Here is a 144,179-nt window from a genome sequence, read left to right as displayed (position 1 = left end):
CAAAAACAAATTTTTAAAGCAATAAAAAATTGATCAGCCTAATTTATCATCTAAAAAAATGAGATTATTCGTTGCTCTGAATTAACATTCGGTGAGAAAACTTGGAGCTTAATCGCGCGCATTCCCTTGGTTTTCTGTTCTCTGCCTTATCTCGTTGATCTTTTTCAAACGGTACTTTTCACCAAAAACTTCTTGAAGTGGATGCTGCAATGTTCTGCATTTTTAAATACAGTTTTAGTAACTTTGTGAGCTCAGTGAGATTAGGTAAAGTGAAAAGAATATGTCAGCCAAAAATATTAGAAAATGGGCAAAAAATCAAGCCAAACAATTATTAAGCAAAGACATTGTGTATTCTGCATTAAAAAAAGGAACACATGGCAGATGACACAAATGAAGAACTTGTCGAAAAAAATAACAATGAAAAAAATCAAGCGCCTCAAGTGAAAAATGTTCTTCTATGAGTGATTGCCATAGGGAGCGTGAAAATGAAAGTGAAAGTGAAAACGAAAACGAAAAAATCAGTTTGTGCAAAGAAATTTTAAAATGGGCTACCCAATTTGGAGGTACCTTTGCTGCACTTAATGCATTGCTCTTAATATTACGAAAGTGAAATTTAACAGTGCCAAAAGGCGCTAGAACCATTTTGAAGACTCCTGGCTCTGTTACTCAGAGAACAGTTGGAGAAGGAACTTACATACACTAAAAATGCGGACCAACGGACTTTTTAACTGTACAAGATTGTAAGTTACCGAACTTGGTTTTGGACTTCGGTATTAACGGCCTTCCCTTGTTCAAAAGCAGCTCGAAACAAGTATGGCCAATATTGGACAGCGTTGTAGACACAATCTACGTTTTTCTTGTTGGCGTGTATGAAGGAACTTCTAAGCCAAGTTGCGCGATGGATTATTGTTGTGCAAGAGGGTTTTTTGTTTTCTAATAAAACAAAAATTTGTTCGCTTTTTCGTAATGGTTGCACCGGCAAAGTCTTATATTTTATGAATTAAGGGACTAGTGGATACTGTTCATGTGGCAGGTGTACTCTAAAAGGACAAATGGTTAATCATATCTTATTTTTCAACCAGAAACCAACGATTCATCTAAAACGAATTATTCCCTCAGAAATAGAACTCAGCCAGAACATCCCTTAAAGCAATCTCCATTAGAAATGTTAAATATTGATATTATATCACAATGTTCTTTAGATTACATTTACATTATATGTTTAGGGGTGATGCGGATATTGTTGAATTCATGGGTAAAAAAAACGGTGCAGTCTTTTCTTTAAAATCGTGGAAAATCGAATCTGTTTCAAAGGAGTTGCATTTTAATAGAAGTAACATGAAAAGGGTAGTTAAAAGAAAATCTCGAAGCTTAAAAGAACTAGACAGATGGAAGGCAACAGAGCTTAGACAATTTGTACTTTACCCTGGACCTTTTATATTAGACATCTGAGTAACAGGCGGATTTTCTGGAATTTTTTTGGCCAAATGAAAAAGCCAATCAAAAATTTGAAAATGAGCTTTTATTATAATATACCTTCTGTCAAAAAAGTACCGGGACTGGATTAATTAAAACGCCTGTGCTAAACGGATTTCGAATTTTTTTTGTTATGTTTGTAACATTTTTTTGCATTACTAAGTAAAATTTGTGCGCGATCTGTGAAGTAGTTTGTTTACAGTCGCTGGTTACGTCAGTCTATGTTCTGATTGCTTGCCGAATTTCATAGTGAACAACTATATTGAACAAAGAATTTATTTTAAATTTTGTGTTGCGAAGGCTTATGGTGATGCAGTTTTATCGAGAACACATGCTTTTGAGTGGTACAAGATATGTCGAGTTATGTTTCCGGTCGTTTAAAAAAAAACAACTCATGTGCTGAAAATCTTTTAAAATCTTTTGTGTTTTATACACCAAGGCTTTATGAGTTGTCCTTGAGTATGAGTATTGCATATTCATTAAGATGCCAAGCTTTATAGATCTCTAGAAGGTATAAGCGCATTTAAATTTGAGAAGCATTTAAATAAAATTAAACGAAAGGTTAGGAAAAAAGATAGTGTAGCAGTACAAATTTATAAAAGACATGTAGAAAGTAGCTATAATTTAAAGAAGGAAGTAGAATATGAATTATACCGCTAGTTTTGGAAAAACTAAAAAGGGAAATATGTTAAATGTAAATGTGAAAGGTGTTATTTTTTCAGTCCGAGAAACCGATAATTTTTATTAGGTAGGAAATAAAATTCTTAAGATTATTGAAATAAAGAACTGATATAATATGCCAGTTTTTTTGGAATGGCAGTTAATAACTTGACGCAATCTTTTGTTCAACTAATTGAGTCGAATAATTTTCAAATGTATTGTGCGACTGATATAACATTTGATCACAAAATTGAGTTTTCAGTAAACGATATTCTTAAAAAATTATATGTTTACGTAATTTACGCGACCGTAGTTTCTTTTTTAGAACTAGAACTACTATTCATCAGAAAATGTTCAATGTACAAAATTTAACAATTCAACATCATGTAAAATGAACATAATTAAATGCAATATCTTTTAAAAACGATATTATTTTTAGTGAAAAATGATGCCCGATTTGACAAAATTACTGATATTTACATAAAAAAAAATACAAAAAGAAACCCGAATGTTAAAGGCGGAAGTTGTGGACCTAAAGCTTTCTATTACCAAATTAGCAGACGAAGTGATTACCGTCAAATTGGAAAATAGAAAACTTCACAGCACCAGAGGACATGGATGATTTGACAGATTTCAGAAGCCTTCCTCTAACCGATATAAATGAAATTATCAACTTTGATAACGACGTACCGCAGAATAATGAGAAATTACAACAATTTGTATGTATTTTATATATGAATCAATTTTAATTTGTTATAAATAAACAAATTTTGAGAAAAATAATTAAAAGTACGAAAATATTTCTATTACTGGTGAAAAAAATTAATATTTTTCTCCTACTAGATATTTGCCACCTAAAAGACAATTGCTCAGAACATGAACATGGTTTTTCAAAAATATTTCGTACACGCCAAAGACCGTGTTTATAAAAGAAAGCGCGTGAATTAGTTAAGTTTTTATTTATATTATTTGTTATACCCTTGCAAAGGGTATTATAATTTTTTCCAAAAGTGTGCAACGCAGTAAAGGAGACGTCTCCGACCTTATAAAGTATATATACTCTTGATCAGGATTACCTCCTGCGTTGATATGAGCATGTCCGTCTGTCTGTCTGTCTGTTTCTACGCGAACTAGTCTCTCAGTTTTAAAGCTATCAACTTGAAACTTTGCACACACACTTCTTTCCTTTGCACGCAATATATATGTAAGTCGGAACGACCGGGCCGACTATATCCTATAGCTTCCATATAACTGATTGATCAGAAATGGTATAGCTTCGAAGTTTTTAGAGCTAGAGAGTTCAAATTTTTAAAATTTTTTGGCAAAATAATACGACATGCGACAATTTCATAATGGTCGGCGGACTATATCCTATAACTCCCATATAACTGAACGATCGGAAATGACCAAACTTTCGTGTTTTTGAAGATAGAAGTACTAGATAGAAGAAGATAGATAGAAACTTAGTAGAGATTCTATTTTGGGTCAGATAATCCGACCTACCAAATTTTATAACGGTCGGCAGACTATATCTTATAGCTGCCATATAACTGAACGATCGGAAATGGTTTTTTTGGTATTTTTGAAGATAGAAGCTTGGGACTTTTTTTACCTTTTATACATATTATAATAAATTAAGTTATATTATCATAAGGATCGGCCAACTATATCCGATGTTTGCGATTATATCCGGTTTTAACTGCAAGGGTATATCAACTTCGGCTCCGCCCGAAGTTAGCTTTCCTTTCTTGTTAAATTTGAATTATTGTTACTACTTCATTCTATCTTCAATATATATAATAAAAAAATAAATAAAAAAATACAAGAACAAAATATTATTGAATATTTCACGTATTTTTGATTATTATAAGACTAAAATGATTCGTTTATTGCTCGAAGTATCTAGAGAGTATCTTTTTCGATCATAAAACAAACTTATTTTAATCTTCTAGGAGTGTCGAAATTGACTCAAATTAAATCAGAAATTTCATAAAATGTTGGCTGGAACTGATTCTTGTATGGATGTGTACATGTACGATATGAGTACTTACATACCTCGCGAGAACATCATTAAATATTTTTTTGGTGTCGTCGGAATTAGTTTGACAATTTAATTTTATTTCAGAACCTTGTGGCCCCTAAATATACCTTATATTCTCAGGCTTGGAAAAAACGCAAGCTTTACCTGCACTTAAATAAACCCGTGCCATACAATCTTTTACACCGCACACATATACGATGGAATTAGATTTTTATTGTTTATTTTTTTTCAATACATTTGTTTGTCAGTTGGAGTATATAACACTTGAGAGCAGCCTGCACGGCTTCCTTCCTTAAACTCATATTTAATTCTACACACACACCAATTCCGTTATTTCTGTTACACTGACAAAATTCCTATAACACTAACTAATATCTAAGTAATACTATAATATATGTATATCTACACATTCTCTTATTGTATTAGAGATCTTACTTATCTTACTTATTTCTTTTAATTAAGAAAATAATACAGTCCGAATAATTATATATATACAATTAAATATCTACTTCAAAATAGTTTGCAAAATATATTTCTATTTGAGTACCGGTTTTAATACAGTGTGATTCTTTAAAACTGCTTAGAATGTTGGAATTTCAGAACTGACTTATCTTTGGGGCTCTAAGTCCTTTTAATAGCTACCCTTGCTGAAGCTTTTTGCAGATCAAAGCTCGAAAGAAGCTTTTCTCTCTGAGAGGCTTTGTTTTCTGAAGAGAATAGATTGAGTCAGAACCTTTTACTTGAGGTGTCAGTTGACATGGAAGGCTTTGGGTCTCAATTAATTGAGGTGACAAGAAAATGTGAAATTTCCTGTGAAGTGGTTCCCATTTAAGAATGGTTTGAGCTGTTTAGTTTTAATTCACTTAAAAGGAGTGAGAAAGATTTGAGTCGGGATTTCTGTTTACCCAAATATTGTACCCAAAATACAATCTGAAGTGACTCTTAGAAATTGTAAATATGAAATGAGGCTGTTTTCAGCCGAATTGGAATAATTAAATGTTTATGTTTTTACAAAAATTGAAATGAGGCTATTTGCAGCTGGGTTACGAATTTCAATACAAAAGGCTTCAGCTTCGGTTTACAAAATTTACTGATATACACTTAAAGAAATTTTGTTGATATGTTACTGTATATATATGTCATATATGTTATATGTATATGTATATATAAAAAATATATAATTTTTAAAAGCGTTTCCACTTACAAGCAGTGCTGCCAGAATCTCTGGAGAAAAAAATGCTAGAATTTCAAAAAGAAGTTTCCAAAAATGGCTAAAAAAGAACTTAAAAATTGCCAATAAAATGCTATATTATCAAAATTTTAATTTTTTTATGTAATTGGGAAAATCAAGCAAAATATGGCTTTTAAAAACATAAAATATATTTCTATATGAAAGGAAAGGAACATTTCAATTAACATAAACTTACTTAAATACTATATTATATTAACATTTAAAAATACTTAAAATGCTATCAAGGCCATCAGCTTCATCGGTTTCTAAATACTTTTCATTCAAATCTATATATATAAAAGAAAGTCGTGTTATATGTTACAACACTTATAAATCAAGAACGGAAGAACAGATTTGAGTGAAAATTGGTAGGGAGGTAGCTTAGAGCCAGGAGAAGGACATAGGATACTTTTTGTCCCGTTCGACAGCGCGAATTATACTCCACCGAACTATACTCCACTTATAGTAATAAATAAAAGTAAGTAGGCTGTGAGCGTAACGTATCATATTTTTATGTACGATATTATGTATTTATACATATATAGATATCTATCTATATATATAAAAGAAAGTCGTGTTATATGTTACACCACTTATAAATCAAGAACGGAAGAACAGATTTGAGTGAAAATTGGTAGGGAGGTAGCTTAGAGCCAGGAGAAGGACATAGGATACTTTTTGTCCCGTTCGACAGCGCGAATTATACTCCACCGAACTATACTTCTAACTGACATTTTGACATTTTCATTTGACATTTTCTTCTTATCTGTCTGCCTAAATAAAAAAGTATGGGCCAGGGAGGAACGCTGTCGAACGGGACAAAAAGCATCCTATGTCCTTCTCCTGGCTCTAAGCTACCTCCCTACCAATTTTCACTCAAACCTGTTCTTCCGTTCTTGATTTATAAGTGGTGTAACATAAAACACGACTTTCTTTTATATATATAGAAGATTGCTATATACAGTATACATACCATATACAGTATTCTTTTATATATATAGATTTAATAGAAATAGTTTTAAAATTGATTTCTTACAAATATCAGTAGAGAGTGCAGAGGCTCTGGTGGTGCTTCAAGTTGAGGCAATTTCACTTTCCCGGAAGCGCAACACAATCCTTTTGGTTCGTTGTTGAATTTGAGAGCCTGACTTTGAATTTGACTTCGTTTCTGACATTTTGACATTTGACATTTTCATTTGACATTTTCTTCTTAGCTGTCTGCCTAAATAAAAAAGTATGGGCCAGGGAGGAACGCTGTCGAACGGGACAAAAAGTATCCTATGTCCTTCTCCTGGCTCTAAGCTACCTCCCTACCAATTTTCACTCAAATCTGTTCTTCCGTTCTTGATTTATAAGTGGTGTAACATAAAACACGACTTTCTTTTATATATATAGATAGATTACTGGATGTACTTGAAATACTGAAAAACATTTATTAACCAAAATAAATGAAGAAAAAACAGCTAGCCCTTATAGAAAACAAAAAAGGGCAAAACAACGTTTGACGGGGTCGCTAGTAATTTTATAATCAAGTATTTTTTAAGAATCTCTTCTAAGAAGAGTGTAATCACGACAGCATTTTTCGTGTCTGCGTAGTCCGTACCTGTTAAAAATAATGCAGTTTATTTTGTGCAATTCGCATTTCTATTAAATTGATTTTATATAAAACTAACTTTATATAAAAAATTGCGTTTAATGTTTGTGACAATAGCACCCACCATTGTGTGTCCTCAACTCGATAACCTCTCATTTACCAAGAAGCAATGTCAACGTGGACACTTGTCAGCATCTTCAGGGATTACAATTGGCCGATCCCACCTATACCAGGCCAGGCCACATCGACGTGCTATTTGGAGTAGATCTAATACAATATTTGTTGCTGCCAGATTTACGGAATGGATCTTCAAATCAACCTATTTTTCAACTCACTCAATTAGGTTGGATTGTGTTTGGCCTTAGCAAATACGTTCGGCCTTAGAGAGGACGCTAACAGCAGAAGCACAATGGTGTGAAGATCGTTTCCAGCAAACCTGCACCCGATAACCCAATGGAAAATACTTGGGTTATCAGTATTTCTTATTCATGTACAGTATTTCTCATCATGTACTCTCCCACACCACGCCGTGTTAAAGGAGGACAACACAACACAGAAGGACAGAAAATTCCTTAACGACATATTGTGCATCGGCCCAGCACTACAAAATGATTTAGGAGGAGTCATCATGAAGTGAAGGCTACATCGTTACGTGTTTGCAGCAGATGTTCAATCAATGCACATGCATTGATGAATCGACATGCACCAGGATGATGCTCAATTTCAACGCATCTTATGGAGGAATGATCAAAATGAAATTGCCGAGTACTGCCTAAATACTGTCGCTTTTGGTACTCCATCAGCACCATATACAGCCATACGCGTGCTCCGTCAACTCGCTCACGACGAACAACATCGCTACCCATTAGCAACTTCAGTCTTATTAAATGAAGTATATGTCGACGACGATATGTCCAAACTTGTTTGGACTTGTTTTGGGAAAAGCGTTATAATTTCAACAATTTTCATAATTTCTTAATGAAATTGGTATTTATGCAGAAAACCGAGACAATATTGATATGTGTCAAAAATGATACCATTTCTTGGAAGTTGTACTGAAAAAATGGCGCCAAAGTCCGAAAAACATACCAAAAAATTCAAAAATGCCAGTTTCTTGCGTAAAAATGTAATCCTTTTTGTTGAAATGATTAAAGATCTATTTTTTTCAAAAGCTACAACATTTAACTGTTAAAAAACGCCAAAAATTTTAAAATCTGTTTAAACCGCAATCGGATGCAAAATGGCGAATATTTGTTCATATTTTTAGTTGTCAATATCGTCGCCATTCTGTATCCGATTGCGGAACGGAATACCATATTGGGATCAGGGGCTTCATAAAAATAAAATTTTTCGAAAAAAATATTTAAAAAAAATGTAATGATAATGAAACATAAACAAAAATTTTTATTCTGAAATAAATTTATTGTTTTTAAATTTGAAAAAGTTTTCAAACTTTTATTTTTTTCACAGAATGGGTCATACGAGTACTGTGGGATTAAATGTCAAAAATCTAACAAATGGCTCTGCTAAGTATCCGATAATTATTTTTATTAATAAATAGGGAATCAACTTAAGAAAATGTTTTCGGCACGCATACTGATGATCTAAAAATGCTTTATTTAAAAAAAAAAATTACATTATCACCACTCATTTGATATTAAAAAAAAAGGTCGATGTTTTTCGAAAAAAAAAGTGATTCACATGATGATACCTATTAAAACAAGAAAGGAAAGCTAACTTCGGGCGGAGACGAAGTTTATATACCCTTGCAGCTACAGAAAGATAAACAGAAAAGAAAGATAGAAACTGAATGGAAGATTATTCTTGTCAGTCTTATTTTTATTGATTTCATAGCTTTTATCAATGTTTAAAAATGCTAAAAATGAAAAAATAAAAGCTATGAAATCAATAAAAATAAGACTGACAAGAATAATCTTCCATTCAGTTTCTATCTTTCTGTTAACTTACATACTGTTACGGTGCGCTCGAATTTGAATTGACTTGTTTTGGGAAAAGCGTAATAACTTCAACAATTTTCATAATTTCGTAATGAAATTGGTCTTGTTTTATTCAGGATTAATGAGACAATATTAATATGTGTTAAGAATGATACCATTTCTTGGAAGTTGTACCGAAAAAATGGCGTCAAAGTTTGAAAAACGTGACAAAAATTCAAAAAAGTCAGTTTCTTTTGTAAAATTTGTATCCTTTCTGTTTAAATAAATTGAAGATGTATTTTTTTTCAAAAGCTACAATATTTAACTATTGAAAAACATAAAAAAATTGAAAATCGGCCTAAAATTGCGCGTTCAGGAATTTTTAAGAGCAAAACACTTTCGAAAAACCGTTTTTTCGAAATAAATCAAGATTTGAGGGTGTAGGAAAAATTTCAAACATGGTTTTATACTATACTCGACCTAATGAACAATTCCTACTAGGTCTCTTCAAAAGTTCCTCCATTTTTTCTTTTTTTGTCGCACTGTGTAATCCAATAACAGAGAATGAAGTAGAAAACATTCTTGAGTCGCCCTGTCAAATGAGCTTGCCGATTAAAAGCATTAAGTATGAAGAAGTTGTGACAGAAATCAAATGGTTGAACAACAAAAAAGCATCAGGCCCTAACAAAATAGACCCTCAAAACTTTATCACCAAAATTCATTCGATTTCTCACTCTCATATTTAACGCAATTCTCACACTAGAACACTTCCCAAATAAATGGAAATGCGCAGAGAAAAAATACTATTGAAGAGAATGTTGTCAATTCTGGACGAACTTTCTATCATTCCCGAATATCAATTTGGATTCTGGAGAGGTCACGGGACACAAGAGCCATGTGACAGGGTCATTAATGAAATAGTATCCGCATTGGAAAACAAAAAATACTGCACTACTGAATTTCTTGATGTACAACAAGCGTTCGATCGAGTCTGGCACAATGGTTTATTAAAAACGCCTCATCAGCACTAAATCGCGTTAACGCAGGCGTTCCACAAGGAAGCGTACTGGGGCCAATTCTGTACACCCTATACACGGCTGACATGCCAGGTACAAACACATGCACAATTGCAACATATGCTGATGATACAGCCATTTTGGACACAAGCATATCCAAAAATGAAGCATCCGAACTCCTGCAGCGTGAGCTAAGCCTAATTGAAGACTGGTTTCTTCGATGGAAAATAAGAATCAACTCCCTAAAATTAGTCCAAAACACTTTTTCATTAAGACCAGGCATCTGCCCAAATGTTGCACTTAGCGGACAAAAATTCAGTTGATGTCTCTCTTCAGTCTCGACTGTCGCGACATTATACCGCACATGTCACGGAAACCACCATATTTCCAAAACTCAACCCAAAAACAAGAAAGGTAAGCTAACTTCGGGCGGAACCGAAGATGATATACCCTTGCAGTTAAAACCGGATATAAATCGCAAACATCGGATATAGTTGCCGATCCTTATGAAAATATCATATTAAAACTAATTAATTACAACAAAATATCTTAAAAACAAGTCCCAAGCTTCTATTTTCAAAAATACCAACGTTGGTATTTCTACGATTTAAATTGGAACTAAACTGGAATATTCCTACTCAGCCCCCTCACTACGACAAGGTCTCAATCCACGAGAGGGAAATGAATGAATGAATTAATGAACAAATTTTAACAGCTATATTTAAGGAAAATTCCATCATGATGACTATACGTATGTAAGAGTTATATATGAACTATATGTTCATCGTTTTGTATGTAAGAGCATTCCTTAGCTCAGGTTCACAAAATATCCAATCACTTTGCGTTAAATATTTTTTAGTTTCACTATTATTGATCGAAATAAGATTACCTTAATTTAAAGCTTCTTCAAGTCGATCATCTACCATAACTTCATTTCGAACTTCAGGGTTCCCATGGACAACAATGGATGTATATTATGTGAAAAAAATTGATTTGTATGTAGTTCTTGAGCTTAAAGACTTATTTGTCTCATAATTTCGTTTTTGCCAAAACAATTCAATTGATTGCTATCAATTCTTCTTATTATGTCGAAACCTTGTGAAGAAAAGTGTTCGCTGGGAAGAGTCCAAGTTTCGACAAAACAAAGAAAATTTGCGCATCCAATAATATGGTCGTTAAAAATCTTCGCCATGGCTTCGAAGAAACAGGGAGATTTCTACGTTTCTGTTAACCACAAACTCATACTGCGTAGTCAAAAACTTTTCCTCCCTTAACTTTTGAACTTCGTTTTGGAAATTTGGAGCTCCAAGTCTTGTTGGAGCAATAAAGTCGCAAAGAAGAAAGTCCTGATGCACTAGTGACCCTGATGCATCCAAAATATAGCGAAGCTCACTTGATGCCTCTTTTAAGATGCACGGTGACTTTGCTATATATTGCTCCATGGCTTTTGTGGAAGCTAATAACCTCAGCAGGAACAATGGGGAATTGTTTTCGGTCAACAGAAGCATGTTCGGATCTTCAACATTGAAAAACTCGAGAGGCTTTTAATATTGGAGTCCATTCGGGATCGGGACTGTTCCGAACTTTTCTTCTGGATGTAGCGCCAACCGTGGCTTCAAAAATGTATTCCAAAGTTGTGTCACAAAATTTGACCCATTCACTAAGCAATGGTCAATTTTCATTAGCTGACCAGTTGCTCCATTTACATGTTCGTCACTTGTGACTATATTGAGGGTTACCATATATTAAGAAAATGTGGCAAACCCTGTGTTTCAGAGGTTTTCATATTTTAAGCATATCTTAACGTGTTTTTTCTGTTTCGTCGAGATATTTTCGCAGTTTTCACTGTATCAACAGCAGTGGATTCCAACTCTTCCGTCCCAATTTGCGCTAGTTTTATGGAATTGTAATTTTTAACTTCTTCGTTAGAAGAAAATAAATGAATGGCATCATCAGGAACTTTGCTATGTGAAACAACTCTTTGTTTAAAGAGCTATATATCTGCAATTGTCCTCAATGCCTCCGATATATGAATCAGGGCTTGAGCAAATGCATTATTTCTGTAATCTCTAAATACTTAAAGTTGCTCCATAGGTTACGTCCTGCAAAAACGCTATAAAGATAAATTGCTTTTTGGAGATCTAAAAAAAAATTGTTTTACATCTTTAAAAACTAAAATTGATTTTCCACCAAAACGTTAATCAGAAAACAACTTATTTGTCGTTGAAAAGAAGTTCAGCTTCTTCATTTTAATGTTAAAGCGGACCTTTAGCTTTGCTCAGCAACTTCATCTTTGTTATCTACCTCCCCATCATTTTCATCATCAAAGTCTTTCATTGCGATACGACTCTCTTTGATTTTTTATTGAAGGTAGTAATATAAATACAATAGGCTTAAGCGTCTAGGATAAATTGAATATCCATATTAGCTCTGTGTAAGCCTAGAATATCTCTATTATAAGCATTGAGCAGTCGGTCGGGGAATTGTCTGCGAAGAAAAATTTGTGGCTTTTTCAAGCTGGAACGAAAGGCTAATTTGTAGGATTCAAAATTAGTTTCAAGGTGGGATAGAAAATAATTAAAATTATTATATAAAGATGCGTCTTCATTTTTATGTACTTCAACTATTACTACTTTTTCATCCATTGGATCCAAAAAAAGCGTTTTGGACATAGGAGGATACGGCAAATCGTCCGAAATCCTGTCCGCGTATTGTAGCTCAGTATCGTATCAATAAACCTCGAGCTTAGGACCACCAGCAAGCCAGTACATGCCATGAAATTGCGGATATTTTCTGCGCTGGAATTTGGTTCTCCAATAAAAATGGGAAACATTCAATTCCCCAAAAATATCGCTTTTGAACAATTTCATTATTTGCAGCAATCTTTAATAAAAGTACCGGGAGCACGTCACTGGATCGGATCGAATTAACCGAGAATTTCCGGAGCTGGAATGAGCTGGCGCTTCTTTCTCGTTTATAGCCCTATTGTCCGATAGAAGGGAAACGATAACTAAAAGTTCATTCCACTTAGTTTCAGCAAAGATTATAAAGTACATAGATGGGGCATCTCATACAATGAAAAATTTTCTATGGCGGGTTCCAGCAGTGGAACCCGCTGGAACGAGCGGGTTCGATTTCATTTCATTAGCGGGGGGTTGTTTCCAATTTGATAAAGTTTTAGTTTTATGAATATTTTTATATTTACTTTTATTTTTTTATTAATTTTTTTTTTTTACTTTTTTTTTTTACATTAATATTATTTTTAGTGAAAAAATAAATGACGGACGTGTCGGATGAAAAAATGCGGGAAGGACTCCCTTGAAATTTTATTAGCTTTTTATTAGCGGGACATAATGAAGAATAAAACAATTTTAAAATTAAAGAAAAATATTAAAATTAAAGAAAATTAAAAAAAAAATAATTATAAAAGAAAGAAAAAGTTCAAAGGATTCAGAATAATTCAGAATAATTATACATAGAGTAACTATGCACTCACTCTATGCATTACGCTACCACCCTGTCTCGATCTGCAGCGATTTAAAATACTATTTGTTCTACTAACTACCTCATCGCCGCATTGAAAACAGAAACGAGAAATTGAAATTGAAATTTGGAAGCCAAAACATTTTTACTCCGCGTGGGAGCAGTCACACATACATACATAGGTTCACATTTTTGTTGACGGATACATGTAAAGAGTTCTAAAAATAGAATCGTATGCATGTGCGTTCCCCCCTCACCAACAAGCTCGACGCAAAAAGTTGACCGTTTTGGGCCCTGATGTCCCATCTGTTCAAGCATTGAACACTATTTTGTATAGAAATTCTTAAGTTAGAGTTTCAAGGGATCGGACCCATGAAATATGAGTCAAACACATGGTTCAAAGCCGATCCCCTGCAGCCTAACACAAACACATACATAAGTGGTGCGCTTATCGCACTTGAGAAAGGGTCGCATAGCAGGTCAATGTGCAGTGCATTGACAATTAGTTTTACATAGTTTTAAGATTTTCATGTATGGTACTTATAAGAGAATTTTGACGAATAAAATCAGTTTCCATAAGGAGCTCATTGGAGTAAGACCTATTTATTTTGGGGCTCCTTTTAACATTTGGTCCTTCGGGGCACCCTGACGTTTTCCCCCCTGTGGTAAGAGACTCAGGGTTAAAAAACTGGCACCTATAAGGGGCTGAAGAAAAATAAAAATTCTCAGCCCATGGTAGCTAAAAAATAAGGCTGCGATCTGGGTAAAAAAGAGCCCAGTTTAAAAACCGTAGTACTCTGTTGTTTCCCCCCAAGAGGTAAGGGACACAGAGAATAAAATTATATAAATGCCAATGAGCATAAAATAAAAAAAAAATATAATAAAAGTGAGTCAACAAAAAAAAAAAGGCTCAAGGAGTATTCTCAACCCTATTTTGGGGCTCCTATTGAAATTGGCACCTAAATAGTGACTAGATGTGCATTGACACAGTCAGTCAAAGGTAGCTAAGATGGCTGCGAACTGGGCATAAAAGAGCTCAGTGTAAAATCTTAGTCCTCTGTCGTTTCCCCCCAAGTGGTAAGGGACACAGAGATTGAGAATTGCCATCGAGCAACAAGTGCGTTTTTTGTTTAGCGCAGGGCTATCCGAGGCCTGAGTCGGAATATTTATTGAAAATCTTTGGGCTGGAATTCAGCCATCGGATCTCCAATGCGATACGGCGCAAGGAGTAAAAACAAAACTTGTGTAAAAAAAAAAAAAAAAAAGAAGTATGTTTTTCCGTAACAACACCGGAAATTCATAAATATTGAAAATAATATACGGCGTGTTCGAGGCCAAATATCGAGCAAAAATAAAAAGTCGGGTTCCTGGGAACAACGACAGCCAAAGTCTTTGGCATTTTATTCGGCGGGTCCAACGTCTGCGGCAGGACCACCGGCGAGTAGAAGAACAACATCAGCGGCAGAAAAAACAACGAGCTACACCATCAGCAGCATCAAGGGCGGATCCTTTTACATCATCTGCAGGAGGAACACACATCAAAAAAGAAAATTTAACAACAGTATGGTATGGTAAAACTTAAAAAAAAAATATTTACAATTTAAAAAATAATGATTTAAAAAAATCGGTAAAAAAGATATAAATTATCAATTAAATTTCAAAAAAAAAATTTTTTAAATTACAAAAAAAAAACATTAGCCCTCAGTTAAACAAAAATTTTAAAATTACAGTCCACTAAAAAATCGAACAAAAAATACATTTTTCTGAGTAAATCTAAAATGAAAAAAATATATATACTAAGGCACTTTTGTGGCCCCTTGCAGGATGTTCAAACATTAGGTTGAACATAACATATAAAAGCTTAAATAATTTTAAAATATTTATAATTCAAATTAAATAATTCTTGCACCAATTATTAAAAGAAAAAAATGTATTAACAAAATACAAATACGAAAACAAACATTTATACAGTCCACTAAAAATTATAATCGAAGAAAAGTTTAAAGTAACATCAAATTTATCCAAAAAATATTAATCCAAAACACATGAAATTTACGCCTCTTTTTGTGGCCCTTTCCAGAATGTTCAAGCATTGAACACTATTTTGTATAGAAATTCTTAAGTTAGAGTTTCAAGGGATCGGACCCATGAAATATGAGTCAAACACACGTGGTTCAAAACCGATCCCCTGCAGCCTAACACAAACACATACATAAGTGGTGCGCTTATCGCACTTGAGAAAGGGTCGCATAGCAGGTCAATGTGCAGTGCATTGACAATTAGTTTTACATAGTCTTAAGATTTTCATGTATCGTACTTATAAGAGAATTTTGACGAATAAAATCAGTTTCCATAAGGAGCTCATTGGAGTAAGACCTATTTATTTTGGGGCTCCTTTTAACATTTGGTCCTTCGGGGCACCCTGACGTTTTCCCCCCTGTGGTAAGAGACTCAGGGTTAAAAAACTGGCACCTATAAGGGGCTGAAGAAAAATAAAAATTCTCAGCCCATGGTAGCTAAAAAATAAGGCTGCGATCTGGGTAAAAAAGAGCCCAGTTTAAAAACCGTAGTACTCTGTTGTTTCCCCCCAAGAGGTAAGGGACACAGAGAATAAAATTATATAAATGCCAATGAGCATAAAATAAAAAAAAAATATAATAAAAGTGAGTCAACAAAAAAAAAAAGGCTCAAGGAGTATTCTCAACCGTATTTTGGGGCTCCTATTGAAATTGGCACCTAAATAGTGACTAGATGTGCATTGACACGGTCAGTCAAAGGTAGCTAAGATAGCTGCGAACTGGGCATAAAAGAGCTCAGTGTAAAATCGTAGTCCTCTGTCGTTTCCCCCCAAGTGGTAAGGGACACAGAGATTGAGAATTGCCATCGAGCAATAAGTGCGTTTTTTGTTTAGCGCAGGACTGTCCGAGGCCTTATATCGGAATATTTGTGAAAAATCTTTGGGCTGGAATTCAGCCATCGGATCTCCAAAGCGATACGGCGCAAGGAGTTAAAATCACAACTTGTGTAAAAAAATATATATGTTTTTCCGGAACAACACCGGAAATTCATAAATATTGAAAATAATATACGGCGTGTTCGAGGCCAAATATCGAGCAAAAATAAAAAGTCGGGTTCCTGGGAACAACGACAGCCAAAGTCTTTGGCATTTTATTCGGCGGGTCCAACGTCTGCGGCAGGACCACCGGCGAGTAGAAGAACAACATCAGCGGCAGAAAAAACAACGAGCTACACCATCAGCAGCATCAAGGGCGGATCCTTTTACATCATCTGCAGGAGGAACACGCATCAAAAAAGAAAATTTAACAACAGTATGGTATGGTAAAACTTAAAAAAAAAATTATTTACAATTTAAAAAATAATGATAAAAAAAAATCGGTAGAAAAGATATAAATTATCAATTAAATTTCAAAAAAAAAATTTTTTTAATTACAAAAAAAAAACATTAGCCCTCAGTTAAACAAAAATTTTAAAATTACAGTCCACTAAAAAATCGAACAAAAAATACATTTTTCTGAGTAAATCTAAAATGAAAAAAGTATATATACTAAGGCACTTTTGTGGCCCCTTGCAGGATGTTCAAACATTAGGTTGAACATAACATATAAAAGCTTAAATAATTTTAAAATATTTATAATTCAAATTAAATAATTCTTGCACCAATTATTAAAAGAAAAAAATGTATTAACAAAATACAAATACGAAAAAAAACATTTATACAGTCCACTAAAAATTATAATCGAAGAAAAGTTTAAAGTAACATCAAATTTATCCAAAAAATATTAATCCAAAACACATGAAATTTACGCCTCTTTTTGTGGCCCTTTCCAGAATGTCCAAGCATTGAACACTATTTTGTATAGATATTCTTAAGTTAGAGTTTCAAGGGATCGGACCCATGAAATATGAGTCAAACACATGGTTCAAAACCGATCCCCTGCAGCCTAACACAAACACATACATAAGTGGTGCGCTTATCGCACTTGAGAAAGGGTCGCATAGCAGGTCAACGTGCAGTGCATTGTCAAGTAGTTTTACATAGTTTTAAGATTTTCATGTATCGTACTTATAAGAGAATTTTGACGAATAAAATCAGTTTCCATAAGGAGCTCATTGGAGTAAGACCTATTTATTTAGGGCTCCTCTTAACACCATCTATGTACTTTATAATCTTTGGTTTCAGCAACGGAAAGAGTCATGAAAAATGTTGACAGCCCAAATTATCGAATCATAGCAAAAACTTTTTTTTTCAGCCTCCCAATGAGCTGGTGCAGACCGTAACCCTTTAAGGATGTGGTAGCCATCATTATGTTGCACAAGTCTGTCGACAAATGACTCATCCCGCAGATTACCAGAGGTAGCTGCTCCTGTTTTTTTGCGTAAAACAATTGAAATCGAATTTTGTATACGCTGCATTTCGAAAATGAATACATGTATAAAACTTTAGGAACTAAAGCGCAACGACGGTCGTAAAATCGGATTTGGGTCTGGCTTTTTTCGCATAGGCGGTATTTCCTTTTAATATTTCTCCGCCAGAAATAGTTGGCAAGGAATGTTCCTCTGCATTTTCTTCAAGCGCTAAGCTTGTTGGCTGACTGCCTTCACCCGGTGCTAATGCATTGCGCTGAATTGCAGTATAATTTTTTTTCAATAATGTTTCATGGCATCCGGGATTTATATTTGCTTCGAGCTCCGCATCATTTTGGGATAGGTGTTGCTGCTGAGGAAGTTGTTGCTGAAGAAAAGCTGCGGATCCTTTCAACATCCGCCATAATTTCATTTCGAAATTGTGTTATAGGAATAGTAGGGTTCCTAAAAACAATAATAAAGGATGTATCGAGATATTTGACGGCAATTGAATAGTTTGTAGCTCTTGAGCTTAAAGACTAATTTGTCTCAAACAATAAAACTTAATTTTCGGCAATACTTTGCTTGGCATAAATTATAATTCCATTTTTGCCAATACCATTCAATCAGTTGCTATCAATTTATTTGCTCCTTGGCTTTTGCGGATGCTAATACCCTCAGCAGGAATAATTGGGAATTGTTTTCGGTCAACAGAAGCATGTTCGGATCTTCTACATTGAAAAACTCGAGAGGCCTGTTCCGAACCGGGACTGTTCCGAACTTTAGATCTGGCGATAGCGCCAACCGTGGGTTCAAAATAAATCTAAAGTCGCGTTACTAAATTTGACCCATTCACTAAGCAATGGTCAATCAGCTGACCAGTTGCTCCATTGCTGACCAGTATCTATATTGACGGTTACCATATATTTAGCAGTTGTTTTGAGATGAAGAACATATGGCAAACCCTATGTTTCAGAGGTTTTCATATTTCGAGCACATCTTAAAGTGTTTTCTCTGTTTCGTCCAGATATGTTCGCAGTTTTCACTGTATCAACAGCAGTGGATTCCAACTCTTCCGTCCCAATTTGCGCTAGTTTTATGGAATTGTAATTTTTAACTTCTTCGTTAGAAGAAAATAAATAAATAGCATCATCAGGAACTTTGCTATGTGAAACAACTCTTTGTTTAAAGAGCTCTATATCTGCAATTGTCCTCAAAGCCTCGGATAAATGATTTAGGGCTTGAGAAAATGCATGGTCGCCTATTTGGCGCATTATTTCTGTGAGCTCAAAATAATTAAAGTTGCTTTATAAGCCATAAGCACATAATAAAACCTTTGCCGAATCCGTAGCACCAGGAAGCTTGCTCCGAAGCTATTTGCTCGCCAAGTCACAAGTCTGCTTTTTCCTACACCGAATAATTCAGAATAATTATACATTGAGTAACTATGCACTCACTCTATGCATTACGCTACCACCCTGTCTCGATCTGCAGCGATTTAAAATACTATTTGTTCTACTAACTACCTCATCGCCGCATTGAAAACAGAAACGAGAAATTGAAATTGAAATTTGGAAGCCAAAACATTTTTACTCCGCGTGGGAGCAGTCACACATACATACATAGGTTCACATTTTTGTTGACGGATACATGTAAAGAGTTCTAAAAATAGAATCGTATGCATGTGCGTTCCCCCCTCACCAACAAGCTCGACGCAAAAAGTTGACCGTTTTGGGCCCTGATGTCCCATCTACGTTCTTTATAATCTTTGGTTTCAGCAACGGAAAGAGTCATGAAAAATGTTGACAGCCCAAATTATCGAATCATAGCAAAAACTTTTTTTTTCAGCCTCCCAATGAGCTGGTGCAGACCGTAACCCTTTAAGGATGTGGTAGCCATCATTACGTTGCACAAGTCTGAACAACACCGGAAATTCATAAATATTGAAAATAATATACGGCGTGTTCGAGGCCAAATATCGAGCAAAAATAAAAAGTCGGGTTCCTGGGAACAACGACAGCCAAAGTCTTTGGCATTTTATTCGGCGGGTCCAACGTCTGCGGCAGGACCACCGGCGAGTAGAAGAACAACATCAGCGGCAGAAAAAACAACGAGCTACACCATCAGCAGCATCAAGGGCGGATCCTTTTACATCATCTGCAGGAGGAACACGCATCAAAAAAGAAAATTTAACAACAGTATGGTATGGTAAAACTTAAAAAAAAAATTATTTACAATTTAAAAAATAATGATAAAAAAAATCGGTAGAAAAGATATAAATTATCAATTAAATTTCAAAAAAAAAATTTTTTTAATTACAAAAAAAAAACATTAGCCCTCAGTTAAACAAAAATTTTAAAATTACAGTCCACTAAAAAATCGAACAAAAAATACATTTTTCTGAGTAAATCTAAAATGAAAAAAGTATATATACTAAGGCACTTTTGTGGCCCCTTGCAGGATGTTCAAACATTAGGTTGAACATAACATATAAAAGCTTAAATAATTTTAAAATATTTATAATTCAAATTAAATAATTCTTGCACCAATTATTAAAAGAAAAAAATGTATTAACAAAATACAAATACGAAAAAAAACATTTATACAGTCCACTAAAAATTATAATCGAAGAAAAGTTTAAAGTAACATCAAATTTATCCAAAAAATATTAATCCAAAACACATGAAATTTACGCCTCTTTTTGTGGCCCTTTCCAGAATGTCCAAGCATTGAACACTATTTTGTATAGATATTCTTAAGTTAGAGTTTCAAGGGATCGGACCCATGAAATATGAGTCAAACACATGGTTCAAAACCGATCCCCTGCAGCCTAACACAAACACATACATAAGTGGTGCGCTTATCGCACTTGAGAAAGGGTCGCATAGCAGGTCAACGTGCAGTGCATTGACAAGTAGTTTTACATAGTTTTAAGATTTTCATGTATCGTACTTATAAGAGAATTTTGACGAATAAAATCAGTTTCCATAAGGAGCTCATTGGAGTAAGACCTATTTATTTAGGGCTCCTCTTAACACCATCTATGTACTTTATAATCTTTGGTTTCAGCAACGGAAAGAGTCATGAAAAATGTTGACAGCCCAAATTATCGAATCATAGCAAAAACTTTTTTTTTCAGCCTCCCAATGAGCTGGTGCAGACCGTAACCCTTTAAGGATGTGGTAGCCATCATTATGTTGCACAAGTCTGTCGACAAATGACTCATCCCGCAGATTACCAGAGGTAGCTGCTCCTGTTTTTTTGCGTAAAACAATTGAAATCGAATTTTGTATACGCTGCATTTCGAAAATGAATACATGTATAAAACTTTAGGAACTAAAGCGCAACGACGGTCGTAAAATCGGATTTGGGTCTGGCTTTTTTCGCATAGGCGGTATTTCCTTTTAATATTTCTCCGCAAGAAATAGTTGGCAAGGAATGTTCCTCTGCATTTTCTTCAAGCGCTAAGCTTGTTGGCTGACGGCCTTCACCCGGTGCTAATGCATTGCGCTGAATTGCAGTATAATTTTTTTTCAATAATGTTTCATGGCATCCGGGATTTATATTTGCTTCGAGCTCCGCATCATTTTGGGATAGGTGTTGCTGCTGAGGAAGTTGTTGCTGAAGAAAAGCTGCGGATCCTTTCAACATCCGCCATAATTTCATTTCGAAATTGTGTTATAGGAATAGTAGGGTTCCTAAAAACAATAATAAAGGATGTATCGAGATATTTGACGGCAATTGATTAGTTTGTAGCTCTTGAGCTTAAAGACTAATTTGTCTCAAACAATAAAACTTAATTTTCGGCAATACTTTGCTTGGCATAAATTATAATTCCATTTTTGCCAATACCATTCAATCTGTTGCTATCAATTTATTTGCTCCTTGGCTTTTGCGGATGCTAATACCCTCAGCAGGAATAATTGGGAATTGTTTTCGGTCAACAGAAGCATGTTCGGATCTTCTACATTAAAAAACTCGAGAGGCCTGTTCCGAACCGGGACTGTTCCGAACTTTAGATCTGGCGATAGCGCCAACCGTGGGTTCAAAATAAATCTAAAGTCGCGTTACTAAATTTGACCCATTCACTAAGCAATGGTCAATTAGCTGACCAGTTGCTCCATTGCTGACCAGTATCTATATTGACGGTTACCATATATTTAGCAGTTGTTTTGAGATGAAGAACATATGGCAAACCCTATGTTTCAGAGGTTTTCATATTTCGAGCACATCTTAAAGTGTTTTTTCTGTTTCGTCCAGATATGTTCGCAGTTTTCACTGTATCAACAGCAGTGGATTCCAACTCTTCCGTCCCAATTTGCGCTAGTTTTATGGAATTGTAATTTTTAACTTCTTCGTTAGAAGAAAATAAATAAATAGCATCATCAGGAACTTTGCTATGTGAAACAACTCTTTGTTTAAAGAGCTCTATATCTGCAATTGTCCTCAAAGCCTCGGATAAATGATTTAGGGCTTGAGAAAATGCATGGTCGCCTATTTGGCGCATTATTTCTGTGAGCTCAAAATAATTAAAGTTGCTTTATAAGCCATAAGCACATAATAAAACCTTTGCCGAATCCGTAGCACCAGGAAGCTTGCTCCGAAGCTATTTGCTCGCCAAGTCACAAGTCTGCTTTTTCCTACACCGAATAATTCAGAATAATTATACATTGAGTAACTATGCACTCACTCTATGCATTACGCTACCACCCTGTCTCGATCTGCAGCGATTTAAAATACTATTTGTTCTACTAACTACCTCATCGCCGCATTGAAAACAGAAACGAGAAATTGAAATTGAAATTTGGAAGCCAAAACATTTTTACTCCGCGTGGGAGCAGTCACACATACATACATAGGTTCACATTTTTGTTGACGGATACATGTAAAGAGTTCTAAAAATAGAATCGTATGCATGTGCGTTCCTCCCTCACCAACAAGCTCGACGCAAAAAGTTGACCGTTTTGGGCCCTGATGTCCCATCTACGTTCTTTATAATCTTTGGTTTCAGCAACGGAAAGAGTCATGAAAAATGTTGACAGCCCAAATTATCGAATCATAGCAAAAACTTTTTTTTTCAGCCTCCCAATGAGCTGGTGCAGACCTTAACCCTTTAAGGATGTGGTAGCCATCATTACGTTGCACAAGTCTGTCGACAAATGATTCATCCCGCAGATTACCAGAGGTAGCTGCTCCTGTTTTTTTGCGTAAAACAATTGAAATCGAATTTTGTTTACGCTGCATTTCGAAAATGAATACATGTATAAAACTTTAGGAACTAAAGCGCAACGACGGTCGTAAAATCGGATTTGGGTCTGGCTTTTTTCGCATAGGCGGTATTTCCTTTTAATATTTCTCCGCAAGAAATAGTTGGCAAGGAATGTTCCTCTGCATTTTCTTCAAGCGCTAAGCTTGTTGGCTGTCGGCCTTCACCCGGTGCTAATGCATTGCGCTGAATTGCAGTATAATTTTTTTTCAATAATGTTTCATGGCATCCGGGATTTATATTTGCTTCGAGCTCCGCATCATTTTGGGATAGGTGTTGCTGCTGAGGAAGTTGTTGCTGAAGAAAAGCTGCGGATCCTTTCAACATCCGCCATAATTTCATTTCGAAATTGTGTTATAGGAATAGTAGGGTTCCTAAAAACAATAATAAAGGATGTATCGAGATATTTGACGGCAATTGATTAGTTTGTAGCTCTTGAGCTTAAAGACTAATTTGTCTCAAACAATAAAACTTAATTTTCGGCAATACTTTGCTTGGCATAAATTATAATTCCATTTTTGCCAATACCATTCAATCTGTTGCTATCAATTTATTTGCTCCTTGGCTTTTGCGGATGCTAATACCCTCAACAGGAATAATTGAGAATTGTTTTCGGTCAACAGAAGCATGTTCGGATCTTCTACATTAAAAAACTCGAGAGGCCTGTTCCGAACCGGGACTGTTCCGAACTTTAGATCTGGCGATAGCGCCAACCGTGGGTTCAAAATAAATCTAAAGTCGCGTCACTAAATTTGACCCATTCACTAAGCAATGGTCAATTAGCTGACCAGTTGCTCCATTGCTGACCAGTATCTATATTGACGGTTACCATATATTTAGCAGTTGTTTTGAGATGAAGAACATATGGCAAACCCTGTGTTTCAGAGGTTTTCATATTTCGAGCATATCTTAACGTGTTTTCTCTGTTTCGTCCAGATATGTTCGCAGTTTTCACTGTATCAACAGCAGTGGATTCCAACTCTTCCGTTTTAACTTCTATTTTTAACTTTTTTAACTTCTTCGTTAGAAAAAAATAAATAAATAGCATCATCAGGAACTTTGCTATGTGAAACAACTCTTTGTTTAAAGAGCTCTATATCTGCAATTGTCCTCAAAGCCTCGGATAAATGATTTAGGGCTTGAGAAAATGCATGGTCGCCTATTTGGCGCATTATTTCTGTGAGCTCAAAATAATTAAAGTTGCTTTATAAGTCATAAGCACATAATAAAACCTTTGCCGAATCCGTAGCACCAGGAAGCTTGCTCCGAAGCTATTTGTTCGCCAAGTCACAAGTCTGCTTTTTCCTACACCGGCCCCTTCAACAACATTTTCGTAAAAAATATTTTTACAAACAACATTCCGTTGCTCACGTCATTAGCTTCGTTGGTCCCAGCATAGGCAAAGGGCAATTACAATAACAATTTTTCGTGTTTTCCCTATTTAACTCAATCGTGCTAATCCGAAAGCAGTTTTTTGTTGGAGTGCCGAAAACTTTTCACTGCAAGATATTCCTTTTTTTTGGTTTTTTTGGTGGTTTTTTTTCTGCCAAAATACCCGACCTGAAGCGATGAATTTGTTCTTAGCAGAAAATTTTTTTTTAAGTAAGAAGCTCTGCTTTATTTATCACAGTATAATAATAAATTTTTGTATAATATGTAGTGCCTATTTAAAATTGCTGTAATAAAATGTATTTTTTATTATATTGATATTTTTAAACCCCTTCTGAATGTTACTTTAATTTTATTTTTAGTCCACCCACATGGATGGGGAAAAATCTCGCACCAATTTATTGATGATTTTTTGCATTGGTATGGGAACTTGCTCTCCAGTATGCAGAGCTTGGGCACCACTGCTCTAAACTCTTCGTCTGAAAATTGGGAGGTAGGTTCTTCCGCAACAGGAGCATTATCCCCCCTATCCTCTTGCAAATCTTCCAGAACTCTTTCTAACTCCATATCATCAAACACATCATAGTTCTTTTTTGGTCTTAATGGCTTCATTATTTGCTCGGAATGTGTTTTCGTGTCGTTGGAAAGAAGTTCAGCTTCTTCATTTCGCCAAGGGTAGAAGAGCATTAAAAGCTCTCGAAAATAATAGAAATCAGGGGATGCCTACGTTTCTTAACACAACCAGACCCATCCATCAGTGGATAGCTTTGCTCAGCAAGTTAATCTTCGTTATCTACCTCCACATCATTTGTTTCATCATAGTTTTCCCTATGATTAGCGGCAGATTGTGCACTTTGGTTGACACATCTGTACCAAGCCGCAAAATCTGCTAAACAACTACCTTCCAACTGCGCATGCCTTTGCTCACATCGGTCAAGAATATAAATTATTATATAAGGCTGCGTCTTCATTTTTATGTTCTTCAACAATTACTTCTTTTTCATCTATTGGATGCAAAATAAGCGTTTTGGGCATAGGAGGATACGGCAATTCGGCAGGAATCCTGTCCGCGTATTAGGCAGGAAGCACTATGCTTGTGGCGTTAACTTATTGTAGCTCAGTATCGTCTCAATTTGTAGTAATAAATCTCTCGATAAAGTTTATTACTTGCTCGGTATTTTCGGCGTATTCGAGCTTAGGACCACCAGCAAGCCAGTACATGCCATGAAAGTGCGGAGATTTACTGCGCTGGAATTTGATTCTCCAATAAAAATGGGAAACATTCAATTCCCCAAAAATATCGCGTTCGAACAATTTCATTATTTGCAGCAATCTATAATAAAAGTACCGGGAGCACGTCACAGGATCGGATCGGATTAACCGAGAATTTTCGGAGCTGGAAAGAGCTGGCACTTCTTTCTCGCTTATAACCCTATCGTCCAATAGAAGGGAAACGATAACTAAAAGTTTATTCCACTTAGTTTTAGCAACGGAAAGAGTATTGAAAAACGTTGGCAACCCAAATTGTCGAATCACAGCAATAACTTTGTTTTTTTTCAGCCTCCCAATGAGCTGGTGCATACGGTAACTCTTTAGGTATGTGGTAGCCATCACTTGTTGCACAAGTCTGTCAACAAATGAGTCACCCCGAAGATTACCAGCGGTTACCCCACCTGACTTTTTAGGTAAAGCAATTGAAATCGAATTTTGTATTTCGTAAAATTAATACATGTATACAAGTTTAGGAACTACGGCGCAACGACGGTCGTAAAATCGGATTTGAGATCTGGTTTTTTTTCGCATAAGTGGTATTTCATTTAAATATTTCTCCGCAAGAAAAAGTTTGAAAGGAAAGTTCCTCTGCGTCTTCGTCAAGCGCTAAGCTTGTTGGCCGACGGCCCAAGCCCGGTGCCAATGCAATGCGCTGAATTGCAGTAGCATTATTTTCCAATAATGTTTCATGGCCTCCGGGATTTAAGTTTTTTTCGAGCTCTGCTCCATTTTGGGACAGATATTGCTGCTGAAGAAGTTGCTCTGCTGCTTTGCGATCAGATTAATCCGCATTAATTCATTGTGTGAGCGTACTCTAGTCTCCTTTTTAAATAGACTTAGATGACATGGGTAAAGTGGAAAGAGCGCGGAAGCGCAGTTACAATGCACCATTTTGGGACAGATATTGCTGCTGAAGACGTTGCTCTACTGCTTCGCGATCAGATTAATCCGCATTAATTCATTGTGAGAGCGTACTCTTTCGGATCCAGCCTCACTCCCGCCTTTTCCGGATTAAAGTCGGGCCGGATCTCCCTTGCCCACTTAATGATCTCGGCCTGGTCCGGGTTGGCTTCGGCCGATGGCTCCGCCCTCATCAAAATGAAGGCTGCTCTTCTCCTGTCTTTGTAAGAGCCTTAACGCTGCGTCGAGTGAGACGCTCCCGGACCAGGCTTAGCCTTAGGGGCCCCGCCGGTTGGTTTAGAGGTTGACCCCGGGGTCTTCCTCTCCACGCCGTTCGGTGGTCCCATAGTGGTCCCCGCCTTGAAAGAGGAAGCCTTGGCAACCTCCTCCGCACCGGCGCGTCCCGCCTCCAGATGTTGCCCTTCTGTGGGGGGCTTCTCCATCTCAGCAACTCCTTGGCTTTTGAGGGCCTTGGAGTTTGACGGGTCATTGACCCCAGTTCCGGACTTTTTTAGGGAGTTCCGTTCTCCACTTAGGTTTTTTGTTTGATCGGTAGAATTCATATTTTGGTCCCACGGGTAGGCGGGAAGGGGTTCGTCCATCATGATATAGCCCGCTTGTCACAATAAGCCTGGTTAAAACTGGGAGGTCGGCCGGTCCCCCAAAGTTCGCATATTAGCGTCCGAGCCCCCCCTCGGACACGCATCCTTCGACATATGCTGTTCCACCTTGGATTGGGGTGATTTAAGGAAGGGAGTGTTCTTCTCCCCGCCCGACTACCATTAGCCAGCATCCTCGGCAGAAACATGACCTTACCGGGACCTGTTACCAGCCGCCCTCGCGTGGAGAGTATAGTCGCACTACCAGCGGTGTACACAGTTACGGCACGCAATTGCTTGCGCGTAGGTCCCCCTGTTGTACCCGTTGGCTGACGGACTGAGTCCATTTAAGTCCTTAGGAATTTCTGGGAAGTCTAACTCATTAGAAAAGCAGAGTGATGGGAGTTTGCCAAGAGAGATGGCACGACGACAAGTGTGGCAAAAGTTATAGCCACAGGACGGACTAGGAAATTTCCTTGACAAAAAAAAGGTGTTGCCAACGTTTAGGAGAGAAAATTTGGATGTATAATCCATTACCTGCGAATGGGACCATGATCATCCACAGCAAATACGAATTTCGCTTGTAGTCGCTGATGCTTGAATCCTATTTTACAGGTGTTCTCGTTCATGATCCAGTTTGTCGTCCGAAAGTTGAGCTTTTGCGTCCATATTGCGTTACAACTGCCTTTGGGAAGCATCCAGAGCCATTTGTCGAATTTGTTCTTCCCGCATCTTCCCCTGTTGTCGTGTATTAGTATTGTCGTAGTATTTCGTCAGTATTTCTCTTCAGAGAACTGAAGAGCATCGAAAGCGACGAAGGGATTCTGGGGAAAGCAAGATTACTATCTCTCTATAGTACCATAATGTTGGGACTCTTCGAAGCCATCGCGAAGATATTTTCAATGACCCTATTATTTGTTCAGCAAATTTTGTTTGTTTTGTCGAAACTTGGACTCTTCCCAGCGAAGATTTTTCTTTTCAAGGTTTCGACATTATAAGAAGAATTGATAGCAATCGATTGAATGGTATTGGCAAAAATGGAATTATAATTTATGCCAAGCAAAATATTGCCGAAAATGTAGTTTTCTTGTTTGAGACAAATAAGTCTTTAAGTTCAAGAGCTACAAACCAATCAGTTGCCGTCAAATATCTCTATACATTCTTTATTATTGTTTTTAGGAACCCTGCTTTTCCTATAACTAAATTTCGAAATGAAATTATGGCGGATGTTGAAAGGATACGCAGCTTCTTCTTCAGCAGCAACACCTATCCCAAAATGATGCGGAGCTCGAAGAAAATTTAAATCCCGGATGCCGTGAAACATTATTGGAAAATAATTATACTGCAATTCAGCGCATTGCATTGGCACCGGGTTTAGGCCATTGGACAACAAGCTTAACGCTTGAAAAAGACGCAGGGGAACGTTCCTTTCCAATTAATTCTTGCGGAAAAATATTTAAAGGAAATACCACTTATGCGAAAAAAGCCAGATCTCATATCCGATTTTACGACCGTCGTTGCGCCGTAGTTCCTAAAGTTTTATACATCATAATAATTTTATACGTCATATTTATATACGTCATAATTTTATTACATTAATTAATTAATTTTATTAATTTATGCATGTATTAATTTTACGAAATGCAGCATATACAAAATTCGATTTCAATTGCTTTACGCAAAAAGTCACCAGCTCATTGGGAGGCTGAAAAAAAAGTTTTTGCTATGATTCGACAACTTGGGTTGCCAACGTTTTGCATTACTCTTTTCGTTGCTGAAACTAAGTGGAATGAACTTTTAGTTATCGTTTCCCTTCTATTGGACGATAGGGCTATAAGCGAGAAAGAAACGTCAGCTCTTTCCAGCTCCGAAAATGCTCGGTTAATCTGATCCGATCCAGTGACGTGCTCCCGGTACTTCGATTATAGATTGCGGCAAATAATGAAATTGTTCAAAAACTATTTTTTTGGGATATTTTTTTTTCAATGTGTTTAGGTGAGGGGCCGTTGTGCCGCTCTGCTGTGCATAAGAGCGCATCCGCGCTGAAGAGCGCACCCTCGCTGAAGAGCGCATCCGCGCTGAAGAGCGCATCTGCACTTGCCCCTCTGTGCACTCTCTCTCTCGTTGGTTGTCGTCGATCGGCATTTTATTGTTCTACTTAATTCAATCTCCTGTAAGCAGCGAAATAAAGCTGAAAGCGTTTTTTTGAATTTACCCCGAAGACGCCTGATTTCATCCTTATTTTCGGAACCTTCGAGCCGTATATATTTTTGGATATTCACTACCAGCAGTTCCCGGCATTGTTCCGCCAAAAGATAAGTACGAAATTTTTCCGTCTCCGTCTCTCTGCCGGTCTTCAGCAGTGGTCCGAACATTAAATTTCGTTCACACTGCTGCAAGATTTGTTTTTTTCCTACCGTGTCAACTCCAAGTCCAAGTCCAAGTTTTCCGACACAACGGCAGTTTGAGATTTTCTACAAATTCTACAAAGTTTTCCATCCGTCTACGTGTTGTGTGCTTTGCCATATTCCTCGCCGTTTTTGGCCTCTCCGTTGTCCATTCGCTTGCCAACGGTCGAGGCATATGGGCATCCATATACATACATATACACATATGTACATATATTTTTTTTCTTCGGTGCAATTAATCCGCAAAGAAAAAACAAAAATCCGCAAGTGAACAGTGAAATTGTGTGGTGACAAAAAAGGGCATAATTAAAATTGACCAGTCAGTGTGAATTAGTTCCGGAAATTTCCAAATTCACCGAACAGTCCGCTGTCGTAATATTTGTTTTATTTCTTCCCCAATTTTCTACACCACATAACTTTTCTGTTCCACCAGTTATGCAGTCCACTTATCAACGCTCCACTGTGCTCCGTACTTGCATGCATGTCCATATATTTCCAAATATTTTCTGCCTCCGATTTCAGGAAATTCATAACCGACAAAATTTAATATATACAGTAATATAAAGTCCACTTATCTACGTTCCACTGTGCCAACATATGTATGCCTCACATGCCCTACATATATCCGTACTTGCATGCATGTCCATATATTTCCAAATATTTTCTGACTCCAATTTCAGGAAATATATAACCGATAAAAATTTAAAAAAAATGTCTTAAATTTTCTAAAACCAATAATCATAAGCCGCCATTTCACTACTAATCCGTGATTGTGTCGCTTAAATTCTCAACCTAGCCGCCGTAGTAGCCGTGTTGTGCTTTTTTTGGTGCCGTTTTTTTTCCTTTGGGGTACAGGGTGCCGACAGCATAACCGGCTGCGTAACAACTAACTTCAAAAAAAGAATATCAATTAATTATAAATTTATATATTTATAATTAAATTTATATATTTATAATTATATCCGCCACAATTTATTTAATTATTATTTTCCGTTCGAGCGAAGGGCCAGTTTTTTTTTATTCACCTTCCCCGCCACTCAATACTTAAAATCAAAAACGTACGAGCCACACTTGTATAAATATACATATATAGTTCGTCATCAATTTGTTTTCGAACGAGCACGAACTTTCCGATACTTGTCCATTTTCCGTGCCTCTAACGCTGCTTCTACTCCGCATCAGGCAACATCCGCCTACAATCTCCACAAACCTCGTCTCCTTTTGGGTTTTTTTTTTGTTCCTGAAGTTTTTTCCACATTCGAATTGTGCCGCACACGCATTTCTTTCGACATCGGCGCCACTAGTTCCCACTTGCTCCTTGTAATCGCATTTCATCCGCGATCCCACCGTTCTTATCACATTAGTGTGACCGGGCACCACTTCGTACGAGGCACCTGTTGCGCAAGTCAGTCGACAAGCGCTGACCAGCGACTTGGTGTCTGAGAATGCCCACGGGAGACGACAAAAAGCCGCGTCCGATCCTAACCATCCGTTTGGACAGATCTCAATCCGCATCTCCGCGGACGCCTCTGTTGAAGCCTAAGGCGACTAGTGCCATTCCAAGGGCAAAGAGTGACGAATCCGTCAATACAATCCCCGGTCCTTCACAGAGGCATACTCGCTCCGTTGCGAAAATGGCTGAAATTGCGGTCGAAGTGGCGCTGAAAAAGTTCATCGCCACAACAGATCGAATTAGCCAATTTGAGGCTAACATAAATACTCCGGGCGCCAGAGAAACGGAAGTAGGCTCCCAATACATTTGCGAGGTTCATCGGGACCAAATTCGGGCACTGTGGGAAAAGGTGGAGAAAAGCTATGAGAGCTGCTCCGATTTGTTAGCCATGTCAGACGACAATGCGGCCACCTCGACAGTGCTGGAATCGAACACAGCTTCTGTTACTCCGTCTATTCGAGGTGTATTGCCCAGCTTTGGGAGAAAATTGCTTCCCAATCCGCCAATGTACACACGCCCACGTCTACAGGTTGCCGGTTACCTCCGGTGGATACCGAGGTCTTCGCGAGTGATTATCTTCCGTGGCCCACCTTCAGAGACTTGTTTACGGCCATTTACATCCAAAACTCGCGGCTCACCCCGGTAGAGAAGTTGTTCCACTTACTGTCAAAAACAAGTGGTGACGCCCACGCCATTGTTTCTAAGGCTCCGCTTACCCATGAGGGATTTGTCGTAGCGTGGCAAAGCCTCACAGACCGCTTTGAGAACCGGCGGCTATTGGTCAACAGCCACTTGAAGATCCATTTCAACATCCAGGCTATTTCTCAAGAGTCCGGGGTCGCGCTGAAGGAGCTGCAAGCCACCATTCAGAGTTGTTTGACAGCCCTAGAAATGTCCTCCATCAATGTTGGGGCTTGGGACTGTCTTCTGGTATTCATTATTTCCTCAAAGCTCCCCAAAGTCACACTTTCTATGTGGGAGCAATCCGTACATAATAAGGCCGAAATACCAACATGGAAGGAGTTAAATAACTTCCTGATAGAGCGCCATCGCACGCTGGAGGCAATCGACGACGTCAGGCCTAGTGGCTCCGGGCCATTTCCGCCAGGGTCGGGACTTCCTACTGCCCCTGCTCGGAGGCTCAATTCATACGAGACTCGAGTGGTTCCGGGCCCAAAGAGGCTGCGATCTCTGTTCAAGGGAGAACCACCCCATTCGCTTATGTCCGCGTTTCCTAGAGATAGACGTAAATGAGTGCTCTGACTATATTAAGAGGAAGCAGTTATGTTTAAACTGTTTTGCCCGAGGGCACCAGCAGGGAGATTGCACGAGCGTCCATACCTGTTTCACATGTCACAGCCGACACCACACCCTCCTGCACCGCGGCAATCCGTTCGCAACCGCTCCAAGTCCGCCTACGCCAGCAAGGGCTCGACCCGCACAGGTTGCCAGAAGCACAAACAGCTCAGAGGATCAGTCGGATGTGCAGGTGTGTTTCGCTTCCGGGTCAGGAGCCGTCCTACTGGGCACGGCCCTTATCAACGTGTGCCATTTGGGGTGCAGCTTCCAGGCACGAGCACTGATAGACTCAGAGTCCAAAGCGACTTTCATAACGGAACGACTGTTCAACCTTGTCAAGCTTCCCTTCAAGACGATTCATGCCCAAGTTTCCGGCCTTAATAAGACCATTTCCGCGCAGTCTACTAAATTGTGCCATTTCTCCATTCGGTCGCCGTCTAGACCCGGGCTACAAATAGAGACTGTGGCTTACGTTCTTCCGCAGTTGGCAGGAAATCTGCCATCATATCCGATTCCGCGAGATCGCCTCAAGGGGCTGCCCGACATTCCCCTGGCGGACCACAAGTTCTTTGAGATCTCTCAAGTGGATGTGTTATTAGGAGCTGACATTCTTCCGTCCATTCTCCTCGGAATTTCCAAGACATCTGCGGGTCGCTTCTCGGTCAGGAGACCATTTTTGGATGGGTTCTGACAGGCCCATTATCTACAGCCAACCCCTGCAGTGTGTCCGTTTTTTCCACACGAGTTGCCCGCAGCCTCGGTGACTTACTGGATCAGGTTCTCACCAAATTCTGGGAGGTGGAAGATGTGCCCACACATATCAGTTCGGAATCGGATTCAGTTTGCGAGCACAATTTTGTCCAGACGACGAGAAGAGACGAGTGTGGCAAGTACGTTGTGACGCTCCCCTTACGCGACCCCGAGCAGAAGGGTTCCGAGCTAGCGGCTTCACGGTCCTTTGCTCTTGCTCAGTTCCTGGGTAATGAGCAGCGCCTGCAGAGGGATCTGCCCCTTAAAGCCCACTATGACTCGGTAATCCAGAAATACATCGACTTAGGCCACATGACCGAGGTCTCTCCCGCGAGCAGTTCCGCTACCGACTATCTTCCACATCATGCCGTCTTCAGGCCCGAAAGCACGACCACCAAGGTGCGGGTGGTCTTCAATGCTTCGAGCCTGTCCGCAAACGGGACCAGTCTGAACGACATTCCTTACGCGGGCCCGGTCTTACTATCCGACCTGACGATTCAAATTCTAAAGTGGCGATACTTTACGTTTGTCTTCAACGCCGACATCGAGAAGATGTATCGGCCAATTTGGGTTGACCCGAAGCATACTCCGCTCCAACGTATTTTGTTTCGCAATCCCGATGGGGATCCGCGACTACGAGTTGAAAACGGTCACCTTCGGTGTCAATTCTGCCCCGTTCCTGGCGATCCGTGTCCTTTACCAGCTCGCTGACGACGAAGAGTCGAAGTATCCGCAGGCAAGCCAAATTATCCGGCAGTTTATGTACGTTGATGACGTTCTCGCGGGGGCAGACTCCAAAGCGGAAGCCCAAGCTGCGATTCGGGAGCTGAAAGGGGCCCTAGAGTCGGCAGGGCTCCCACTCAGGAAATGGACGTCGAATAACAAAGCGATCCTGGCCGACATTCCGAGCGACCACCTCCTTCGTGCTGATTTCCTCGACATCGATCTGGATCTGGATCTAGGGTGGGACGACGCCCTCCCTCAAGATTTATGTCAGCGATGGGTTGACTTCCTAAAGAATTACTCGGTGCTCGATCAGATTCCTGTTCCTCGGTGGGTCGCGTTCCGACCACACCTAAAGTTCGAACACCACGGGTTCTGCGGCGCTTCACAGAAGGCGTACGGTGCAGCAATTTACGTCCGTGTCGAGGTTGGGTCTACGGTAATAGTAAACCTGCTGACTGCAAAGACTGAGATGGCCCCCGCCGTTCTGCCAAAGATGCCAGGGGCCGCGTCTGCCCTATACTGTTGGACGGACTCGACTATTGTCCTCGCGTGGCTGCAAAAGCCAGCGTGTCAGTGGACAACGTTCGTGGCCAACCGGGTGACCAAGATCACCCAGTTCACCGACGTGCAGAAATAGGCACATGTCCGCTCCGAAAAGAACCCTGCGGATCTCGCTAGCTGGGGCGTAGCTCTCCAAGATCTTGCGGATAACCAGTTGTGGTGGCACGGTCCTGACTGGCTGCAAAGGACTCGCAGCGACTGGCCCACTCAAGGCAATGATGCCCCTGTGACTGAAGTCAAGAAGCGAGCAGTGAAGGTCCATGTCGCGAAGGCGCCCCCCGAAGATCTTCTTGAACGTTTTTGCACACTCGACAAGGCATTGCGAGTCCTTGCCTATGTTAATCGCTTCATCCAGCGCGCGCGGAAGATTCGATCCTCGTTCGAAGCTGTCAGCACCTGACAGCTAATGAGGTTACGTCGGCTGAACGTCTTCTAGTTTCCGTCACTCAGCGCAGACACTTCATCTCTGAGATGAGCTGCTTAAGCGAAAAGCGTCCAATATCGGCATCCAGTCCGATTTAAAATCTGAACCCCTTCGTGGATTCGCCTGCGGGCGAGTCACGTCCTCTGAGCTTCTCCAATATGACGAAAGGCACCCTATTATCCTTCCGTACGATTGCCATCTGTCTCGACTCCTCAATTCAATTGAGGTTCAATGTACGCATCGCATCCCGCTGCACGGTGGCAATCAGCTGATGATACGTCTGATCCGGGCCAAATTCTGGATTCCTAGGGTGAGGAATTTGGTCAAGAATGTGTCATCCACAAGAAGAAGTTGCAGACGCAACTCATGGGAGAGCTACCTAGGGAACGGACGTCCTTCTCGCGACCATTCTTGTACACCGGTGTGGATTATGCCGGCTTTTTCGATATAAAAACTACACGGGGAGGGCCTGTCTCATCACAAAGGGTTATGTGTTGCTGTTTGTGTGCTTCTCCACTAAGGCCACCCATCTAGAGCCTACGTCTGACCTTACGCCCGAGAAATTTCTGGCGGCTTTCACACGGTTCGTTTCCCGGAGAGGATGCCGCCGACAAGTGCAGTCCGACAACGGGAAGACCTTTGTGGGGGCAGCTGCCCTACTATCCCGCGATTTTCTCCAGAGCCTAAAAGGGGCTGTGACGGGTGCCTATAGTCACCAGCAGCTTCTCTGGCATTTCATTCCTCCGGGAGCTCCCCACTTGGGGGGCCTGTGGGAAGGAGGCGTCAAGAGCTTCAAGACCTTGTTCCACAAGTCCACCGCCACGCGGAAATACACCTTTGAGAAGCTGGCTACCCTCCTGGCGAAGATCGAGGCGTGCCTGAACTCGTGGCCACTCGCGCCAATGTCCGAAGACCCTGCTGATCTGTTGGCTCTTACACCCGGGCACTTTCTTGTGGGAGACCCACTTCTCGCCACGGTCGAACCCGAGATAATCTCCCCAATTTCATGGCATGTACTGGCTTGCTGGTGCTTCTAAGCAAGTAATAAACTTTATCGAAAAGTTTATTACTACAAATTGAGACGATCCTGAGCTGCAAGAAGTTAACGCCACAAGCATAGTGCTTCCTGCCTAATACGCGGACAGGAGTTCTGCCGATTTAATTTTCCCAAAACGCTTCTTTTGCATCAAATGGATGAAAATCAATCCAATGGAGCTCGATTCACTAGCTTTCTTTAGAGAGTTTTAGCTCCCTAAATGTCTAGGTCGGGCCGCCCTCTCCATTATCGAGAGCTTTAGCTTAGCAGTGACTAGTCGGGCCGCCCTCTTTGTACTTGCCTTAAGTCTTTGCATGCACCATAAACTGATCTGCATTCTGCTTCATCTGCATGCAAAAAATAAACATTTTTTATAACGTTTGCAATTATACACTTATATCTCTGGCCACCCAAAGGGAGAGAACTGAGAACAATTCGTCCGAATTTCTCAGGGAAAATGCGCAATTGTACGCTATGTCCGCCATGGCATCCCTTCAAGTGATGCCACAGGTCCTAGTAAACGAAACCCCCATTAGAGTCACCCAAAAGGGTATTCCACAGTCCGAACAACTGGCACCGACTGATGCTGCAGTTCTCGTACCTGCGACACCAAAACCCTTACAGGTGATTCCTCCATCGAAACATATATTTGTTTCTCGGCTTGCCCCTGATACTTTAGAGATTGATATCTCGGCGTATATTAAAGCCAAAACAAAAGCCGATATAAAGGTGGAGGACATAACTAAATTTAATTAAATTTAATTTACACGGCGCACGTCTTCTTTCAAGATTCGTGTGCCCGCGCTGATGTTTAAGACGATTTGTTCACCCAGTTTTTGGCCAGAGAACATCTTCGTCGAAGAACATCAGCCTAGTACTGCAAAGTTAAAAAATTTAAAACCAGTGGGAATGAAACTTCCCCATATCGGAACTACCGACCAACCTTCCACCTCTTCTTTGCTCACTAACCCAAAAAACTAGTATCGTCACTAACACTTACCTATCAGAATACTAGGGGGCTACGTAGCAAACTCCTCAAGCTATATTCTGATAGTTCTTTTTTTGCATCCCATATTATAGCCTTTTCAGAAACTTGGTTAAAGCCGGCGATCTTTAGCTCCGAAGTTTTTCCAAGCAAGTACACCACTTTTAGAAGAGATAGAACTCAGCGAAGGGGAGAAATCCCAAGAGTTTGGTAACAGTTTGGTAATCCCAAGAGTTTTTAAAATCTTTATACATTACATGTTCATATATACCTCCTATGTCTGACCCTCCCACATATTGGCAGCATATTGTATCTGATCCTGATGATACAGCTCTCTCCACAGCTTTTCCCCTTTCAACCCCAGAGGATCCATATCACCCCTCGCTGGAGGTCTCAATCGAAGCCACTCCTGGTATCGATCAGATGTCTCCACGCGTGGTAAATAAGATTCGCTGTTTCCGTAAAGCTGATTTTCACAAACTTAATAGCCTTATTGATACATATGACTGTTCCGTTATTCTGGCGTGCACTGATCTTAACGTCACTTTAGAAAAATTTTATTGTAGTTACAAATACATTTTTTGACTCATGTGTGCCATAGAAATATCCGTCCGCATCAACAAATTCTTCTTGGTTTACAAGGTGCCTCACTAACCTAAAAAATGTAAAAAAAAAGCTTTTACTTAAATATAAAAAAACCTGCAGTAGTGTTGATTTTTCAAGATATCTACTAGCTCGGTCTAATTTTACCGTGCATAACGCTAAATCTTATAGAAATTATATTCGCCGCTGCCGGATACAATGAACTCAGAATCCAAAGCAGTTTTATAATTTGTAAACACTTAGCGTAAACATGTATCTTTTTCACCCCTGCTTACGTTTAAAAATTCCTCTGCGACTTCTGATCAGGCCATTGCCGATCTATTCCATTGCCGGTCATTTATTCTCCGCCTAAATTTACGTAGCTTTTTCAGAAATTTTCAGAATAGGCAACGTGACCGCAACATGGTTGCGGACGAAGATCGTGTTCATACCCAAAGCGGGAAAACCATCACACTGCACCCCTAAGAACTTCAGACCTATAAGCCTGTCGTCCTTCCTGCTCAAGACAATGGAGAGACTAATCAGTCTCCACATAAGTCTTATCATCAACCCAGATGATAAATCGGGATTACAGCATGCGTATGAAAGGGCCGATCCACGGAGGCGGCATTCCACGAGATCACTCGTTCGTCGAAAAGGGACTTAGACACAACGAATACGCACTTATTGCTTTTCTAGACATTTTCTAGACAAAGTGCGTTCATCCTGCCATGTTCGATAATCAATGCGCTGACGAGACCAGGAATATCAACGTATTCGATAGATGGACGATCAATCCGTACGCTTATAAAGCAGATCCTGGTAAACAGGGCTGTTGAGGCGTCATTAAGAGGAGAATCTATTCAAAGATACGTCATAAGAGGCACTCTACGATACTAGAAGGTGGTGTTTGCAAAGTTATCGCGTTGGCGGATGTTGTCGCAGTCTCAACATAGGCAGTTAGGAACGGACTAGGTTAAGCCCATCCAAAACCGAGCATGTCCTCTTCACTTTCTAGGGACAAAATAACAAATTTAAGGCTTCCAAAACTATCAGAAGAAACACTCTCCCTCAGTGATAACGCCAAGTACCTAGGGATTACGCTTGACAGGAAACTGGACTGGAAGTCAGATAGTCAGATGGCTTTACACAGCAGTCATAAGACCCATCCTATTCTACGGGTTGGTGGTCTGGTGGCCTGCTTTCACAAACTCCACATGTAGAGAAAAATTTAGGACAACGCAATGGATGGCGGTGGTCGGCATTACAGGCAGCCTACGTACCACACCAAAAGACGCCCTAGACTTCATACCCGACCTTTTACCTGTATAGATAGTGGGGGCCAAGATAGCCACGCTACCAGCAATAAGGCTACGCGAGACGGGGGTATGGAAATGGACCAATTATGGACATACCAAGTTGGACCTACACCAATTCACGCCTACGAGGGCTACAGACGTATGTATACCTGTTGATCATCCCACCTTAAAATATAAGGTATCCATTCCAACGAGGGAGGAATGGGCCACACAAATCCCGGGACCAGCCGGTTCCCTTCATATTGATATAGACTGTTCAAAATTGAATGGCCAGGTGGGAGGCGGTTTCCACTGCGACCGGTTGTGTTTAAATGAGTCCTTCAGACTCCCCGACCACTGTAGTGTGTTTCAAGCTGAAGTAATAGCCATCGGGGAAGCACTTAGATTCCCATCCCTTACTGGCAATCAAGACACAATCTGCAACTTCTCAGACAGTCTAGCGGCACTCAAAGGCCTCTACGATACCTCTTGGTATCGCGTTCTTCTGCATAGGTGCAGGTCGTTTCGCGGCCGACTCCAAGTAGCAAATCATTGCATCGATTATCTCCTCGTCCTGGGTACAGCATACCGCTATACCGAATATATGGATATGGATACGGGGCCGGTACTTAATTTGAAACGATGTGTAATGTAATATGTTTTTTTCTCCGTTCGCAATCCAATGCAAAATGGCGAGTATATTTGAAATCAGAAATGTGATATAAATCCCTTCAAAATTAGCATTCCCTGTTAATTTTTTCATATATTTAAATGTCAATATCGTCGCCATTCTGTATCCGATAGGGAACCGAAACAGCATTTTGAGGTCAGGGCTTTCATAGAAAAAAAATTTTAATAAATTCAATAATTATAAAATAATAAAATAAATTTAATAAATTTAAATAATAATAAAACATAAAGATAATTTTTTTTTTCTTAAAAAATGTATTTTTTTTTTAATTTGAAAAGATTTTTATGGGAGAATGGGTAATACAGAATGGGCGATTAAATGTCGAAAATCTTAAGAATGGCCCAGCTTAGCAACACACCCGTGCTCTACCCAAAGTTTGCTTTCTTTTCTTGCAACTTTTTTCAAAAGTGTGCAACGCAGTGAAGAAGACATCTCCGACCCTAAAAAGTATATATATTTTGATCAGGATCACCTCCTGAGTTATATGTGGGTCATGAGCATGTGCGTCTGTCTGTCTGCCCGTCTGCCTGTTTCTAAGTAAACTTGTCTCTCAGTTTTAAAGCTATCGACTTTAAACTTTGCACACACCGTGCTTATCTTTGCACGCAGTATATAAGTCGGAACGGCCGGGATCGGCCGATTATATCCTATAGCTTCCATATAACTAATTGATCGGAAATGCTATAACTTCGGTGTTTTTAAAGTAAGAGAGTTTTGTACGAATGATTTTTTTTTTTTAATAATACGACCCACCAAATTTCATGAGGATTGTCCGACTATATCCTATAGCTGCTGATTTGGGATCTGAATCTGGGGATCTGGGGATAACTGAACGTTCTTCAGTGTTCTTGAAGATAGAATTTTAAGACTTTTTTTAGATTTTGTATCGTAACGAATTGGTTATATTATGATATTCTCATAAGCATCAGCCAACTATATCTGATTTTTGCCATATATATCCGGTATTAACTGCAGGGTAGAGCTGTAAAAGCATCGATAGTACTATCGATATTATGGCTGGGCTGGGCTGGGCTGTGCGATGCATCGATTTTTTTTTCCACCTTCGATGTATCGCGTTTATTTAACATCACTAGTTGCAGAAGCGTCGTTCCAGAAAAAACAAAAAATTTATGAAGAGTGAAAAATGGACAAGTTTTTGGCAACAAAAGCAGGTAAATCCGTAGAATTCATTAGTGTACGTATATGTATGTATGTCTTGTGTATTTTGTTTAATAGATAACAACAACAACGAGGTGAGTGCAGCGAATAAGCCAAAGAAACTATTGGTGTCCGAGGTGTGGACGTTCTTCACACGTGGTACAGATGGGACTGCTAGGTGCAATATATGTTGAAAGTCGTATCGTACAAGCGGAAATACGTCTAACTTGAAAGACCATCTGACGAGGAAGCACCTGGAGCACAAATCTTCAGAAATTCCCGTACCTAAAATAACTGCGTTTTTTGAGAGCGCCAAGACGTATGAGGACGCATCAAAACGTAAACATAGCATCGATATGGCAGTGGCAAAAATGATCGCCACGTACGTTCAGCCCATTTCAATTGTTGAAAACGAGGGTTTTATCAACCTCCTCAAAATTGTTGATCCCAAATACAAAGTACCAAGTCGGTACCAGATTCGCGATATCTATCTAAAAAACATGCATTTAAGTATGATCGCAAAACTTCAAGACATCTTATGCAGAATATTGTGCAATCACGACTGACGGATGGACATCAAAAGCGAACACTAATTATTTGACAATAACCTGACACTTTATTAGTGATTTTGAGCTGAAGTCGGTGGTTTTGTCAACCATGCCTCTTGCCAATGAACATAATCACACCGGACAAAATATTGCACACACTTTGGAGCTCGCGTTGAATGAATGGCATATTTTTAACAAAGTGATTGCAATTGTCACGGACAACGCAGCTACGATGGTAAATGCGTGCAAACTTCTTAAGAAGCGTCATTTGGGATGTTTCGCTCATACCCTAAATCTTGTTGAACAAGATGTTTTGTCCTCATCGCTTGTCAAGACGGCACTTGGTAAGTGCAAAGCAATTGTGACGTATTTTAAAAGTAGCGCCACTGCTTATGCCAAATTAAAGACGGCTCAAGGTGATAATGCATATAGCCTAATTCAAGAAGTGCCAACCCACTGGAATAGCGCGTTCAATATGCTGAAAAGATTATGTCTCTGGCGATACAAAGGTGACAATTTCTTTAATAATACCGGTGGCGTGCGGATTGTTCTTAAACTTAGAAAAAAATACAACCAAATTGAAAACCACAGAAGGACTTGAAGTCTGTGAGTTATTAAAGAAAGGAGTTGAAGCTCGATTGTTTAAGTTCGAGACAAGGACGGTAACTAGGATTGCCACTATGTTGGATCCGAGATTTAAGAAGGAGGCTTTTAGAAGTCCTTTCAACGCCGCGGAGGCCATAAAGGCGTTAGAGGATGAGCTAACAATTTCTCCTACAATCGAAGTAGAGCAAGAAGAACAATCACAAATAGAGGTCGACGGATTGGATCTAATTGGGTACGTTCAAGAAAAATGTCAAACTAAAATAAAAAACAAGAGGGTGGACTCAATCTTGGCACTTAGGCAGTTCACAGAGAAGCCTAACTCTATGCAGTCTCTGGAGACTCTTACGTATTGGAAGGTAATTAATAAAAACAATATTTTTCAAATTATATAAAATGTTTTAAAATTATATATGTAACCGTTTTTTTATCTACAGACTCATTTCTTGGAGTACCCAAGCTTGGCTGCAGTCGCCAAGCGGTACCTCTGCATCCCGGCTTCATCCACCGAATCGGAGAGGATGTTTATAAGAGCCGGTCAAATTATATCGGATAGACGAACTTCTTTGAAGCAAAAACATTTAAACACGCTCCTTATGCTTAACAGAAATCAGTGGCTGCCGGATTAAATTTTTTGTAGTAAAAAGTCATTAAGAGAAGTTTTCCACAGAATGGATTATCTTAACTTGTTATTTTTTTGTTATCAAACATTTTCTTTATTTAATTCGTAATCAACAACAATTCCCGAGGAACGGATGATCTCCCTTTTATTTATTTCGCCAACGGACAAATCCTTACATGGCTACATAACATAACAACTTACACCTAATAAATAAAACTACAAATGACTTAAACTACTTGGACCCAAATAAATGATTTTTGGAATAAAAAAAAATTGTCCACTTTTTTTTGGGTGTTTGTTTTAAGAATCAAGTGGGTCAACTTTAAATGGCCCACCCTGTATTTAGTTAAAGATTCTTAAGTAAAAGAGCGGAAAATTTTTTGTTTGGCAACATCTTTGCTTTCGTATTGTTCCGTTGGTGTATTATTTTTCACATTGCCATATTTTTTGCTTACTGAAATTTTTAGAACCTTCAATTCAAATCAAATATAAAAGTGAAATATTAAACAGATAATTACATTTGCAGGTAAAATTACCCGCATATTTTATTTAAAGAAATCTTTAATTTTGCAACACACCCAATATATTTATTATAAGCATTCAGTGATTTATTGAAGGAACTTATGGTTTTGTTGCTCGTTCTCATCCATTTGTCTAAAACTCCAGTTTCCTAAACCATCAAATTCGAGAATATGAGTATGGTATTTCCTAATTAAGGTAAAAAATTAATAACTTGAAATTCTACATTATGTTACTCTTGCTTACCATAACGTCGGTCTATGCGTAATTGTTAATAGAGTAATTCCCATATCTTTGGCAATTTTATAAATTGAACTCTCAACGTCAATTGATACTGCACTTGTGCATTCATCAAGAAGGGCATACTGTGGCCTTAAATAAATTATTGAATTAGTGCAAAAATTTATAAATGTATTAAAAATACAATTTTACTTATGATAGAAAAGGCGAGCAATAGCCATTCGTTGTTTTTCTCCTCCGGATAATATATCCTTCCAATCGCGGACAACGTCAAATCCATCACTGGAATTAGGAATAACAAATATTATAATTATAATTAGTAGTATATTACTAATATACTATATGCAATTCTATGAAAATTATATACTATAAAGTTGTATATAGTAGTACATAGTATAGTCTTGCAGTTAATGTTGGATATTTCTTCACAAATATTGGATACTTATCCGATACTTATGAGGATGCCTTTATATAAAGAGTTTATTTTCAAAAGTTTATTATAAAAAGAGTTAAGGCTTCTATCTTTAAAAATGCCAAAGTTAAGCCTATAACTGTCAACTTTAAAATATAGTCGGCCGAACAGCCGTTTCCACTTATATACAGCGTGCAAAGTAAAGTAGGATGTGCGAAAAGTTTGAAACAGAGAGACTAGTAGAAACACGTAGAAACACGTAGAAACAGACAAACGGACATGCTTATATGGGCTAAGGAGGTAATCCTGATCAAAAATATATTAATCCATTGGGTCGACAATTCTCATGATGATGAGAATTTTCGAAATTACAATTACTTACCGTTGGACAATGTGTTCAAGGCTAACCATTTTTAAAATATTGTTTAATTCTTTATCAGTTATTTTCTTGCGCTTCATATCATCCCGTGTATCAGGGTATATTATTTGGTCGCATAAACTTCCGATTGACATATATGGTCGTTGTGGAATATAAAACATGCATGGCACGTCTTCCACTGGCCGAGGAATTTGTAATTCGCCAGCATATATTGGCCAAAGTCCACTTAATATCCGGAACAAACTTGACTTTCCGCATCCATTTGGGCCAGTTATTAATAAATGTACACCAGGCTGTATACATAATGTTAAGTTGGGTACAACTATATCACAGTTAGGCGTCACTACTGGGACCTCTCTTAGGGTAATCGCCATATTATTTGGATCATTTGTATAAACTATGCGACCCTTTGCAATTGGTTTTCCATTACGGAACTCAATAATTGCATTCTTATCATCATTGTTTACAACAGTAGCCTTGCAATAAACTCCTTGAGCGGTTTCCTCAAATACATCCATCATTCCAGCAACCCGGGAAGTGTAACCAGCAAGAGCCACTATCTCTTTATAGGAGGACATCAACCTCTCAATTGCATCCGCCGCAGAAATAAGTAAATTTCTAGCTGTTGTTAAATATTGAGTGCGTTCACTAACATTTGATTCTTTGTTGATATGACCTGTCGAAGTTCTACTATCACTTCCTGTCAAGATTGGAAGCGACACCATAACCATTCCAGTACCAGACCAAACGTATTTCATAAAAAATTGTTCAAGCATTATAAACCAAAGTCTTTGACTATAAATATTATTCATTTGATTTATTAGCCGGTTATATGCATGTCGTAGTTGCTGCATCTCCACCTGAGAATAACAAAATTTAGTTATTAGAAATATCTGCCCAGATACATGGCCAACAAACACAGCCCAACAAAAAATAGCGACCGTTTCTTAATGTTATTATTAAACCGGGACTAGGTTAGTACAAGGGTATATTGTATTAACTTCCGATTGACATATATGGTCGTTGTGGAATATAAAACATGCATGGCACGTCTTCCACTGGCCGAGGAATGTAACATGGAATGTAACATGTATGTAACATGGAAAATTCTGTAGCGCCAGTACAGGAATGTTTTTTAAAAAACATTTAACGCCAAACTATTTTTATAGTTCATTTTAAGATTTTTAGAGGTTATAAACCCATATCCTAGTCGGCATAATTATTTAGACGAAACCTGTTTTTGACTTTTTAACTAAGCGCGACTATCAAATAACGGTGCGGAAATGAAGCACCAAACAACGAACACATTTTTACTACATTTGTACCTACATTTTTACATTTTATAATACATTTTTTTTTTTATTTTTTATTTTTAACCAGGCACGAAATCTAACGGTCGGAGCCGCAGCTTGGCCAAACAACAAATTACAACAACAACCACCACCCTCGCGATGGTTGTCGTCGCGTTGTGCGCAAACGGACCCTTAATAATTGTTGTTGCAAACTCGGGACCGTGGGGTCGGGCCCGCTACCTGCCTCGGAATTTGTGTAGCATTGTTTTAGTAAATCTTCACGGCTCACTGACCGCGCGACTCGATCGTCTGGACCGATTTGTTGGCGCCAAAAATTACGAATAACGGGGGGAGCCTTGAGAGCCCGAGGAGCCATGGGCTTGCCCACCCCTGATACAAACCAATATTAAGGGTGTAGTCCCATTTTCAGGCCTACTTTTAGAGGTTATTTAAACAAAAATTTTTATACCCTTGCAGAGGGTATTATAATTTTGGTCAAAAGTGTGCAACGCAGTGAAGGAGACATCTCCGACCCTATAAAGTATAGGGTCGGAGATCAGGATCACCTCCTGAGTTGATATGAGCATGTCCGTCTGTCCGTCTGTCTGTCCGTCTGTCTGTCCGTCTGTCTGTCCGTCTGTCTGTTTCTACGCGAACTAGTCTCTCAGTTTTAAAGCTATCGTCTTGAAACTTTGCACACACCCTTCTTTCCTTTGCACGCAGTATATAAGTCGGAACGGCCCGGATCGGCCGACTATATCCTATAGCTGCCATATAACTGATTGATCGGAAATGGTATAACTTTTATGTTTTTAGAGTTAGAGAGTTTAAATTTGACATGAGAGCTATTTTTGGCAAAACATTACGTCATTCCAAATTTCATAAGGATCGGCCGACTATATCCTATAGCTGCCATATAACTGAACGATCGGAAATGACCAAACTTTCGTGTTTTTGAAGATAGAAAGCTGAAACTTGGTACAGATTATATTTTTGGTCAGTTAATTCGACCTACCAAATTTCATAACGATCGGCCGACTATATCTTTTAGCTGCCATATAACTGAACGATCGAAAATGTTTTTTGGTAGAAATACCAACTCTGGTATTTTTGAAGATAGAAGTTTGGGACTTTTTTTTAGATTTTATATTATAATAAATTGGGTTATATTATTTTATTCCCATAAGGATCGGCCAACTATATCCGATGTTTGCGATATATATACGGTTTTAACTGCAAGGGTATATCAACTTCGGCTCCGCCCGAAGTTAGCTTTCCTTTCTTGTTTGTAATGCAAAATAATGCGATCGTTTCAATTTTTGAATATGTCTTTATAGGCATCACAAAATATTTGAAAATATTTATTTTTATTTATTTTTGTGTAGTTTAATACACTTTATAGCATGCCAAAGTATGCATCTAAAAAAAGTGGTAGGTCCCTGGCGCAGGTGATTTCGACGGCTCATCCAAAACAAAATTAAAAAAATTTATTTTAAAATATTGATAAATAAAAAACTAATTATAAAAAATAATTGATTCTAGTACGGGACAGAAGTCTGACTTTTTAGAACAACATATCCAAATTTTAGCTAGATCGGTACCATAGAATTTTGTGAAACACCTGCGCCGCACACAAAAATGTAGTTCCGAGAAAAACGCGTTTAAAGTTTAGACGCTACCGAGTAACTCATACTATTCGGTGTAGGCGCGCTCTCGAATTATGAGCTGTATCTCTGTCATTATTTGATATTTTTATTTGAACATTCTCAACATATTTTTATTTGAACATTCTCATTCTCATTCTCGGAATAGCCCATATACATAGCTATATAATTCTGTTAATTTTAAATTTAGTCAACAATGAAAACAATTTCCAATATGGGTCATGCATTTATCTTTTAAATTCTTAAACCCATAAATTTTACTAATTGCTTCCATTATTCTGTTCTTGCCTATGTGCACTAATTCGTTGTGATATTTATGTAGTACATGATTTTCCATGTCTTCAGTACATAAAAGTGTATCCTGCCATCGTTTGATTTCCTATATGGAATTCCATTTTTCATTTTATACATTTTATCTTTTTTCTTTTTACTTTTTTCTAATCTTTTCTTCATCATTTTTATTCTTTTATACCAAGGTAAGGCCCTTGGCAAATAACTAAAATGTCTTCAAAACTGTTCGTTTCTATAATTAAAATATTTGCATTATTATTTTTATATATACATATATTTATATACTTTTCTTAAGCATTTTCTTAAAAACTTTTTTGAGCGTTGGGCCGACAGTACCTATAACATTTTCTTCACTTAACAGTTGCAAATTGTCTTTGCTCGTAACAGTTTTCTTAACTTTTTTCTTAACAGTTTTTTGCTTTGTTTCATTTTCATTATGGTAACCTGGTAACCTAAGGCGTGGTAACCTAAAAATTTATTCTCAACAATTTTCCTTTTCTTAAATTTGAGTGTTTCCGTATTCGCGTGAAACAATTTGTTAGAATCCAAACTTGACTTGGTTTTTATCTCAGATGGTGATGGTTTTTTATCTCAAACCGCTTCTAGAGTATCCATGTTAATACAGGCTATAGCCACCGGCATGAATAAAATCTCTACCCAAAATAATATCATGGCTCATTGACTCCTTAGAAACAATTAGTTTTTACTTTACTTATATTTATTGTTCACTATATACTTATATTTAAAACTAAAAAGATGATCGGGAGATGAATGCGGCAAAGACTCTGCAGTGGCGGCGGACGAAGCTGACGAAGCTGCTAGACGAGAGAGTGTGTCTCTTGGAGATGTACTCCCGTAATACCGATACTCGCGTGAGTTATCGAGTTTGGTCGAGAACGAGAAGTGAAAAGGGTTGCCACAGTACCCCCTTCCTAGAGTTCCAGTTGGGAAAGATACTTTGCTGGGAATCTGATTCGTCGTCCTGATCTTGACACTTTCTCGGGTGTCTGAGCAGTTGGCGCTGTCGTCTGCTCCTGTGTTGGAGGCTTTACGTCTTTGAAGATGTAAGCTGGTTTAAGTCGATCGATGGAAACCTTGTTGTCCTTTGTGTGGCCCTTGAGTGTAAAATATTTGTCGTGTTTTGTTACCACTTCGAAAGGACCCTCGTAGTTTGCTGCCAACGGGGTTTTCACTCGATCCACTCGGACGAAGACGTGGGTACAATGGTTTAGGTGCGGGTACACAAATTCTTGCGGTGTATGATGGTGCACTGGCTTAGTGGTTGGCAGTTGAGACATGGTTTTTTGAAGAGCCTCGGTGATCTCGGACTCAGTGTGTTTTTGTGTGCTCGGTGCAAAAAATCCGCCTGGCACTCGTAGTGTTGTGCCATAAACCATTTCAGCAGGGCTCAGCCCGATGTCACTTTTGATTGTTGTGCGAAGCCCGAGTAGGATTAGATGCAGGGAACTTCTCCAGTTGATTGGATCGACGCATTTTAAAGCAGCTTTTAACGTTCTGTGCCAGCGTTCGATCATACCATTGGCTTGCGGGTGGTACGCCATCGTCCGCAGGTGCTTAAAACCACAAATTTTAGAAAGCTCTTGAAATAATGTAGACTCGAATTGTCGACCCAGATCGGTTGTGATGTGGAGAGGAATACCGTACTGAGCGAACCAGCCCGTTATCAGTGCGTTAGCTAAAGATTGTGCTGTGATGTCTACTAAAGGAATTGCTGCGGGCCATCTTGAGAAACGATCGATACACGTGAGGCAGTATCGGTATCCGTTCGATGAAGGCAGCGGGCCGACTATGTCGATATTTATGTGTTCGAAACGGGCGTCGCTGGCGGTGTACTCTCCTAGTGGCGATTTGGTGTGACGTTGGATTTTGGCCTTCTGGCACGGGATGCAAGAGCGTACGATTTTAGCGACATCCTTCGCCATGCGGGGCCGTAGTGTTTTTCGACCAACTTGTTTGTTGCCTTAACTCCCGGATGGCTCAGCGAATCTAGGGCCTCAACCACGATTTGGCGTAGGCATTTGGGCACAAACGGACGTGTATGGTTATTGGCGACGTGGCAGTACAATGGCTTGTTTGAGCCTGCAAGGGACAATTTTGTTAGTGAAATGGGTTTTTCGGCGTCAGAATTAAGTAGCGATTGTAGTTCCGCATCGTTTTCCTGTTCCAGTGCCATCTCGTCGAAGTTTACGTGTTTGATGGCATCGATGCGTGAGAGAAGATCAGCCACGTTGTTTTCTTCTCCAGAGATGTGCCGGATATCGGTGCTGAATTGGCTGATAAAATCCAGTTGCCGAGCGCGTCGAGGTGATGCTTTCTCGCTGTTTTGACTGAAGGCGTACATAAGCGGCTTGTGGTCGGTGAAAACTTCTTTTTGTACTTCTTTTGCGTCGATGTGAATTTCCTGGAGAAGAATCCCAGTGGTTGTGTCTACCCGTTGATGATCTGATGTGCTACGGAACCCATAGCGTCGTCGGTTGCATCGGTGGTTAGCGTTAATTGTGAGTTTGGTGCCATGTAGTTCAACAACGTAGCGTTTGCAAGCTCGTTCTTGCAGGCGGTGAATGCGTAGTCGGCTTTTGTACCAAAGTATCGGGGTTTTGTCGTTCTTTTTATTGCCTTGGATCAGCGTCTGGAGTATGTGCTGGTTCTGAGCTGCTCGTTGGATAAACGGCCTGTAGAAATTAATCATGCCCAGAAACTTTTTTAGGTCTTTAGCGATAAGCGGTTTTTTAAAGTGCCGTATGGCTTCCACTTTGGCTTCGGATGGTTTTAAGCCGTGCTAACTGATGTCGTGTCCCAGGAATGTGAGTTGTGTCTTACCGAATTGGCACTTCTCAAAGTTTACGGTGAGATGTGCCTTTCGAAGGCGGTCGAGGATCGTGCGGAGGTGTGTCTCGTGCTGCGCCTCGGATTCTGAAGCGATCAGAATGTCGTCGATGTATGCAAAAACGAAGTCGAGGCCTTGTGTGACGTCGTTTATGTGACGTTGAAAAGTTTGCGCAGACCGAACGTCATGAACAAAAATTCGAATAGTCCAAAAGGCGTGATAATTGCTGTTTTGGGAATATCTTGTGGTTCGACAGGAATTTGGTGATATGCTTTTTGCAGATCGATTTTCGAAAATATCTTCTTACCGTATAAGATGCTCGTTACATCCAGTATGTACGGAATCGGATATCTATCCGGCACTGTTACGTTGTTCAGTGCTCGGTAGTAGCTGCACGGTCGCCACTCTCCATTTGCTTTCTTTACCAGGTGCAAAGGGCTGGACCAGTTGCTATTTGAGGGACGGCATATTCCTTTCTCGATGAGGTAGCAGAACTCGGATTGTGCAGCTTTGAGTTTGTCGGGCGCGTGGCGTCGGGCGCGGGCGTGAGTAGGCGGGCCGTTGGTCGAGATGAAGTGCGTTACTTCGGACGTTGCTGGCAGCCGGTTCGAGTTGATCGTTGCGAGATCGCGATATTCGTGAAGCAACGTAGCGTATTGGTTACTCGTGTCGTAGGATAAAACCTCGTTGATTTTACGTTGGGGCGCGTGACATTTTGATTCCAGCAGCGTAGCCCGATCGATGAGTTTGCGTCGTTTCATATCGACAAGTAAGTCAAAATGTTGAAGAAAGTCGGATCCGATGATAGCGCAGTTGACGTCAGCTATCACGAAAGTCCACACGAAGTTTCGTCGCAATCCCAGTGACAATGCTATGCGTTTTTCTCCATAGGTTTGTATTTTCGTGCCATTGGCGGCAAAAAGAAGCTTTGGAGTGAGCGTAGTTTTTGCGTTTTTGCAGGGTGGCATCACTGAAATGTCGGCGCCGGTATCGATGAGAAACGAGGCGATGGCGAGGCGGGCAATTGTGTTGTGGTCTTCTTAGAATTTGTCCGCCGAATCCGAAGATTGTTTTAATTTTTTGGTTCGGATGAAAAAGAGCATGGTTGCCAAATTTGCTGTGGTACCAACACATGTCTCCAGCTACGACGCTGTTGCGATCCGTTCGCAAGCTGTTCTTGCGAGAACGGTTTCTGAACCGTTGATTTCTTTTTCGATGCGGTCTAGACGATCGTCGAAAACGGTGCTGCTGGTTGGCGCCGACTTGGCGTCGACGGTGCGTACCTGATAAAAATCACCGACTTCCATCACTTTATTTGCCAACTTAGCTAAGTTTGCTAGGCTGGCATCCGATGCTTGCAAGATCGCTTGCACTTGTGTTGGTAAGCGCTGCAGCTACAGTGCTTTCAAGAAAGATTCTTGAACTTTGTTTGCGGCGAGTGGGTTTTACTCGTTGAGCAGTTTCGTGGGGCGCTTGTCACCAAGGTCGGTCTCCGATATTAACTTCTGGAGATCTTTTGTTCGCTTTCGTAGAAGCATTCCAGAATGCACGATTTCAAATTTTCGTACTTGCCTGTGCGTGGTTGGTTGACGATGGCGTCGGCAATTCGGGCCAACACCCGGTCTTCGATTGACGCTAGGATTGTGTTAAATTTCGTTTCGTCCGAGGTTATTCCCGCCAGAACGAATTGGGCTTAGATTTGCGATAGCCATAAATCTGGGTGTTCGGGCCAAAACGGCGGTATTTTCACAGCTACACGGTTTATAACTGCGTCAACACCGCGAGTAACGGTATCGTGAAAAATCTCGGCGTCGGCGTCGTCATCGTCTAACTTATATTTATTGTTCACTATATACTTATATTTAAAACTAAAAAGATGATCGGGAGATGAATGCGGCAAAGACTCTGCAGTGGCGGCGGACGAAGCTGACGAAGCTGACGAAGCTGATAGGCGAGAGAATGTGTCTCTTGGAGATGTACTCCCGTAATGTCGATACTCGCGTGAGTTATCGAGTTTGGTCGAGAACGAGAAGTGAAAGTTGAACTTGCCACAAGTTCAAAAATAATTTTTATTGATTCTATCAATATGAAATATAAGGTTTTGCCAAATACTCTTGGTTTTGTCAGCTCTTGTTTAATCCATAATATTTATTAAATACTATGTTTAATGAAATTCCCTTTGGAATGCAGGACTTTTTAACAATAGAAATTGTTCTGCCCGAGTCTATGATCCCTTCTGTAATCATAAACAGTTTGTTTTTGTTTAAGGGGTTATATACCTTCTTTGTCGAAGAAAAAGAGGAAAGTTCGGATTTTTTTTAGGTATAGCAATTATTTAATTACACGGATGTTTTAATTTTTTGATAGTACACTTTATTAACAATGTTTGTGCACAATTTGGTGGAAAACTATTAAATAGTTTTTAAGGGGTGGCTGTTTCCCTTAGAGGCTTTTTTTTTAGTGCCTTGCGGTGACAGTTACCCAGGTCGAACAGGTCAACTGAAACCATTAAAGTACAAAAATTGCATTAGTTTAGTGTAATTCCTTGTGCTTGAACGATCGATTTAAACATTTTTTTTATGCATAGGGGAACGTTCTATGCTAAAAATAAACTTTTTGGTCTCTAGAAATTTCACTAAAAAATTCATTTCGGCGAAAGTCGTGCGTGAAAGGTCGACCGTTCAAGCACAGAAGAATTTCATTACGAACATTTAAAAAAAAAATTTGAAGTAAATCGGTTCAGTAGTTTTCCGCCAATCCATGTCACCGCAAAGTCATTTTTCAAGAAACACCATTTCGAGATATTCACGTTTAAAGTTTCAAGTTCAGTTCAAGGCCGCGACGAGGCGCGGGGTTAGGAGCGCTGTAACTTTTTTTCTACTGCTCCAATCTCTATGAAAATTTGGGAAAATGTTCTTAAAGAGTTGTTCTTCAAGATAAAGCAATCAAAAAATTTTCGATTTTTTGAAGATAAAAAGATATAACCCTTTAAAAAATATACCTTAAAATGTCTTACATGGTTGTTGATTTTACTAGAACTCTTCCTATACGCGCACAAAATACCCACAAATTGACCCATCTTGGCATCAGTGGCGCCTGGCATCAGTTTTTGAAACTTTTTTTCCAAAGGCCAAAATGAGTTTATCGTATATCTTGTTAACAGGATCGTCAAGCCAGGCATGAGCATTACCTTTTAACTTTGCAAACATTAGCATTCGTAAAGCTTCAGCATTTAAACCATAGACTTGTTCAATGCCCTTTAGGTAATTTACCCAGAACCCCGCACCGCAGTTTCCCGAAAGTTTCAGCGTTGCTTCCTTTGCCAGTGACGTGGCAAAACTATTTTGCATGCTGTGTCTCTCTCTCTCTTTCTGTAGTGACGCTAAGTTGTTACTTGCGCCGCCATTTCTAGCTTGGCCATTGTTGTCGCTCTCTGTATCTTTGTCGCCGCTCGTGTTGCTGCTGCATACTGCCACACAGTTGTTGTCTCTGTCCTCGCTGCTGCCATCACCGCTTTCCTCATCTTTTTCGCCGTGTTTTTCTGCGTCATTGTCATTCTCTGCTGATCTTTGTTGTTGTTGTTTCGACGATATTTTGACGGTCGCATTTGACGTAACTGTTCACATTTTTCGCTCAACTCCCTTTGCAACTGTTGAATACTCTCGAGCCGTCGAATGTTCTTGTTCAATCTCGAATGTTCAACGTTGTTTTCTTGTAGCGCCTCTGTGGCGTCAGTTTCACTACCGTGTGAAATAGCAGCTTCTATTTCACTATATTGTACAATTTCATTTTGGGCAGCCAAATTTTGTTGCTCGTTGCTTTCATTGTTATTACGCATTTTTGTTTCCGTAGTATTGAATTCAGGAAGATCATCCCGATTCTCTATTGGCAATGCGTTAAAACGATTTATGAGTTCTGCCTTTTGTAGACAGACCCAATATCGACAGCCAGTTTTTTAACTTCACAATTGTTAAAAAGTTTAATTCAATTTTGTTTGTATTCATGGCGTGCATTTTTAAGCACTTCTAATTTTAGAGTAGGCGACACCACTAACCATACAGCATATAGACAACCCATTTCATACAACGAAAATGGACGCGAAAATTTCTTGCGACAGGCCCCAGAGCGGATTTCTTACGCTCTCTTACGCTCATCGTTCGTTCATCTTACGCTCATTCTCTCATTAAATATTTTCTGTTTCTCAGTCTCTAAACGGAGCGCGATGAAGAAGGTTGGCCTGCGCTTCGGTTGATCTTCGTATGTATGCGTGTCACACATTCACATACATGGGTGTATGTGTGCGTGCGATTTCGTTTCGAAGCCAGCGCACAAAATTTTGATTTTTCTTACTTTTCAGGCTTGCTACCCTAACAAAATTCGGGTATTCGTATTTGATGAAATGACGAAAGAAATTATATTATATTTTTTATTATATCAGCATACATTTTTAATTTATTTAGGAATAAGATTTAGGGGTTATATACAGTTGTGATATATGAAAAAAACGATTTTTTTTTTATTGCATATTCTTAAAGTATATTATATTGGGAATACTCTCACAAAAATTCATAACGATCGGAGCATTAGAACCGAAGCTGTAGCTATTTATAGCGCACTATCTGCATATAAAACTTGAACAAACTTGAAACTTTAAACGCGATTATCTCAGAATCTTTTTTTTGGGAAATTACCTTTGCGGTGGACACGATTACTAAAAAACTACTTATCCGATCAACACCAAATTTTGACCACTTATTTATTATAATATTAGCTAGTCCGTGAACCAGGGATTTTTAATTTTTTTTTTAAATCCTTTTTTAAAGCACAAAAAACGAAAATCTTATGCCTTGAAAAAATACATTTTTTGTTAAAAACGTCGCCATTTTTTTTTTAGTCAAAATTTTTAAAAATCCCTCGTTCACGGACTAGACAATACAATATACTAACTAAACTTTTTTGAATTTTGGATTTCGGATGAACCGTTTTCGAGAAATCATGTCCACCGCAAGACACCATGGAAAAAAGACGATCCGGGAATTCGGCTATAACGTTTTTGTTATGCAATCGTTTTTTATGAAAAAATTTAATTAAGTACCCAGAAACATGTACTAAACAACGTTGGTAAAACATTTTTCATAAATATTTTCTATGGTGTCAAAAAAAAATCGATAAAAATCCATATTTTTGCGCGGTACAACTGTATATAACCCCTTAAGTGTATACTACTAACACTATATACTATAGTGTATACTATACTAACAGAGTATATTTCAGTCGGAGTCACTTAAAGCGCCGATTGCTTTTAAGTTTTTGTTGTTCTGCAAGAGGCTTGTGCATGCCTACTCTAACGTTGGAATGATTTTTAGGGGAGGGTGAAGACCCGAAAACAGCTGATGGACTTGTTTACCTTTTTTTTTTACAATTTTTCAGGCACTTGTTATTATTATTATTATTATTATTATTATTATTAAAGGTAGAGCAGTTTACAAAACTAAACTAGCTTAGTGGGTATAGCACTGGCAGCGGGGCCTTTGGCTTTAAAGTCTAGTTGATAATGAGATTTTATACATGTTTTAAGTCTTAGGTTATGAATAGCTTAGGTCTATGAACGGAGGTTCGTGGGTTATATATTTACATAATTACATTTTAGTTACAATTTTCTGATTTTGGACTTCATGTTTTGTGGAACAAATTTGATTCTTTTAGAAAAGATATTATTTTTTGAAGGTTATCTGTGTTTAGTTGGTTGAGTAGGTTAAGTGGGTTTGTGTTTTTAAAGATAGAGTGCTTTATTTGATGGAGTGATGGGCATGAGTTGAGTAGGTGGGATATGGTGTTGTCTCCTTGGCAAAAGGGGCATGGGGATGTTTGGTTCTGGTTGAAGTAGTGTTCGTGGGTAAGTTTTGTGTGGCCTAGTCTGAGGCGTACTATTTTTATTTGGTCGAGCCTGCTCGACTTTGGGTTAAAAGAGGTTATGTATTTGTCGATGTTCGTGTTGTCTTTGTTTATGGATTTATACCATTGACTGCATTGTTCAAAGTTTTGTTCCTGTCTTGTTGAGAATTCTGACCTTAAATGTTTGTTTATGTCTGTTAAATTTATGTTTGGGGTGAAAATGAGAGGGATTTTCGCTGCTGACTTAGCGGTTTGGTCGGCTAGCTCATTGCCTGCTATGCCTACATGGCCAGGAATCCACAATACTTTTATTTTTGGTGCTAGCTTTGTTAGATGTGATCGGATTTTGTTTGAGTAAGAGTTGTTACAATTGCTGAGAGGGAGTCAGAGCAAATCATGAATTTACCCCTCAAACTTTTGACATGATCAATTGCTTCTTGGATGGCTATTATTTCGGCGGAGAGTACTGAAGAGTATGGGGGGAGCATACCATATTTTAAAATGTGGTTTTCTGTTGTGACTGCGTAAGTTATTGTGGAATTTATTTTTGATCCGTCTGTGAATATAAACTTGTAGGATTTGTGTCTATCTTTGGTATGTTCGTATAGTTTTCGATATGTGTCTGGGGGTGTTTGTTTCTTGTGGATTCTGAACGTTGTATCTATAAGATTGGGGATTTCCCAAGGTGGATTGAATTTTTGTAGTTTTTGTGGTTGGTATGGTAAGTTTAGTGAGAGGCAGAGTTGTATGGTTCGGTCTATGGTGGTTAGGTTTTTTCTGATTTTCCGATGCTTAACAAATTTGTGTATGGGTGTGTCTCTGGAAAAAATTAAGTTTTTGCTAAGCTTGGCTGTTTGTAGGTCTCGTTTTTGCTCTATTGTGAGAATATTGGACTCGTTGATTAAGTTAGATATGGGGGTTGTTCGGAAGGCTCCAAGGGCTAGGCTAGGCGAAGCGCAGCATTGAACAGGGTCTTTAATTTGTTTAAGGTGCTTTTCGGTGAGTGTCCGTAAAGGAACAAACCGTATTCCAGTTTAGCAATGACCGTTGCTTTGGCGACGTGAAGGAGTGTGTAGGTATTGCAATTAAATTTATGGCTGGATAGGCATTTTATTATATTTAGTTTTTGGTGGAGTGAGGGTATTAGTGAGTTTATGTGTGTGTTCCACTTGTATTTATTGTTAATTGTTAATCCTAGGATTTTGAGAGAGGTGACGGTGGGTATTTGTATGTTGTTGCAGGTTATAGTACAAGTGCAGTTGCGTTTTTTGCAAATGTGAAGGTGTTTGCACCTTGCTAGGGGAAGGGATGCTCCGGAATATGAGCACCAGGTGTTTATATTATTTAAAATGTAGTCTAAGTTGAGGTTTTTATTTCTCTTTTCTTGGCAGTTTATTATGAGGAAGAAATCGTCGGCGTATGCGTTAAATTTAATATTTTTGTGTAAGGCTATAGTATTTGCTAGTTTATTGTAGGCTATTAAGAATAGTATAACTGATATAGGTGATCCTTGGGGGATACCGTTATGTAGGGGATGAGAATTGGATATGTGAGGTCCTACACGGACAATTATTTTTCTATTGAGCATGAAATTTTTTATGTAATTTATTATTTTAGGGCCTATTTTCCACTCCTGGAGTTGGTCTGTAATGGTGTGCACCCCTACTCGATCGAAGGCTCTTGAGAAGTCAAGAGAGATGAGTGATGTGTGCTTCTTTGACTTCATTATGAGGTAGTCTACGTAGAGTAGACTGTCCGAAGTCGATTTTCCTTTTTTGAAGCCAAATTGGTTTTGATTAAGCACTTTATTCACGGTTACAAACCACCATAGTCTTTTAGCAATTATTTTGTCGAGAGTTTTTGCAAGACAGCAGTTGAGGGATATGGGTCTGTATGAATTTATTTTTGTTTTTTCAGTTTTTGGCTTGAGGATCGGTATGACGAGGCTTGTTTTATAGGCTTGCGGTATGTGACTGTCTAGTATTTTGTTAAAAAGGTCTGTTATTCTGTTTTTTGTGGTACGTGAGATGTTTTTTATCATTTCATATGAGATTCTATTTAATCCTGGAGTGGCTCCCTTAAGCGTTTGTAAGGCTGACGTTAGTTCGAGGAGAGTAATTTTTTGTAGGGTGTAGTCGTATGTGTTGCTTTTGTATTTGTTGTTTCGGAACTCCTCTGAGAAGTTCCGATCGTTTGAAAGCTGTGAGAAGTGCCGTGCAAATATATTAGCAATTTCGTTGGTAGAAGTTGTAGGGGTGTTATTTTCGGGGTTTTGTATTGCGTGGATTTGTTTGGCTGGGTTAAGTCCGTAAAAGCGTCTTATATTGTGCCATATTTTGGATGAGGGTGTTGACGGAGCTATGGTGGATGTAAAGGAGTTGGATGCTTCTTTTTTACTTTTTTTCATTTCAAATCTATATTTGGCATTCTTGCGTCTGTAATCTGTTATGTTTTGAAGGTTTATGTTGCGATTAAGGGTGTTCCAAGCTAATTGTTTTTCTTTTTGTAAGTGAGCTAAGTATTTATTCCACCAGGGAACCTTGTATGGTTTAGAATTTGGTGAGGTTTGCGGAATAGAGCTGTTTGCACTATGCGAAATGATTTTGTTGATTTGGGCAGCCTCTTTGTTTACATTTTCAGAGGGGGCAAATTTGGAGTCATATTGGTGTGTGAGGGCAGAGTACTGGTCCCAATTGGCGTTTTTTAATTTAAAAAAGGGTTTGTTGAATTTATTTACCTTTTTTAATGGAAAAAGAGAGATGATTATTGGGAAGTGGTCGCTCCCATGAAGGTCATCGAGTATTTTCCACTTTGTGTGTGGGGCTAGTGATCCCGAGCAAAGGGAAAGGTCAATGTGTGTGTATGTGTTGTGCGTTGAAAAATGTGTTGGTGATTTGTCATTTAAGAGGATAAGTTGGGATGTGTCGATAAATTTTTGTATAAGTTTGCCTCTTGGGTTAGTGGTAGGGGAGCCCCAGGCTGGGTGCCAACCATTAAAGTCCCCCACTATTAATGAGGGTACTTGATGTCTATGCAATGTGTTTTCTAGTATTTGTCTTGAGATAGTTTTGGTCGGAAAGATGTAAACTGTCTGTATGTGTAGGTTTTGCTGGGATTTTACGAGTATTTCTAGTATTTCGAGATCGTTTGGGGTGTTGATTATAGAATGTTCGATCGATTTGTGTACTAGTAGTGCTACGCCGCCAAATCTGTTCGTGGCTATGTTAGTTAGTAGAGTGTAGTTTACGGGGGTGGGTATGCTATAGGTGTATTGTATGTGTGATTCTATGATGTGTGGGGAGTGGTTCTTTATCAATATTAGAAGTTGGTTATAATTGTTAGAGTAACCTTTTATATTCCATTGCATTATATTAAGGGACATTTTTGCGGTGAAGATCGGGTTAGTTTAGGATAAGGTTGGTGGATTTTAGATGGATTCGTTGTCGCTGTTATTGGTATGTTTGTTTTTGGTTGCGGGTTTAGTTTTTGGTTTGGATGGTTTGAAGTTAGTGGAGAGAGAGTTTGACTTATCTTTGGAAAATATTTTTAATGTTAAGTTCTTTGTAATTTGTGATGCGTAAAGTGATTTTGGTGTGGTGTCTGTAATGTCGGTATCCATGGCCTCGATGTCGTCTTGCTCTTTCTGTGGAGTGTGATTTTGGAGGTGTTCTTTGGGTGATTTTGGCGCTTTAGTTGAGGTTCCGTGGGATGTTGATTTGGTTATGGTGTTTTGTGTGTGATTTTTGTGTGTAGTTTTTTCTATTGGTATGGTGGTATTTGAAGATTGGGGTTTTGGGGGTCGACCTTCTCGGTAGTTTTTATAGCTGTAAGTTCCTGTTGCTTAAGGAATGTTGGACATTTACGGTCAAGCGGGCTGTGTTGGGAGTTTATTTCCGGATTGTTCTCGCAGTTGAGGCATTTTTTATCTTTTTGGCAGTGTAAGCCTTCAGTGGTGTGTTTTTCTTCCGAGCAATTTGAACATTTGTCTGTGCTTTTGCATATGGGAGTTGGGTGTCCAAATCGAAGGCACTTTTTGCAGCGTAGCGGGAGTGGTATGTAGTCACGCACGCGAACGGTTTCGTATCCAATTCGAAGTATTTCGGGAAGTTTGTGGGATTCAAATGTTAGAATTATTAGGCCAGTTTCGGTGGTATTGGTGTTGGTGTTGTTGCTTGTAGTTTGTTTCTTCATTGTTTTTTTTACTTCTATGACTTTTTGGGGTTTAAGCTCTTGAAGGATGGTCTCTTCATCAATATATCTGAGGTCGTTGCTGTAGATCACTCCTTTCGAGGAGTTTAGTGTTTTATGTTCCGTAACCAGTATTTCCATGTTTGCAATTTTGTTTAGTTTAAGCAGTTTTGTAGCTTGAAGGTGAGTTTTTGTTTTTATTAGTAGGGTTCCGTCTCGTGTTTTTTTTACCGAATCAACTTCTCCTCCGCAGGCATAGTCTATGGATTTTTGGATTATGAAGGGGGAAACTGTTCTAAATGATTCATTGTCCTTTCTTTTTACTACCATGAATTTCGGGTCTTTATGTTGGTATGTTTTTGGGGTGTATCGTCCAATATCGGGTGGTTCGTGCATGGTTATTGCAAGGGTCTTGGACCCGGGTTGAGCAATATACGCGTGTTTTTTGTTGTTGGGTTTTTAAGTTTTTCTTTGTGGTCAATATTTGTTTGTTTAATTTTGCTGATAAGCTTTGTGGGGTTTGTTCACGCAGGTGTAAAAATATATTAAAAAATATAATATAAAAAATAATATAATTTCTTTCGTCATTTCATCAAATACGAATACCCGAATTTTGTTAGGGTAGCAAGCCTGAAAAGTAAGAAAAATCAAAATTTTGTGCGCTGGCTTCGAAACGAAATCGCACGCACACATACACCCATGTATGTGAATGTGTGACACGCATACATACGAAGATCAACCGAAGCGCAGGCCAACCTTCTTCATCGCGCTCCGTTTAGAGACTGAGAAACAGAAAACATTTAATGAGAGAATGAGCGTAAGATGAACGAACGATGAGCGTAAGAGAGAGTAAGAAATCCGCTCTGGGGCCTGTCGCAAGAAATTTTCGCGTCCATTTTCGTTGTATGAAATGGGTTGTCTATATACTGTATGGTTAGTGGCGACACGCACTACCAATTAAACACGCCCTATTTTCCTTTGCACGCAGTATAAAGGGTGGTTAAATTGTAAGGGCCGATGTTGAATGTGAACCACACCTAAACGGCAAGTTTTTTTCCGAAAATTATTTGACATTTCTCTATTTCAGACTTACTCAATTTGAACCATGGAGAGAAACACAATCCAATAACGTGTTAAAGTTATCCTGACTATAATAAGTATAGCATAATAGCAAATGGGCGTTCAAATCAAAATGCATATCGTGCCCTTCTTGTTTGTTTTGGTCAATTTGATCGTCCAAATGTGCGTACTTTCGCAAAAATCTTGGAAAAATTCGAGAGAACCGGGTCTGTAGAATATGTGAGAACACCAGTGCATGCTCGTACAGCTCGGTTTATGGGCTGGCGGCATCATCGGGGCCGTAGTTTTTCAAAATGAGGCCGGTCAGGCAGTGACTGTGAATGGTGTTCGCTAACGTAACAATGGCCCTTTTGCGCAACAAATTCAATGGCCGTGTTATCTCACGTAATTGCAATGTCAATTGGCCGCCTAGATCATGTGAGTTGACACCGTTCGACTTTTTCCTTTGGGGTTATTTGAAAAAAAAAGGTGTACATCGGTAAGCCAGCAACAATTCAAGAGCTAAAGGATGAAATAATTCGGCACATTAACGGCATAGAACCTCCATTATGCCTCAGGGACATTGAAAATTTGGACCATCGGATGGAGGTGTGCCGCCGTGGTCGCGGCCGATATTTTGTTCCATACATAATTGAATAATACTAATATATAATAATAAAAAATATTACAATAATTTCCTAAATAGCTTGTTTTATTGAAAATCAACATCGGCCCTTGAAATTTAACCACCCTTTATAAGTCGGAACGTCCGAACTCCGTTCGCCACCAGATGGGTCCTTTTTTGTAACATTTCGTTGTTTTTAAAAGATCGAGACATTTTTTATTTGTTTTATATTTGAAAAGGCGTGTGTTTCCGATATGGGAAATGGGAAACGTCACGCGCCAATGATCTTCGTGTGCTCACTCACTGAATTCTCTCTCTTCTCTCTCTTCCTCTTAAGCGAACGGTCGTTCTTTTTTTGTGCGCACTTCGCAAGTGCTGTGGTATATTTGGAGGCGAATTAATAATTTGTCTCAATTCAATACCAAGCATAGCTCAGCTCTGCATCTTATACGTCTTACTTTATTTCTGCATTTTTCCTTTGTACTCTCCAAAGCTCCAGCTTCGGCTTCCTATTTGGCACAGTCGTTCAAGGTATAGTGTTTTTTTTAACTTTTTATACCCTTGCAGAGGGTATTATAATTTTGTCCAAAAGTGTGCAACGCAGTGAAGGAGACATCTTTGACCCTATAAAGTATATATATTCTTGATCAGGATCACCTCCTGAGTTGATATGAGCATGTCCGTCTGTCCGTCTGTCCGTCTGTCTGTCCGTCTGTCTGTCCGTCTGTCTGTCCGTTTCTACGCGAACTAGTTTCTCAGTTTTGAAGCTATCGTCTTGAAACTTTGCACACACCCTTCTTTCCTTTGCACGCAGTATATAAGTCGGAACGGCCGGGATCGGCCGACTATATCCTATAGCTGCCATATAACTGATTGATCGGAAATGGTATAACTTTGGTGTTTTTAGAGTTAGAGAGTTCAAATTTGACACGAGCGCTATTTTTGGCAAAACATTACGACATGCCAAATTTCATAAGGATCGGCCGACTATATCCTATAGCTGCCATATAACTGAACGATCGGAAATGACCCAACTTTCGTGTTTTTGAAGATAGAAAGCTGAAACTTAATAGAGATTCTATTTTTGGCCAGTTGATCCAACCTACCAAATTTCATTAGGATCGGCCGACTATATCCTATAGCTGCCATATAACTGAACGATCGGAAATGGTACTTGGTAGAAATATCAACTTTCGTATTTTTGAAGATAGAAGTTTGGGACCTTTTTTTAGTTTTTATATTTTAGTTAATTAGTTTTTTTATGATGTAATCATAAGGATCGGCCAACTATATCCGATGTTTGCGATATATATCCGGTTTTAACTGCAAGGGTATATAAACTTCGGCTCCGCCCGAAGTTAGCTTTCTTTTCTTGTTTTATATTCATTTTGTTTATTAATTAAAAATATGGAATTTAAACTGGTCTGTTCTATGAAGTGTAACAAGACAGTTTCCTCATCCCAGCCTACCATCCATTGCTGGCTATGTGAAAACGTCGTACATGCCAAGTGTGCCGGGTTCACTGCATCAGTTTCGGATACCATTTCCCGTAGGTCTGGGATACATTATTGTTGTGAAAATTGTCGTGCTGTCCAAGGCGAAATGAGGTCGTTCATGAGACAGACCAAAAATGGATTTAAAGAGCTGATCACTGGTTTTCGTAAAATCAATGACCAGCTCTGTGCGCTTGACACTCAGTTTAGTGGCCTTAAGCTGCTAAAAGAGTCCCCTAAGCGTAAGAAATCCGCTGTTTCTGATCCGCCTCAGCCTGCTCAGCCGACATCAATGCAGCCGCTCATGTATCTCTGGCCAGTGGCCACTGCAAGGGCTAGAACTGAGAACAATTCGTCCGAATTTCTTAGGGAAAATGAGCAATTGCCCGATATGTCCGCCATGGCATCTTTTCAAGTGATGCCACAGGTCATAGTGAACGAAACTCCCGTTAGAGTCACCTAAAAGGGTATTCCACAGTCCGGACCTCCGGCACCGACTGAGGCTGCAGTTCTCGTACCTGCGACACCAAAACGCTTACAAGTGATTCCATCATCGAAACATATATTTGTTTCTCGGCTTGCCCCTGATACTATCTCGGCGTATTTCAAAGCCAAAACAAAATCCGATTTGAAGCTGGAGGACATAGCTAAATTTAAATATAATTATAAACGGCGCAAGTCTTCTTTCAAGATTCGTGTGCCCGCGCTGATGTTCAAGACGATTTGTTTACCCAGTTTTTGGCCAGATAATATTTTGGTCCAAGAACATCAGCCTAGTTCCGTGAAGAAAAAAGTTATAAAACCAGTGGGAGTTAAACTACCCGATATCAGAACCACTGACCAACCTTCCACCTCTTCTTCGTCCACTAACCCAAATAACTAGTATCGTCATTAACACTTACCATTCACAATACTAGGGGGCTATGTAACAAGCTCTCCAAACTATATTCTGATAGTTCTTTCTTTGCATCCCATATTATAGCCTTAACAGAAATTTGGTTAAAGCCAGAGATCTTTAGCTCCGAAGTTTTTCCAAGTAAGTACACCACTTTTCGAAGGGATCGACCTCAGTGAAGGGGGTGGAGTCCTCATTTCGGTAGACTCCACTCTTGCTTCTGAGGAGGTGAAATCACAAAAGTTTGGTGACATTGAGTTTATAAGCATTAAAATCATTTTGTCCGAGAAATCTTTATACATTACATGTTCATATATACCTCCTATGTCTGATCCGCCCACATATTGGCAGAATTTGTTCGTAGCGGTGGGTGACTTTAATACACCATAATTAAAGTGGTCCAACGTCAAGAACTCACCATCTTTGTCACTTATCACTCACCATGACTTCACTGCGGTCATGTTTGACATGTACCTAGGTCAGATTAACCATATTAGAAATTCGTTAGGTCTTCGTTCGTTTAGGCTTATGTTTTGTATCTCATCCTGATGGCACCGTTCTCTCCAGAGCTTTTCCCCTCTCAACCCCAGAGGATCCATATCAACCCACGCTGGAGGTATCAATCGAAACCATTCTTGGTATCGATCAGATGTCTCCACGCGTGGTAAATAAGATTCGCTGTTTCCGTAATGCTGATTTTCATAAACTTAATAGCCTTATCGATACATATGACTGGTCCGATATTCTGGCATGTACTGATCTTAGCGTGTCCTTATATATATGTGCCATGGAAATATCCGTCCGCATAAACAAATCCTCCTTGGTTAACAAGGTGCCTAACTAACCTAAAAAATACTAATAATAGGCTCTTACTTAAATATAAAAAAACCTGCAATAGTATTGATTTCTTAAGATGTCTACTAGCTCGGTAAAATTTTTCCGTGCATAACATTAAATGTTATAGGAATTATATTCGCCGCCGAATTATATATATAATTTTTAAGCACTAAGCGTAAACACGTATCTCTTTCACCCCTGCTTACGTTTGAAAATTCCTCTGCGACCTCTGATCAAGCCATTGCAGATCTATTCGCTGAATTTTTTCATACAACTTATTCTCCGCCTAAATTGACAGATCTGGCTTACGCATATAACATTCAAGAAGCAACTCTTATTTTCTGTCCGTTTTTCTCTGAGAACAACTCTTCTAAGACTTTTCAACTTATCTTTGGAAACCTCAATTTTTCCCCTTCTACTATGTCTTCTTTTCCAATGTCTACTAGCTCGGTAAAATTTTTCCGTGCATAACGCTGAATGTTAGAGGAATTATATTCGCCGTCGAATTATATATATAATTTTGTAAGCACTAAGCGTAAACACGTATCTTTTTCACCCCTGCTTACGTTTGAAAATTCCTCTGGGACCTCTGATCAGGCCATTGCCGATCTATTCGCAGAATATTTTCAAACAACTTATTCACCGCCTTAATTGACAGATCAGCCTTACGCATATAACATTCAAGCAGCAAATCTTATTTTCTGTCCGTTTTTTTCTGAGAACAACTTATTATCTGATCGTCTAAGGGTCAAACCCATTTATTCGGCAGGTCCCGATGGAGTACCAGGCTGTGTGCTAAGATACTGTGCCAGGGCTCTGTGCAAACCTCTTCTAAGACTTTTCAACTTATCTTTGGAAACCTCGATTTTTCCCTTAAGTGGAAGGAATCATTCATAATTCCCCTAAATAAAAAAGGTTAAAAGTCCGATGCTGCCAACTACAGAGGCATCTCTAAGTTGTCGGCAATTCCAAAGTTATTTGAAAAATTTATTAAGGTAATGAAAATACCCCTCATTTGCAACACCTTTGCTCTTCGATTAACTCTCCCTGTCAGCATGGCTTTATTAAGCGTCGCTCCACCACCAAAAATTTACTGGAGTTGACATCCTTTGTCATAGGTGGCTTTTTAATAAGGCTAAAGGAGTCCTTGGTTTTATTAAAAGGTGGTCAAAAGAATTTAATGACCCATGGTCCGTCCGATACTGGAGTACGGTTCATGTGTCTGGAGTCCCCAATATGAAGTACATAAGGGCCATATAGAATCCGTACAATAGAATTTTTTAATACTCGCGCTTAGAGGTCTATACTGGGATGCAAATCTTCAGCTTCCATTCTACAGTAGCAGACTTTTACTTAGAAACTTACCTAGTCTTTCTGAATAACCTTATTAACGGGGATGTAGATAGCCAGCCTTTACTAACACGCTTAAAATTTAACATTTCTAATAGAAGGACTCGAAACTTTAGTCCTCTGTTCCTTAGCCATTGTAGTTCCACATATGCACTGCATGACCCTTTTAGGGTATTATGTTCGAACTACAATGGTCTCTACTCTATTACATCTCTTTCCTGTCCCTCAAATTTAAAACATAGAATTTTAAATTTCCTTACTAATTCCTCTTAGCTTAACAAATTACAAATAGCTGAATATATACTAACAAATCGTTTCTCGAGCGCCCCTCGGTCGTCTGGGCCTCTAAGCTTTACGTTGAATACAAGAATGCTAGCTGATGCTCTTATTGATGCACAAGCCATTTCCAAATTCTGACAGACCACAAAAAAAAAAAAATTGGTACAATGGCCGTAATGGATAGTAAGGTGCTGTTGTTTTATGCCCAAATGCACAAGTATGCAACAAAAATTGTTTCTGAGAATTCATAGCGTTAAAGTTTAAACTTTAAAGGTTCGTTAAGTTGTGTGTGGAAGAGATGAGTATTATATAAGTCGGTATTATCAAAGATTATAAAGTACATAGATGGGACATCTCATACAAAGAAAAATTTTCTATGGCGGGTTCCAGCAGTGGAACCCGCTGGAACGAGCGGGTTCCATTGCTCGACAAGTTAAGTTTGAGAAATTTTTCGCGAGACAACGAATGAGGAATAGCCGAGTGGTAGAGTGCTTGGCTGGTGTGCAAGGTAAAATGAGTTCAAACCAGGCTCGGGACATCCATTTTTTTTAAATTTTAAATCTATTTATATTATATTTTTATTCTTTTAAGGTTTTTTCCTAAATTTATAATCCAATAAAAAAAATACAAAATTGTTAAATCACCTTAAAATCGTCTCAGTTCGTAGTGGAACCCGCTGTAAAAATGTCTATAAGTGCGGGTTCTACGGCATTTTGGCAGGCCGCGTCGTGGAACCCGCTCTCAAATGTTTTCATATTTTCCATCGTGGAACCCGCTGAAATAATGAAAACATTTGAGAGCGGGTTCCACGACTGAAATAATGAAAACATTTGAGAGCGGGTTCCACGACAAACGGCTGGCAGATGAAATAGGGAGAGAGAGAATTCTATTTTTAGATCGTAACATCTTTGGAACGATGAAAGTTTGAAACGTTGTAATCGAACCAATGTAAGAGTAAAGAGATCAGATATATCTTCTACTATCCTTACTCGTTAACTCTGTTTTTGGTATAGATTCTAGCGCCTCCTTTAACACCAATTTTAAGTATCATAAAATCAACTTCGAGGGTAGCCTAGATGGATAGTGCGTGGTCCTTATTCATGGGGTCCTGGGTTCGACTTCATTAGCGGGCGGTTGTTTCGATTTTGATAAAGTTTTAGTTTTATGATTCTTTTTGTATTTACTTTTATTTTTTTATTACTTTTTTTTTTACTTTTAATTTTTACTTATTATTATTATTTTTAATTGCATTCTATAACAATTAAAGTAAAAATAAGTGACGGACGTGTCGGATGACAAAATGCCGAAAGGACTCCCTTGCAATTTTATTAGCCGGACATAATGAAGAATTAAACCATTCTACAATTGTCAAATTAAAGAAAAATATTACAATTAAAGAAATATAAAAAAAAAATATAAAAGAAAGAAAAAGTTCAAAGTTCTTACGAGGATTTGAACACAGAAAAATTACACATAGAGTAACTACTCTATGCATTACTCTACCATCCTGTCTCGATCTGCGGCGATCAAAAATACTATTTGTTCTACCAACTACCACATCGGCGCATCGAAAACAGAAACGAGAAATTGAAATTGAAATTTGGAAGCCAAAACCTTTTTACGCCGTCGTGCGAGCAGTCACACATACATACAAAGGCTCACATTGTAGTTGACGGATACATGTAAAGAGTTCTAAAAATAGAATCGTATGCATGTGCGTTCCCCCCTTACCAACAAGCTCGACGCAAAAAGTTGACCGTTTTGGGCCCTGATGTCCCATCTATGTACTTTATAATCTTTGGTATTATATAGTCATATACCTGGTATTATATTGTCGGGAAATTCGACCATAGGCGTCCATTCTTGTTTTTATTAAAATTTTTGTTGGGCCAAGCAGCCAAAGACGAAACTGCTTATAGTTATATAAGCAGTGGGCTTATCAGCATTTTATATTTTTTTGTTTCCTCCAGTTTGGCTGCACTTTGCTGGTATTTATAGCAGATGCGCTTTTGAGGGCCTTCTCCTCCTAGTGACGCCTCAACAGTCCTGTTTACCAGGATCTGCTTTATAAGGTGTACGGATTGATCGTCTATTCCTAGTCCCGTCAGAGCATTGATTAACGAGCTTGGTAGGATGTTGTTGAACGCACCTTCTATGTTTAGACACTTAATATGAGTTCTGTCTGTTTCTACTGTCTACGTCTGTCTGTTTCTACGCAAACTAGGGTCTCATTTTTAAAGCTATCGACTTGAAACCTTCTTTCTTTTGCACGCAGTATATAAGTCGGTACGGCCGGGATCGGCCAATTATATCCGATAGCTGCCATATAACTGATTGATTGTAAATGGTATAATTTTGGTGTTTTTAAAGTTAGAATGTTCAAATTTTGTATAAACGCTGCTTTTAACAAAAAAAAATACAATATGCAAAATTTCATAAGGATCGGCCGACTATATCGTATCTGAACGATCGGAAATGACCAAACTTTCGTGTTTTTCAAGATAGAAAGCTGGAACTTAGTACAGATTATATTTTTGGTCAGTTAATCCGACCTACCCAATTTGGGATTACGCTAGACAGGAAACTGGACTGGAAGTCAAACACTATGGATAGAGCTAACAAGGCAACAATCGCGCTCTATACATGCCGAAAAGCCATTGGCCTTAAATGGGGAATGTCCCCAAAGATAGTCAGATGGCTTTACACAGCAGTCATAAGACCCATCCGTTTCTACGGGGTGGTGGTCTGGTGGCCTGTTCTCACAAACTCCACATGTAGAGAGAGACTTAGGAAAACGCAAAGGATGGCGAAGGTCTGTATCACCACACCAACAGACGCCCTAGACTTCATACTCGACCTATTAACTGTAGAGATAATGGGGCCCAAGACAGCCACGCTATCGGCAATAAGAATACGCGAGACGGGCATATGAAAAAGGACCGACTAAGGATATACCAAGTTGGACCTACACCATTGCTCGCCAACGGGGGCTACAGACTACTGGGACCAGCCGGTTTCCTACATATTTACACAGACGGTTCAATAATGAATGGCCAGGTGGGAGGCGGTTTCCACTGCGAACGGCTGTGTCTAAATGAGTCCTTCAGACTCCCCGACCACTGTAGTGTGTTAGATCCAGCACTTAGCACTTAGATCCCCAGCATTTACTGGCAATCAAGACACAATCTGTATCTTCTTAGACAGTCAAGCGGCACTCAAAGCCCTAGACGGATTCTCATCCAACTCCAGGACAGTGAATGACTGTCGCAGATCTCTTGGCAGAGCAGGATGACATCCACCTCAATAGGGTGCCCGGACATAGAGACCACGAGGGAAATTGCGTCTCTGACGAACTAGCGAGAGCAGGTCCTACCAATCCTCTCCTCCCGGAAAAAGAACCAATAGGCATCCCCTTAGCTACGTGTAGGCTAAAATGCGAGATCACTTTGACCGCGCAGCACTGAAGAAATGGAGAAATCTCCGAAACTGCAGGAATTCACGCATGATATGGCCTGTTCGCTCTAGGAAGAGATCAATGATGCTTATCGCCCTCAATGGGCAGGACTGCAGTCTGGCAGTCAAGGCCATCACGGGACACTGCACAGTGGTTGCGCCCGTAGGCCATAAATCGAAAAATCGACTTGAAAATAATTATTCAAAATGTAAATAATTTGTCTCTAAATTGACCACATTTTGTCATTGCAAGCTAGTTTTTTCCGGAAAGCTTTTCGTCAAAACAAAAGTGAAGTTCAAAGTGGTCGGACGTTCGCAAAAATTCACCAAATTTAATTATTTAAAATGAATTTTAAAGTTGAAGGTATTATCTTTAATAAATGGGTTTTATGAAATTTATCTGACTAATTAAATTTTTTTTGTTTATTTTAGATTTATTTACTCTTTTTTGTCTTTTTTGTGAACGTCTTTTTCATGTTTAGTTAAAGTTTTAGTTGTGATCCCACGAAATCCCACAAATAGTATGCATGTTAATGTGTTCGTCTGACTTTTAGGGTACTGTATGCCTAAAATCAGCTGCAGAAATTTGCAAATGTTAATATAATCGGAAAAATACTGATGCTATCTAGCGTTTGCCAAGGGAAAGTTTTTCCTTATTATGCTTTTGTTTTGTTCTCGTCGCTCGTGTTTGTAATGTTTTTGAAATATTTCTATTTACTTATATCATTGAAATTCACTTTTTTAAAGATTTCCATAAGTGTGCATTTACACGACAATATATTTTTAATCTTTGGTGTGCAGAAGGTGGCACCAACGCTGGCAGATTAAAAAAAAATATTGAAGTTATGCAAGAGCAAATTGAAAAGAACGGTTACATTCCCGAGCTAAGCCAACTACCAAAACGAATTGATTGCATATGCAAAAGAATTGCTACTTTTTGGAATAGATACAAACGGAAGAAAACTGCAATTATGCAATATTAATCAAGTTGATTATCAGAGTACTTTTGTCTTCTGATCCATTTATTACAGGACTAAGGAAATTACCTTGCAAATTTAAGTCCAATTTAAAGAAATCAACTTTAGAATTGTTAGAAGAATTTGATTAACTATTATGTTTTCTTTGTTTTTTTTATTTAATTTATATTTTTTTATTTTATTTGATATGGCTCTTAATTTGTTTACAAAAGTATATTATTATTAATGTATTTGAATATTACTTGAAACTTGTATTTCTGTTTACAATTTTTGCTATGACAGCTGTATGATATAGTTTTCCGATTTGGACTATATTTTGCAAGCATGTATAAAACTGGCTACACGCATAAAATTTGTAAGTTTGGTTTACATATCTTGAAAAACAAAAAAGTTTTTCCTACTATATACTTATTTTTTTCCTATCGTTCCTATGGCAGCTATATGATATAGTCGTACGATATGGCTAATTTTTTTACTGTGCATTTCAAATATTTTTTTAGAATTTTGGTGTAAATTTCGTTACAATATCTGAACTAGAAGTATTTATGGCCGCGGCTTAATACAAGCCCAACCACTGTGCACTGGTTAATAGGAGCACACGCGGCTAGATTAGCGGTGCCACATTATGACTACTGAAGGAGCTGTGGGGATGTAGAAGAGGAAGAGACAGTCGCACACCTCCTGTATCAATGCCATGCGCTGGGGCGCAGCCGACTCAAATTCTTGGGCGCAGCAGCACTCACGGACCTAACAGACCTCGCGGAGATCGCTCCACGCAGACTCGTAGCCTTCATTCATAGATTCGGATGGGACCTCGAGCTGCCACAGGAAAGATAGCAAAATCCTGGGCACATTAGCAAATAGGAGGGGAGGCCCCTGCACAGTGGTTGGGCTTGTATGGAGACGCTGCCAAAAATACTTCTAGTGGACATATCGTTATGAAATTAATACGAAAAATCTAAAATAATATTTTAAGTGTATAGTAAAACCTTTTTACGCCGTCGTGCGAGCTGTCACACATACATACAAAGGCTCACATTGTAGTTGACGGATACATGTAAAGAGTTCTAAAAATAGAATCGTATGCATGTGCGTTCCCCCCTTACCAACAAGCTCGACGCAAAAAGTTGACCGTTTTGGGCCCTGATGTCCCATCTATGTACTTTATAATCTTTGGTATTATATAGTCATATACCTGGTATTATATTGTCGGGAAATTCGACCATAGGCGTCCATTCTTGTTTTTATTAAAATTTTTGTTGGGCCAAGCAGCCAAAGACGAAACTGCTTATATAGAAACTGCTTACTCAGCATTTTATATTTTTTTGTTTCCTCCAGTTTGGCTGCACTTTGCTGGTATTTATAGCAGATGCGCTTTTGAGGGCCTTCTCCTCCTAGTGACGCCTCAACAGTCCTGTTTACCAGGATCTGCTTTATAAGGTGTACGGATTGATCGTCTATTCCTAGTCCCGTCAGAGCATTGATTAACGAGCTTGGTAGGATGTTGTTGAACGCACCTTCTATGTTTAGACACTTAATATGAGTTCTGTCTGTTTCTACTGTCTACGTCTGTCTGTTTCTACGCAAACTAGGGTCTCATTTTTAAAGCTATCGACTTGAAACCTTCTTTCTTTTGCACGCAGTATATAAGTCGGTACGGCCGGGATCGGCCAATTATATCCGATAGCTGCCATATAACTGATTGATTGTAAATGGTATAATTTTGGTGTTTTTAAAGTTAGAATGTTCAAATTTTGTATAAACGCTGCTTTTAACAAAAAAAAATACAATATGCAAAATTTCATAAGGATCGGCCGACTATATCGTATCTGAACGATCGGAAATGACCAAACTTTCGTGTTTTTCAAGATAGAAAGCTGGAACTTAGTACAGATTATATTTTTGGTCAGTTAATCCGACCTACCCAATTTGGGATTACGCTAGACAGGAAACTGGACTGGAAGTCAAACACTATGGATAGAGCTAACAAGGCAACAATCGCGCTCTATACATGCCGAAAAGCCATTGGCCTTAAATGGGGAATGTCCCCAAAGATAGTCAGATGGCTTTACACAGCAGTCATAAGACCCATCCGTTTCTACGGGGTGGTGGTCTGGTGGCCTGTTCTCACAAACTCCACATGTAGAGAGAGACTTAGGAAAACGCAAAGGATGGCGAAGGTCTGTATCACCACACCAACAGACGCCCTAGACTTCATACTCGACCTATTAACTGTAGAGATAATGGGGCCCAAGACAGCCACGCTATCGGCAATAAGAATACGCGAGACGGGCATATGAAAAAGGACCGACTAAGGATATACCAAGTTGGACCTACACCATTGCTCGCCAACGGGGGCTACAGACTACTGGGACCAGCCGGTTTCCTACATATTTACACAGACGGTTCAATAATGAATGGCCAGGTGGGAGGCGGTTTCCACTGCGAACGGCTGTGTCTAAATGAGTCCTTCAGACTCCCCGACCACTGTAGTGTGTTAGATCCAGCACTTAGCACTTAAATCCCCAGCATTTACTGGCAATCAAGACACAATCTGTATCTTCTTAGACAGTCAAGCGGCACTCAAAGCCCTAGACGGATTCTCATCCAACTCCAGGACAGTGAATGACTGTCGCAGATCTCTTGGCAGAGCAGGATGACATCCACCTCAATAGGGTGCCCGGACATAGAGACCACGAGGGAAATTGCGTCTCTGACGAACTAGCGAGAGCAGGTACTACCAATCCTCTCCTCCCGGAAAAAGAACCAATAGGCATCCCCTTAGCTACGTGTAGGCTAAAATGCGAGATCACTTTGACCGCGCAGCACTGAAGAAATGGAGAAATCTCCAAAACTGCAGGAATTCACGCATGATATGGCCTGTTCGCTCTAGGAAGAGATCAATGATGCTTATCGCCCTCAATGGGCAGGACTGCAGTCTGGCAGTCAAGGCCATCACGGGACACTGCACAGTGGTTGCGCCCGTAGGCCATAAATCGAAAAATCGACTTGAAAATAATTATTCAAAATGTAAATAATTTGTCTCTAAATTGACCACATTTTGTCATTGCAAGCTAGTTTTTTCCGGAAAGCTTTTCGTCAAAACAAAAGTGAAGTTCAAAGTGGTCGGACGTTCGCAAAAATTCACCAAATTTAATTATTTAAAATGAATTTTAAAGTTGAAGGTATTATCTTTAATAAATGGGTTTTATGAAATTTATCTGACTAATTAAATTTTTTTTGTTTATTTTAGATTTATTTACTCTTTTTTGTCTTTTTTGTGAACGTCTTTTTCATGTTTAGTTAAAGTTTTAGTTGTGATCCCACGAAATCCCACAAATAGTATGCATGTTAATGTGTTCGTCTGACTTTTAGGGTACTGTATGCCTAAAATCAGCTGCAGAAATTTGCAAATGTTAATATAATCGGAAAAATACTGATGCTATCTAGCGTTTGCCAAGGGAAAGTTTTTCCTTATTATGCTTTTGTTTTGTTCTCGTCGCTCGTGTTTGTAATGTTTTTGAAATATTTCTATTTACTTATATCATTGAAATTCACTTTTTTAAAGATTCCCATAAGTGTGCATTTACACGACAATATATTTTTAATCTTTGGTGTGCAGAAGGTGGCACCAACGCTGGCAGATTAAAAAAAAATATTGAAGTTATGCAAGAGCAAATTGAAAAGAACGGTTACATTCCCGAGCTAAGCCAACTACCAAAACGAATTGATTGCATATGCAAAAGAATTGCTACTTTTTGGAATAGATACAAACGGAAGAAAACTGCAATTATGCAATATTAATCAAGTTGATTATCAGAGTACTTTTGTCTTCTGATCCATTTATTACAGGACTAAGGAAATTACCTTGCAAATTTAAGTCCAATTTAAAGAAATCAACTTTAGAATTGTTAGAAGAATTTGATTAACTATTATGTTTTCTTTGTTTTTTTTATTTAATTTATATTTTTTTATTTTATTTGATATGGCTCTTAATTTGTTTACAAAAGTATATTATTATTAATGTATTTGAATATTACTTGAAACTTGTATTTCTGTTTACAATTTTTGCTATGACAGCTGTATGATATTGTTTTCCGATTTGGACTATATTTTGCAAGCATGTATAAAACTGGCTACACGCATAAAATTTGTAAGTTTGGTTTACATATCTTGAAAAACAAAAAAGTTTTTCCTACTATATACTTATTTTTTTCCTATCGTTCCTATGGCAGCTATATGATATAGTCGTACGATATGGCTAATTTTTTTACTGTGCATTTCAAATATTTTTTTAGAATTTTGGTGTAAATTTCGTTACAATATCTGAACTAGAAGTATTTATGGCCGCGGCTTAATACAAGCCCAACCACTGTGCACTGGTTAATAGGAGCACACGCGGCTAGATTAGCGGTGCCACATTATGACTACTGAAGGAGCTGTGGGGATGTAGAAGAGGAAGAGACAGTCGCACACCTCCTGTATCAATGCAATGCGCTGGGGCGCAGCCGACTCAAATTCTTGGGCGCAGCAGCACTCACGGACCTAACAGACCTCGCGGAGATCGCTCCACGCAGACTCGTAGCCTTCATTCATAGATTCGGATGGGACCTCGAGCTGCCACAGGAAAGATAGCAAAATCCTGGGCACATTAGCAAATAGGAGGGGAGGCCCCTGCACAGTGGTTGGGCTTGTATGGAGACGCTGCCAAAAATACTTCTAGTGGACATATCGTTATGAAATTAATACGAAAAATCTAAAATAATATTTTAAGTGTATAGTAAAACCTTTTTACGCCGTCGTGCGAGCTGTCACACATACATACAAAGGCTCACATTGTAGTTGACGGATACATGTAAAGAGTTCTAAAAATAGAATCGTATGCATGTGCGTTCCCCCCTTACCAACAAGCTCGACGCAAAAAGTTGACCGTTTTGGGCCCTGATGTCCCATCTATGTACTTTATAATCTTTGGTATTATATAGTCATATACCTGGTATTATATTGTCGGGAAATTCGACCATAGGCGTCCATTCTTGTTTTTATTAAAATTTTTGTTGGGCCAAGCAGCCAAAGACGAAACTGCTTATAGTTATATAAGCAGTGGGCTTATCAGCATTTTATATTTTTTTGTTTCCTCCAGTTTGGCTGCACTTTGCTGGTATTTATAGCAGATGCGCTTTTGAGGGCCTTCTCCTCCTAGTGACGCCTCAACAGTCCTGTTTACCAGGATCTGCTTTATAAGGTGTACGGATTGATCGTCTATTCCTAGTCCCGTCAGAGCATTGATTAACGAGCTTGGTAGGATGTTGTTGAACGCACCTTCTATGTTTAGACACTTAATATGAGTTCTGTCTGTTTCTACTGTCTACGTCTGTCTGTTTCTACGCAAACTAGGGTCTCATTTTTAAAGCTATCGACTTGAAACCTTCTTTCTTTTGCACGCAGTATATAAGTCGGAACGGCCGGGATCGGCCAATTATATCCGATAGCTGCCATATAACTGATTGATTGCAAATGGTATAATTTTGGTGTTTTTAAAGTTAGAATGTTCAAATTTTGTATAAACGCTGCTTTTAACAAAAAAAAATACAATATGCAAAATTTCATAAGGATCGGCCGACTATATCGTATCTGAACGATCGGAAATGACCAAACTTTCGTGTTTTTGAAGATAGAAAGCTGGAACTTAGTACAGATTATATTTTTGGTCAGTTAATCCGACCTACCCAATTTGGGATTACGCTAGACAGGAAACTGGACTGGAAGTCAAACACTATGGATAGAGCTAACAAGGCAACAATCGCGCTCTATACATGCCGAAAAGCCATTGGCCTTAAATGGGGAATGTCCCCAAAGATAGTCAGATGGCTTTACACAGCAGTCATAAGACCCATCCTTTTCTACGGGGTGGTGGTCTGGTGGCCTGTTCTCACAAACTCCACATGTAGAGAGAGACTTAGGAAAACGCAAAGGATGGCGAAGGTCTGTATCACCACACCAACAGACGCCCTAGACTTCATACTCGACCTATTAACTGTAGAGATAATGGGGCCCAAGACAGCCACGCTATCGGCAATAAGAATACGCGAGACGGGCATATGAAAAAGGACCGACTAAGGATATACCAAGTTGGACCTACACCATTGCCCGCCAACGGGGGCTACAGACTACTGGGACCAGCCGGTTTCCTACATATTTACACAGACGGTTCAATAATGAATGGCCAGGTGGGAGGCGGTTTCCACTGCGAACGGCTGTGTCTAAATGAGTCCTTCAGACTCCCCGACCACTGTAGTGTGTTAGATCCAGCACTTAGCACTTGGATCCCCAGCATTTACTGGCAATCAAGACACAATCTGTATCTTCTTAGACAGTCAAGCGGCACTCAAAGCCCTAGACGGATTCTCATCCAACTCCAGGACAGTGAATGACTGTCGCAGATCTCTTGGCAGAGCAGGATGACATCCACCTCAATAGGGTGCCCGGACATAGAGACCACGAGGGAAATTGCGTCTCTGACGAACTAGCGAGAGCAGGTACTACCAATCCTCTCCTCCCGGAAAAGGAACCAATAGGCATCCCCTTAGCTACGTGTAGGCTAAAATGCGAGATCACTTTGACCGCGCAGCACTGAAGAAATGGAGAAATCTCCAAAACTGCAGGAATTCACGCATGATATGGCCTGTTCGCTCTAGGAAGAGATCAATGATGCTTATCGCCCTCAATAGGCAGGACTGCAGTCTGGCAGTCAAGGCCATCACGGGACACTGCACAGTGGTTGCGCCCGTAGGCCATAAATCGAAAAATCGACTTGAAAATAATTATTCAAAATGTAAATAATTTGTCTCTAAATTGACCACATTTTGTCATTGCAAGCTAGTTTTTTCCGGAAAGCTTTTCGTCAAAACAAAAGTGAAGTTCAAAGTGGTCGGACGTTCGCAAAAATTCACCAAATTTAATTATTTAAAATGAATTTTAAAGTTGAAGGTATTATCTTTAATAAATGGGTTTTATGAAATTTATCTGACTAATTAAATTTTTTTGTTTATTTTAGATTTATTTACTCTTTTTTGTCTTTTTTGTGAACGTCTTTTTCATGTTTAGTTAAAGTTTTAGTTGTGATCCCACGAAATCCCACAAATAGTATGCATGTTAATGTATTCGTCTGACTTTTAGGGTACTGTATGCCTAAAATCAGCTGCAGAAATTTGCAAATGTTAATATAATCGGAAAAATACTGATGCTATCTAGCGTTTGCCAAGGGAAAGTTTTTCCTTATTATGCTTTTGTTTTGTTCTCGTCGCTCGTGTTTGTAATGTTTTTGAAATATTTCTATTTACTTATATCATTGAAATTCACTTTTTTAAAGATTCCCATAAGTGTGCATTTACACGACAATATATTTTTAATCTTTGGTGTGCAGAAGGTGGCACCAACGCTGGCAGATTAAAAAAAAATATTGAAGTTATGCAAGAGCAAATTGAAAAGAACGGTTACATTCCCGAGCTAAGCCAACTACCAAAACGAATTGATTGCATATGCAAAAGAATTGCTACTTTTTGGAATAGATACAAACGGAAGAAAACTGCAATTATGCAATATTAATCAAGTTGATTATCAGACTACTTTTGTCTTCTGATCCATTTATTACAGGACTAAGGAAATTACCTTGCAAATTTAAGTCCAATTTAAAGAAATCAACTTTAGATTTGTTAGAAGAATTTGATTAACTATTATGTTTTCTTTGTTTTTTTTATTTAATTTATATTTTTTTATTTTATTTGATATGGCTCTTAATTTGTTTACAAAAGTATATTATTATTAATGTATTTGAATATTACTTGAAACTTGTATTTCTGTTTACAATTTTTGCTATGACAGCTGTATGATATAGTTTTCCGATTTGGACTATATTTTGCAAGCATGTATAAAACTGGCTACACGCATAAAATTTGTAAGTTTGGTTTACATATCTTGAAAAACAAAAAAGTTTTTCCTACTATATACTTATTTTTTTCCTATCGTTCCTATGGCAGCTATATGATATAGTCGTACGATATGGCTAATTTTTTTACTGTGCATTTCAAATATTTTTTTAGAATTTTTGTGTAAATTTCGTTACAATATCTGAACTAGAAGTATTTATGGCCGCGGCTTAATACAAGCCCAACCACTGTGCACTGGTTAATAGGAGCACACGCGGCTAGATTAGCGGTGCCACATTATGACTACTGAAGGAGCTGTGGGGATGTAGAAGAGGAAGAGACAGTCGCACACCTCCTGTATCAATGCCATGCGCTGGGGCGCAGCCGACTCAAATTCTTGGGCGCAGCAGCACTCACGGACCTAACAGACCTCGCGGAGATCGCTCCACGCAGACTCGTAGCCTTCATTCATAGATTCGGATGGGACCTCGAGCTGCCACAGGAAAGATAGCAAAATCCTGGGCACATTAGCAAATAGGAGGGGAGGCCCCTGCACAGTGGTTGGGCTTGTATGGAGACGCTGCCAAAAATACTTCTAGTGGACATATCGTTATGAAATTAATACGAAAAATCTAAAATAATATTTTAAGTGTATAGTAAAACCTTTTTACGCCGTCGTGCGAGCTGTCACACATACATACAAAGGCTCACATTGTAGTTGACGGATACATGTAAAGAGTTCTAAAAATAGAATCGTATGCATGTGCGTTCCCCCCTTACCAACAAGCTCGACGCAAAAAGTTGACCGTTTTGGGCCCTGATGTCCCATCTATGTACTTTATAATCTTTGGTATTATATAGTCATATACCTGGTATTATATTGTCGGGAAATTCGACCATAGGCGTCCATTCTTGTTTTTATTAAAATTTTTGTTGGGCCAAGCAGCCAAAGACGAAACTGCTTATAGTTATATAAGCAGTGGGCTTATCAGCATTTTATATTTTTTTGTTTCCTCCAGTTTGGCTGCACTTTGCTGGTATTTATAGCAGATGCGCTTTTGAGGGCCTTCTCCTCCTAGTGACGCCTCAACAGTCCTGTTTACCAGGATCTGCTTTATAAGGTGTACGGATTGATCGTCTATTCCTAGTCCCGTCAGAGCATTGATTAACGAGCTTGGTAGGATGTTGTTGAACGCACCTTCTATGTTTAGACACTTAATATGAGTTCTGTCTGTTTCTACTGTCTACGTCTGTCTGTTTCTACGCAAACTAGGGTCTCATTTTTAAAGCTATCGACTTGAAACCTTCTTTCTTTTGCACGCAGTATATAAGTCGGAACGGCCGGGATCGGCCAATTATATCCGATAGCTGCCATATAACTGATTGATTGTAAATGGTATAATTTTGGTGTTTTTAAAGTTAGAATGTTCAAATTTTGTATAAACGCTGCTTTTAACAAAAAAAAATACAATATGCAAAATTTCATAAGGATCGGCCGACTATATCGTATCTGAACGATCGGAAATGACCAAACTTTCGTGTTTTTGAAGATAGAAAGCTGGAACTTAGTACAGATTATATTTTTGGTCAGTTAATCCGACCTACCCAATTTGGGATTACGCTAGACAGGAAACTGGACTGGAAGTCAAACACTATGGATAGAGCTAACAAGGCAACAATCGCGCTCTATACATGCCGAAAAGCCATTGGCCTTAAATGGGGAATGTCCCCAAAGATAGTCAGATGGCTTTACACAGCAGTCATAAGACCCATCCTTTTCTACGGGGTGGTGGTCTGGTGGCCTGTTCTCACAAACTCCACATGTAGAGAGAGACTTAGGAAAACGCAAAGGATGGCGAAGGTCTGTATCACCACACCAACAGACGCCCTAGACTTCATACTCGACCTATTAACTGTAGAGATAATGGGGCCCAAGACAGACACGCTATCGGCAATAAGAATACGCGAGACGGGCATATGAAAAAGGACCGACTAAGGATATACCAAGTTGGACCTACACCATTGCTCGCCAACGGGGGCTACAGACTACTGGGACCAGCCGGTTTCCTACATATTTACACAGACGGTTCAATAATGAATGGCCAGGTGGGAGGCGGTTTCCACTGCGAACGGCTGTGTCTAAATGAGTCCTTCAGACTCCCCGACCACTGTAGTGTGTTAGATCCAGCACTTAGCACTTAGATCCCCAGCATTTACTGGCAATCAAGACACAATCTGTATCTTCTTAGACAGTCAAGCGGCACTCAAAGCCCTAGACGGATTCTCATCCAACTCCAGGACAGTGAATGACTGTCGCAGATCTCTTGGCAGAGCAGGATGACATCCACCTCAATAGGGTGCCCGGACATAGAGACCACGAGGGAAATTGCGTCTCTGACGAACTAGCGAGAGCAGGTACTACCAATCCTCTCCTCCCGGAAAAGGAACCAATAGGCATCCCCTTAGCTACGTGTAGGCTAAAATGCGAGATCACTTTGACCGCGCAGCACTGAAGAAATGGAGAAATCTCCAAAACTGCAGGAATTCACGCATGATATGGCCTGTTCGCTCTAGGAAGAGATCAATGATGCTTATCGCCCTCAATAGGCAGGACTGCAGTCTGGCAGTCAAGGCCATCACGGGACACTGCACAGTGGTTGCGCCCGTAGGCCATAAATCGAAAAATCGACTTGAAAATAATTATTCAAAATGTAAATAATTTGTCTCTAAATCAGAGGTCGGCACGGCCCTATCTCGGGGGCATAGGAAATTTCTCTGCCCGAGCTCTGCCACACACACACAGTATACATGTGTGAAACGTCATGCACACAGCCTACTTTCTGCTATTCGTTACTAACACTAATGCGGTAAAATCATATCAATGTATTGGGGTGCCGATCCCTGCTCTAAATTGACCACATTTTGTCATTGCAAGCTAGTTTTTTCCGGAAAGCTTTTCGTCAAAACAAAAGTGAAGTTCAAAGTGGTCGGACGTTCGCAAAAATTCACCAAATTTAATTATTTAAAATGAATTTTAAAGTTGAAGGTATTATCTTTAATAAATGGGTTTTATGAAATTTATCTGACTAATTAAATTTTTTTGTTTATTTTAGATTTATTTACTCTTTTTTGTCTTTTTTGTGAACGTCTTTTTCATGTTTAGTTAAAGTTTTAGTTGTGATCCCACGAAATCCCACAAATAGTATGCATGTTAATGTATTCGTCTGACTTTTAGGGTACTGTTTGCCTAAAATCAGCTGCAGAAATTTGCAAATGTTAATATAATCGGAAAAATACTGATGCTATCTAGCGTTTGCCAAGGGAAAGTTTTTCCTTATTATGCTTTTGTTTTGTTCTCGTCGCTCGTGTTTGTAATGTTTTTGAAATATTTCTATTTACTTATATCATTGAAATTCACTTTTTTAAAGGTTCCCATAAGTGTGCATTTACACGACAATATATTTTTAATCTTTGGTGTGCAGAAGGTGGCACCAACGCTGGCAGATTAAAAAAAAATATTGAAGTTATGCAAGAGCAAATTGAAAAGAACGGTTACATTCCCGAGCTAAGCCAACTACCAAAACGAATTGATTGCATATGCAAAAGAATTGCTACTTTTTGGAATAGATACAAACGGAAGAAAACTGCAATTATGCAATATTAATCAAGTTGATTATCAGACTACTTTTGTCTTCTGATCCATTTATTACAGGACTAAGGAAATTACCTTGCAAATTTAAGTCCAATTTAAAGAAATCAACTTTAGAATTGTTAAAAGAATTTGATTAACTATTATGTTTTCTTTGTTTTTTTATTTAATTTATATTTTTTTATTTTATTTGATATTAATCAAATAAAATAATTGTCTTAATTTGTTTACAAAAGTATATTATTATTAATGTATTTGAATATTACTTGAAACTTGTATTTCTGTTTACAATTTTTGCTATGACAGCTGTATGATATAGTTTTCCGATTTGGACTATATTTTGCAAGCATGTATAAAACTGGCTACACGCATAAAATTTGTAAGTTTGGTTTACATATCTTGAAAAACAAAAAAGTTTTTCCTACTATATACTTATTTTTTTCCTATCGTTCCTATGGCAGCTATATGATATAGTCGTACGATATGGCTAATTTTTTTACTGTGCATTTCAAATATTTTTTTAGAATTTTTGTGTAAATTTCGTTACAATATCTGAACTAGAAGTATTTATGGCCGCGGCTTAATACAAGCCCAACCACTGTGCACTGGTTAATAGGAGCACACGCGGCTAGATTAGCGGTGCCACATTATGACTACTGAAGGAGCTGTGGGGATGTAGAAGAGGAAGAGACAGTCGCACACCTCCTGTATCAATGCCATGCGCTGGGGCGCAGCCGACTCAAATTCTTGGGCGCAGCAGCACTCACGGACCTAACAGACCTCGCGGAGATCGCTCCACGCAGACTCGTAGCCTTCATTCATAGATTCGGATGGGACCTCGAGCTGCCACAGGAAAGATAGCAAAATCCTGGGCACATTAGCAAATAGGAGGGGAGGCCCCTGCACAGTGGTTGGGCTTGTATGGAGACGCTGCCAAAAATACTTCTAGTGGACATATCGTTATGAAATTAATACGAAAAATCTAAAATAATATTTTAAGTGTATAGTAAAAAAATTGGTCAGATATGACGTCTATATCTTATAGCTGCCATAGGAACAATATGTTTAAAATCAACATTTAGTATGGAAAACTTTTTTGTTTTTTAAGATATCTTAACCAATCTCAAAAATTGCGTGTTTGGTGCAGGTATATATATCCTTACCAACTTTGGTTCAAATCGGATAACTATATCTTTTAGCTTCCATACAAAAATATGGCAACTTTTAAAAAATTTGTTTTTTTCCAAGACCTATATTTAATATTTGACCTGTAAATGAGAACGCTGGTGGAGACTTACCAAAAGTAAAAACAATCACGAATTCATATATGTATTATGTATTTAATTCATCTAACAACAAATGCACACCGCTTAACAATTTTGTTTTTTTGAGCATGGCAGTTTTCTTTGCCCAGTTATAAAAGGGTCGGAACTTAAGAGCAATCTATTAAATAAATCCCTATTTTTGTTAACTCGTGACATTTTCCTAGTTTGATGTTCTCTAAATTTTTTTATGTCTTTATTTTTGTATTCGGCAGCTTCTTCAGATAATTCTCCTATCGAAACAAGCGCATAATGTATCATTTCCGGACCGTGGACTAAAACTTTGTGAACTGAAGGTGGAAGGTAATACCATGGGTATAATTTAATTAGAATTTTTGCGGTGACAAGTGCAAAGCATCCAAATTTTTCCGTTTTTATTTTATATCCAGATGCCATGCATTGTAGTAATGTTGCACATCTATTTAAAACATGTTCATCCAATCCTGTTATATCAGCAGACAATTTTGTGTCACTAAAAAACCTTCTTGCCGTATTACAGTCATTTGAAGTTCCACTACCTCCACTTCTTGGTTGGTCAACATGTAATCCCATTTGGATGCGGAAGTCTGCTTGAATTTGTGTTTTCCTATCGTTAAAGGCTTTTTTCCCTTCTGGGGTACAAATTCGCCATGTTTTCAAATGCAATCTGTATGCCAAATGCAAGAAATCTTCAAAAAATCGAATGTATGAGTGCAACGGAGACAACCCAAACTCATAATGTTCTTCGTGAACTTTTTTCTTTAAGCATTTTTCCAATTCATTCATTTCGCTCGGCTTTGCGCCACATACGCAGCATTTACAAGTTGATGTTTCACTTAAAGCACTACAGACTTTTCTGCAAACGATGTGTAATTGAAATATTTTTGGTTAATGCTTTACATGTATATGGCTGCAGCGCAGATATTTTGTTCCTAAAGTATTTCGCTTCATCTAAAGTTAATTGTGTTGTTTCTTTTTGGAATTGGAATCGAATTGGTCTGCAGTAACGTGTGGATGACGGTCGCGGATTTTTCCAAATTACTTTGTGTTTCTGGGGATCATTTTCCTGACTAATTAGTTGCAGTGGTACATACGAAGTCACAAACAAATTCGAATCATCAATGTTACTGTTCAATGCTTTCTGTTTATATTCGGAATGACCAGAACTGCCGTCAAGTCCCCACTTGCCAATTAACATCAAGTCAACCACGCTATCGTCATCAATGCTCTCAAGGACATCAGCTTGAAGTTCTATAATTCGTAACGCCGTGTGATCCAACAAGCTTTGAAGCTCAACTTCGGCTTTGGATTCGCTAACATTGATATTTTTGGGATAAGTTAAAGCCTTGGCTGCTAGAAGTTTTTCGTAGCTTGGTAGTAAATTAAAGGAAGTCTTACTATTAACAAAACTACGAATAAGCATATATTGATTTTTACTCATATTTGTATCAATACAGAGTGACAAGACTTCATCCACATTAAATTCGGTAAACGTTGGTTGAGATGAGCTGCATGATCGTAATACAGTAGCCATATATTCGTCAGCTTGTGATAGCTCAGGAATTCTTCGTCGTTTTGTCCGCTTAGAAGCTTCATTGAAATTTATTTTCGGTCGTCCACGGTCAGAACTTTTGGATGTAGATGGGGCACAGCTTAACAGAATTGTTTCTTTTTCCTTGAACCAATCAGATTGACTTTGGAGAATTACAGCTTTCGTACGATTGTATTTCAACCAAAATGTAACAATCCTTTTACATATGTATTCAATTCGCTTTGATAGTTCACTCATGTCAGCAAAATAGCCGTTTTTTATGATGTTCGCTTTCAGGCATTCAATCAAATTTTTTTGTCTTTCTGCGCTGGTTCCTTTTTCGCCGCACCATAAATTAAAAATATAAGATCGTGCAAACACACACTTATAAGAAGAACCTATTAAAATTTAATGCAAGGGAATATAAAAATAAATAAAAACTATTAGTAAATGAACAAATAGTTTTGGAAAAATAAACTCAAGCATGACACACGAAGACAGAGTAACAGCATAACAAGTATATGCCGTATATTTCGGCAAAAGTGAAACTGAAAAAGTTAAGATGGTGTTAGTATTTTTACAATATTAGGGACATAGGCAAATTTTGGCAAAAAATTTTTACACATTTGTTACCCTTGGAGACCGAAAAACACATTGGTATATAAACGAATTGTAGAATATAGTGGGATCACTATTAAAACTTTAGCTAAACATGAGAAAGACGTTCAAAATATGGGCAAAAAACATGTATTAGTTCATAGTAATAAAAGTATAATAATAACAATAATTATTATTAATATATCAAATTGTATCTCATTTTATAGAAAATACCTTCAACTTCAAAATCCATTACAAATAATTTAAATTTGAGCACGTAAATAATGATCTGACCACTTCAAAGTTCGGTTTAGTTGTGAAATATTCGTGATGCGCGCAGCTACGCTTTAAAAATGAGTAACTGTTCACATCCTTAAATCTATTTTTAGAAAATACCGTTAGATATCTAGAAAAATCTGGTTTGCCATGAAGAAGCTTTCACATTTAAGAGGCGATTTGTTTACTTTTCGTACATTTTTGCCGTTATTAATTTTTTTATTTTTGGCCTATGGGAGCAACCACTGTTCCCTGGTAGGACCTCTCCCTACGCGGTACCACAAGGAGCCCTAGCGGCTCATGTGGATGGGGGTGTCAGTGACTGACCCCGCATCGCCGCCTCAACCTAACCTAACCTAGAGTCGAACATTTCTCCTTAACTGCGTTGCACACTTTTGGACAAAATTATAATTATAATTGATTTATAGGACTTTTTTTACAATCCTTTGCCACAATTGAAACGCTGATTGTGCTATTTGGCAATCCAACGGCAAAAAAGTCAATAAGTATTAAATTTTAATTAAATAATTTAATTTTTAGAAAATCAAATTTAATCATCTAATTTAATCAAATTTAAAATTTAATTTTATTTTTAAGTTTAATTTTAAATTTTAATTTAATTTAATATTTTAATTAAAGAATTTTAAATTTTAATTTAATAATTTAATCAGAACCCGACAGGTTCTCAGGGCCCGGAAATTCAAGCAGACTACCATTAGACCATTAGACTACCATTAATTTGTTTTTTCTAGAAAACTGTTTCTAGAAAAACTTTCCTTAAAATAAAATGCACTATAATGGGCACTAACCATTCCAACTTTTAATTTAACGAAAAATTACGTTTTTTCGCTTAGCGAATTCTCTGCTCTCATTGTTTTTGGCTGCTTACGAACACACTCAAATTGTAAGCATGTGTGAGTTTTGCCCACCAGTGCAATATACCCTTGTACTCTACAAGCATCGAATTAAAAATTAAAAAATGCAATACATTTAAAAACATTTTCCCAATCAAAATGTTATTAAAAAATCGTCTTACCTTATGTCCTCCATAAAAAGCAATTTCCTCAGCATTTGTTATTATACGGGAGTGAATATGCCGTAAGTAACCATAACGATTAGCCTCTTCAGATACCAACTGTCCGAATTTCGGGGAGACATGTCGCAAAATGTGGGCTGTTAGTAAAATTACACTAACTGACAAAGCTGGTCCTGCGTATTTTAATACAAATTTATATATTTCTTAAAAAATTTGTTGATTTTATGTTTACTAACCTGTCAAAATGTTAGCCTTCATTTTTCTAGACGAGCGCATTAAGGCTAATCCTATCAGCATTAGGTCAAAACAAGGCTTCGTTAAACTACTATACAAGTGAGCAACAGAACTAGCAAAGACGGAAACATCTTCAGTAAGCCTAAAAAGAAATATATTTAGTGGAAATATTTCTGCGTGAAAACAAAATAAAGATTGTTAATAACTAAAAAAGAATCAAAGAGTAGGACAAGTAGAAACAAGTTGGTTCAGTGCTTACATAACTTAAGGGACCGATCGTCTCTTCGATCGATCGTGTCAGCATTTTGTCACTTGCGCGGACCACACAACCGAACTCATGTATGTGTATATACCACGGCTAAGCTTAAGAGACTCTTACTCTGCTGTCTCTGCTGAATGTAGGCCGCTATAAGACTTAACATAAATTAGACATTAAGAAAGTATATAAAATCAATTTTGAATAAATATCGGGAGCAGCACCATTGCTTCTTCTAATTAATAAAGATAAAATCGCAAATACCAATCATTAATATCAATCAAAATTAGGGAGACAAAGGATAATTAATATAATCGCAAGGACAAATTGTTAAATAGCAAACTGAGGATAACAAAGGGCAAAAGGAAGAAATAAATAAAAACAAGAAAGGAAAGCTAACTTCGGGCGGAGCCGAAGTTTATATACCCTTGCAGTTAAAACCGGATGTATATCGCAAACATCGGATATAGTAGGCCGATCCTTATGGGAATAGGAATATATAATCCAATTTATTACAATACAAAATCTAAAACAAGAAAGGAAAGCTAACTTCGGGCGGAGCCGAAGTTTATATACCCTTGCAGTTAAAACCGGATATATATCGCAAACATCGGATATAGTTGGCCGATCCTTATGGGAATAGGAATATATACTCCAATTTATTACAATACAAAATCTAAAAAAAGTCGCAAACTTCTATCTTCAAAAATACGAAAGTTGATATTTCTACCAAATACCATTTCCGATCGTTCAGTTATATGGCAGCTATAGGATATAGTCGGCCGATCCTAATGAAATTTGGTAGGTTGGATCAACTGACCAAAAATAGAGTCTGTACTAAATTCCAGCTTTCTATCTTCAAAAACACGAAAGTTGGGTCATTTCCGATCGTTCAGTTATATGACAGCTATAGGATATAGTCGGCCGATCCTTATGAAATTTGGCATGTCGTAATGTTTTGCCAAAAATAGCTCTCACCTAAAATTTGAACTCTCTAACTTTAAAAATACCAAAGTTATACCATTTCCGATCAATCAGTTATATGGCAGCTATAGGATATAGTCGGCCGATCCGGGCCGTTCCGACTTATATACTGCGTGCAAAGGAAAGAAGGGTGTGTGCAAAGTTTCAAGACGATAGCTTTAAAACTGAGAGACTAGTTTGCGTAGAAACAGACAGACGGACAGACAGACAGACGGACAGACGGACAGACGGACATGCTCATATCAACTCAGGAGGTGATCCTGATCAAGAATATATATACTTTATAGGGTCGGAGACGCTCCTTCACTGCGTTGCACACTTTTGGACAAAATTATAATACCCTCTGCAAGGGTATAAAAAGTCCCAAACTTCTATCTTCAAAAATACGAAAGTTGATATTTCTACCAAATACCATTTCCGATCGTTCAGTTATATGGCAGCTATGGGATATAGTCAGCCGATCCTAATGAAATTTGGTAGGTTGGATCAACTGACCAAAAATAGAATCTGTATTAAATTCCAGCTTTCTATCTACAAAAACACGAAAGTTTGGTCATTTCCGATCGTTCAGTTATATGGCAGCTATAAGATATAGTCGGCCGATCTTTATGAAATTTGGCATGACGTAATGTTTTGCCAAAAATAGCTGTCATGTCAAATTTGAACTCTCTAACTCTAAAAACACCAAAGTTATACCATTTCCGATCAATCAGTTATATGGCAGCTATAGGATATAGTCGGCCGATCCGGGCCGTTCCGACTTATATACTGCGTGCAAAGGAAAGAAGGGTGTGTGCAAAGTTTCAAGACGATAGCTTTAAAACTGAGAGACTAGTTCGCGTAGAAACGGACAGACAGACAGACGGACAGACGGACATGCTCATATCAACTCAGGAGGTGATCCTGATCAAGAATATATACACTTTATAGGGTCGGAGATGTCTCCTTCACTGCGTTGCACACTTTTGACCAAAATTATAATACCCTCTGCAAGGGTATAAAAAATTAAGAAAAAAATCCTAAAAGAAGTGCCTGCAAAAGGCTGTGTGAAAAAATTGAAAAAATTCGTGAGCCACGTAAATGACAAAGTTAAAATTTGCATAGTATAACCAGAAATACTCGACTATAAATATTTATCAAATATCTACGATTAGAAAATGAATAAAAATAAATAAAATTGATCAAAACAAAAAAGGACACACTAAACACTGCACATTGGGATGAAATGCCTTTATTATGGCCAAAACCTGAAAAGTTAGTGTAATATATCAATAATGTTACAATTATTTCAAGCTAAGAAAAGTCCAAAGACATCGAAAATATTTAATTTGTATTTTATTGTGGAGCCCTCGTCTTGCACCAGCTTTTGAAAAAGAGCTGTTCTTGCCACGTGGTGCGTGCAATCTTGCTGATAATTCAAGCTTTTCGAATTTTTAAACAGTTTGACCAATTGAAAAATACCTTAAAATGGAAAATGTTTCAAATGATTCAAATAACAACTTATGTGGTAGTATGAGTTATTATGTTTATATTCATATAGCATTTAAATAATTTTTGGCATAAACTCCAATTTTAGAGACACTGGGCTCAAATTTCGCATATATGGTTGAACTATTTTTAACGAATATCGAATTTTGTTGTTTTTGATTGACGCCTATGCATTCCGCCTACATCAAGATTGGGCCATATTTCCATTTTTACTTACTTTTTAGTAAAGTTTTTACATAAACTAAATTTGTTACAAAAAGATCTAAAACTTTTACTAAATATGGTTCTATTAGTTATCAAATTTAATTTAAATCTCTAACAGCGTCGTCTCCTCCCAAACTTCGAGGAGTGCTGCATGAAAGAACTGATAAACACCTCCCACATGTATTTTTTCGAAAACAAAAAACGGACAAAAACCATTACTAAACATTAATTTTACAGTAACTTTTTAATAACATTTCACATTTCTATACAGCTGACTTCAAAAGCGATCAAAAAATTAGGGATATTCCGAAAAAATCTTTCCAACATTTTTTAATATCATTTCAGTATTAAAGATAACAAAAAAAAAAAAAAAGAATATGGCGAAAAGCGCAATATAAGATGTGACTTCAATGCCCACCACATCCAGTAAGGATGGGATAGTAAGAGCCATATCTCAAAATAAATATGCCCTCGTGGACTTTCTGAACATTAAAGAGGCTTTCAACAACGTTCTCCTGAATACCATAACTGACGCCCTGACTTTTTTGAAGTAGATGGCCACTTGGTGAGTCTCTTTAATCAACTACTGGTTTTCAGGACAGTGATGTCTACACTAGGTGCTAGCGTCTATACTACAACGAAAATACCCAACGATAATAGCACCACAACGAGACGAAAGATGGTAGCAACACCGAACACCGATATTTAGTTGAAAAGATATCGAACCAAAATATCATCTCTAATCGTCACAGTCTCAGTAGAAGCCAACAAAAACAAAAACAAGATTTTTTTGAAGCTCGACAATTTTGATTAAATAAATATTACAACATCATAAAAGAGTGCTAGAAACACTAGAAGGAGGAGCCATCTCCCCTCTCCTCGATTCTATCTTACGTGGAAGAGGGAGGATGCAATGCGGACATGCGTCCGTATGCGGACGACATTGCCGACATTTTTTTGGGAAAATACCCTCAGTCTCTTTTCCACCTTATGAGCGAAATATATAAACCCTGGCAAACTGGACACGCAGAAACGGCCTGGGAGTAAACGCGCAAAAAGCAGAGCTAGTCCTCTTCCAATAGAAAATATAAAATCCCATCTAACCAACATAAAACAACCAGAAGCTCTCCTTCAGTGACAGCGCAAAGTACGTAAGGGTGGAACTATATAGGAAGCTAAATTGGAATTTAAGCATAGAAGAAATATCGACGAAAGCCGCCATAGCTCTCTTCACTAGAAAGAAAAGCGATAGATCTAAAACTTGGCATGTCTCCCTACCCACATTAATGTTCGGCGTCCTGGTATGGTGGCGGCAGCACAATGCATCGATAGCTAAACTCCATACTTAACCTACCCAATCTAAAACAAGCTGGTATGAAACAGGCGAAAGTGGCGTCAGTCAAGAGACAGTACTAAGAGAAACACATTAGTGGAGTCCAAACAACACCGAGATATCTACTCTCTTACTAAAAGACACCCAAATTCTTAGCAGTACAGACTACTGTTCTTCTAAGGAACACATTAAAGCTCCTTTCAGCACCATCATTCCCGAAAGAGAGGAATGGAAAGGTCAAACCCCGACCCAAGAATGTAATATGCTTCTACACAGATGGCTATAATTTAGAGCCTCCTTTAGACTCTTCCATGCTGAAGTAATAGCAATAAGGTAAGTACTATAGCAGGGGTGCCCAGCCCCATTGCTCTCGTTGCTCCTTTGTTGTTGGAATTGCTCTTTCATATGGGAAACTAAATGTCATATACGTGTGTTGCTCCCAGCATAGGCAAGGCCCAAATACAAAAACTATTTTTCGTGTTTTCCCTATTCTCCTCAATCGTATTAATCGGAATGTACTTTGTTGTTGGATTGTCGAAAACTGCAAGAAAACCATTCTTGTTTTTTTTTTCTGCCCAAATGGTCGACTTGAAGCGATGAATTTTCGCAGAACAGTTTTTAAGTAAGAAGTTATGCATAAATTGGCATGTTATAATAATAAGCAGTTGTAAAAGATATAGGGCCTATTTATAATTGCTATAATATAATGTACTTTTTATTATACATATCATATGTATTATTAAGTCATCAGGAGTGCTGTGAACAATGAGGGAATATAAAAGTAACAAAAGTGGCACACAGAATTTTTAAGTTATTATTTGATCGTAATTCAGCAAGTCAATCTCTTAGTGCTTTAGCGTGAACAATATTTTTTGAGAGGATAGCGTGATTATCGCTTTGTAATTTGTGCATATGTGATTTGAATATTTTCAACAATTCATACGTCTGGCATTAAATAAATCAAGGTTATTATAATCACAACGTGCATTCACGTGATTGGCAAGTGCGCTTCCTGAATTCCCGCCGCCCATAAAGTAGATTTATAAGAATTTATGGGGTTTGTTTGGCATTGGCCCATTTTATGATAAACTTGGCCTCTGATTTTGAATGTAGAATTGTAATGTTGACCACTTCATTAGTATTTCGATCTATTTCTGATTGAAATCATAAATTGAATGTTCGAATTGACTTCAGGAACTCGTTAGAATCTCGATCCGTGTCGTACAATGCTTCAGTTGGTGTTTCAATGTCTGGTAGTTGCACTTTTCCTGACGCGCAAGACATCCCAGCTGGATCATTTTTGAATTTTGGCTTAGAGCATGACAATGAGGACATTCCTTGTCCATAGCACCAATTACCACTTTTGAGTGAGCATAATACTCAATATAAGGCTCATACTGGAATGCTAGACGCAGGAATGAATCAGATATAAATGGTCTATGTACCTTTTGTCGTTACTGGTCATTTGTTCTGCGTCTACTGACTGTGAAACGGCGTGGTTTTCGTTGTTCTAATCTTCTGACTTCATTGGGTTCAGCTCGTGTATCTTCTGGCTCTTCTTATGCAATTGCGCCATTCTTACACGTACATCAGTATTTTGTTGCTGGATTTGTTTTTCGGTTCTTTTAGATCTTCTATTTCGCATGTTTCGAGATCAACTTGTATAACGGCTCAAATTACCCCTTTTGCGTTTTCTTAGCATTGCTCACTGTGCGAAACACTCGTAATTTTTTCCCTAGTATAAATTGAGTTAAAATGCTATGGTAGCGTGATTTTGTCAGTGTGATGAGGTAGTAACTCACTTTATATGCGATTTTTGGTATGTCAAACAGGATTTAAGAGGATGAAAAATAGATGTTGGCGGATTATCAGACCTACTCAATACGCTCACAAAATTTCTTGAGAATCGGTATAGCCGTTTCGGAGGAGTATGGTCACAAAAACTGTGACACGAAAATTGTATATATATCGATTTAATTGATTGTTACTATAATTTTATTTTTTAGTGCATCGACATGAAAAAAATGGTGGTAAATGTATTGGTGATTTTTTGCACTGGTATTGGAGTTTTCTCTGCCGTATGCTGAGCTTGGGCACCCCTGCACTAAAGCATCTTTTCCATATATACAGCGAAAGCCAAGCGTCTATTAAATCAATCAGCTCCATCCCCAGTAACTTTGCTTCATGAGATGACAATTCAGTATATCATTAGCCTCATCTGGGTCTCTGGCCACAGGGACATCACACTCCAGTGCACACCACTCCAGTGGAGAGTCAGAAATGGAGATGCATACCGCCTCTTACAAACTTTAACTTAGGGAAGCCAATACAAGAAAATACCAACTCGAATGGGAATGTGGTCCAAATTGACGGTTGGCCCGTCAGCTCTGGCCCAATATCTTAAAGAAAAGAGCATCCCAATTATTATTATGGCTATTAGAGTCATCATGGGGCACTGGCTAGTGACACATTCTAGCCACATGAATTCACCCTACAACGACTACTGTCGCAGCTGTAAGGAAGAAGAGGAGAAAAAAAACGGTTTAACATTTTCTACTGCCCAGCCGGACAGCTCGGAAATAATATTCTAACACACATCACGAAGGTGTTTAGATATAGATCCAAATAGGATACAAAAAATTACCGAAGCCTCAGAGTAGAAAATTACTAGACCATGAGTTCCTTATACGGGGAAGAAAAGTAGATTCACATACGGTATCACAAGGGCCGAGCACGGTCTAACGCAACCTGATAGACACAGATTTAAGATAATTATATTATAGCAGTGTTCGGCACTCATTTCATTGATATGAATTTAATGCATTAGTATTACGAATGACAAACAGGCTGCGAGCATGACTTTTCATACGTTTATACTGCCTGTGTGTGTGGCAGAGCTCGGGCAGGGAAATTTTCTATACCCGCGGGATGGGGACGTTCCGATCACTGTATTATAGACATAAAAGGAATAAGTTACAAAATCTAAAGTTTTAATTTCTGTTGAGATACAGACGACTGAATATATAATCCCTATTCCATGTGACAAAATTTTTGGAATTGATTTTATTAAAAAATACAACTGACAATTAGACTGTAAGCCATCTAAACGCTGGCTTATATTAAAACAAAATAACTTAAAATTCCCAAATCATGTTCCAAAAGCTGACAGGTAGCAGTCCTAGTAATAACCCAATACTTTTTCCAGCAAGATCCCAAGCTATTCGAAATATTCAACTTTATTCAAAAGCAGGCAGTATGTTGATTCCAAATGGTATTTACTGCTATTTACTTCCTGCTAATGCTATGGTAATCGCAATCCACAGCAACATCCAACAACTCTTTGAAAAGACTGCTTATACAACTAAAACTAATACAACTATTTAAGTAGTCAGTACGAATAAACTACCATACGAATCACTTTCGAACTACGATGTAGTCAAAATCAATCTAGGAAATGAAGACAACTCTGTCATCTCACCTTTCAAAACACTTTTCTCCACCTAATGCACCCAATATAGCGATGTATTCGGATTGGAAACCGAACCAATAACTACAAAAAATTTTCTGAGAAACAGAAATGAGATGATGAACCATTTTATGTTAGGTTAGCTTATGAAGGCTGTCGGTATTCCTGAAGAATAAGGGCAGTGGCAATTGAAGACGCTCAACGGTTTCTTTCTCTCTTCGTCTAGTAGTCGATGTGGAGTGAATGCATTTGCCTAGTATGTGTTACCACTAGGCAGTGATGACTGTGCATGAAAAGGAGGTCCATTTTTCTTGCGACACGCCCCAGAGCGAAATCTTACTCTCTCTCTTACGCTCACCGTTCGTTCATCTTACGCTCATATTCTCATTGAATGCTTTCTGTTTCTCAGTCGCTAAAATCAGCGCGACGAAGAAGTTTTGTCTGCGCTTGGATTGTTCTGTGTATGTATGCGTGTCACACATTCACACGCAGGGGGGCATGTGTGCGTGCGATTTTGTTTCGAAGCCAGCGCACAAAATTTAGATTTTTGTAACATTTCAGGCTGTCTACCCTAACAAAATTCGGATATTCGTTATTTGGTGAAATGACGAAAGTAATAATATTATTTGTTGTATTATATTTTATTAAAGTATAATATATAAAATATATTATAGTAAAGAAAATTATTAAATTAACGACAATAATTTCGAGCTCACAATAAACCAAAAAAATAACAAGTACCTGAAAAATTTGAAACAAAAAAGGTAAGCAAGTCAATCAGCTGTTTTAGTGTCTTCACACTAAACCTAAAAAACGTTCCATCGTTACAGTAGGCATCATTTCCATTTCCTCCAACAAAAAATTTCCTCCATTTCGGTAATATTCCATGTACCGGGGGTAATAATCAATTATACCCCGCTGGATAGAGGACCTAATAAATTTTTTGACAAGCATTTCCAAGGTCCTCTTGGTAACGCGTTCCTCTGCCTGTGTTCCTCGATTCGCGGCCGACGGTATATCAGGCATATCAGGGTATCGATTATCTCTTCGTCCTGGGTGCAGCATTCCGCTATTCCGAAATTGATAAAGGGGCCGGTACTAAATTTGAAACGATTGTAATATATTTTTTTCTCCGTTCTGCAATCGGATGCCAAATGGCTAATATATTTGAAATCGGAAATATGATAAAAATCCCTTAAAAATTAATATTCCCTGTTAATTTGTTCCTATATTTAATTGTCAATATAGTCGCTATTCTGTATCCGATTGCGGAACGAAATAGCATTTTGAGGTCAGGGCTTTTAAAGAAATTCAATTTTACAAAAATAATTGTTTTCTCCAAAAAGAATGTATAGTTTTTAAATTTGAAAATTTGTCCAAATTTTTCCGCCCGAATTAGCATTTCTTTATAGTTTTTTTAATTTTTAATTTTACCTAGAAAAGTTATAAACAAGGGAAAAATTTTGGAGAATATTTTCGCCTCGCAGACTGATGATCTCTGCTCTGTGAGACGAAAATATTCTCCAGTGTGAGTGCTCTACATGAAGGTACCTATTAAAAAAAATTTAAAACGTAAATATTAAAAAAAAAAACATTTTTCAAAGCTGTTAAAAAATAAAAAATGTTGTTTTAAAAATATAATTTAGCTATACAAAAAGTTTAGCATCAAAAGTTTTTCATATTTTTTTTCTTTACTGGCGCAAATTGTCCTTCCAAGAATAAGCCCGATATTTAATTATTTGTTTTTACTTTATATCTAATGAAACAAGTGTAACGAATTTAACGATATCTAATGTATCTAATATAAGCCGCGAACAATCCAAAACAATCAAAGGGGACGGCGAGAATAATAAAACGACGAAACAAAAGAGTGCTAGCGAGAAAGACGGTCCCGATCAAAACGGCAAGGGAAGACAGCCAATCGACTGAACGGGTGAAGGAGGGAGTGAGGGCGCAGATCAAAAGTGCAGCAATGCAATATGACTTCAAAAATGGTACGTCTGTTACGTTTGCCAAGCTTGGCCAAGCTCTGAGTTGCCCGAATTATAGACGATTGGAGGGACTTTGAAATCAACGCTGACCCTGGGCTGAAGGGCGGTGAGCTTTGGGGTCACGATCGCTGATGCATGAGCAGTGTAGGTGGAAGTCTCTTACTGCAGAGAGACCCTTACCAAGAGTCCATTCGTTGTTACACCAGCATCGCCTATGCCATTTACAACCACTGGTGATTTAAATCTGGTTGACGCTGGCTAGAAGAGGAGGTGCATCATTAACATGATCCGTCGCAACAAAGGACTTTACGATTGGAGACGTCGGATACTTGAACTTGCCATGAGATAACGGGATCCTAAAAATTAAAAAGGCTGGGGTGCGTTTGCCTGTACATACCGCAATTTGAAAAGTTGCAAACTCGAGTTAAATGGGAACCGTTTCGACATTTACGACATGTACCTAGGCATCGAATCCCGTCTAAGCGGCCCTCGGGGAGTAATCTAATAAAGTCACGGCAGGACGCAACGCCACATAACAGGCACACGGAAGAGGGCGCCCTAGTAACAACAAATGACGATCGAATGTGATTACCATGCCTTCGACTTTCCAATTGAATGAAAGACGCATTTGAGGTCATCGAGAAATTTACGCTTTCCAAAATCCGCCCTCTCTGTTCCAAGAACTTTGCCATTGAGTCCCACGTCGGAATTTCCAGTTTCGCCTCCATCTGCTTTCATTTATCTTAAGTGGAGGGGTCCAGCAATCCAGCAATTTTCTGAGTGGTACCCATTCTAGATGGGGCCCGCATATGCGCGTTGAATTTATCGGACAGCTCACGGAGTCCTCTCGATAATCCCAAATTAAAAATTTTCTTTACATGCACTTGAAAAATAAGACGGCGGCTCCTAGACCTCTTATGTTCCAATGCCACATCATAGTTTCCGATTGTCAACTCGAGTGAGTGAACTGTTTTTAACGCTGAATCCGCAAGCAGGACCGCAAGCGCTGGTGTTTTTCAACCCGGCCAATAAACGGGTTGGCATCTAAAATAGCTGAGAATATTGACCGGAAATTAAGCCATTCGAAAAAGCCTCCGCTGAATGTGGGAAGCGGCAACGTCTGGAAACTACGGACGAACGCTTGCACGGTATTTGCGGGGGCTGCCTTAACCGAAAAAAAGTTGAGAAGAAATTTACTTCCTCATCAATAATAAACCTTACTTCCCTTGACAAGCCGTTGAATGTAATGCACAATTCGCTACTTAGCTCTTCGAGATCCCGTTTGGCCAGCTCCCTATGAGCAACCATAAGCTCCTAGTCCTTCCAATTCTTCCAGCCGAACGCTTAGCATTGCATTTGAAGTGGCTTTAACCATTTTTAAAGCCAGGCACATCCACTGCAAATCCGCAAGCATTACGACGAGGCTTTGACGCCAAAAAAAAACACCACCCTGCTTGGGGAACCGGATTCAAAGGAGTCCAAGAACGGATTCAACGTTTCAACGTTAAATTAGCAGCGGCACAAAACTTTAAAAATTTAATTTTTTTCCCAGTATTAATTTGCAGAGTGTGTACCACTGCATCCCATTGTTTACTGGGGTGAATGCACGGTAAACAGCAAGTCGAAACAGCAAGGATAAAATGTTCGCCAATAAAAAGGTGGTAGTTTTTCGCTCATAGACGACAGCTTAGATATTGATGCTGCAATATTGTTTTACTGGTTATATAGCACAGTTTTAAATGTTTTTAAAAACATGCAGCGAGAAAATGAGTGCTTGAATGAATGAATGTCGAAGTGACTTGTAGTATGCACATATATTGAATACCCACTGTACCGAGAGTACTTAAAGGATGCGCACTGTAACACTTTGTTGAACGTAGCCAAACCGGCGACGACCAGCTGACGTAGAGGGAAAAAAGGAAACCAACCGAGCTGAAAATTTTTTTTTTTTACCCATGCACTGCGTTGCATAATTTTTTTGATTGCACTACGATGCATATTTTTATACCCTTGCAGAGGGTATTATAATTTTGGTCAAAATTGTGCAACGCAGTGAAGGAGACATCTCCGACCCTATAAAGTATATATATTCTTGATCAGGATCACTTCCTGAGTTGATATGAGCATGTCCGTCTGTCCGCCTGTCTGTCTGTTTCTACGCGAACTAGTCTCTCAGTTTTAAGGCTATCATCTTGAAACTTTGCACACACCCTTCTTTCCTTTGCACGCAGTCTATAAGTCGGAACGGCCCGGATCGGCCGACTATATCCTATAGCTGCCATAGAACTGAACGATCGGAAATGACCTAACTTTCGTGTTTTTGAAGATATATGTGTTTTCGGAGATGTCCCCTTCACTGCGTTGCACACTTTTGGACAAAATTATAATACCCTCTGCAAGGGTTTAAAAAATAAAAAAAAACAGAAAAAACAAAAATTATTACACATAAATGTAAACACCTAAAATCTAAGAAAATTAAATAACAGAAAATAAATATTAAAATATATTACGTAATTCTTTTTACAAAGCATGGCCAAACTAAAGGCATGGATTGGAACTAATTGTACGAGAAGTTATCAATAATTAAAACTTATTTTGACAGATCGTACAAGTCTCTAACTTAAAATAGACCCATTCAAAAGAACACGGTTAGGAAGCACGTTGAAATATTAGTAGAGTGCTTTAATGAAGCGCGAATGCTAATACATGATCATAGGGAAAGATTAAATCAAGATCATTTGTCACAGGTATCGAAACATTTGATACGACTACGATCTAATTTAATATTTGTTAAACAAAAGTTCAGTTTAGAAATATCATTACCAACCGTTCTAAACACTCCAATAGCAGTTGACACTGCACCTGACTCGGAATCAACAGAAACCAACGAATCTGAGTCAGAAGAGCTTCCCAAAGTAAACCCAAAATAGAAGATGAAGATTTAAATAATCTTACTATTCCGGCGGTATACACTGATCTGGATAACTCTACAGATTCAGATACTTCGAGTGTAATAGAAAACAAAATAAGTAAATCCATCACAATGGCACAATCAAATATTGATTTTATTAATACAGCATCTAAGCCTATACCAGTTTTAATGGTAAGGCTAAAAATTTAACAAGTTTTTTTGATGCTTTACAAATAATACAATCAATAAAAGGCGAGCACGAAGAATTAGGTGTTTCCATTATTAAAACAAAGCTAAAAGGTGTCGCCAGGAATCTAATCGGTAATGAAACAACAATTACTGAGGTGATTGTCAGACTAAGAAGCAACATCAAAGGCGAAACTGTTGAGGTATTATCAGCGAAGCTGATGAACCTACAGCAGCACAATAAAACTGCTAACCAATACACACAAGAAATTGAGCAGATGACGAAAGCCTTAGAAGGTGCATATATATCAGATGGGTTACCTTTAGAGCTAGCCAGGAGTTGTTCCATGCAGCATGCAGTCAAAGCAATGACTAAAAATTGCACAATTGATAAGGTAAAACTTATCATGCTAGCTGGCACATTCAGTACTACAGTCTGGCTGGGCAGTCAAACACTGTCCTATATTATAAGAATTATCCACAGCGCGGCTCAAATCGCGGACGTGGCAGTTATAGAGGTAGTTTTCGTGGTAATCACAATAACTACAATCACAATAACTACAACAACGATAATTATAACAACAATTATCAGAATAACAATAGAGGGCGAGGCCCATATAGAGGAAACTATAGAGGCAGTGGTAACTCGAACCGAGGCCACAATAGAAATAACCAAGGCAATGTAAGAATGACCCAAAATAATAACCAAAACACATCGGAAAACTCACAAAACCCTTTAAATACTCAACAATAAATGAAGTCAGAGTTCACACCATTAATCTCAGCCAAAATATATTCGTTTCATTTTTTAATGTAGCTACTGGGAAAGAACTTATATTTTTAATAGACACAGGTGCAGACATTTCCATTTTAAAAGAAACTACGGATAACTTCCCAAACATCCAAAATTATTACATCATAGACATAAAAGGCATAAGTCAAGAAATAATAAAATCCAAAGGTTTAGTTTCTATAGAGATACAGACAACCAAATACATAATTCCACACGATTTTCATATTCTAAATTCACATTTCCCAATTCCATGCGATGGAATAATAGGCATCGACTTTATCAAAAAATACAACTGTCAATTAGACTTCAAGCCATCTGAAGATTGGCTTATAATTAGACCCAATAATTTAAAATTTCCAATTAAAGTACCAATAGCTCATAGTTCTGGCAATAATTCAATACTTCTGCCAGCAAGATCCCAAGTTATTCGGAAAATTGAACTTAATTCAAAAGCAGACAGTGCATTAATTCCAAATCAGGAAATTCAACATGGTATTTACGTTGCAAATTCCATAGTAACATCCAATAATGCCTTTATAAGACTATTAAACACAACAAATACCAACCAAGTAGTGCGTACAGATAATCTAACATATGAATCACTTTCGAACTACGATGTAGTCAACACAAATCCAGACAATAGAAAAAAATCCGTACTATCACAACTGTCAAAAAACTTCCCTCCACAGTTCAAGTCTCAGCTTACTAGCCTATAACCACAAATAATTTTTATAAACAGAAACTGAGATTAAAAGATGATGAACCAGTTTATATAAAGAACTATCGAAGCCCACATAGTCAGGTGAACGAAATACAAAAACAAGTAGAACAAGAAAGCAAAGCTAACTTCGGGCGGAGCCGAAGTTGATATACCCTTGCAGTTAAAACCGGATATATATCGCAAACATCGGATATAGTTGGCCGATCCTTATAATTACATCACAATAAAACCAATTAATTATAATAAAAAATCTAAAAAAAAGTTCCAAGCTTCTATCCGATCTACCAAATCTACCAAATACCATTTCCGATCGTTCAGTTACATGGCAGCTATAGGATATAGTCGGCCGATCCTAATGAAATTTCGTAGGTCGGATTAACTGGCCAAAAATATAATCTGTACCAAGTTCCAGCTTTCTATCTTCAAAAATTTCCGATCAATCAGTTATATGGCAGCTATAGGATATAGTTGGCCGATCCCGTCCGTTCCGACTTATATACTGCGTGCAAAGGAAAGAAGGGTGTGTGCAAAGTTTCAAGTCGATAGCTTTAAAACTGAGAGACTAGTTTGCGTAGAAACAGACAGACGGACAGACGGTCAGACGGACAGACGGACAGACGGACATGCTCATATCAACTCAGGAGGTGATTCTGATCAAGAATATATATACTTTATAGGGTCGGAGATGTCTCCTTCACTGCGTTGCACACTTATGGACAAAATTATAATACCCTCTGCAAGGGTATACAAATTAATCTCAGACGGGATTGTCGAACCGTCAGTATCCGAATATAATAGCCCATTGTTACTTGTTCCTAAGAAATCATCCCCCGGATCAAATGCAAAGAAATGGTGATTAGTAATTGACTATCGACAGAATAATAAAAAATTACTATCTGAAAAATTCCCATTACCTAGAATTGATGATATTTTAGATCAACTAGGTCGAGCAAAATACTTTTCATGTCTTGACTTAATGTCAGGATTCCATCAAATTTAACTAGAAAAAGGTTCAAGAGATATAACGTCTTTTTCAACGAGCAACGGCTCATATCGCTTCAAGCGATTACCCTTCAGATTAAAAATAGCTCCTAATTTGTTTCAGAGTATGATGACTATTGCGTTCTCTGGTCTAGAACCTTCTCAAGCGTTTCTTTATATGGATGACTTAATAGTAATCGGTTGTTCCGAAAAACATATGCTTAAAAACTTAACAGATGTTTTTGAGAAATGTAGGAAATTCAACCTAAAGCTACATCCAGAAAAATGTTCATTTTTTATGAATGAAGTGACTTTTCTAGGTCATAAATGCACTGATAAAGGAATACTTCCAGATGACAAGAAATACGATGTCATTATGAACTACCCAGTTCCGCACGACGCGGACAGTGCTAGACGTTTCGTAGCATTTCGCCACAAAATTTCGCCGACTATTCACGGCATATAACAAGATTATGTAAAAAGAATGTTCCTTTTAAATGGACGGATGAGTGTGCATTTCAATATTTAAAAACAAAACTTATGGAACCTACCTTGCTACAATATCCAGATTTCACTAAAGAATTCTGTAAAATAACAGATGCAAGTAAGCAAGCATTTGGAGCGGTTTTAACTCAAAATCATAATGGTCTCCAACTTCCCATTGCATACGCATCAAGAGCATTTACAAAAGGTGAAAGTAACAAATGTACTACTGAGCAGGAATTAGCTGCAATTCACTGGGCGATATTACATTTCAGACAACATATATATGGAACACATTTCTTAATAAGAACAGACCATAGACCTTTAATATACCTTTTCTCAATGACCAATCCCAGTTCTAAACTGACACGTATGAGGCTCGAACTAGAAGAATACGACTTTACAGTCGAATATTTAAAGGGAAAAGATAATCATGTAGCTGATGCGTTATTAAGGATAACCATCAAAGATCTACAAAATACAACTAGAAATATATTAAAAAGTCACTACTAGATATCAAAGTAGACAAAAATTCCACGCGGAAAATCAAGAACAAGAATTGCCAATGCAAACGTTGAATAAAGCTTCTAGTGAAAGTAGTGACCTTGCAGATAAAAAATATGTTATGTTTATTTAAACAAGGCAGAAAAATTACTGCAAGATATGATGTTAGAGATTTATATACTAATGGAGTTATTGATTTAGATCAATTTTTCCAAAGGCTTGAAATGCAAGCCGGTATAAATATATAATCAGCCAACTCAAAGTGGCACCGTGGAAAAATATCTTTGAATATAATTCAATAGATAAATTTAAATTAATGGGCAATAAAATATTGAAAATATTAAGAGTAGCGCTACTCAACCCGGTGACCCAAATAACAAATTTAAAAGAAAAAGAAGCAATTTTGTCTACATTTCATGATGATCCAATTCAAGGAGGTCATACTGGCATATCAAAAACTTTGGCCAAAGTAAAAAGACACTATTACTAGAAAAGCATGTCTAAAGATATAACTGAGTTCGTAAGAAAATGTCAAAAATGCCAGAAATCCAAAATAACTAATCACCCCTTTAACAATTACAGACACACCAATAAATGCTTTCGACAGAGTGATAGGGACACTATCGGTCCACTGCCAAAACCAGAAAATGGCAATGAGTATGCAGTCACTTTAATATGTGATTTAACTAAGTATTAAGTTGCCATACCTGTTCCGAATAAAAATTTTAATACTGTCGCTGAAGCAATATTTGAATCTTTTATCCTGGAGTACGGTCCAATGACGACGTTCATTACGGACATGGGAACAGAATATAAGAATTCAAATATAGACGATTTGTGCAAATATTTAAATATTGAAAATATTACATCCACAGCACACCACCACCAGACAGTTGAAACAATAGAAAGTAGTCATAGAACTTTCAATGAATACATACGATCTTACATATCTATGCACTATAGCACTATATGATATAGATATAATATAGATGACTATGCTAAGGAGAGTAAGTATAGATTAGAAGTAGCCTTTAAAAGAGCTGGAGTTATGTTAGAAGCAATTAAGAATAGAAGTAAACTACTATACGATCATAAAGTAAGGGATATAGATATATCAGTAGGTGACAAAGTTTTATTAAAAAACGAGACAGGTCATAAGTTAGATCCTAAATATATAGGTCCGTATATAGTAACGGAAATACAAGATAGAGATAACATAGTAATAACAAATAATAAACGTAAGAAACAAACAGTTCATAAGGATAGATTACAAATTTTTATTTCATAAATTGCACTTAGTATGGCCATACAAAGACACACATACATACATAGATAAAAAAATACACATATTCTTTTAATAATTTCATTTTCTTTGATTCTAACAACATAAAACAACAAAAAATAAAAAAAAAAAAAAGATGTATTAATTAGAAATTTTTATTATAAAAATAACTTCATTATATTACGTAATTTTTTTAAAAGGAGGGAGATGTAGTATGCACATATATTTAATACCCACTGTACCGAGAGTACCTTAAGGGTGCGCACTGTAACACTTTGTTGCAGTGTTTACATAATCCAAAGTCCCGGTCATAAACCCTAAGTGGCCGAAATATGAACCGATCGTTATGGCTTAGCCCGAACACAGAAAGTTCTAGTGTCAGCATACCCCTCGCGCCTCCACTTGAGAGCGCATAACAACGTATATTATTATATTCCTTTATACATAAGTACATAGCCGTCTCTCTGCCGCCGCCTGCGAGCAGCGCAGCTACGAGACTTAGCCTTACTTAGACTTAAAAAATATTGTAAAAGAATAGAGACATTTTGATCGTTGGAGCGGCACCTCAGCTGCTCCTTCGAAATAAAAACCAAACAAAACTCAAACCCCTGGAGTTATCCTATAACAGACAGTTATAGTTATATGACAGTTAAAGTTATTTGACAGCTATAGGTTAGAGTCGGCCGATCCCGGCCGTTCCGAATTGTATCGTTCGTGCAAAGAATAAAATTGTGACCTAAGTTTAAAGTGGATACATCGGACATGTATCGGGCGATACATGGGTCGGTCGATATATAAAAATAGTTTTTTAGCCTAAAAAGTAAAACATTATATATTTTTATTATATATATAACAAAGAAAAAAAATGGCTTTAAAGATTTTAAAGATCCCGGCACACCATTTTGGCTTCCGAAGAACAGATTAATATCCGAAATACGCTCAGCCTTCGAACAGCGAGAATACTGCAGCGCACCGGGTGGTGATTTGATACACCTCTTGTTAGTCTCGCAAAGAGAAATTCAAGAAATAAAACCAATGTTAAAAAAAAAAAGCTTTAATTCTGGTATCGACTAATAGAATTTGTAGCACAGAATGCTTAGGTCGATAAAGTGTTTACGGATGGACATATATTCAAAACAATTGACAATATAAAAATAATTTTAAAAACTTTTTTATAACCTAGACTTTTTGTTTTTATCCTTGTAAACCTGTTTCTGTAGTAAATCAAGGTGACTTATATAACATTGTGGACGAAAATTCAGGAAAAACGTTATTAATGGTAAATTTTACAAAAACTTCATAAAAAGCTTTAGTAGGATTTTTAATGTCACTGAAACTGAAGAAAATTCTAGTCAATATGGAAAACTATCTGATACTATTGAAATAAGTTTTTTTTAAACACTTCTGTTTTGCTGGACCATTTTGACCATTAGCTTCTGGAGAAGAGTCAGTAGACCCTTATACTGAAACCGTGGGGAGGGTGTGAATCCTCAGGGAGCGATATCGGGACGTTTTATGTCAGCATGTCAGCAATATCATGTAACCCGCAACAAATTCGATTTCAGGTGTGTTATAACACGTAATCAACTCGAAGAAAAATTTATTTTTTACAACAATGAGAACACCACCAGCAAAAGAGGAACGATCAAAATGGTAGCTAGAGTAGTTTTGAACGAGAATTTTCTGTTTGGTGTATTAGGCCAAGTATCTGTTACAGCTATAGCAAATGGAAAACACGTCTCGAGGAGGCCCGAGTGGTAAGAAAACATCCTCTGATAATCTTGCGGACCCTTATGTAGGCCGTTGTACCACTTGATTCAGATTAATGCATTTATACAGCAATGTATCAAGCAAAAAACAAAAAAACTTTGAGCCGCAAATAATTAAATTTCAGAAACAATTGTCCGTATAGTCCGAATAGACTTGTGTATAAATTTGTTTTACGTAGATTTACAAATCTATAGTGAATTTAATGCCGCGGTACCAACTTTATTGCGCGGAAATGGGAAGACCGAAGATCTATTGAAATGCACGTCCAGAAGCGGCGAAAGTTCTGATGATAATTGAATCTTTCCCCTTTTACAATTTACTAAATCTGACAAATTAAGACAAAACATTTTAAAAGTGTATAACATTAAAAGATAAACCAGTATAACACTAAAAATTTTGAAATTCATTGAACTTTTTTACTGCAATATTTTTTAATTTTAAAGAATTTTCAGAGAAGGTAAATACTAGTATTAATATATTTATTTTTAACTTACCTATGATCTGCGTTTTCAATGCGGCTATCTAAATTCGAAACTCTATAGTAGTTTTGATTCTTAAAATATAGCCGATAAGAATGCCGCACAAGTCTGGTTCTAAGTAAAAAATGTATTTAAATTTTTAATGGCAGTCAAAAGATTCATCATCTTACCTAAAGGCAAGAGCCAATTTACATTCCAAAAATCGTATCATTGAGTTTACAAATGTAGCTGGGATGGCAATTCCAAACCATTTAAGTAAGACATATAAAAATTGTTTAACATCCTTTCGGACTATAAATTTTACAAGAGCTCCCTCCAACGCCGCCACATAGATACTTAGAAATGTCCGAGAAATCAAGCAAATGGTGTGTACGCTAAGTAATCCAGTTTCATAGCACAATGTCTGGGGAATCATTATTTTTCCCAAGACACCAAGTTGCTTAAAAAAATCATGGTTTAACCCAGGCTCGATGGAATTTTTTTTTTTTTTTAGCTGTTGAGCAACTAGTAATTTTTCCGCCTCTGCAAGCTTCAAATCTTCATCAGAACTATTGATTTCCAACGGCGTTAGAGTCTTAACGTTATAATTTCCTTTTCCCTTTTTTAATATTTTTGATTGCGTATTTTTTACGAAAGGAATAGTGACTTTAATTGTAAGAGCAACTAAAGCGCTGGTAACTAAAGCATAGCTAAACGCTTTTTTTGTTACTCCATTGTGTTCACATGTTTCGGAAATCCGATCAACATATTTTGATAGTACAGACATTTCGTTGTTCAAAACTGGACAAGCCCTTGTGTCTTTTGGAATATCTATAAAACAGAAAAATAAAATGAACTACTTAAATTTTTTTACCTTTATTTATTTAAGGGGGGACATCTGCGTATCAGGCGAAAAAATGCGGTTTTTCTGGAATTTTTTTTTGGCCAAATGAAAAAGCCAATCGAAAATTTTATAGCCAATCGGTTTTATTATATTATATTTAAAATACAAAATAAATTTTTTTTTTTAATAAATCGAAAACAAAATGGCGGCTCTGCAGCCTTTATTCGTAGGCCCTATTTTTTTGAAGGGGTCCATGGCCGAACACCTAACGTCCTTAACTTTTGATATAGAACAAAAAATCAAGTTTGGTTAGTTTCTGTACATCAACGGCTATCGACACACGTAGGATTTTTTCGATATATTGATTTTTTCCATAATGGTGAGTGATTGAAAAAAATTTTCAATTTTCACGAACAAAAAACGTCACAAAATTGTTGATAAAAAAAAAAGTAAGAAATATAAAAAAATCCTACGTGTGTCGATAGCCGTTAATGTACAGAAACTAACCAAACTTGATTTTTTTTTGACAACTTGACATAGGTATTCTGAGTATACTGTCAAAATTTTAGATTGATAGGTTGAGTTGTTCGATTTATATGTTCGGCCAACTCAAAATAAACGGTTTCGAGAAAAAACGCGTTTAAAGTTTTAAGTACTGTGGGATATATCTGTGAGCCTCGCCGCAGAATGGAAAATTTCGACACTTAGACACTTTGGCCGGACTCTATCTTTTGATATGTTATTTTTAAGACGCTAAAGAATTTTTTAAGCGAAAAAAAAATTTTTCGATTTTTTCAAAACTCTACTCAGATGTCCCCCCTTAAAACGAAAATTAAAGTGACTTTCTAAATCTTGCTGTAAAAATAATATATTTTTTGAACGCTTCTGTCAAATATAATATAATATAGTATTAGGCACCCTGTCTATCTACTACCTTACCCGTCAAACGTTGTTTTGCCACCAGATGACTTTATAATTTCTGTAAAAAATTTACTCAGTTCTAGACTTATCTACATATATATACACAGCTGGTCTTGGGTTAGACGCACTCAGTTTTCCAAGCAAATTTGTTTTATATTTTTTATTTTAATAATTATTGACTAAAAGTAAATATGCAAGAACTTTGGTTATTTAATAATACTTCAATTATAATATTAAATATAAAAAAAATATAACATAAGATTTGTTTTTAAAAATTTTCTTCAAGCAACTTAAAACAAGTCAAATTTTTCTTGGTCAATAGAATAGACGCACTTTATATTTCTTTTTCTTGCGTAAAAAAGTGCAGTTTTTTGCATTGAGAAAATTTCAAATATAAACAAATAAGAGCTATATTTAAAGTAACAAGAAAGGAAAGCTAACTTCGGGCGGAGCCGAACTTGATATACCCTTGCAGTTAAAACCGGATATATATCGCAAACATCGGGTCCATCGGAGTTGTCCGATCCTTATGGGCATATGATAATATAACCCAATTTATTATAATACAAAATCTAAAAAAAAGTCCCAAACTTCTATCTTCAAAAATACCAAAGTTAGTATTTCTACCAAAAACCATTTCCGATCGTTCAGTCATATGACAGCTATAAGATATATAGACAGCCGATCGTTATAAAATTTGGTAGGTCGGATTAACTGACCAAAAATATAATCTCTAATCTAATATCTAATAATCTAATCTAATATACTAAGTTTCAGTTTTCTATCTTCAAAAAAACGAATGTTGGGTCATTTCCGATCATTCAGGTCATTTCCAGTAATATGACAGCTATAGGATATAGTCGGCCGATCCTTATGAAATTTTTGGCATGTCGTATTATTTTGCCAAAAAAAAGCTCTCATGTAAAATTTGAACTCCCTAACTCAAAAAAAACCATAGTTATTCCATTTCCAATCAATCAGTTATATGACAGCTATTGGATATAGTCGGCCGTACCCGGTCGTTCCGACTTATATACTGCGTGCAAAGGAAAGAAGGGTGTGTGCAAAGTTTCAAGTCGATAGATTTAAAACTGAGAGACTAGTTCGCGTAGAAACTGACAGACAGACACACAGACGGACATACAGACGGACAGACAGACGGACATGCTCATATCAACTCAGAAGGTGATCCTGATCAAGAATATATATACTATATAGGGTCGGAGATGTGTCCTTCACTGCGTTGCACACTTTTGAACAAAGTTATAATACCGTTTGCAATGGTATAAAAAGTCCCAAGCTTCTATCTTCAAAAATACCAAAATTGGTATTTCTACCAAATACCATTTTCGATCGTTCAGTTATATGGCAGCTATAAGATATAGTCGTCTGATCGTTATGAAATTTGGTAGGTCGTATTAACTGAAAAAATATAATCTGTACTAAGTTCCAGCTTTCTATCTTCCAAACCCCGACAGTTGGGTCATTTCCGGTCGTTCAGTTATATGGGAGTTATAGGATATAGTCCGCCGACCCTTGTGAAATTGTCGCATGTCGTATTATTTTGCCAAAAAATTTGTAAAATTTGAACTCTCTAGCTCTAACTCTCTAACTACGAAGTTAAAACATTTCTGATCAACCAGTTATATGGCAGCTATAGGATATAGTCGGCCGATCCCGGTCGTTCCGACTTATATACTGCGTGGAAAAGAATTCTTTCCTTCTGGATGTGTGCAAAGTTTCAAGTCGATAGCTTTAAAACTAAGAGACTAGTTCGCGTAGAAACAGACAGACAGGCGGACAGACGGACATGCTTATATCAACTCAGGAGGTGATCCTGATCAAGAATATATATACTTTATAGGGTCGGAGATGCCTCCTTCACTGCGTTGCACACTTTTGACCAAAATTATAATACTCTCTGCAAGGGTATAAAAATGGGAAAACCTGTTGTTATGAGCTTACTAGAAAGTCAAAAAGTAGACTTTTTTCACTCGCAAGGACTATCCAATCGAAATATTGCCAAAAAGAGAAATTGCAGCTCCGGGACTGTTGATAGATATTTAAAAGATCCAGAGGAATATGAAAAAAAACTTCAAAGGAAAAAAAGAGCACTATCTGAACAAGCAGTACGCAAAATTGTTAGAATTCCGTAAAATTCGACTAAGTCTGCAGCCAAGATTAAGGAATTAGCCGAAGGAAAGCAAGCCTTTCAACTGTTCAGCGTACAATCAGAAATGCAGAATACCTAAACCGTTTAAAAATAAAAAAAAAAAGAAAGGAAAGCTAACTTCGGGCGGAGCCGAAGTTGATATACCCTTGCAATTAAAACCGGAATATAGAATAGAATCTGTACCAAGTTCCAGCTTTCTATCTTCAAAAACACGAAAGTTGGGTCATTTCCGATCGTTCAGTTATATGGCAGCTATAGGATATAGTCGGCCGATCCTTATGAAATTTGGCATGTCGTAATGTTTTGCCAAAAATAGCACTCATGTCAAATTTGACTCTTTGACTCTAACTCTTAAAACACCAAAGTTATACCATTTCCGATCAATCAGTTAAATGGCAGCTATAGGATATAGTCGGCCGATCCCGGTCGTTCCGACTTATAGACTGCGTGCAAAGGAAAGAAGGGTGTGTGCAAAGTTTCAAGTCGATAGCTTTAAAACTGAGAGACTAGTTTGCGTAGAATCGGACAGACGGACATGCTCATATCAACTTAGGAGGTGATCCTGATCAAGAATATATATACTTTATAGGGTCGGAGATGTCTCCTTCACTGCGTTGCACACTTTTGGGCAAAATTATAATACCCTCTGCAAGGGTATAAAAACCCTTCGCTGAATGCAACACGCAAAGAAAAAGGCTTCAATTCGAGAAATAATACATGACGTGAAATGTTCAAACTAACACTCATGATTGGCGTTCTGTTGTTTTTATTGTTGAAAAACGTTTTAATTTAGATGGCCCCGATGACTGACAATCATTCAATACGCTCACAAAATTTCATGAGAATCGGTATAGCCGTTTTGTAGGAGTATGGGTACAAAATTTTAAAATATATAGATTACTATGTTTAGTCTGGAATATTAATCTGGGCGGACTTTTACAAAAGTAAACAAACCAAGCAACGAGATGGATAAACTTAAATTCTTCCTTCACAATCGGCAATTACAAACCGGAAAATTTATCAAAAATAATACTTTTATGCATTAATTATTATGCACGGCGTTGACACCTGATTGGTATATCGTTAAGTTGATTGCGCATCATTAATTCATTCTTTGAGGCTGAATTCATAGTCAACTTTCGTGCATTTCCAAACTCGTCAAATAACGTTTATGCACAAGAATGGGCTGAAATCGTGAAATAAACGCGTGAATTCGGCATCGCATAAACACAGTATATGTATATTCTGTACTCTAAAAATACAAGGGTATATTGTATTTGTGTGAATATCAGTAACAGGAAGAAGGTTTGGAGACCTTATAAGGTATACAGAAATCGACGGATATTTTTTTCGCCGTCTTTCACAACTTTGGAAATGGTTTGTGCATCAATAAGAGCAACATCTAGCATTCCTGTATTCTTTTTAAAGCTCAGAGGCACAGAAGTGGGGCGCTCGAGAAACGATTTAATAGTATTTATTAAGCTATTTAATATTTGTTAAGCTGAGAGGAGTTAGTAAGCTAATTTTAAGTACTTGAAGGACTTAAATGGCTATGGAATAGAGAACTAAAGTTTCTAGTCCTTCTATTAGGAATGTTAAAATTTAAGCGTGTATGTAAATGCTGGCTGTCGACATAACCATTGATAAGGTTATGTAGAAAAACTACACCCAGCATTGTCCTACGATTTGTTAAGGTTGGTAAGTTTATTAGTAAGAGTCTGCTACTAAATGATGGAAGATGAAGATTTGCATCCCAGTTAAGACCTCTAAGTAAAAATGTTCAGAAATTCTTTTAAACGGATTCTATGCGGTCCTGATGTACCCCATATTGGAGTCTGATAGGACACCGAGATCATAGCCCTGTGTTAATTTTTCCATGACAATCCCTTAGAGAAGAGCGATAGAAAGACACAAGCCCATAGTTTAATTAAACTTTAAGTTTAAACTTATCGGTATGGATTCTCAGCAAAAAATTTTTGTTGCATACTTTTGTGCTTATGCAAAATAACAACTGCACCCCCGTACGGCCATGCTTATAATTCATTAGAGAAGCAGACCAAAAAGCGCATCTATAGCTCCTCTGAAAATTTTTCGATTTGGGTGATTTTTATACCCTTGCAGAGGGTATTATAATTTTGTCCAAAAGTGTGCAACGCAGTGAAGGAGCCATCTCCGACCCTATAAAGTATATATATTCTTGATCAGGATCACCTCCTGAGTTGATATGAGCATGTCCGTCTGTCCGTCTGTCCGTCTGACCGTCTGTCCGTCTGTCTGTTTCTACGCAAACTAGTCTCTCAGTTTTAAAGCTATCGACTTGAAACTTTGCACACACCCGTCTTTCCCTTGCACGCAGTATATAAGTCGGAACGGCCGGGATCGGCCGACTATATCCTATAGCTGCCATATAACTGATTGATCGGAAATGGTATAACTTTGGTGTTTTTAGAGTTAGAGATTTCAAATTTGACATGAGAGCTATTTTTGGCAACACATTACGACATGCCAAATTTCATAAGGATCGGCCGACTATATCTTATAGCTGCCATATAACATATAACTGAACGATCAGAAATGACCCAACTTTCGTGTTTTTGAAGATAGAAAGCTGGAACTTGGTACAGATTATATTTTTGGCCAGTTAATCCGACCTACGAAATTTCATTAGGATCGGCCGACTATATGCTATAGCTGCCATGTAACTGAACGATCGGAAATGGTATTTGGTAGAAATATCAACTTTCGTATTTTTGAAGATAGAAGCTTGGAACTTTTTTTTAGATTTTTTATTGTAATTAATTGGTTTTATTATGATGTAATCATAAGGATCGGCCAACTCTATCCGATGTTTGCGATATATATCCGGTTTTAACTGCAAGGGTATATCAACTTCGGCTCCGCCCGAAGTTAGCTTTGCTTTCTTGTTTTTGATTTATAGTTGTAAATTATCCATTGGAACAGTTTGGCATAAAAACAAATTTTGGCATAAATTTGATTTGCGCGGATACCATACGAGGTGAAAATCCAAATCGGATAGTTCTATCTCTCATAGTCTTCTAGATCTAGGCGTTTAAATTTTAGCCCGTTTGTATGGAATACTGTGCACATATGGGTATATCCCCTTTAAAAAACTCCCGATTTGGATGAAGTTTGATTTTCAGATATATATTAACTATAAAAATAGTTTGGCATCATAAGTTTTGCAAAAAATCTTTCTGTACTGGAGCTACAGAAATTCGTGATTCGCGGGAGGGGGCTTGGCAAATTTTGAAACAAACTTGAACTGCGTGAGCATTGTAGGAGTCTCCATGCCAAATTAAATAGCTCTATAAAAATAGCTCTATTAAATAGCTTTATAAAGCTCTACAAAAGGGCAGGCGTTATACGAACAGACGGACAGATTTCGATGACAGTTTTGAATTAGAATTTACTTTCAAACTGGAAAACAAAGATGAAGAGGTTTGACAATAGGTCTGTTAATAACCCAAATATAACAAACAAAATACAAACTTAAGTTCTCATAAAGATCGGCCAACTTTACCTGATATTTGCGATATATATCCAATCTTAACTTTAAGGGTATATAAGCTTCGGCTCCGCCCGAAGTTAGCTTTACGTTCTTATTCTTGATTTCAAATTCCTTCGGTCAGACAGATGTTATTAACAGAAGAGAAAATCAGGTCTCTCTGTAACACTTTAGCACAACACTTTTAATAACATGCTTTCTGCAAAAGTGTCTTTTAATGACAACTATATAAGTGTTCGCTTTTATAAAATTAATAAAGTAAAAAAAAAAACAATATATATTTTTGGGATGACCTTCAAATTAATAACGTTTTTTGCAAGCTTTGTTTTAAACTGAGGGACTAGTTTGCGTAGAAACAAAAAGTCAGACAGATAGAAATGCTTATATCAACTCAGGAGGTGATCCTCATCAAAAATATACTCCTATTTAGGTCGGAGATCTTCATACTATAGGGTCCCAGTTGTTTTTTTTTTCTGTGTTTCACACTATTGATCAAAATTTTAATATCCTCTGCAAGGGTATAAAAAATAAAAATCAATCTTTTATTAAAATCTTTAGTTAATAAAAAAAACTACACCTACTATACATACAATATACATATAAATAATATATTATATAAACCTTTTACTTAAAATTTCCTAAAAAGTTCGACAATTGCAGACTAACCTCTTAGCGATCAAATTTCGTTCCGCTTTGAAAGTTAACTGTTCTACAAAGCCTTTAGTTTCATGTTTATAAAGCTATAATCTCAAATATTTTTTAATTGATACGATATGAATTTTTGATTAGCCTTTACCAATCTGAAACCAAAACCCTAGTGTGATGTCATAACTACGTATAGTTCAAGGTACAAAAAAAAATAGTCGTTACAATTAGTCATTAACAATTATTGAAGTTTTATGTACATACATAAAAATTTATTTTTTTATTTTCTTGATTATAAATATGGGTTTTAAAAATATTTTGTTTCCCCTTTTTTTATTAGTATATTATTTTATAAAAATATACTTATACATAAATATTTAAAATTTTTACAAATATTATGAAAGTTTTCCCATCGAAATCATTCTAGACACCGGTTCAAGGGCAAAGATGAAGCAGGAAATATAAAGCTCTTGTGATAGCATTAACTAATCTAAACCATAAATTTTTGGATTAGATTACCAAAATCTAAAAATAAATAAATGAAACTTAGCTACGTTAACTACAATAAGGGAACTTAAATATTGTTGAGTTATTTTGAATTGAAACAATAAAATTTTTTACCGCTACATGTTTTGGTTTTTGAAGCACAACTGTGAAGGCCAATTTTAAAATAAATAGCGGGGTTATCATTAAATTTTTATAAAAGTTGTATAATTCTCGACATTTTACGGATACTATAAATTAATGATTTTTATACCCTTGCAGAAGGTATTATAATTTTTGTCAAAAGAGTCCAAGTGTGCAAATTGTATATTCTTGATCAGGATCACCTCTTGAGTTGACATTAACAAGTCCCCAAGAGGTCCGTCCTTCTGTCTTTCCGCCTGCCTGTCTGTTTCTACGCGAATTAGTCAGTTTTATCGACTTCAAACGTTGCACGGATTCTATTTTGGATATTATATAAAAAATGTTATAAGGCTGACTATATCACTGGATTTTTTAATATCCTATAGCTGCCATGTAACTTAACCATCGGAAATGACCCAACTTTGTTATTTATGAAATAAAAATTGAGTGCATTAACACTCAATTAGCACTGAAAATTTGAAAAACTTGAAAGCTTATTGTTCAAGCATTAAACACTATTTTTTATAGAAATTCTTAAGTTAGAGTTTCAAGGGATCGGACCCATGAAATACGAGTCAAACAAATGGTTTAAAACCGATCCCCTGCAGCCTAACACAAACACATACATAAGTGGTGCCCTTATCGCACTGGAGAAAGGGTCGCATAGCAGGTCAGCGTGCAGTGCGTTGACAAGTAGTTTTACATAGATTTAAGATTCTCATGTATCGTACTTATAAGAAAACTTTGACGAATAAAATCAGTTTCCATAAGGAGCTCATTGGAGTAAGACCTATTTATTTAGGGCTCCTCTTAACATTTGGTCCACCGAGGCACCCTGACGTTTTCCCCCCTGTGGTAAGAGACTCAGGGTTAAAAAACTGGCACCTTTAAGTGGGTGTAGAAAAAATGCTCAGCCCAGGGTAGCTAAAAAATAAGGCTGCGATCTGGGTAAAAAAGAGCCCAGTTTAAAAACCGTAGTACTCTGTTGTTTCCCCCCAAGAGGTAAGGGACACATAGAATAAAATTATATAAATGCCAATGAGCATAAAATAAAAACAAGAAAAGAAAGCTAACTTCGGGCGGAGCCGAAGTTTATATACCCTTGCAGTTAAAACCGGATATATATCGCAAACATCGGATATAGTTGGCCGATCCTTATGATTACATCATAAAAAAACTAATTAACCAAAATATAAAAACTAAAAAAAGGTCCCAAACTTCTATCTTCAAAAATACGAAAGTTGATATTTCTACCAAGTACCATTTCCGATCGTTCAGTTATATGGCAGCTATAGGATATAGTCGGCCGATCCTAATGAAATTTGGTAGGTTGGATCAACTGGCCAAAAATAGAATCTCTATTAAGTTTCAGCTTTCTTTCTTCAAAAACACGAAAGTTGGGTCATTTCCGATCGTTCAGTTATATGGCAGCTATAGGATATAGTCGGCCGATCCTTATGAAATTTGGCATGTCGTAATGTTTTGCCAAAAATAGCGCTCGTGTCAAATTTGAACTCTCTAACTCTAAAAACACCAAAGTTATACCATTTCCGATCAATCAGTTATATGGCAGCTATAGGATATAGTCGGCCGATCCCGGCCGTTCCGACTTATATACTGCGTGCAAAGGAAAGAAGGGTGTGTGCAAAGTTTCAAGACGATAGCTTCAAAACTGAGAAACTAGTTCGCGTAGAAACGGACAGACAGACGGACAGACAGACAGACGGACATGCTCATATCAACTCAGGAGGTGATCCTGATCAAGAATATATATACTTTATAGGGTCGGAGATGTCTCCTTCACTGCGTTGCACACTTTTGACCAAAATTATAATACCCTCTGCAAGGGTATAAAAATAATAAAAATGAGTCAAAAAAAAAAGGGCTCAAGGAGTATTCTCAACCGTATTTTGGGGCTCCTATTGAAATTGGCACCTAAATAGTGGCTAGATGTGCATTGACACGGTCAGTCAAAGGTAGCTAAGATAGCTGCGAACTGGGCATAAAAGAGCTCAGTGTAAAATCGTAGTCCTCTGTCGTTTCCCCCCAAGTGGTAAGGGACACAGAGATTGAGAATTGCCATCGAGCAATAAGTGCGTTTTTTGTTTAGCGCAGGACTGTCCGAGGCCTTATATCGGAATATTTGTGAAAAATCTTTGGGCTGGAATTCAGCCATCGGATCTCCAAAGCGATACGGCGCAAGGAGTTAAAATCACAACTTGTGTAAAAAAATATATATGTTTTTCCGGAACAACACCGGAAATTCATAAATATTGAAAATAATATACGGCGTGTTCGAGGCCAAATATCCAGCAAAAATAAAAAGTCGGGTTCCTGGGAACAACGACAGCCAAAGTCTTTGGCATTTTATACGGCGGGACCAACGTCTGCGGCAGGACCACCGGCGAGTAGAAGAACAACATCAGCGGCAGAAAAAACAACGAGCTACACCATCAGCAGCATCAAGGGCGGATCCTTTTAAATCATTTGCAGGAGGAACACGCATCAAAAAAGAAAATTTAACAACTGTATGGTATGGTCAAAAACAAAAAAAAAAAATTACAATTTAAAAAATAATGATTAAAAAAAAAATCGATAAAAAAGATATTAATTATCATTTAAATTTTATACAAAAAAAATTAAAATTTAAAAAAAAAAACATTAGCCCTCAGTAAAACTAAAATTTAAAAACTACAGTCCACTAAAAAATCGAAGAAAAAATAAAATTTTCAAAGTAAATCTAAAATGAAAAAAATATATACTATGGCACTTTTGTGGCCCCTTGCAGGATGTTTAAACATTAGGTTGAACATAACAAATAAAAGATTAAATAATTTTAAATATTCAAAATTCAAATTAAATAATTCTTTCACAAATCATTAAAAGAAAAAAAATGTATTAACAAAATACAAGAACAAAAACAAACATTTATACAGTCCACTAAAAATTATAATCAAAGAAAAGGTTAAAGTAACATCAAATTTATTCAAAAAAAAATTAATCAAAAACACATTAAATTTACGCCTCTTTTTGTGGCTCTTTCCAGTATGTTCAAGCATTGAACACTATTTTTTATAGAAATTCTTAAGTTAGAGTTTCAAAGGATCGGACCCATGAAATACGAGTCAAACAGATGGTTTAAAACCGATCCCCGGCAGCCTAACACAAACACATACATAATTGGTGCGCTTATCGCACTTGAGAAAGGGTCTTATAGCAGGTCAGCGTGCAGTGCGTTGACAAGTAGTTTTTAAGATTTAAGATTCTCATGTATCGTACTTATAAGAAAACTTTGACGAATAAAATCAGTTTCCATAAGGAGCTCATTGGAGTAAGACCTATTTATTTAGGGCTCCTCTTAACACTTATTAAACTTTAATGTTACCTACCATTAAAGGGCAGTTTAAACCATTAAAACTTTTACTTTGGCTTGTAGGGAAATTATTACATATATGTATATATCTTCTCTAGAAATAGGCCGATTTGGCTGAACTTTGGTTTTCAGATATAAATTAACCATGCCAACTGTACAGGCGGTACAGAAATTTGCAATTTATGGGGCGTTGCAAAAATTTGAAATAAACTTAAATATTAAATGAGCCTCCATGCCAAATCCTTTAGTTCTATCCCCTATAGTCCCTGAGATCCACACGTTCGTACGGACAGACTATATTAACTCGGCTGTTCATACTGATCAAGAATATATATACCCCCCTACAGTATGATTCATTCTCCATGTTTCATACATTCACACGAATAAAACATAACGAGTATACTTACTCGTTAGTATCCGCGCAAATCAAGCTTGTGTCCCAATTTTCCCACACTCACTCCCGCCCCCAAAACGGAAATCCCATTGTTACGCCAGTTTTAAATAGTTTTTTTAACTGAAAATGTTTCAATGCCAAACTACTCCAATCGCTAAACTACATCTTAAAATATAAATTCATCCAAATCGGACAATTTGTAGAGGATTTATACAATTTTTATTCTGTTTTTTACTAAAATTTCTTCGGTTGTTTTTTCAAAAGCGCAAGAGTATGCATCCCCATTTTTTTTACTGACAATCCATACGCTTAAACTTTAAGCTTAAACTGCGTTAAAACAAAAATAATACATTATAAACAATAAATAAAATAGTAGGTCATAAACTACACCAAAATGCTGACATAACACCAACAACAGCTTAAACAACAAATGCTGAGTATCCCATTGATGAGATCGGCAAAATATTGTAACACAAATCACACCTTTAAATTGTTAATTTATCATTTTTATTTTTTGCTATATCTCTATTATTTTACACCCAAGTTTAAACACAATCGGTTTATGTACCCTTTGCTTAAACTAATCATTACAGATTATCATATGTTAATGAAATTATTTTGGTCCAGAATTTTATCCTGGACAGAACAACACCCGTTTTATCAAAAATAGAAATAATTTGGAAAACCGGGTTCGTAACCGGTAATTTACCTCGTCAAGAGGTTTTATACCCTTCCAAAGGGTATTCTAATTTTGTTTAAAATTATGCAACGCAGTGAAGGATACATCTCCGACCCTATAAGATATATATTCTTGATCAGGATTACCTCCCGAGTTGATATGAGCATGTCCGTCAGTCCGTCTGTCTGTTTCTACGCAAACTAGTCTCTCAGTTTTAAAGTTATCGACTTGAAACTTTGCACACAACCTTCTTTCCTTTGCACGCAGTATATAAGTCGGAAAGACCGGGATCGGCCGACTATATCCTATATCAGAAATGGTATAACTTCGCAGTTAGAGAGTTAGAGCTAGGGAGTTCAAATTTTACAAATTTTTTGGCAAAATAAACCGACATGCGACAATTTCACAAGGGTCGGCGGACTATATCCTATAACTCCCACACACAAACGACCGGAAATGACCCAACTTTTGTGTTTTTGAAGATAGAAAGCTGGAACTTGGTACAGATTTTAGTTTTGGTCAGTTATTCCGACCTACCAAATTTCATAACGATTGATCGACTTTATCTTAATACCAACTTTGGTATTTTTGAAGATAGAAGCTTGGGACTTTTTATACCCTTGCAGAGGGTATTATAATTTTGTCCAAAAGTGTGCAACGCAGTGAAGGAGTCATCTCCGACCCTATAAAGTATATATATTCTTGATCAGGATCACCTCCTGAGTTGATATGAGCATGTCCGTTTGTCTGTCCGTTTCTACGCGAACTAGTCTCACAGTTTTGAAGCTATCGTCTTGAAACTTTGCACACACCCTTCTTTCCTTTGCACGCAGTATATAAGTCGGAACGGCCCGGATCGGCCGACTATATCCTATAGCTGCCATATAACTGATTGATCGGAAAAGGTATAACTTTGGTGTTTTTAGAGTTAGAGAGTTCACATTTGACACGAGAGCTATTTTTGGCAAACCATTACGAAATTGCCAAATTTCATAAGGATCGGCCGACCATATCTTATAGCTGCCATATAACTGAACGATCGGAAATGACCCAACTTTCGCGTTTTTGAAGATAGAAAGCTGAAACTTAATACAGATTCTATTGGCCAGTTGATCCAACCTACCAAATTTCATTAGGATCGGCCGACTATATCCTATAGCTGCCATATAACTGAACGATCGGAAATGGTACTTGGTAGAAATATCAACTTTCGTATTGTTGAAGATAGAAGTTTGGGACTTTTTTAAGATTTTTTAATTTAGTTTATTAGTTTTATTATGATGTAATCATAAGGATCGGCCAACTATATCCGATGTTTGCGATATATATCCGGTTTTAACTGCAAGGGTATATAAACTTCGGCTCCGCCCGAAGTTAGCTTTCCTTTCTTGTTTTTAGATGTTTTATTGTAATTAATTGGTTTTATTATGATATTCTCATCAGGATTGGCCAACTATATCCGATGATTGCGATATATATCCGGTTTCAACTGCAACTAGCAGTCTTCATCTAGCTTTTTTTGAGTTCGGACGTCTACTTTTTCGCTCATGTCGCCTCTCGTTTGCACCGAGTGCAGTGCAGAAGTTACTGCTACCCAACTTCGTGTGTGTGAGGCCGTTCGGTGCGCGTCGATCTGCCGGCGTGCCTATCACACCGCTTGTGTTGATTTGCCCTCGGAGGCTATAAAACTACTTATTAACATTCCGAACTTAATGTGGCAATGTGATAGCTGCGTCATTGGAAATGATTCGCATTCCAAAATTGATGAGCTAAATCATAAAGTTCTAGATCTGGAGTCCCGCTTCGAAAGCCTTAATGCCAAAGTTGACCTTGCCCTGGTAAATGGAGCGGCTGTGCCCGCTGGACGCGCCTCTTCAGCTGGGGTGCATGTTGTTGCTCCCCCTGCTATGCCCACCAGCACTGGGAGCATAAAGGCTACTCTGGGGCAGGCCCCAACGGCATCTAAGGGGGCTGTCCCGAAGCTTCCCACCTTGAAATACCTTCATGTTGGTAAATTCACGACGTCTACCCAACCGGATGCACTGTGCAAATTTGTCGCAGATAAGCTGAACGTGGAGCCCAATGATTTAGCCTGTGCTAGGCTGATCAAAAAGGATGCTGACATCAACGCCCTCAACTTCGTCAATTTTAAATTGGGACTTCCGGAGCAAAATTTCCCTACAGTCTTCAATGACGATTTTTGGCCTATGTCGGTAAAAGTCAGCCAGTTTGTTCATAGAGAGCCGGCTAAGGTTATTGACCTCCCGGCGATTCTACCTTTACCGCATTCGCAATCTTCAAAAAACCCCCAGTAACCGGCGCCGCTGGCGCCGTTACCTCGTATTCTTCTCAAGCTGCAGTTCATCACCCCGATTGCTCTCTGCTTCGCTACCAACAACAATCGGCGTGGGTGTTCATGGTAACGGTTGACGCCGTCAAATTCCCAGTTTGCCTAATAAAAGCCTAAAACCCTTTACTGGATCAGCTTGCGGTTTCAATCCGGGGCGTCCATGGCCCGTTCATCATCGTTGCGTCATACATCCCTCCGAACAGCGTATTTAATACATATCATGCGCATATGGAAAACATCACTAGTGTCTGTGCTAGAAGGTCGGACCCTACCGCTTTGCTGGTAGCTGGCGATTTCAACCTGAGTTCCATTGTCTGGTCTTGGGACCCGGAATCTCCCTGCATGCTACCTAGCAACGTTCACCAGAGTCATGAAATTGTAGTTTTAGATGATATTTTTAGTCTGGGCCTCTCCCAAGTAAATAATATTTTTAATGATTTATCCAAAATTCTTGATCTTATATTTTTAAATAATTTGGTTAATAGTAAAGTAGAATTATGCAATGTACCATTAAGTCCTTGTGATATGCACCACAAGCCGTTGGTAATTAATATTGAGTTTTATAGTTCTTTGCCTTCTGCTTCCCCCATTCCATATTATCATCTGAATGATACTAACTTGTCACTTATTAACGCCTCTATTTCAGCCTTTGATTGGGTTTCCCTAATGGCCCTAATTTCGGATGGCTCAATCGATGATTGTTATACTAAGTTCTTGGTTGCCCTTTTTAATATTATTGATACTTATGCCCCTGTGAGGGTACGAAGATCCTATAGGCTTCCCTGGTATACAAAAGGTTTAAAAAACTTAAAGAATATAAGGGATAACAACGATTTATAATGACAGGTGAGACATACATACTCTACAATCAGTATGTATCCGATGTCGAAGCTAGCCTTCGATCAAATCCTAAAGCTTTTCGACGGTTTGTTAACAGCAAAAAGTCAAAATCGGAATATAATCGGAATTGACTTTTCTGGCTCGCAATTTTATATCCCCCAACCAGCATGGTTTTTTGCCTGGGAGGTCCACTACTACTAATTTAGCGGTCTTCTCTAAGCACTGCTTTGAAGCTTTTGAAAACCGATTCCAGATTGATGCCATTTACACCGACTTCTCCAAAGCCTTCGACAAAGTGTGTCATGCTGCCCTTCTGGCCAAATTATATAAATTAGGTATTCATTCCTGCCTATTAAGTTGGTTCGAGTCTTATCTGGCTGACCGACCTTGCCACGTTACTATTGGAGACGCTATCTCAAGTCCATTTGTCACCTCCTCTGGTCTTCCACAAGGCAGCTCTCTTGGACCTCTTCTATTTATCATTTTCATTAATGACATCTTGTCATGCTTTCGTCATTCGTACTTTTTAATGTATGCGGATGACCTTAAAATCTATAAAGCGATTAGCTGCATTAGTGACAGTTACTTGTTACAGGAGGATATATCCAGAGTTTACTCATGGTGCTCCCGCAATCTTCTTCCATTAAACTTATCTAAGTGTATGTTTACCCGTTATAGTAGGCGGTCTCTTGAAATCTGTACGAGTTATTCCATCAGTAATTATAATTGGGCAGCTAAAGAAGAGGTGTTAGACCTTGGTGTCTTATTCAACAGCAAATTTAAATTTTTTGGTCACTAAGACTATATTCTACCTAAAGCGTATGCTATGCTGGGCTTTGTTAAGAGGCACGTGAATGCATTCATTCTATGCTGCATTCATTCGGTCGAGGCTGGAATATGCCTCAATAATTTGGAATCCGGAGTGTAAAGTTCGTTCCAACAGAATTGAGCGACTCCAGAAAAAATTTTAAAAAATTTGCACTTTTGCCTTTAAGGTTTCAGGATCCTGTTCCTTCATACCAGAGCCGTTGCCTTCTTCTGAATGTTTGCACCTTGGAGGATCGGCGTAAACTTGGAGCGTTAACTTTTTTGAATAATTTAATCGTTGATAACATTGATTGTCCTTTTTTATTGGGACTCATTAATTTTAACGTTCCTCAAAGGGTTCTTCGTACCTTTGCCCCCTTTTAAATGAGCCGATTGAGCGGGCTCTTTCTTATTTTAATTCTTTGCCGCCTAACCTCCGAATTGAGTGGGGCTCTGATAAGGGTGTGTTAAAACGCAAGTTAATCAGGCATTTATTAAGTTTTTGTTAGTATTATTTATTAGTTGTAAGTTGTTATTATGTAGCCATGTAAGGACTTGTCCGTTGGCGAAATAAATAAATAAATAAACTACATAGCTTTCCGTTCTTGTTTTTTATATATTCTTAATTTTTAAAATGGATTTTAAGCTCGTCTGTTCAATTAAGTCTTGCAACTAGCCAATCTCCACATCCCAGCCTACCATCCATTGCTGGATATGTGAAAACGTCGTACACGCCAAGTGTGCCGGATTCACTGCCTCAGTTTTGGACGCCTTTTCCCGTAGGTCTGGCTTACATTATAATAGTCGTTCTGTTCAAGACCAAATGAGGTCGTTCATGAGGCATACTAAGAATGGATTTAAAGAGTTGATCACTGGTTTTCGTAAAATCAATGACCAGCTCTGTGCGCGTGACACTCAGTTTAGCGGCCTTCAGCTGCTAAATAAGTCCCCTGAACATAAGAAATCCACTGTTTGTGAACCGCCTCAGGTCTCATACCTTGGTCACCCCTAGAAGGGCTAGAACTGAGAACCATTCGCCTTCCGAATTTCTCAAGGAAATTGAGCAATTTCCTGATATGTCCTTTGTGGTAGCCCTTCAAGTGATACCACAGGTCCTAGTGAATGAAACCCCCATAAGAGTAACCCAACAGGGTATTTCACAATCCGGACCACCGGTACTGACTGATGCTGCAGTTCTCGTACCTGCGACACCAAAACTCTTACAGGTGATTCCTCCATCAAAACATCGCCCCTGATACCAAAGCCAAAACAAAAGCCGATATAAAGGTGGAGCACGTAGCTCAATTTATAAATATAGCAAACTCCCTACGTAGGGGCTACGTAGCAAACTCCCTAAACTATATTTTGAGAGTTCTCTCTTTGTTCTAGCCTTTACAGAATCTTGGATAAAACCGGAGATATTTAGCTCCAAAGTTTTTCCAAGTAAGTACACCACTTTTAAGTAAGTACACCACTCAGCGCAGAGTTGAAATCACAAGAGTTTGGTGACATAGAATTTATTTGCATTAAAATCATTTTGTCCGCTAAATCTTTATACATTACATGTCTTATATACCGCCTTCGTCTGAACCGCGTACATATTGGCATCATTTGTCCGCTATTCAATCCGTTTTTAATCTTATGACTGATCGTGACGAGCTTGTAGCTGTGGGCGACTTTAATATAGCAGAATTAAAGTGGTCCAACGTCGAGAAGTCACCATCTTTGTCACTTATCACTCACCATGACTTCACCGCGAGCATGTTTGACATGACCCTAGGTCAGTTTAACCAAGTTAGAAATTCGTTAGGTCGGCTTTTAGACTTATGTTTTGTATCTAATTGTGATAGTACCACTCTCTCCAAAGCTTTCGCCCTTTCAGCTCGAGGATCCATATCACCCCACGCTGGCGGTCTCAATCGAAACCATTCCTGGTATCCATCAGATTTCTCCACGCGTGGCAAATAAGATTCGCCGTTTCCGTAAAGCTGATTTTCACAAACATAATAGCCTTATCGATGCATATGATTGGTCCGATATTCTAGCATGCACCGATCTTAATTTCACCTTAGAAAAATGTTACTGTACTTTAAATAGGTACATTTTTTGACTCATGTGTGCCATGGAAATATCCGTCCGCTTCAACATATAGTCTTGGGTTTACAAGGTGACTCACTAACCTAAAAATACTAAAACTAGGCGCTTACTAAGATAGAAAAAAATACAACGTATACAACGAATACAACGTATTATCCGCCTGAATAAACTTATAGCCTTACGCATACTACATACTACATCAGTCAGCAAATCTTTCTTTATGTCCGTTTTTCTCCGAGAATAGCTTATTATCTGATCTTCTAAGGGTCAAACTCGTTAATTCGCCAGGCCCCGGTGGAGTACCAGGCTGTGTGCTAAAATACTGTGCCAGGGCTCTGTGCAAACCTCTTCATAGACTTTTCAACTTATCTTTGGAAACCTCGATTTTTCCCCTTAAGTGGAATCTTTCATAATTCCCCTACATAAAAAGGGAAAAACTTCGATGCTGCCAACTACAAAGGCATCTCTAAGTTGTCGGCAATTTCAAAGTTATTTAAAAAATTAATTACCCCTCATTTGCAACACCTTTGCTCTTCGATTATCTCTCCCTGTCAGCTTTATTAAGCGTCTTATTGGAGTTGACATCCTTTGTCATCCCTTCGAAAGGGATGTCAAACAGATATTGTTTACAATGGCTTCAGCAAAGCATTTGATTCAATCAATCACTCACTCTTGCTGAGTAAACTGAATATTTGGGAATATGTTGGGGTTTTCGACAGACCTCTTTACGTGGATCTCTAGCAACTTAGATGGTAGAACACAAAGAGTCTTACTAAAAACGTACATTCCCGTCTGGTCCGTGCTACATCTGGCGTCCCTCAAGGAAGTCATCTTGGCCCGTTGTTATTTACTATTTTATAAATAACTTGCCCCTGCTTTAACGAACTCTCTAGTTCTTATAATGATGTTACACATGATGTAAAGCTTTGTCTTCAGTACAAAACCATCTCCGCCCAATGCAGTCTTCAGTCTGATCTTGAAAACTTTTAAAAATGGTAAACATCATTTTTTAATGATCTAATGCTTGATGCTAATGATTTAATACTTAATGGATCAAAATGCAAGCTTATGTCCTTTCATCGTTCTTGCCCTTTGCAGGCTACGTATTCTCTTTATGGGATCGCCTTAGGAAATTTAACTAAGGTTAATGATTTCGGCGTCCTATTAGACGCATATTTTCTCAAAGGTTAATAAGGCTAACGGAGTCCTTGGTTTCATTAAAAGATGGTAAAAAAAATTTAACGACCCCTACATAACTGAAACCTTATTCATTGCTTTGGTCCGTCCGATACTGGAGTACGGTTCATGTGTCTGGTCTATGGAGTACATCAGGACCGCATAGAATCCGTTCAAAAGAATTTCTGAACTTTTTTTCTTAGAGGTCTAAACTGGGATGCAAATCTTCACCTTCTATCTTATAATAGAAGACACTTATTTTATAATAGAAGACAATTCGTAGGAAAATGCTCTGTGTAGTTTTTCTGCATAACCTAATTATGGGGATGTAGATAGCCAGCATTTACAAACAAGCTTAAATTTTAACATTCCTAATAGAAGGACTAGTAACTTTAGTTCTCTATTTCTTAGCCATTGTAGTTCGACATATGTACAGCACGACCCTTTTAGGGTCTTATGTTCGAACTACAATGGTCTCTACCCTATAACATCTCTTTCATGTCTTCAAATTTAAAGTATAGAATTTTAAATTTCCTTACTAATAAGTATAAACATATACCAATAAATCGTTTCTCGAGCGCCACTCGGTCGTCTCGGCCTCTAAGCTTTATGATGAATGCACAATTGATAATTGATGCACAAGCCATTTCCCAATTCTAAAAAGACCACGAAAAAAAAAATAAATAAATATTATTATTATTATCATTACGTCGAAGACTTAGGCTTACAAAACTTAAATCTACTACAAAAGCCATGGCATCTAGGGCCTTCGGCCTTGCTTGATCTCTTCGGTGAAGCTTTAAATGGCTTCTTTTTTTGCTGTTTTTAACTCACGTCGTCACGTATTTCTTTCTCCTGAAATCTATTATGTTCTCTGTTCATTTATTTTATGTTATTATAAATTTTGTTTCAATGCCTCGATTAAACAGGGTTTTTGCTTTACATCCAATCCTTAGGCAGAGATTAAGAAATAGGTCGAATAAGAAAATTCTTGCTTTGCACACACTGAAAGGAAAGGCAATTTGAAAACTCAGTGGGAGGGTAGAGCCACCGAAAAAGTTAGAAAAAGTGAACCGACAATTAATAGCCAGAGACATTTTTCTAGAAGAGAATACAATCGTAGGCTTAGGCAAAGGGAACAAGCTGCTGATCCACAAAGCCGATCCCTGAGAAGGAGGAATTCCATTTATAGGGAAATGGAGCCGGCTTTGGAAAATGTCGACTTATATCAACGATATATTAAACTATTTTTCAGGAGTATAATTAGAGCAGGAACTAACCCAACGGCAGCTAAAGTTTTACTGTGTATTTCTACAGGAAAAGCTGCATTCGGAATTGGAGGCTCCGGCCTCCACTCCATGTTTTATGTTCCTGTAGTGGCTTGGTGTGCTTTGAAAACTTTAAGTCCTGATTTACTAAATACCTTGTGGGCACGATTTATTGTAATATGCACATATCGAGTACACTGTACTTAAAAAATAAAGTAAATGCAAAAAAATGTTACACAGTTACATAGTGTTACATGTCTTTGTGCCTACATTAAGTCAAACGAACCGAAGAAGTTGAAATATAAATCACCCCTTTGGCAATAAATGCCAATGTCAGCGGTTCCCATGCATTGACCGCTGTACAAGTTAGCACGGGCAGAAAGAATTTAGGAAAATTGCCAAATTGCACACCGGATCCGGTGGCCGCACGCGTAACGAAACAGGTGCTGACCACGCATTTCAAGTGCAACTATACGTGGACCGGCTCGAGCACTTGCGCAACAAGTGATCGTTGCTGGCCGAATGCGGAATGCTAACACTGCATCTGGGCAACTGCGCCGCAGCCCAACAAAGTAAAAAATATAATAAAAATTTATAATATAATATAAAATATAATACAAAATTAAAATAAATAAATAAAAAGTGCAAAAAACGGCGACAGAAAACAAGAAAGGAAAGCTAACTTCGAGCGGAGCCGATGTTGATATACCCTTGTAGTTAAAACCAGATGAATATCGCAAACATCGGATATAGTTAGCAGATCCCTAAGAGAATATCATAATAAAACCAATTAATTAAAATAAAAAATATAAAAAAAAAAAAAAACCCAAGCTTCTATCTTCAAAAATACCAAAGTTGGTATTTCTACTAAAAACCATTTCCGATCGTTCAGTTATATGGCAGCTATAAGATATAGTCGACCGATCGTAACCCCGTGAAATTTGATATGTCGGGTTAACTGACCAAAAATAGAATGTGTACTAAGTTTCAACTTTCTATCTTCAAAAAACACGAAAGTTGGGTCATTTCCGATCGTTCAGTTATATGGCAGCTTTACAATATAGTTGGCCGATCCCTATGAAATTTGTCAAGTCGTATTATTTTGCCAAAAAGAGTTCTCCTTTAAAAATTTTTTTTTTTTTGGTCAATCAGTTATATTGCAGCTATAGGATATAGTCGGCCGAAAAAAAATTTTTTTAAACAACAAAAATATTACAAACTAGATAGGAGAGCTAACTTCGGGCGGAACCAAAGTTGATATACCTGTTACGATAGATAGCAAAACTGCTCCCGCGGCATCCGGCAACGCCGAAGTTGCAGAATCGGTAGTTTAAGCGGGTGTTGAATCTCTGTTACCTCAGCGGGTAACCATGTGCCTAAGCTTTCTTTTCTATTTGACACTCGAGGGAACCGGACGAAAAGTGAGAACATATTAAGATTTAAGATTTGATTATGAATTGTACAACTATTACTTTACTAGGTATTTAAAGTGCTATCACTGCTTGGAGTGAAAGAGTGGTTACCGACTGTACCACTGTTAGCCCTTGCTGCCCTGTTTTAAATGAACAAAACAATGAACAATTATCAGCATCTACACGGGCGTCTTTACTCGGGCGGCGCTAAAAAACTTCGAATTCCCGCAACATTTCTTTAAATTCTTTTCTGGCGTATTCTTGGAGAATACTTGAGTCAGAGAGCGAAATCAACATGGAGATGCCTACTGGATCCGGTGGAGAGGCAAGATTGGTGGCGACATGCTTCCTCTGGGAAGTGGAGGACAAGCACGTGACAGTTGGCTGTATCGGCGCCGGCTGCGTGAGCATGTGCCATCCTAAGTGTGCTGCTCTAGAGGATGGCGGCGTAGGATGGATCTGTGCAGAGTGTGACGTAGACGTCCATGCACAGAACTCGACGTTGATCAGGACAGAAAAGCTGACCAGCTTGACGGCTGGGGACAACTACCAGAGTTACTCAGGTGGCGACCAGATGACGATCGGAACTAATGACGTCAACGATGCCTCGAAGGAAGCGCAGGACCTGCAGACGGAGCTAAGGTTGTTGGAGGAAGAAGATCAGTTGCTGCTGTTGCGACAACAACTTCTACATAGGCGAAAGGCGCTCATGGGCAAGCTCCCAAGGGAGAGGCTATCGGAGAATGGACACGCAGAGAAGATGCCTGGAGCATCTAGTACACGGTACCAGAATGCTGGTACGGATACAATTGGTGAAGTTGCCGTTGTGGAAGGAAACGGCAGTACGCAGAGAGCCCACGCTGGGCCCCCATGGTTCTTTTCTGACAGTGGGGAGAACCACTCAGCTGCTAGGGTCACTAAACCTGTGGGCAGACCATCGTACGATCAATTGACAGCGAGGAAGACTAGCGTGACTGAGTTGGTGAAGTTTTCCGGAAGGGCGGAGGACTGGCCCTTATTCATCGCAACGTATGAACAGACGACGGAGCTATGCGGATTCACGGATGTCGAGAACCTAATTCGGCTTCGGCATGCGTTGGAAGGACCAGCCAAGATCGCAATACAAAGTCTAATGCTGCATGCGGACTGTGTTCCGCAGATAATCGCCACGCTAAGAATGCGATTTGGGCGACCCGAAATTATCATTGACTTGTTAGTGACAAGGATTAAACAATTTTCTCAAGTGAGGGAGAATAAGCTTAATATGCTGGTTGACTTCTCGGTGGAGGTGCAAAATGTTTGCGCTACGATGCAAGTTGGACCAGTACTTAAACAACCCAGCGCTCACGCAGGACCTAGTGAGCAAGTTGCCATCGATGGTGCAGACGTTTTGGGGAATGCGCAAAGCCTCTCTAACAGTGTGTACGTTGGCAGAGTTTAGTACGTGGCTATCGCAGATGGCAGAAGGAGCAAGCTCGTCGACAAGAACGGAGAAAAGGGGCACGGTACATACACACACTGTGCGCCAAGGCTGTCGGCTGTGCACCCGCAATTGCAGAACCCTGCAGGAGGAAATGACGACCCGCGATCGCTGGAATGCTACTCGACGGTGTGGCTTGTGCTGGAGATATTTCCAGAGCCATAAGGTGGAAAGATGCGGCGTCCCCAATCCATCGCGGCGGCACGGCTCCCGTCCAAGCCAGGTGCCATGCACACCGACAAGAAGGTGTGGAAATGCTATTCAGGGTATTGCCAGTGACTTTGTATGGAAATGGTAGGCAAGTCAACACGTATGCCTTCATCGACGACGGGTCATCTCTAACCTTGATCGACGCCCCATTGCTAGAAGACCTTGTAATGAAGGGACAACCGCAGCCACTACGTATGCAGTGGACTGCCGGCATGCACCGGTATGAGGACACCTCGGTCAGACTCGACTTAAGGATCTCCGGCATTGGCCAGCTATATGATCTTCGCGACGTTCACTCGGTCCAGTCCCTTGACCTCCCGTCACAGTCGTTAGATATAACCCACCTGAAAGCACAGCACACACACCTTCGACATCTACCACTGTCCGGATACGACTTAGCACAGCCCAGGCTCCTGATAAGTCTCAATAATTGCAAACTAGGGCGCGTGCTTCGCACCAAGGAAGGCACAACAGAAGAACCGATCGCTGAGAAGACCCGCCTGGGGTGGACGATTAAAAGAAGAAGCTCCAACAGTGTGGGTGATGACATAACCCCAAACTACCACGTGTTTCACATATGTGCATGTGAAGCTGACGAGAAAAATTAGATCTTGCGCCTGCTTGAGCAGTGGATGTGGTCGGACGGCGGCCCTAGACCGGAGATGAATAGCAAGAGCGTATCCAATGATGACCAGTTGGCTACACAGCAGCTGGAGAAGACATGAAGAAGAACACGAGGCGTATTAATGGCCGATTTGAAACAGGTCTGCTTTGGAGGTATAAAGATGACAAGCTGCCGGATAGTTTACCGACAGCCCTAAAGCGGGCACGATGCCTGTACCAGAAATTGACTCGCAAGCCGGAGCTTGCGAAGGAAATTCGCCGACAGCTAGATGAGTACGTGAAGAAAGGATATGCACGGCCCATTACGTCGGAAGAAGATGAGGAAAAGCCATATTGGTATCTACCTATCTTTCCCGTGCTAAACGTAAACAAGCCAGGAAAGCTTCGCATAGTTTGGGATGCGGCTGCGAAAACCGAAGGGATCTCGCTGAACACAATGCTGCTGAAGGGACCTGACCAACTAGCGCAGTTGGTACCAATACTTCACAGGTTTTGAGAGAAACGTATTGCTATCGGCGGCGACATCGCCGAGATGTTTCAGCTGTGGCCAGTACGTGAAGAACAGAAATGCAGAGTCGTTCAAGAAGAAATACCCACGCGCTGTTAAGTGCATACTGGAGAATCGCTATGTAGACGACATGCTGGATAGCGTCGACACGGAGGAAGAAGCTATAAGCCTCGCGCGTCAGGTCCACTACATTCATCTTCAGGGCGGATTCCTCATTCGAAACTGGGTATCCACGGCGAAGGAGCACCCACGCTAGTGAGACTAGACGAAACAACGGATGGACAGACCGAGAAGGTGCTGGGAATGTGGTGGGACACGAAAGAAGACCTCATCCCCTACCGTGTATCCCCACGATATCGCCATAGAGAACTTCTCCAAGGAAGGCAACGATGTCTATATATGATCCTTTAGGGCTCAAACACTTCTACGTGATGTATGCAAAAATAATATTTCAGGAAATATGGCGAAGTGGATGTACCTGGGATGACCCCATACCTGAGGCAGAATGGATTAAATGGAAGCGATGGCTTCGGTATATCCCGGACGTTGAGAAAATGACCATCCCAAGATGCCACATACAGGAGTCGCTGATGGATTCAGAAGTGGAGATGGATTCCATACCAAGCCTTGAACTTATGGGAGCAGTGCTTGGAGTGAGGCTAGCTCAAACTCTGGAGCTTTCACTTGGCGCGAAAGTGAGCACACGGACTTTCTGGACAGACTCGAGGACCGTGTTAAGTTGGCTGCGATCGGACAGAGGAAGTACAAACAATTTGTAGCGTTCCGTGTGATCGAGATTCTAGACGGTACTAGCCTCAAGGACTGGCGCTGGTTACCTTCCTCCAAGAACGTGGCGGACGACGCCACTAAGTGGAACAAAGGACCTGATTTCAACCGAGAAAGTCGTTGATGAACGGGCCGAGATTTCTCTGGCAAGAGAGGCAATCTTGGCCGCTGACAGAGGCGGAAGAAGGAGACAAGTCAGGAATGGAATTGAAAGCGCAATTCTTCGGCGTATGTGACGGATTCACAGACGTAGGACGCGCGACCCTCATAGACTCCGAGCGGGTCTCAATCTGGACCCGTCTGCTATGGAGTACCGCGAGAACGGTATGGTGTATGAGGCGATGGAAGGCAAAGGCTCTTCAACGATCGGACAAGAAGATACCAGGGTCGTACGCTCAGGCGGAGTACTACCAGACGGAGATACGGTTAATTTTACAAGGAAAACCATTGAAGAAAAATAACCTACTATACAAGCTGGGACCGTATATGGATTCCGATGGAGTATTAAAGCTGGATGAACGTGCCAAGATGATCAAGGGAAGCGACCGCATCGTACTCCCCTGCGGCAGCCACATTACGCAGCTTATCATAAAGGAATTTCACCGAAGATTTCTGCACGCTAACCACGAGACGGTGGTCAACGAACTACGACAAAAATTTTGGATACCAAAGCAGAGATCCACCCTTGCACGGATACGACGTTCCTGCCAACTATGCAAGAACCGACAGGCGGCCCCCAAACCGCCGCGCATGGCGGAACTTCCCTATCCAAGAGTAGCAGCCTTTCATAGACCTTTCAGCTACACGGGTGTAGACTACTTTGGGCCTCTGATGGTGCGGGTCAGACGCAGTTCAGAGAAACGATACGGCGTGCTCTTCACCTGCCTCTCTACAAGGGCAATACATCTAGAGGTAGCGTATTCATTAACAACTGACTCTTGTATTCTAGCGGTGCGCAGTTTTATGGCCCGACGAGGGTGCCCAGTGGAACTCTGGCGCGACAACGGCACCAATTTTCAAGGAGCCTGCACGGAGTTGCGTAGGGCAATCGAAGATGTGGACAAGGATCTACTCTCTCGCGAGTTCACTGGACCCCAGATGAAATGGAAGTTCATTCCACCCGCATCTCCCCACATGGGTGGGGCATGGGAGCGCTTAGTGCGTTCCGTGAAGACGGCGTTGGAATCAATCCTCCTTGACAAACGACCATCAGATGAGTTGCTGAGAGCCGCTCTAATGGAGGCGGAGGCGATCGTCAACTCCCGACCTCTAACATACATACACCGACTCATTTCCTGCTTGGAAGCTCAACTGGAAAAGGACCGACGATGGAGCCCCTACCCGAAGGAGTGCAGCTCGAGAAGAGCTGGATGGAATCACAACAACTGGCGGACTCGTTCTGGCGGCGATGGCTTCAAGAATACGTGCCAGTGATCACTAGGCGGACCAAGTGGTGCGAAAAGGCTAAGCCTCTTGTAGAAGGGTATATAGTGTATGTGTGCGATCCCGGACAGCCGCGTAGCCAGTGGCCGAAAGGAAGAATCTTGAAGGTGAACCTTAGCTCGGACGGTCAAGTGAGGAGCGCCGCGGTGAGGACCCAATCTGGCGTTTATACAAGACCCGCGACGAAGCTGGCAGTTCTATCTATCGAGAGTAGTTTGGTAGATCCCTGGCGGAATATACAAGTGGGGAGTGTTACGATAGATAGCAAAACGGATCCCGTGGCATCCGGCAACGACGAAGTTGCAGAATCGATAGTTAAGATTTGATTATGAATTGTACAACTATTACTTTACTAGGAATTTAAAGTGCTATCACTGCTTGGAGTGAAAGAGTGGTTACCGACTGTACCACTGTTAGCCCTTGCTGTCCTGTTATAAATGAAGAAAACAATAAACAATTCTCAGCATCTACACGTTAAAACCGGATATACATATATCTCAAAAATCGGATATAGTTGGCCGATCCCTATGAGAATATCATAATATTACGATATGATCCAATTCATAACGACACAAAATCTAAAAAAAAGTCCCAAACTTCCCAAAGTCCCAACATATTTCGTGTACATGGGCCTTCAAAAGTCTGACGAAAGGTGAATGAAAAGATGCATAACAAAAAAGGAAAGCTAACTTTGGGCGGAGCCGAAATTGATATACCCTTGCAGTTAAAACCGGATATATATCGCCAAAATCGGATATAGTTGACCGATCACTATGAGAATATCATAAAATTACCAATTTATTACAATACAAAAATTAAAAAGTCCCAAACTTTTATTTTCAAAAAACCAAATTTGGTATATTTACTAAAAACTAAATACCATTTCCGAATACCAGTTCAGTTATATGCCAGCTATAAGATATAGTCGGCCGATCGTTATGAAATTTGGTAGGTCGGATTAACTGACCAAAGACTGTACCAAGTTACAACTTTCAATCTTCAAAAACACGAAAGTTGGGACATTTCCGATCAATCGTTATATGGCAGCTATAGGATATTATCGGCCCATCCCGATCGTTCCGACTTATATACTACGTGCAAAGAAGAAGGAAAGAAGGGTGTGTGGAAAGTTTCAAGACGATAGCCTAAAAACTGAGAGACAATTTCGCGACAGACAGACGGACATGCTTATATCAACTCAGGAGATGATCCTGATCAAGAATATATATACTTTATAGGGTCGGAGATGTCTCTTTCACTGTGTTGCACACTTTTGGACAAAATTGTAATACCCTCTGCATGTGTACAAAAAGAATCTTATTCAAAAAGTTTCCGCATGGAGGCGGAAATACGATGGTTTGGGGGTGTATGGCATCATCAGGTCAGATGGTGTTAATCACTGATGAGATGAACAAACACATGTATTTAGACACTTTAAAAAATAATTTATATCCAAGTGCCGCAAAACTTGGGTTAGATCCGCAGTTTTTGTTTCCGCAAGATAATGACCCGAAACACGCTTCATATCTCGTACAAAAGTGGCTTATTTACCAATGCAAGCAGTTGAAAACCCCACCGCAGTCACCGGGTTTGAATACAATAGAACACATCTGGGATTTATTGAAGCGCAGGATCATCCAATAACATAATATACCACTATAGAAACGAACTGAGTGGATAAAAATACCAGCTGATGACACCAAACGTTTGGTCAAAAGTATTCGTCGACGTTTAGAGCAAACTCCAATACCAGGCAAAAAATCACCAATACATTTACACCATTTTTTTCATTTCGATGCACTGAAAAATAAAATTATAGTAACATTCACAAGGAGTTTTAAACAAATATCATTATAATAAAAAATTCATTTTATTATATCAATTATAAATAGGCCCTATATTTTTCACAACAGTTTATTATTATACTATGCCAATAAATGCCTAACTTTTTACTTTAAAAATTTTCTGCAAAGAAGAAATTTATCCGACCATTTTGGCTGAAAGAAAAGCAAGAATGAATTTCTTGCAGTGATAAGTTTTCGGCAATCCAACAATAAAATGCGTTCGGATTATCACGATTGAGGAGAATAGGGAAAACACGAAAAATTGTTTTTGTATTTGGGCTTTGCCTATGCTGGGAGGAACGCACGTATATGAAATTTCGTTTCCCATATGAAAGAGCAATTCCAGCAACAAAGGAGCACCGAGAGCAATGGGACTGGGCACCCCTGGTTTAGAGCAATGGGGGGCAAAACGCACAGATTTTTAAAATTTGAGTGTATGCGTAGCAGAGAAAAACAATCACAGCAGACCATTCACTGAGCGAAAAAATGTAGTTTTTTATTTAATTTTTCGTTAATTCAAAAGTCGGAATGGGCACTAAAATAGTGTATTTTATTTTAAAGAAAGCGTTGCTAGCAACGCTTCTCAGAAACCCAATTTCTGAGAAAATTTTTGTCAGTGGAAACATTTTGATTTTTAGGTTTGGGCTGTCAAATGAGTCAAAATGATAGCAAATGAGAAAGCTTAAGATTAATAACTTACACATGGAAATTTTTTACACGGACGGTTCAGTCTCGGAAAATTTTACAGGTTATGCATTTGTTCATTCAAAGTCAAATACTGTTGATAGTTTATTTACTAACAAAAAGCTGTCGTCTATGACCGCCTTGGAAAAAGCCATTGATTTTGCAATTTCCAACTGCTTGCTGATCCAACGAAATTGCTGATAGAGCAGCAAAAAACGCTTCTATACATGGATCCTTCAAATATGTTAGATGGACTTTGAGTGATGCGATCAACTATATATTTCATTATATTCAAGATGATTGGGAAAGAGACTATAACGTTTTCTCTATGAAACGTAATAAAGGCTATTCAAACTTTAGGCCTTTCATCACCAAGAAACCCTGGTTCTATAAAACGGATATTTTCGACCGTTTAGACACAAAAAGATTAAATAGAATCCTTAGCGGACATGCGTTCGATAAGTTCACTTTATCCAAAATGAATATTTTTGACAATGCTTTTTGCGACACATGCAATGCAGTGGAAAATATTTCACATCTTATTTTAAATTGTACAAAATACTCAAGCATTCGCCGCCATTTTCCAACACTTTTAAAATATAATGATATTTATCGCTTCTTTGCAAATGAACCAATCGACAACTACAAATCGATAACGTCCTTCTTAAAGCAAGCTCAAATTAATTTATAAAAATTATTGTTTTTAATGCAAGCGCAATTTTTTTAGATCTACTGAAATAAGATTTCATACATTGGCTGTGGCGTTAACCCGTTTAAACGGGGAGGCCAAATAAATCTTCCACTACAGGAAGTAACTTAATATACAAAAAAAAAAACAAGAAAGCAAAGCTAATTTCGGGCGGAGCCGAAGTTGATATACCCTTGCAGCTAAAACCGGATATATATCGCAAACATCGGATATAGTTGGCCGATCCCTATGATTACATCATAACAAAACCAATTAATTACAATAAAAAATCTAAAAAAGGTCCCAAGCTTCTATCTTCAAAAATACGAAAGTTGATATTTCTACCAAATACCATTTCCGATCGTTCAGTTATATGTCAGCTATAAGATATAGTCAACCGATCGTTATGAAATTTCGTAGGTCGGATTAACTGACCAAAAATAAAATCTGTACCAAGTTCCAGCTTTCTATCTTCAAAAATACGAAAATTGGGTCATTTCCGATCGTTCAGTTATATGGCAGCTATAAGATATAGTCGGCTGATCCTTATGAAATTTGGCATGTCGTAATGTGTTGCCAAAAATAGCTCTCATGTCAAATTTGAACTCTCTAACTCTAAAAATCTCGTCCGTTTCGACTTATATACTGCGTGCAAAGGAAAGAAGGGTGTGTGCAAAGTTTCAAGTCGATAGCTTTAAAACTGAGAGACTAGTTTGCGTAGAAACAGACAGACGGACAGACGGACATGCTCATATCAACTCAGGAGGTGATCCTCATCAAGAATATATATATACTTTATAGGGTCGGAGATGTCTCCTTCACTGCGTTGCACACTTTTGGACAAAATTAAATTACCCTCTGCAAGGGTATAAAACGAAAGCTTAAGAGAAAAAAATTTGAGAGTGCTCACACTGTCAGTGTGCCGGCAGCGCTGATGCAGAATTTACTACCCTATGCACGCGTTCTATGAAAAATGATAGTTTGCTCCCCAGTTGTTTAGAGGCAGTCAGGCCAAAGGTGTTCCAACAAAATACTAAAAGAAGATTTACATCCGATTTCGTTAAAACAATTTTTTTATACCCTTGCAGAGGGTATTATAATTTTGTCTCTTAGTTTTGAAGCTATCGTCTTGAAACTTTGCACACACCCTTCTTTTCTTTGCACGCAGTATATAAGTCGGAACGACTATATCCTATAGCTGCCATATAACTGATAGATCGGAAATGGTATAACTTTGGTGTTTTTAGAGTAAGAGTTTAAATTTTACACGAAAGCTATTTTTGCTAGGTACAGATTCTATTTTTGGTCAGTTGATCCAACCTACCAAATTTCATAAGGATCGGCTAACTATATCCGATGTTTGCGATATATATCCGGTTTTATCTGCAAGGGTATATAAACTTCGGCTCCGCCCGAAGTTAGCTTTTCTTTCTTGTTTATTTTCCTATTGTACGAATAATTTGTTTGCCTAAAAAAAGTTATTTTTGTTTTTGCAAATTGCTTATAAGTTTTGAAAATACTCAATCATTGTTTATTGTGTTACGTTAATATAAACCAAGTTTCAGATGCTTGAAGTTAAAAATATGGGGTTTACGAATCAATAATGTGGGCACTGCACTTATTTGTAACTTTCATTTTTAAAATGGAAAAAAAAAATTTTTTAAGAGTTTTTTTTATATAAGAAGGAATATAAATATAAATATATAAAATAATTATATAAAACAAGCTAATAGCGCATTAAATAATACCTTTGTATTTCATGTATGTAGTACATATGTAGTATATACATACATTTGTATATATGTAATACATACATATTATGTATGTATGTACAAGTTAACTGAAGTTAACCGCGCAACGGCAATATCCGATTATGTAAGAGCTTGCTCTGGCCAAACTGCTGACACAGCGTCCGGCCGCATGCCCATGCATATCCGGCAAACACTGAATATTTGCGTGGCCGCTATAAATACATTTTTGTTAGCTTTATGCTAGCTAGTTAGCTAGTTTGTACTTGCGCTTCATTCATTTGTCCATACTCTGGCACAGCGCACAATGGGCCCAAACGCCTTTTTTTTGGCAGAAACTCCAGTTTTAGAGATACTGGCCTTAAATTTTGCACAAACGCTTAAACTATTTTTGTCGAATTTCGAATTTTTTTGTTTTTTAAATTTGACCACGCCCACTTCGGGCGGGAATGCCGTTTTTTTGCATAAACTCCAATCTTAGATATACTGGGCTCAAATTTTGCATATATGCTTGAACTATTTTTGTCGAATTTCGAATTTTGTTGTTTTGGAAATTTGACCACGCCTATGGCTGCCGCCTACATTAAGAGTTGGCTATACTGGAATTTTTACTTAATTTTTACATAAACTTAAGTTTTTCATAAAAAGAACTAAAATTTTTATTAAATATGGTTCTATTATTTATAATATTTAATTTAAACCTCTAACAGCGTCGTCTTTCCGGTGGCTCTCCCCCGAAACTTCGAAGAGCGCTGCATGAGAGAACTAATAAACACTTGCAACATCTATTGTTTTTTCGAAAACGAGCAAAAACCAGCAAAGAAGACCAATTAAATTTGAATTCCTATATATTTATAAGTAACTTCAGCTGGTTAGTTGCTTGCGCCGATATGCGCTGAAAAAGTAACACTCCACAAAACACAACTACTTTTGTTACACATTCCTGCTAAATAGACACTTACAAAACATTTGACAACACAGATACAAATAGAATGATAACACGAAATAGTTTAATTATTGATTTTTCATACCTTGATCTTTGTTTTCCATATTTAATCTAGTATTTTTACTCAATTTAAGCCAATTGAAACACAATTAAAAGTTGCCTTAAAGTTGCCGCCAATTTGCAAGTTTCAGGGTTGCAATAAATCAGCTGGTTAAATGACCGCGCTAAATTAACAGGGTGGCAATAAAGCTCAAAAAATTATATATTTATATTTATTTGGGATGTCTATTAATTAAAATTTTGTTCATATTCAAAAAATAGTTTCATCATTTTTTCGATTTTATGCCGCACTGGGACCATAGTGCAGCGGTTAAATAATAAATTCCTTTTATTGAATTGGTCACCGCGCCTCAAGGGCCGTGATAACGGAGCAAGTGCTCCCACCATAATTCCTGTCATAGAAGGATCTCCCTCGGCATACCGCCAGGGACCCTATCATCGCTTACCACCTACCAGGGGAGAAGCAACCCCATCTGCAACTGCCAGGGACGACCGCACCCTACAAAACCGTAATCTCACTAACGCCTGCGACACCACTGCAGCGAGGGATAACCGAATATAATCTACCATCCCATAATTTAATTAATTACATATATGTATGTACATACTTCCGTCGCCAAAACGTGATTCCACGAAATGACGGAATTTAAAATTGGACTGATTTTTTCTAACTCATTTTTCTGAAATCCACGCCATACAACTTCATTTAGCCTAATACGTACATACATACATATGTACATATGTATGTATTTTTGATTGGACTCAAAGAACACCTGTATAGACTTGGCCTATGCCGGCCCCTGAAAATAAATTTGAATTTGAGTTTTTTTATTAGAGTAATGTTTGACTTTTTTTTTAGTTTGCAATGCTTAAAAATAAAAATATTTCCTTTCCTTAAATTTAAAATCAAATTTTTTTTATTTTATTATTAAAATTTGAAGTAAAGACGAAAAAAAAACAAAACAAAATTGTTCATTATATACATAAATGGTACAAATAGAAAAATACTTCTTTATGGATATTTTACTATCCCTACTACACTATCCTTACTTTACTATCCCTACTATACTATCTTTACTTTAAAATCCTTACTTTACTATCTCTTCTATACTATCTGTACTTTAAAATCCTTACTTTACTATCCCTACTATACTATCCTTACTTTACTATCCTTACTTTACTATCCCTACTATACTATCCTTACTTTACTATCTCTCCTATACTATCTTTACTTAACTATTCTTACTGTACTATCCTGAACTATACATATTATTATTATATTATTTACATATTATTTACAAGTTGGTTTTTTTTTAAAAAGAGTAGCATATCAACAACGGTTGATGATAGCCGCGTTCGACCCTCACTAATAATTTGTCCAACTTTACTAAATATAACTAAAATAGCAATATTGTGTTAATAATATAAAATTAATTTAAATGATATACATGTATTTATGTATGTACTATGTATGTAAATACAATGTGTCAATCTTCCTTTATGTACCTTTTAATATTATATGGTAAAATATCGATTGCCCCGGTAAACATCGATGTTGCCGATTTTCCAAAAACATCGATGTTTCTCCACCTCTACGTTCCGCAAAGTGTACATCAAAGTGAAATTTGTATATGTACATTTATGTATAATCAATGATTACTAATCATATACGTATGTACATACATACATGCAATTTTTAATTCGCTCACCATTACACAGTGCCGTGTTTTTTTCTCTCTTTGTGTACACGAAGTGTACATGTACATGCATATGTGTGTACATTATTCTAAAATTTGACCCTTACGTTTTTTTTGAGTTTTTAAATTACACAAAGTAAATAAAAACGTATTTACATACATACATATTTTTATAAAATACATATATTTCTTTGTTAACTAATAAAAACCATCATTAATTATTTAAAATTAAATGTATTTTTACACATACATACATGCAAATAAAATGTTTGTATATTAAACAATTATAACAAACAATTTTTGAAAGCTTAAGATCAACATATGTAGGAATATAGAACTGTCTTTAAAACTCATTCTGCGGAATGATGGTGTATTCAAAAAAATGTTTGACCTTTTTTTTAGGAATTTAACAAAACAGAAGGAGAAGATAATCACAAACGAAAGAAGACTGAACAGCACTACAGCTTTAAGCTTAATGCATGCATTAATTTTCTTAAACATACATATGTATGTGTATTGAATGTGTATGTGTGTGTATATGTATTGAATTTGTTCGAAGAAACAACAGAATTGATAAATGATGTATTCAAATAATTAAAACAAATAAACGTTATTTAAATTTTTTCTTTACATATTTTTTTAATTTAAATAACATGTACATATGTATGTTCCACATTAGAGGAGCGAGGTGATACGTGTATATAGTATATACTATATACATATATTTGTAGGTATGTATGAATGTACATAAATACATATATATGTATGGTTGCAACGAATTTAAGATATACCACTAACCATACAGCATATAGACAACCCATTTCATACAACGAAAATGGACGCAAAAATTTCTTGCGACAGGCCCCAGCAGGCCCCAGAACGGATTTCTTGCGCTCT

At 38.3% G+C, this 144,179-nt stretch overlaps 4 protein-coding genes across 10 annotated transcripts; 3 read left to right on the top strand and 1 right to left on the bottom strand.

Annotated features, from left to right (window-relative positions):
- The first annotated feature begins 33,758 nt into the window (after positions 1 to 33,758).
- Positions 33,759 to 34,502, top strand: LOC138926906 (uncharacterized). Its single transcript, XM_070282515.1, has one exon. The coding sequence runs from the start codon at positions 33,759 to 33,761 to the stop codon at positions 34,500 to 34,502; it is 744 nt and encodes a 247-aa protein (XP_070138616.1).
- Positions 34,503 to 35,121: 619 nt separating this feature from the next.
- Positions 35,122 to 35,887, top strand: LOC138926905 (uncharacterized). Its single transcript, XM_070282514.1, has 2 exons — positions 35,122 to 35,160; positions 35,372 to 35,887. The coding sequence occupies exons 1-2, from the start codon at positions 35,122 to 35,124 to the stop codon at positions 35,885 to 35,887; spliced, it is 555 nt and encodes a 184-aa protein (XP_070138615.1).
- A 4,648-nt stretch (positions 35,888 to 40,535) lies between these two features.
- LOC138926813 (uncharacterized) lies at positions 40,536 to 42,609 on the top strand. Its single transcript, XM_070282355.1, has 3 exons — positions 40,536 to 40,614; positions 40,679 to 42,110; positions 42,189 to 42,609. The coding sequence occupies exons 2-3, from the start codon at positions 41,829 to 41,831 to the stop codon at positions 42,378 to 42,380; spliced, it is 474 nt and encodes a 157-aa protein (XP_070138456.1). The 5' UTR covers positions 40,536 to 40,614; positions 40,679 to 41,828; the 3' UTR covers positions 42,381 to 42,609.
- Positions 42,610 to 42,887: 278 nt separating this feature from the next.
- On the bottom strand, positions 42,888 to 143,775 carry Abcd1 (ATP binding cassette subfamily D). Of its 7 annotated transcripts, XM_070282352.1 has the most exons (10): positions 143,537 to 143,746; positions 142,359 to 142,385; positions 107,624 to 108,263; positions 107,469 to 107,567; positions 87,624 to 87,763; positions 87,388 to 87,560; positions 43,927 to 44,783; positions 43,325 to 43,414; positions 43,139 to 43,264; positions 42,888 to 43,081 (listed from the first exon to the last, which is right to left on the bottom strand). In XM_070282352.1, the coding sequence occupies exons 3-10, from the start codon at positions 108,217 to 108,219 to the stop codon at positions 42,982 to 42,984; spliced, it is 2,181 nt and encodes a 726-aa protein (XP_070138453.1). In that variant the 5' UTR covers positions 108,220 to 108,263; positions 142,359 to 142,385; positions 143,537 to 143,746; the 3' UTR covers positions 42,888 to 42,981. The 7 variants fall into 7 exon arrangements, with proteins under 7 accessions (XP_070138453.1, XP_043069354.1, XP_070138454.1 ...); XM_043213419.2 differs by lacking the exon at positions 142,359 to 142,385 and having other exon boundaries at positions 143,674 to 143,775; XM_070282353.1 differs by lacking the exon at positions 142,359 to 142,385 and having other exon boundaries at positions 143,533 to 143,746.
- Positions 143,776 to 144,179: the final 404 nt, after the last annotated feature.

Source organism: Drosophila bipectinata, chromosome 4, assembly GCF_030179905.1.
Source record: "Drosophila bipectinata strain 14024-0381.07 chromosome 4, DbipHiC1v2, whole genome shotgun sequence".
Lineage (NCBI taxonomy): Eukaryota > Metazoa > Arthropoda > Insecta > Diptera > Drosophilidae > Drosophila > Drosophila bipectinata.
Note: the sequence above shows the minus strand (reverse complement) of the source record. Positions and strands in the feature narration are given on the sequence as shown.

Coding starts and splice junctions, on each gene's coding strand:
- LOC138926906 (XM_070282515.1), top strand. CDS start 33,759: ATGGGGATCCGCGACTACGAGTTGAAAACGGTCACCTTCGGTGTCAAT.
- LOC138926905 (XM_070282514.1), top strand. CDS start 35,122: ATGATACGTCTGATCCGGGCCAAATTCTGGATTCCTAGG. Junction 35,161..35,371: donor CCAAATTCTGGATTCCTAGG/GTGAGGAATTTG, acceptor TTCTCCACTAAG/GCCACCCATCTAGAGCCTAC.
- LOC138926813 (XM_070282355.1), top strand. CDS start 41,829: ATGTTGGATCCGAGATTTAAGAAGGAGGCTTTTAGAAGTCCTTTCAAC. Junction 42,111..42,188: donor AGACTCTTACGTATTGGAAG/GTAATTAATAAA, acceptor TTTTATCTACAG/ACTCATTTCTTGGAGTACCC.
- Abcd1 (XM_043213419.2), bottom strand. CDS start 108,219: ATGTCTGTACTATCAAAATATGTTGATCGGATTTCCGAAACATGTGAA. Junction 87,764..107,468: donor ATTGAAAACGCAGATCATAG/GTAAGTTAAAAA, acceptor ATTTCTTTTTAG/GCTTACTGAAGATGTTTCCG. Junction 43,082..43,138: donor ACGCATAGACCGACGTTATG/GTAAGCAAGAGT, acceptor TACCTTAATTAG/GAAATACCATACTCATATTC.